The 111,838-nt window shown below is 36.4% G+C and overlaps 11 protein-coding genes and 1 long non-coding RNA gene across 18 annotated transcripts; 5 read left to right on the top strand and 7 right to left on the bottom strand.

The window, feature by feature from the left end:
- Positions 1–4,054: 4,054 nt before the first annotated feature.
- Positions 4,055–7,176, top strand: LOC110763006 (protein trichome birefringence-like 4). The gene is made up of 5 exons (XM_021965739.2): positions 4,055–5,079; positions 5,488–5,680; positions 5,979–6,172; positions 6,257–6,415; positions 6,504–7,176. Exons 1-5 carry the CDS (start codon positions 4,163–4,165, stop codon positions 6,874–6,876), a joined length of 1,836 nt encoding a protein of 611 aa, XP_021821431.2. The 5' UTR covers positions 4,055–4,162; the 3' UTR covers positions 6,877–7,176.
- A 42-nt stretch (positions 7,177–7,218) lies between these two features.
- Positions 7,219–9,029, bottom strand: LOC110762989 (peroxidase A2-like). Its single transcript, XM_088254451.1, has 4 exons — positions 8,681–9,029; positions 8,180–8,383; positions 7,933–8,098; positions 7,219–7,830 (listed from the first exon to the last, which is right to left on the bottom strand). Exons 1-4 carry the CDS (start codon positions 8,981–8,983, stop codon positions 7,376–7,378), a joined length of 1,128 nt encoding a protein of 375 aa, XP_088110577.1. The 5' UTR covers positions 8,984–9,029; the 3' UTR covers positions 7,219–7,375.
- A 1,700-nt stretch (positions 9,030–10,729) lies between these two features.
- On the bottom strand, positions 10,730–12,120 carry LOC110763007 (peroxidase 15-like). The gene is made up of 4 exons (XM_021965740.2): positions 11,872–12,120; positions 11,561–11,749; positions 11,311–11,473; positions 10,730–11,229 (listed from the first exon to the last, which is right to left on the bottom strand). Exons 1-4 carry the CDS (start codon positions 12,085–12,087, stop codon positions 10,820–10,822), a joined length of 978 nt encoding a protein of 325 aa, XP_021821432.1. The 5' UTR covers positions 12,088–12,120; the 3' UTR covers positions 10,730–10,819.
- A 4,968-nt stretch (positions 12,121–17,088) lies between these two features.
- Positions 17,089–18,769, bottom strand: LOC110763001 (Peroxidase superfamily protein). The gene is made up of 4 exons (XM_021965735.2): positions 18,341–18,769; positions 18,003–18,185; positions 17,753–17,918; positions 17,089–17,657 (listed from the first exon to the last, which is right to left on the bottom strand). The coding sequence occupies exons 1-4, from the start codon at positions 18,563–18,565 to the stop codon at positions 17,233–17,235; spliced, it is 999 nt and encodes a 332-aa protein (XP_021821427.1). The 5' UTR covers positions 18,566–18,769; the 3' UTR covers positions 17,089–17,232.
- A 470-nt stretch (positions 18,770–19,239) lies between these two features.
- On the bottom strand, positions 19,240–20,970 carry LOC110762987 (peroxidase N-like). Its single transcript, XM_021965720.2, has 4 exons — positions 20,663–20,970; positions 20,355–20,537; positions 19,864–20,029; positions 19,240–19,724 (listed from the first exon to the last, which is right to left on the bottom strand). Exons 1-4 carry the CDS (start codon positions 20,876–20,878, stop codon positions 19,312–19,314), a joined length of 978 nt encoding a protein of 325 aa, XP_021821412.1. The 5' UTR covers positions 20,879–20,970; the 3' UTR covers positions 19,240–19,311.
- A 756-nt stretch (positions 20,971–21,726) lies between these two features.
- On the top strand, positions 21,727–25,479 carry LOC110762957 (Plastid-lipid associated protein PAP / fibrillin family protein). Of its 2 annotated transcripts, none has more exons than XM_021965685.2 (12): positions 21,727–22,069; positions 22,149–22,202; positions 22,298–22,372; positions 22,672–22,791; positions 22,983–23,174; positions 23,339–23,422; positions 23,513–23,605; positions 24,186–24,239; positions 24,384–24,463; positions 24,551–24,658; positions 24,757–24,882; positions 25,121–25,479. In XM_021965685.2, the coding sequence occupies exons 1-11, from the start codon at positions 21,800–21,802 to the stop codon at positions 24,842–24,844; spliced, it is 1,218 nt and encodes a 405-aa protein (XP_021821377.2). In that variant the 5' UTR covers positions 21,727–21,799; the 3' UTR covers positions 24,845–24,882; positions 25,121–25,479. The 2 variants fall into 2 exon arrangements, with proteins under 2 accessions (XP_021821377.2, XP_021821378.2); XM_021965686.2 differs by having other exon boundaries at positions 24,968–25,479.
- Positions 25,480–26,809: 1,330 nt separating this feature from the next.
- LOC110762986 (FT-interacting protein 3-like) lies at positions 26,810–29,320 on the top strand. Its single transcript, XM_021965719.2, has one exon. The coding sequence runs from the start codon at positions 26,813–26,815 to the stop codon at positions 29,141–29,143; it is 2,331 nt and encodes a 776-aa protein (XP_021821411.2). The 5' UTR covers positions 26,810–26,812; the 3' UTR covers positions 29,144–29,320.
- Positions 29,321–30,523: 1,203 nt separating this feature from the next.
- Positions 30,524–34,525, bottom strand: LOC110762977 (PRLI-interacting factor). Of its 3 annotated transcripts, none has more exons than XM_021965706.2 (3): positions 32,657–34,525; positions 31,637–31,923; positions 30,524–30,991 (listed from the first exon to the last, which is right to left on the bottom strand). In XM_021965706.2, the coding sequence occupies exon 1, from the start codon at positions 34,177–34,179 to the stop codon at positions 32,674–32,676; it is 1,506 nt and encodes a 501-aa protein (XP_021821398.1). In that variant the 5' UTR covers positions 34,180–34,525; the 3' UTR covers positions 30,524–30,991; positions 31,637–31,923; positions 32,657–32,673. The 3 variants fall into 3 exon arrangements, with proteins under 3 accessions (XP_021821398.1, XP_088111375.1, XP_021821400.1); XM_088255249.1 differs by having other exon boundaries at positions 30,524–31,068; positions 31,637–31,862; XM_021965708.2 differs by having other exon boundaries at positions 31,637–31,862.
- Positions 34,526–37,185: 2,660 nt separating this feature from the next.
- On the bottom strand, positions 37,186–64,591 carry GSL10 (glucan synthase-like 10). Its single transcript, XM_021965746.2, has 52 exons — positions 64,368–64,591; positions 63,401–63,606; positions 61,964–62,061; positions 61,655–61,818; positions 61,236–61,332; positions 60,763–60,873; positions 60,557–60,682; positions 59,142–59,231; positions 58,632–58,729; positions 58,405–58,522; positions 57,652–57,777; positions 56,843–56,919; positions 56,690–56,768; positions 55,998–56,120; positions 55,553–55,655; positions 55,260–55,383; positions 54,954–55,143; positions 54,785–54,837; positions 54,060–54,120; positions 53,851–53,932; positions 53,419–53,468; positions 52,974–53,060; positions 52,787–52,872; positions 52,629–52,653; positions 51,874–51,968; positions 51,703–51,784; positions 51,426–51,586; positions 51,191–51,311; positions 50,178–50,275; positions 49,997–50,087; positions 49,730–49,890; positions 49,534–49,643; positions 47,926–48,060; positions 46,546–46,614; positions 46,264–46,447; positions 45,556–45,670; positions 44,369–44,488; positions 43,584–43,699; positions 43,414–43,497; positions 43,210–43,322; positions 42,862–42,914; positions 42,620–42,796; positions 42,036–42,083; positions 41,567–41,725; positions 40,996–41,109; positions 40,827–40,915; positions 40,507–40,665; positions 40,323–40,425; positions 39,125–39,244; positions 38,358–38,408; positions 38,049–38,231; positions 37,186–37,765 (listed from the first exon to the last, which is right to left on the bottom strand). The coding sequence occupies exons 2-52, from the start codon at positions 63,600–63,602 to the stop codon at positions 37,529–37,531; spliced, it is 5,718 nt and encodes a 1,905-aa protein (XP_021821438.1). The 5' UTR covers positions 63,603–63,606; positions 64,368–64,591; the 3' UTR covers positions 37,186–37,528.
- A 3,402-nt stretch (positions 64,592–67,993) lies between these two features.
- Positions 67,994–70,505, bottom strand: LOC110763004 (uncharacterized). 2 transcript variants are annotated; one of them, XR_002527660.2, is made up of 7 exons: positions 70,183–70,505; positions 69,880–70,068; positions 69,696–69,795; positions 69,204–69,404; positions 68,877–69,089; positions 68,625–68,709; positions 67,994–68,222 (listed from the first exon to the last, which is right to left on the bottom strand). It is a non-coding gene; the product is annotated as an uncharacterized LOC110763004 (long non-coding RNA). The 2 variants fall into 2 exon arrangements; XR_015836717.1 differs by having other exon boundaries at positions 69,204–69,795.
- Positions 70,506–76,191: 5,686 nt separating this feature from the next.
- Positions 76,192–98,395, top strand: LOC110763002 (callose synthase 3). Of its 2 annotated transcripts, none has more exons than XM_021965737.2 (44): positions 76,192–76,353; positions 76,457–76,486; positions 76,610–76,838; positions 78,007–78,107; positions 79,417–79,541; positions 79,643–79,736; positions 79,917–80,027; positions 80,107–80,223; positions 80,369–80,461; positions 80,998–81,089; positions 81,542–81,668; positions 82,528–82,665; positions 82,912–82,988; positions 83,081–83,177; positions 85,163–85,285; positions 85,364–85,481; positions 86,408–86,742; positions 86,828–86,880; positions 86,974–87,034; positions 87,289–87,370; positions 87,454–87,503; positions 87,588–87,674; positions 89,089–89,223; positions 89,332–89,426; positions 89,572–89,659; positions 89,735–89,895; positions 90,010–90,133; positions 90,218–90,318; positions 90,402–90,540; positions 90,622–90,773; positions 90,849–90,958; positions 91,059–91,184; positions 91,310–91,378; positions 91,526–91,715; positions 91,805–91,961; positions 94,593–94,712; positions 94,808–94,926; positions 95,017–95,100; positions 95,325–95,437; positions 95,524–95,753; positions 95,863–96,660; positions 96,782–96,832; positions 97,317–97,502; positions 97,883–98,395. In XM_021965737.2, the coding sequence occupies exons 3-44, from the start codon at positions 76,643–76,645 to the stop codon at positions 98,129–98,131; spliced, it is 5,874 nt and encodes a 1,957-aa protein (XP_021821429.1). In that variant the 5' UTR covers positions 76,192–76,353; positions 76,457–76,486; positions 76,610–76,642; the 3' UTR covers positions 98,132–98,395. The 2 variants fall into 2 exon arrangements, with proteins under 2 accessions (XP_021821429.1, XP_021821428.1); XM_021965736.2 differs by having other exon boundaries at positions 76,601–76,838.
- Positions 98,396–99,387: 992 nt separating this feature from the next.
- On the top strand, positions 99,388–106,365 carry LOC110762960 (putative E3 ubiquitin-protein ligase LIN). Of its 2 annotated transcripts, none has more exons than XM_021965690.2 (9): positions 99,388–99,527; positions 100,145–101,907; positions 102,198–102,461; positions 102,547–102,574; positions 102,659–103,301; positions 103,733–103,877; positions 104,936–105,199; positions 105,416–105,725; positions 105,939–106,365. In XM_021965690.2, the coding sequence occupies exons 2-9, from the start codon at positions 100,177–100,179 to the stop codon at positions 106,055–106,057; spliced, it is 3,504 nt and encodes a 1,167-aa protein (XP_021821382.2). In that variant the 5' UTR covers positions 99,388–99,527; positions 100,145–100,176; the 3' UTR covers positions 106,058–106,365. The 2 variants fall into 2 exon arrangements, with proteins under 2 accessions (XP_021821382.2, XP_021821381.2); XM_021965689.2 differs by having other exon boundaries at positions 99,391–99,527; positions 100,139–101,907.
- The last annotated feature ends 5,473 nt before the right edge of the window (positions 106,366–111,838 follow it).

Below are 111,838 nucleotides of genomic sequence, written 5' to 3'. Positions count from 1 at the left end.
CAACTAGAAGCAATTCTAAGCAAGGCCAAGAGTCCCACATTGAAATATTGCAAGAAGGGAAGACTCCCTCTCATCTATAAAAGGAGACCACTCTCCACTTAGGAGGGGATCCCCCCTAGGTTGGGCTTTGTATTCAGTCATGGGCTTCTCCCTTTCTCTCTTTATATTTGGGCCCAATCCCTTGTACAAATGTAAATACACATTGCTATAATAATGAGAATATACTTCTCCGTGGACGTAGCCCATTCATTAAGGGTGAACCACGTATATCTTGTCTTCTGTATATTTATCGCTTGCCCAAATCTTCACACACATGTTGAAGGTCCTCACCTTCACCCATCAATCATCATACCTCATCTCTAAGTTGGGCTAAAAAGTGCTGAACCACTTTTTGGCGTCAACAGTTTGGCGCCGTCTGTGGGAATCGACACAAAAAGCTTCTGTCATTCTCCCTTCTTCAGTGCCCTTCGGCACCCTTACAATCGGCATCACCTAAGTTGCCGTTCGGCAATCCCACGCTGGAGCAACAATGAATGCTAAGGCAACAAATTGCAGAAGATGATATTTTAAGGAAAAGCCAATCAAAATATGGCTATCACTTTGCATGGCTCGCATGACCAAAAGTGAAACAACCACCTCAACAAAATTCTAAAGTGCCGTTCGGCAATACCTCCATTTCAAGTCCAAGGGCAGCCTGTCATCATTCCGGTATCGGTAGCGGTACGGGCTCAATACCGTACCATACCGTACCGTGCCCACCCCTACTTTTAGCTTTTCGTATTACGAATGCTTCCTCCTCCCCCACATCGACTCTCCACTCAGCATACCATTACCATATATATATATAGAATTAAAGGAACGTGAGATATGAAAAGGTTCAAAATAAGCTCATTAATTATATTGAATAACTGTCCCACCTATATTAAAGAAAAGAGTTATTTACACTAGCTAACACCCCTGAGGTTTTTATGATTTTCATATAACCTAGGCCTATGAGGTCCTGGAAATTACACAAACACCCTTTTAAGTTTCAAAAATACCAACACCTAAACCCTAAAATCATCCTCATCATCAGTAAATGGGAACACCTAGTGTTCTCTTCACAGCATCTCCAGATACATAAATATCATGATCACTACCATCACCATCTTCACTTTCCTTATCATCCTCAAAACCTTCAAAATTTTCAACAAGTTGCATGCATGTTTTCATCACCAACACCATGTGGCTCATCTCCACTACTAGGTATATACGACAATCTCTAAAAAGAGGGCCATATACTCTCCACTTCTTTCTCTTTAACCCCTTCATTGCTTCCCTTTTTTTTTGCTGCTGCAAAGGAGTATAGCATATGAAGAAGATATGGACGAGGAGTATGAAACATCTTCTTTTTCTTGGGGGGACAGATGCTCTATAAAATAGAAGCACCTTACAAGAGTATAAAAGATAACAAGAAAATTATCCAAAATCCAAATGTGAGTGAGATGCACGAACAATAGCAGAATCTTAAAGAGATATTCATGACATGAACCAATTGGTCACAAAGGAAACAAAAGAATGAAAACAAACAAACAAACTTGGGCACCGCTTCAATCAACCTCACCAAAACATGAGTCCAACTAGGGGTGGTTGCGGTTTGGTTATAGCAACTTTTTAATAAAATTGTGAATCGACCAACATATGGCGATATTGTGAAAAGACGAACCATGAACGGAATGACATATTGCGGTATACCGCAATTGTCGGTATAGGTAACAACATAACATTACCGAACTTTCTATCAACAAAAAAAAGAGTCTGCTCATGCTTAAAAATAATGCTGAAATAAGCACAACTTTTTATCATTGGCAATGATTCTTTAACCTATACAGAGAGAATGAACTTTATTATTAGAAATAAACCAATACCATCCACAATCCTACTAACGCACAATTAATCAACTAAATAGTTGATTGCAAGTTAGAGATTATCTCGGCTAACCCACTAATAACAACCTAACAAAATTACCATACAACCGATGAGTTTGCAATACTAATTGAAACTCATGTTCCTACTAGATAAAAGTTTAATTATTTACTAATTAAGTTATATTAATTCACTAAATATTCAAATGATATTTCTTCAAGGCTGAGATTTAAAAAAAAACAATAGAGGGAACTTCAATAGATTGGCGGAGAATATACTTCATTAGTAATACATTCAAAGTCTAGGTGAGTCCGACCGAGAGGAAGAAGAAGATGAGAGAGAGAGAGAGAGAGAGAGAGAGAATAAAAAGAAAAAGAAGAAGAAAAGAAGAAGAGATAAGAGATAAGATAGAAGAGAGAGATTAATCTAAATGATGAAGTTCTAGTCTATGTTAGTTAATATAAAATAATTATAAGTATTTATTTTAATAATTAATTCAATTATATTGCGGTTTGCATACCACATTATTTGGTTATGTGGAACTACAATTGCAACAGCATATTGTGGCCGGTTTTATAAATCGCATATTGCGGTCGGTTTTCATGATAGATCGGCTTAGATGCAGTAAAACCTCGGTTGGTATTTGCGATTTTTCGGTTTTTGGTCTAAAATGCCAGCCCTAAGTCCAACAACTGAAATCAGCATCCTACAATAGAAAAAGAAATTAGAAAAGCAAACAAAGAATAACACAACTAAATTTTGTTGGAATTTTTGTAAGTATTTCAAAATACAAAAATATTTTATTAATTATTTTATGTTGAACTTATATTTCCAGATTTTTGAGTGGTTTGATTACTTCTTTAAAACAGCAATTATTTTCTATATTTATAAAATCTATGACCTGATACTTTTATATTAATTGTTAGCTTTGTCGGTTTTGATATCTCCTCTTTGGTTTTAATTGAGTTATTACCGTTACTTAATATTTCAATTTATTTTATCATTTAAATAAGTTAAATGTATTTGGTTTACAATAGTTGGTGAATGTTTTGATTCCAATCTTTATTGCGTGAGTTAATTGCTTAGTTGGGATCAAATTTTGTTCTTAACGTGCAAGTGTTTTATGTGGTTTAATTGCTTGGTTAAAAACCCAACGTTCACTTGGAGTTGGTAATCTCCAATATAATAAACCATTCGAGCTATGTGTTAAAAAAGGAGAAGAGAAATTAGATAGACACATTTCTTCATTATTTTCTCCTCCACATTCTTGAGTTTGTGTTCCAATTTGTTTTCTTTTATCTTGGGAAAGATTCAAGTTGTTCATCTGACCCAAGTATTGTGAGTGTACGCTTATGAGGGTCATAGGTTGTTGTATCCTGGAGGGTAGGGCGCCATACAACCTTGCTACACCGAGACATTGTCTCCGAGGGGCGAAATCTACTCTTAAGGACAGTGAATTACACGCCTCAACCTAAAACTATTATTCTACTCAAGTATCAGGAAGAACGATCTTCTACATCCCAAAAGATAAGTATCTTGCTGTAATTTCATTAATTTTATTTAATTTACTATATCAATGTAAATTATAATTTTCTAATCTATTTTCTTTGATGTTTTGCAGGAAAAGTAGCATCCATAAACCAAATTCTCCAACAATTTGAGAAAGAAATTACATGTGAAAGAACTTAGAAAAGCAAACAATGAATAACACAACCAAACTAGGGAAAGAAATTATTGCAATCTGCAAATCGCATATCTACATATGCATGTGTGATTGTGGTGGTCGGACTGTGACAGCGGTGCCAAATTGAGAAAGAAACGGAGAAACTCAGAAACGTAGAAAAACAGAGAGAAAGAGTAGTATATGTTAATTTTGTTTCATCTCATCATCACTATTTGGCCATTCATGATAATCTGGAATCATAAAAATACTAATCCAATGACGGAGCATTTTTCCTTGTATTCATGGGGCAGTTTAGTCCTTTTATTTAGAAATAAAAATCTGTCTGATTTGCCCTTAATTTCATCTGCATGTTTATCCACAAAAATAGCAAATTTCTTAAACCCTCAAGTGGTTTAACTACTTCAACAGTAAAAAAAAAATTGGCATTCCTGAAGACAAGTGAAATGAATCTTTCATCTTTAACCAATTAATCTCTCTCAGGGCCAAAATTAACAAACCAAACTAAACCTCAACTCTCAGCTCTCTTCTCTCTCTGTCTCAGTCTCACACATCTCACACTTCTCACAATTCACAATGGTAGATTCCCCAACGCAGACAACCCCACAATCCACAAAGCACCAGCCACCCACAGTCACAACAAAGGCAGAGCCCAAGCCCTTGCTTTCTTCATCAATCTTCTTCAACTCAAGAAGAGCCCCCGCCCTTGCTTATGGATTCTCATTTGTCTGCATTGCCTGCACTCTCTTCTTGGTTTTCAACCCATCTGGCTACTCTTTCCCTTTCGGCTTCAAGAACATCTTCCATGCCTCCTTCTTCTACTCCTCTTCTGCCCAGACCCCAAACACCCCTTTTGAGCTTTCCCGGGAAAACCCATTTTCCGGGAAAAGTGAATCTTTACCACATTTGGATGAGAGTGGAACTTTGAAGAGTGATCATCAGATGGGTAATGCTCAACCACCCAACCCCATTCTTTTCTTGTCTCAAGACTCCAATCAGACGTCCAAGAACACTACAATCCAAGTTTCTGGGGAACGGGAGGGTTCAATGAGAACAAATGAATCTTCCTCGTCGTCGAATGAAATTGAAGTTTTCAAGGTTAATGCGGAGGAAGCTAAGCCTGTGGCTGTGAGTTCTCAATCTTTTTCTAAAGATCCTAATGGAAAAGATGGTTTGGCAAAGAATGGGGTTTTGGGGCAAGCAGAAGTAGGAAGATCAAGCTATGTTGCATTGACGTCGAAAGAGAGTGATGGTGGCAATGAGGCATTGCCTGACTCTGGGAAGCAAAGCAAACAAACTGGGCCTGGTTTGGATTTTTGGACGAATGATTGTGACATATTTGATGGAAGATGGGTGAGAGATGATTCGTACCCACTTTATGCTCCGGGGTCTTGTCCTCACATAGATGAGTCTTTCAATTGTTTTCTTAACAAGAGGCCTGATAATGGTTACGAGAAGTATAGATGGCAACCAAAACATTGCAATCTCCCAAGGTATATTTTATTTGCGGGGCTCAGGGCTGTTTTTACATCTATTTTAAGTATGTTTTCTTTGTATTATATTTTATTTGGGTTCACTTCTAATTTAAGGTTTTACTTTTAAACAAACTTAGCTGTTGTGGCAATTTTATACTTGAGTTATAGCTGGTTTTCGTAAGTGCAAAATTCTTGCTTGCTTGCAATTAGTCTTGTAAGGATTTACTTTTAATCAATATAACAATTACTTGTTATGTCTGTTCAAAGTTCAAAATGAATTTCATACAGTGTTCTGTTCTGTGGACTAGTGTGTGTGTGTGTGTGTGTTTATGTTTTATGCTAATGCATTTGCTAGATTGTTTCTGTTGAACAAAGCTTGTTGGTTCTGTTTTTGTGATGCTGGTTTCCTATGAACTTCTTGAGCAGGTTGAATGGTAGGAACATGTTGGGATTATTGAGAGGAAAGCGTTTAGTTTTTGTTGGTGATTCTCTCAATAGGAATATGTGGGAGTCTTTAGTTTGTCTCCTCAGGAATTCAGTGGATGATAAGAGCAGAGTTTTTGAAGCCTCTGGTAGGAGCGAATTTCGTACAGAGGGCTCTCACTCTTTTATATTCAAGGCATGTTGTTCATCATCCATTATCTCTGATTTAGAATTCATAGCCTGATAAATTCCTCCTTCTTTCCTTTTGAGTTTTATTTCGTTTTGACCAGAGTGAATGAGAAAGTTCACACGCCTGGAACCAATACAGTTTGCTATTGACTTGGGATTTCCATTTCAAACATGTAGCAAAAAACAGTTATCTAAACAGCCCAATGGAGCTAAATTTTTTGCTTTCCTTTATATCCCATGTTATCTGAACAGCTCGATGGAGCATCTAAGTTAATATTTATATTTGTTCTCAAATGGATCCACAGGATTATAATTGTTCAGTGGAGTTCTTCCGATCACCATTTCTAGTTCAAGAATGGGAGATGCCAGATGCAAATGGATCGCTAAAGGAGACACTTCGCCTTGATTTGATCGAGAGGTCCTCTGATAAGTACAAAAGTGCAGATGTTCTCATCTTCAACACAGGTCACTGGTGGACTCATGAGAAAACTTCCAGAGGGTAAGACCCATTCCCCCTGTCAATCTGTGTCATTGATTTTATGAAACTGGCCTGGAATACTACAAAAACATAATCATATTGCAGGAAAGGTTACTATCAAGAGGGTAGCCATATCTACGGTGAATTGAATGTTAAAGAGGCATTTCGGAAAGCTCTAATGACATGGGCAAGATGGGTTGACGTCAATATAAATCTTGAGAAAACTATTGTTTTCTTCCGGGGCTATTCGCCTAATCACTTTAGGTAACCACGTGAAGTAGTTTTAACTTTCAGAACCTCATGGTTGGTTAACAAATATACAGCATCTTAGTAATCTTTTTACCCTTCACAGAGGTGGAAGATGGAATTCTGGAGGTCAATGTCATGGTGAGACAGAGCCAACTGCAAAAGAAGCAAACAAAGGAAAATATATGTCGAAAATGAGAATCTTGGACTCGGTAATCACAGAAATGAAGACGCCAATCTTCTATCTGAACATTACAAGAATGACTGATTTTAGGAGGGATGCTCATCCATCAATTTATAGAAAGCAGAATTTCACAGAGGAGGAGAGAAAATCTCCTTTGAGATACCAGGATTGCAGTCACTGGTGCCTCCCTGGTGTTCCTGACACATGGAACGAGCTTCTATATGCTCAGCTCATTAGACATAACCAGAAGCAACAAAAACAGCAGCATCAAGAACAGCAGCAGGGGAGACCCTAGATAAATGATAAATCAGATGCCCTGTTTATATGGATCATGTTAACAAAGATTTGGAGAAAATGTTTTCTGTCGTATTTCTCCATAGAAAAGTAGGAGAAAAAAAGTTATAATTAGGGAAGGTGTGTGCAGGCTGTAAATGATTGTCTTTGAACATGTGGGAAAGAAGTGGAGATCAACAATAGGGCATGGTTTAGTGTACTAGCCACCAGGATGTAGGAGGGGATTGTTCTCCATTAGCCACTCATGGTTTTTACATTGTAAATTTCATACTTAATTTCTAATGACATGATGTAAACACAAGTCTCAGTAATTTAAGCTTATAATATCTTTGTGCACTGGATGTGGTTGATAATTGTAAATCATGTCATAGCTTTATTCAAGAAGTTTCATAGAAAGAGATGAGCTCGTAGCCATATAAGCTTGAACATGAACTTGTAGCCATGATCATCATCGTATCAGGCATAAAGCTTTATTAGTTTTACATAGCCATAACTTTTTATTAATACTCGGCTATCAAAGTAGCAGATGATCCATACAAATCTCCATTAACCCTCCTGCAGTTCAATCGAATTTCTCCATCAGTTCCGGTCAGAAGGCTTATATTCCCCATTTTAATCATGGATTTCACAAAGCTCTCAAAGAAGGCGCCCTGTTTAACGCTGAAGTTGTTAACAATGTTGATCGTATCAGCCCCGCTGGTCGAAAACAGCTCTTGATCGCTTTGGAGAAGGCCCTTACGAACTTGAAGATTAGAGAAATACTTGCCGTCGAAAGTGTTAGGTGTTGAAGGATCTAAGTTAGCTAGCACACTCGCATTCCCGTTCTGGGGGCATAACTCTCTCAGTGTTTCTAAGTAGGTTGAGTTTAATGTCGGATCAGGAAGGCCTGTGCTGTTGAAGTCATACAGTCGACTGCTGAAAGCTTGACATTTAGCACGCCCAAATGTGTGAGCACCTGTGAATTATATATTACATATATGCATGTCAAATTTTGTCACTAAAAAAAGCAACACAGATACTGTATGGTTCCTTCAATTCTTTATTTTTTCTTCCTTACCGGATAGTGCAACCAGATCAGCGGTGTCGAGGCCTACAGCTGCGAACTTGGCTTTGAGTCCGTCAAGGGTCAAAGTGGGACCTGGAATGGCTTCGTTGGCAGCCGTGCGATTCGCTGTTGTGCTATCCCTTCTTCCTAATGCAACTTGCCACGAGGGGCCTCCAGACTGCAACCATAAAATTAATTTCAAGAAGAGATCGATATAGAAGAACAAAATGAAGGCATATATTGTTTTTGAAATATGCACCAAAGAAACAGATTCTTCGGCTGCAATGGCGAGAATATCAGCACAGGAAACAATGCCGGGACAAGCAGTCTCCAATGCAGTCTTGATGTTGTCCACAACATCAAATCCTCTTGCTGAGTTGTTATTTGCAACTGCTGCTTTCTCGCTGTCTATGGTACTGGAAGGGCTGCTACTGTTGTCCAACAAGATTGATCCATCACAACCCTGAAATTAATACAACCAACAAGTTTTGTGATCTTCCCAACAATATATTCACCAATGTTTTCAAATATCTAAGTGGTTGCTTAATTATGTTAGGATAAATTTTGTTCGTTTTCGAATGATTAATCGTGGTCGGTGTCCAAATTCCAAATTCCGAAATTAGTTGTTTTAAGTTAAATAAGTTCTTCAGCTTAAATCTAAGCTCATCAGTTTGAGTCCTCGGATGAATGGAGCATTTGATCATGAAGAAGAACATGTACTTAGAAGTAAAAGTAAAAGAGCAGGAGATGAAATATGTACGTTGACGAAGCAGTCATGGAAGTGAAGCCTGATGAGGCTGGCAGCAATCCGGGGATCTGTCTGCAAAGCGTCTAGAATGACACCACGCACAATGGTTGCGGCGCATGGGCAGACTTCATCATAAAACGTAGTGGTCAGCTGAGCCTCACCATATCCTGCACCTGCACACAAGATTAATAATATCGCAAACAAAATACTTGCCGAAATTTTAATATTGTGATTATTTTGAGAAGCAGAAGAAGAAGAAGAAGAAGAAGAAGAAGAAGAAGAAGAAGAAGAAGGCTTTTTCTCAGATAGACTCATCTCTTTAACTTATGTTAATCAATGCATATGAGAGAACAGTAGTCGTAGTTCTATATATAACCTAAGCTTTATTTATAGCGTGACAAATAGTTAAATGGTTTCAAGTACCTATATCAAACTTAAAATGGGAAACACGTACGTTATGCAGATGAGTCACTGTTTTGGCAGTTCAACTTTAACTTTTGATCAATAAATATCTACCCCTTATACACTTTTTTACTATTTGCAAAGCAAAGTGACGCCTTCTAAACGAGGAATGGAAACTTTACTCAAAAAGGAAAAATCATTGAGGGAAACTTACAGGAATGCCATGTGTGGCGATATCTATATAATAATACGTGATTGGTTTGTGATACTGTGTGATGAGAGTGTTTGTCCCATATTGAAAAGTTAAGGGACTTTATTAGCATGGGTTTATAAGAAGTTGGACTACTCCCCTATAGTCAATTGATTTTGGATTGAACCTCAACTTCCGTTGCTATTACAGTGACATCCCATCGTATGAAAGTTCTTCTCCCACTAAATGATATATTGGAGGATGAATTAATGTAGATCAATTTTCTTTTGGTCTGCTGTTGCTTAACTTTCGATTTAAGTATTGTATCGTAACAGATCATTGTTTCATGAAATCAAGAAAGTAAGCAATTGTGTTATATGTACTATCATGGCTACAATGATCAGATTGGAAGTTAATTCAAATGAAGACAAACATGAGATTGATCATGCCTTAGTTATAATATCTCTAGAAATTTAAACCTACTACAACTACTCTGGTTTGATTTTTCATAATTAGTATGAAGTTTAAAATGAGTTGAAATTCAAATTTATTTACCCAAAGAGAAAAAAAAAAGTTTAAAGTTGAAAATGAGTTGTATAATTGAGGAATTTATGCCTTTGCTCTTTTTTCTTCCATAAAAAACATGTGCCTTTACTTTATTTCATCAGAAAGAAAAAATGCTCTTTTACTTTAATAAAGTGTGTTGGACCGCCAGGGCACATGCCTCATTTTTTGGACATGAGATAAGAGTCAGAGTGGTGATGCTCATTTGCAGTGGGGTTATATATGCCTAATATCAGTGAGTCAGTGACGTATATAAGTTTACCGAAAAAAGTATCTAACAAAAATTGAGAGTGTATAAAAAACTATAGATTAGTAATTTAGTACCAAGCAATACATTCTTCCGTTACACATAGACTTCGTTTGTTAAGAAGGACTAGACTAGACTGGTGGATGTGTTCCATTACTAATTGTAAATATACGAGGAAAATCTCTCATGATCTTAAGTACGTATTTATATTGGACGGTGGTGATAAGACATACATGCTCAGTTATGAGGTATCGATAAGACATTGTTCACTTATGATTATTGCAAGAAAGTCCACATAATTAGGTATCGATAAGGCATACATGCTTTTGGAAAAGGTTTGGAAAAGGTTCAACTTTGAGGTTTATTCGAAATCATCAATGGGTCGAAAGGAGATTTCGGAATATTCAAAACATGGTGCATGCATATGCACACGACAAGCTGTGAGTACTAATAAATTACTAATGGGCCACAGAATTATATGGCTCAGTCACTTATTTGCTAATGGGGAAGATGACTGACTGGTTTATCAGTTTCCGTGATTGACGATCGAGGGTTGAAGACTTGATGTAAAAACTATTTTCTCCTTTTGGGAAAATAAATGTATTTAATGGCTGGCTGATATGGCAAAATATAATGTAGAGCCTTGCATAATATAAACAATAAGAAATCAAATTACAGCTCCAATTATTTCTTTATTATATGATCATCAGCATGTCTCTCACTGCCTAACAATTACAATATGATGATTTCAATTGACTCTTTTGCAATCAGACCTAATCTCTCCATCACTGCCCGTCAAAGGTCGAATGTTTCCCATATTGATCATGGACTGATCAAAGCTATCAAAGAAGTCGCTTTGGCTATTAGCAAAGCGGTTCACAATGGCAACAGTGTCTCCGCTAGTTGAGAATAGCTCCTGATCCGTTTGGAGAAGCCCGCGCTTGTTTTGGAGGTTTGTGAAGTAGTTGTTGTCGAACCCGTCACGGGTTGATTGGTCAAGATCCGCCAATGTACCTCCATTGCCGCCGTTAGGACATATTTGCCGTAGCGTTTCTAAGTATGCTGTGTCTATGGTCGGGTCGGGGTTCCCCGAGCCACTGAAATTGTACAGACGGTGGACGAAAGTAACACATCTTGCCCGCCCAAATGTATGAGCACCTGAGAAACCAAACGGTCACATATCTTTGCAAATTTATACCTAGAACAGTTACATTATAGCTATAGTGATCAGTTATATACCTGATAAAGCAACCAGATCAGTGGAATCTAATCCTACGTCGCTGAATTTTTTTGTAATTTGCTCAAGGTTTTCAAAAGGGCTTGGAATGGCAGTGGTACCAGCTCGGTTGGCTGTCCTACTGTCTCTTCTTCCCAGTTGAACTTCCCACGTTGGGCCTCCATTCTGTAACATTCATAAATAATATATGATTAAGGACAAGAAAGAAAAATATATATACATATATATATATGAGGAACCATGTAACATTACCGCAGAAACCAATATTTGAGAAGCAATTGCTAAAATGTCGGCACAGGAGACAACACCAGGGCAAACATTCTCGAGTGCAGTTTTGATGTCATCAACCACATCATATCCATCTGTGGATTGATTGGGAACTGCATCTTTCTCACTGTCTATGCCATCTGCGTTGTCCAGCATAATCGAACCATCACACCCCTGCATCTTCAATTAATTAATTAGTATTTCACATGGTTAACATTAACATACATCTCATTATTTAGACAAATCACAATTTGACATGTATACGAAAAAAAATTCTTTTTTGTATTTTTACTTACGTTGACAAAGCAGTCATGGAAATGAACCCGGATGAGTTTAGCACCAATACGAATATCATTTTGTTGAGCTTGCTCCACCACACCACGAACAACGCTGGTTACATTTGGGCATGTGGTAGTATAGAAAGTTGAGCTTAGTTGAGCGTTGGAATTTTCCAACACACAAATAGTAACAAGAATAATTGCTGCTACAATTGAAATTAATGATGAAGACATGATGGTATGAGGAAAACGAATTTAAGAGGTTGCTATAGTTAGTAGCTCTAACTTGGGATGATTGAAGACTAATATCTCTACCCTTATATAGGGAAAGTATAAGCCTATTATTAGGTGAGACGGTGCACCTCTAAGCTCTAGGCATGCATTTTGTGCATTCTAATCAAATATGATCAAATTTCGACCAAAAAAAAAAAATCAAATATGATCAAAGAGATCCGACCGTTGAAAATTCATATGTAGGAATCTTCAGATATGATGTGGCCCTACCCTACTACAGAAATCATGAACTTTTCTACGTAAAGCTTTAGTTAAAGAATTTTCAAAAGTCCAGTGGAGGGCGCGAATATTTTAACGAAGATATATGTATAATATTTCAAAAGTCCAATGTCGATATATATAATCTTGTGTCTATTCTCCTTCTTTTGTATCCAATAATTAATAATTTAGCAGAGCAAGAATTGGTCACGAAGCAATGATTGTGCACTTGATGGGGGTTTAAGACACTTTTTTCCCAAGTTCGCAAATGCCTGCTTTTCAGATCCATATATGTTTTGGAGAACATTTTCCTTAAATTTTCTATGTAGCACGCATGAGTGTGATCAGGTTTATCATACGTATTTTGGATGATCAAATATAAACTATTACAACATGATACATTGGTAGTGTGTGTATGTGTGAGAAATCTCTATCCCTTATAGTTTAGATTATCGCTTGTATTAAACTGTTACACATACATAGACCAATGATGTAGTTTAGACTATCGCTTGTATTAAACTGTTACACATACTTGGACCAAAATTTGAAGAATTTAATTATAAAGGAAGTTAATATTAGACCCTTAATGATTAGATCAATAATTAGTGTAGATATATTTCAACATGAAGTAGCTAGCTAGAGCAGTGAACGTTTCTTCTAGGCTATACTTTTTCAAATATTGGATATATGCCGTGCAGGAGATCTAGGATGCATATATATATCGAGTCTAGCATTCTAGAAATTCTGTATATGTAGTAGTCAATATAATCGAAAGACTTTAATTAGTTTGTCAAACCGCGTGGTATAGCTGTGGCCACACCCACACCACATCACTTTAATTAGTCTCATGAATATCATCTCATCTCATCTCTCAAAATGGATGATCTATTCATTACTTAAAATATAGTAATTACATATATATCCCATATACATCCAAGCTCGCCTCCTAAATTTGACTACCATAAATACAATCCAAGTTTATAACATTGTCTGATTACAACGTTCTTCGATCTTATGCAATGATCAATTAAGGTAGTTACATAAGATTTATGTATAAATATTGTGCAAATTCAGAGTAACATCCATCCTTGAAAAAAGAAAAAGAAGATAAAATAAGAGTTGGTGCTCTCCAGCCCCTCATTAATTTGACTTTATTATCTCATTATAGTAATATTTAACGTCACCCGGTAATGTTAGCTAGGCTTACCACATTTATATACCACATTATGTATCACCTCTCTAATAGAGGTGGAGCCTGGCAAGGGCGGAGCCAATTAAGGCCTAGGAGGGTCATATGACCCTTCTGACCCAATGGTAACACTTACAGTTTAGGCTTTTGTTTGCTCATTTTACTTTTATTTATTTTTATATTACTCCATTTACTTAAGTTTACAATGTAAATAAAGAAGTACCCCCCATTTGGATTCAAATAAAAATGCTAGAAAATCAAATTCCCACCAAATCAAATTATGAAAAATCGGTTTTAGTGTAAAATATATACGATTTAGGCTAAAAATGATGGCTCATTCAGTCAATATATACTTCATACTAAAATCCCATAAAATCAAATTTTCTTATTTGATGTGTGAGGAATAAAAGCTGCCAAAAATTATCTTCAGAAAATGATTATTCCGAAAACCCATTTTTCATACTTAGTCAATATTTTTACATAAAACAATTTTTCATGTATGATAAAACTTATTGAAAATTAGTTTATGGAGCTATGAGCTAGCGTGGTTTATATGATTTAATGTTTATTTTTATTTCTACAAAGACTATAGAAATTGTAAGCACATACCAAAAAAAATAATCATTAAATTTTAAGCTAATAACTTTAGCTAGCCCACCCGTTGAAAAATTCCTGGTTCCGCCCTTGATGAAGCATATGGAAGTGGGTGGTAGAGCAACTGGTTTGACCTTCTACCACGTAAGTGTTTTTATTCATGTTCAGTTTAATTAGCAACATCTTCCAATACTGTCTTAAAACCCATTAATATTTTTGGAACAACAACCATCAAAGTTTTCTTATATAATTGAACTTATTCTAAAATATTTATGTAGAAAAACAATGGATACTTAAGATTTTAGGTTGTTAATCTATTATCTTGTAGTTTTATTCTCATGGCACATCCTTGTATGCATTTTTCTTCTCCTCTAAACCATCCTAGTCCAAGTTTGGTGGTGGTATGGCTTTTCCATTTATCTTGGCTAATAATGTTGACCCTCTCCTTGAGAGAATTCCTGGCTACGCCACTGGAGCCTGATACAAAATGTGGTATGCCCAGCTAGCATTTTCCTTTAAATAGTTAGAAAATAAAAACCCTTCATGCTGCTGAGTTGAGCATATTGTATATATCACCTTTTGTTCATAACTGACTTAATTTAGGACAACTTAGATGGTGCATATGGGTTTTTAGACAAGTTCTTTACGATTTATTCTCTCCAGCCAGATCATTTCAGCTCTAAAGCTGACTCTGGTCACTGAGAAATTTTTACCTATATTCGTCGTATTACCAATCAAGATGACTCTCTATATACCTTTTTAATTAATCTAATAAAATACTATCGCTTGTGTGGTAAAAAAGAAGGCTACCTACTTCGTTATAAAAGGATCACTTTGATTAGTCGTCTGGCTGAATTTTCCAAGACGATATCTGATGAGGTTTACAGCTGAATTGCCATCTAAGCTAGGAGCCAATAATAATTAATGACATGATGGAATAATAGCATGCATGCAACCAAATTTTTAAGAAAAAGACAATAAAATCTTCTTCTTTGACAGCATTTGAAACTGTTATATTCATATCCACCACAAATTAATTTCATGACTTTTTTCCAGCTGCTGAATTTTCATGCAAGGAAGGAGCCAATAATTAATCAATGAGAATTTGGTAATAGCATGCGAGCAAGCACTCAAATTTTTGAAGAAAAATAGACAAAATAATATTCTTTTTTTAAAATTATTTTAAAAACTGTACAGAGTAAACGAATCCAATGTTTTCATACTTGTGTTGCAAATTGCAATGTTGAGCCATGCAGGCGGCTTACAAGCAACAAATTTTCTTTCCCTATCCATCAATGCAAGCGGTGTCACTATTATGTGGAAATATAAGACCATCCACTAAATGCCGTGATACATCTTGTACACGTATTATAATATAAATAGATATTTATTGATACAATTCACTAAAAGGGGGAAATAAACTCTGTCAATGTCATTCATCCATATCATAACACATATATAAGATGTACCATATAGTTATACTAATGTAGTATTCTATAATTTCTTAGTAAACATTTAATTTCCCACCAAAGATGTAAACGTTTCAATTCAACTTCAATATATGAATGAACATATCGTATGGAGGGAAAAAAAAAAAAAAAAAAAAAAAGCGTTCCCATATTTAAATAGGATTTTCTACCTCCTATGTTGAAATACAGGCAAAATTTACCACTACTTTAGCATATATGAAGTACCTCAATTACTAGATACAAATTTAACTTTATAGTTAGTAAAATACATAATGAGAAAAATACTAAATATGTACACATACTATTCGGTATAATTTTAAGAAAATATGGTGAACCAATCAATTGTTTGTTTGAAATGTGTAATGCGTACTATTCTCTTTTTTTTTTTTGTCTTTTTTTTTTTTGGTCAGGATAACCGAAAGCAGATGATGCAATGCAGTTTCCCTCAAATTTCTTTTTTATATTTATTAATTCAAATTTCTATTATTTTTATTTTAATATTTAGTGCATGGATTGTATACTTAGGGCTCGTTGGGAGTGCTCTTGAAATGGCTAAAAACGCTTCTGACGGCATTTGGCAAAAAAGTTTAGAAGTGCTTCTAGGCCATAGAAGCGCTTTTTGGAGAAGCACCTGCCATGAGCTTCTTTAGGAAGCACTTTGATTTTTTATGAAATTTTCAACAACTATATAATAAAAACGCTTTTGTTAAAAGCGCTTATGAGCATAAGTGCTTCTTAGAGTAGCAATACCAAACGAGCCCTTAATTTCTTTGTAATATATATATATATATATATTTATTATTTATTATTTATTATTTTTATTTTTATTTTGGAGGATTTGGATTTACGAATTTTGAGCTGATCAATCATGCGCAGAATTCCTGAAAGGGGATTCGGACTGGCCTGCAGCAAAATTCTAGGCCCAAAAGAAACGGCTACCCAATAGTATTCCCAAAGTCAGCCCAATAATACGTCTTAACTATTGCGGCTGATTCCGTTTCATCAAATCAATTGTCCCCCTAAACCCTGAACCCAGCCTCCTGACACCCATCCCCGCCCCAACCTCCCTCAGCCCACCCAATGCACCACCCACCCTCTCCGCATCCCTGCATCACCACCCTCCCTATTGGGGTTCTTTTGAAGTTTGTCCTTTATTTATAAAAAAAATTAAAATTAAAATTAAGTGTCAGCATCTAATTGGTATATAATCATGTCGTGGGAAGTCATATTGTGCGATTGCAAGTGTTTGATCTATCACAAAGAGGCAGTTTGGTTTAAGTTTCTAAATACATTTGAAATTTTATTTTCCTCGTCTCGTTTGTATTTTTGGCCCATTCTGCCTCTAATTTTTATTGAGAGTAAGATAAATACATTAGGGCTTTAAATCATGTGATAAAAAGATAGATACATGAGGTATGGCCCAGTGTGTTTTCGTATAGTATCATTTCTCCTATTTCAGGTAGGTTTATTTATAATCATAGTTGTCATATCTGAAGTCTTGTGTCGACAAGAGCCTTTGATCATGAGGTTTTTCACTGCCACATACATTTTTCATAAAATAATTTCAGGTGGAAGGGACAATAATTTTCCAAAAGGTTTTGGTCCATTGCTAGCTCAACCATACATGTATTGTTTTCATGAATTAACCAGCCTGCAGTTCTTTCTGATCTCTCCAGCAGACCCAGTAAGAGGACTTATATTCCCCATCTTGACCATAGAATCAGCAAAATCACTGAGGAAAAGCCTAGAATTAGAGCTATAGCTTAGGACCAAACTTTTGGTGTTTGTTGTCACAGCTGCGTCACTGGAAAACAGAATTTGATCAGAACCAAGAAGGCCCTTTCCATTAATCAAGTTCTGAAAGTAATGGTTGTCAAAAAGATCGGCTGAGTTTCGATCAAACGGCGCGGTGTTGCTTCCATCACCAGTGAGTGGACACAAGTTTTGTAGATCAGTTAACATGCTTTGATTCAATGTGCTGTCTGGACTACCTGTTCCTGAGAAGTTGAAAAGCCTATTGCTGAAAGTGCTGCACTTTGCCAACCCAATTGTATGACCTCCTATAATAAGTTAACACAGAATTATTTTAATCCATTAACACATTAGAGAGTTAATTGGTGGATTATATTGGAGATTATTAGATATTAATATGTACCTGATAAGGACACAACATCTTTGACATCGAGGCCTACAGTGGCAAACTTGGAAATGATCACATCCAGAGTTTCAAATGGAGAAGGAAGTCCATTATTTGCTCCTGTCTGATTTGCCACCAATCCATCTCTTCTTCCCAGTAGAACTTTCCATGAAGTTCCTCCACTCTGCAAGATAAACATGTTTAGTCTCTGATCTCATTAATATGTACGTAGATACGTATAAAATGAACCCAAAAAGTGTGAACTTACTAGGACCACAGAATCTCTGGCAGCTATGGCTAGTATATCAGCACATGATACAACTCCACTACATGCACTCTCCACTGAGCTCTTGATTCTGTCCAGAACTTCAAATCCTCTTGCTGAGTTCAAATTGGGCGCGGCAGCCTTCTCACTGTCAGTTACATCCAGTAGTAGCGATGCATCGCAACCCTACACGTATATATGCGCCAAAGAGAGTTAATTTGTATGTGTTTATTTTAACAACACGAATAATACGATGCCTCATCAGGGAGGTCTTAAAAACTCACAGGAAATGCTTGCTAGTTAAAAATTGGGATGCATGATTGTTAAGGCCTTCAACTCACATTGACAAAGCAGTCATGGAAGTGTAGCCGAAGCAAAGAAGCAGCCATTCGCATTTCAGTCTTGATTGCACTCTGAACCTCTCTTCGGACAATTTTGAGAAGATCCGGACATGTTGCCTGGTAGAAATCTGTACGTAACTGTGCTTTTGCAACCAGACACAACGCGAAGAACATGATCATTAACAAAGAGTAACGACGACTAAAAGTAATCGATGACCTTGTCATGGTTTACTTGAGGGATATTGGCAGTGGCAGACCCTAGTTAATGCTAATAAATATGGTGTTAACTCAATTTATAGACAACATCATGGGAGAAATTAAGATTTTTTTAAAGCTAAGCTAGTGCTTATGATGTATGGCGGCTGCACCCAGAGCTTGTCTGCAAAATTACTTAAACTCAGAAAACTGCACTGAGATTGTGAGACTGATATTAATTTGCATACTGCCAAAAGAGTGGTGGCCTAATTGTTATCAGTTTTGCATATAATATATAAAGCTTTCCAAGCAAGTTCATGAATCAAAGATTAGTTAATCGTTTTCATACTATATTATAGTGCATGCCAACAGAAAGCCAAATGCCTTTTTTCTACCACTTCAGTGCATGTGCATCACTAAATTGTGCATAGCACAGAGTTGAGAGTTTGTTTATCTGTGTTGATAGGACATAGGAGTTGACATTTTGATCAAGCAACTCAGAGAGTGTGCCATGTCTGAGGCCACTACATTTCCAGTTTGTCTTTTCTTCTTTTTCTGATCTGAAAGACAACTCCATGAAATAGAAGATCAATCAATTGGTTCAAACTTCAATTTGTTAATAATTTTTGCTATCTTCATATCATAAGTGCTATATATATTGTAATTTATTATTTAATATCCCAGAAAAACTGGCAAACCCTTCATCAGCATTATAATTTATACAAGCCACAAAACTAGATTTTAATATATTAATTCAGCAGAGTTTAACACAATTATCAATTGATCACTCTGCAATTCTTTCGAATCTGTCCACTTGATCCAGTCACTGGGCCAATATTTCCCATCTTGATCATGGACTTAATAAAGTCATCAAAGAAAAGTTTAGGCTTTCTTCTGTAGTTGTCAACGACACTCTTGGTCTCATCATCACCACCATTAAACAAAATTTGGTCCGAATAAAGAAGGCCCTTCCCGTCGAGCAAGTTCTGGTAGTAATGGTTGTCAAAGAGATCATTCGAATTTCGATCAAGAGCCGTGGTTTTGTTGCCATCGCCATTCACAAGACATACATGTTGCAGATCAGATAGCATATCTTTTTCCATTGTGCTGTCTGGACCTCCTGTGTTGAAGAAGTTCCACAGTCTCTTGCTGAAAGTGGCACACCTTGCTCGTCCAATTGTATGAGCACCTACACATGCCACATGACCCCCCATTACCATTATTCATTGATTTAATTTACTACCATGCTAAGTCTAAATTAAACTAAAAGCATATATGGCCAAATCTGTGACATTAACAATAATTATATAGATTTTTAGGTTATGTACCTGACAAGGAGACCACATCTGTGACATTGAGACCTACATTGGCAAATTTGGAAATTATTGTGTCCAGTGTGTCATATTGAGAAGGAATAGCAAGATTTGCTCCTCTTTGGTTTGGCACCAGTCCATCCCTTCTTCCCAATAAAACCTTCCATGTTGGTCCTCCACTCTGCACATTTTGAGCTCTTAATTTCATCCATCATCAACTTCTACTTAGATCTAGATAATTAAGATGACTTTTTGTGTTGCTTAAATGACTCAAATGATTTCAATGGCCTTTGTCACATTCAAATGTGATACAATATTTCCTTCTAAACAAGAGATATAAGACTTCGGGTGGGTGCAAGGGTTAAGAGCTTCACATTTTCGTAAACAAGAGATACCAAAGATGAAAACTTACAAAGAGAATCAACACACAAGATCTCGACTGTAGAGTTAATAGCACTTGAGCTACAAGCCTCTTGAAACAAGAGAAACCAAAGATGAACACTTACCAAGAGAACAGAATCCCGGGCAATTAGGGCTAATATATCAGCACAGGATACAACTCCACTGCATGCACTCTCCACAGCACTTTTGACTGCATCCACCACTTGAAATCCTCTAACTGAGTTCAAATTGGGAGTAGCAAATTTCTCACTGTTGCTTCCATCCAACAGAATTGATGCATCACAGCCCTAAGAAAAATGATTGGGATTGTTGAAAAGCATAAAAAGGCATGTAAAAGAAGTTAGCCTAAACATAAGCCTAAATCAAGGTACCAAAATATTGCTAATTATTTTTAGTAATGTTTTCAACTCACATTCACAAAGCAATCGACAAAGTGAAGCCGAAGCAAGGAAGCTGCCATTCGCATTTCAATCTTTAGAGCATCTTTCACTTCTTTCCTGACGATTTTGAGAAGATCTGGACATGTCTGCTTATAGAAATCTGCATTAAGATCAGACCTCACAGCTGAACACAACATGAACAGATTTATGACAAAAAATAAACTGTTATATTCATTAAATCTGGTCATGGTTATAACTTATATCAGAGGCAAATCTTGTACAAATTAATAACCAAAGTTGAGGGGCATCGTCATATTCATTTATATTAATTATGCAATGCCTCAATCAACTTTCCATAGCTTTAGTGCTGTGGACTATGATAACTGGAAACTGCTAGACTTTAGACTTCCACCAGTATTTTCATTTGGTCAACAGAGCTACAATGAAATTGCATAAACCTGATAGATTAGGAAGTTCACTAAATTGATATATGCCAATCAGAAATTGACAGAATGGTAAGATTTCCTAATTATTGGATTGCAATCATAATAACCTTGCACCATTAAATACGTAAGGCAAGGAATCAAAGTAAAACAGATGGAAAGCTTATTCAAGCAATTTTTCCCAAAATTCTGTGATATTAATCATTAAGTTGCGCTGCGCATGCAATAACAATGGGTGAAACACTCATGACTTTACATACTAATGCAAACCGTGGGATGACTTGACTTCATATTTTCAATAGGCTATCCCACATATATAATACATCTCATGCTGAACTTAACGTGTCACATGAATTTATTTGATAAAATTAAACTACCTAAGCTAACGTAATTCAAAAATGGTTTCTAGGTTAAAGGTAAATTATAAACTAAAATTTTGTTAGAACTAAAACAAAACAACAATTGGAACAAAAAAGGAAATTAAAAAATATATATTAGAAAAGAACATGAATGTAATATATGGCGCCAATTCGTCAAACAAAAGTAAACGGCAAACAAATAGAGATAAATCACAACATATCAGTTTGGACGTGTCTGATGGAGAACAGCCCACGTGGCAAAAGGAAAGAGATATTAATCAAATAGCTTCAATATCTCTTACACTGTTGGCAGTTGCTCTGGTACCACTCTGCCTTTCTCAGCCTCTCTGCTTCTTTTTGATCATCAATGGCGGCAGCAGTGACAGCAGCAGCACCACCAAATCTAACAAGCCTGAGCTTCCATGGTTGGCGCAAAAAACTCACATTCTCAATCTCACCAACAACTCTTCGCTTCTTCAGAAACTCAAGCCGTACAAAGCATCTCACTCAAGTTTTGGCTCTCGTAGATGAACAACAGCAGCAACAAGTCTCGTTTACAGAGGAAGAGAACTCTCTCGTTGAAGCCCTCATTGGAATTCAAGGCCGAGGCCGCTCTGCTTCTCCTCAGCAACTCACTGTAACGCTTTTTTCTCTTTTCTCTTCTTAAATTATGTGATTAATAAAAAATTATTGAATGAGAATTAATGATTTTGCAGGATGTTGAGCGTGCTGTGCAGGCTCTTGAAAGTTTACAAGGCATTCCGGATCCGGTTCGATATCATTGAAATACAACCTTCTGCTTTGATTGTTGTTTTTGGTCTCTTTGTATTTGTTTATATATTCAAAATGTGTGTTTTATATGCAGACCAGCTCTAGTTTGATTGAGGGACGCTGGCAATTGATGTTTACTACAAGACCTGGAACTGCCTCTCCCATTCAAGTATGATCTGTTCAACTAATGTGTTCCCCCCACTTGTATGAATTTTTTTTTTTTTTTCCTTTTTGAATATTGCAGAAACTTGGTTTCTTTTGCAATATATATTGGTTTTCCTTGAGATCTTGAAAGCATCACCCTAGCTATGTGATGCACATGTAGAGTGTTGCAAATGTAAAGATATGGATCTTCTAGGGACTCTAAATTTCATGGAAAGAAAATTGATCTGCAAAACAAAACAAGTTCAGTTGGCCCTCTAAACAATTTGAAAGTGGCAATTGAATCATGCTTTTAATATCTTTCAGAGGACATTTGTTGGGGTCGATTTCTTTAGTGTGTTTCAAGAGGTATTTCTTCGGACAAATGACCCACGTGTATCCAATATCGTAAAATTCTCTGATGCAATAGGTGAGCTGAAAGTAGAGGTATGCCTTTGCTCTCTCCAATTGCTAAATATCTCTATACATATGTCTCTTTCTGCAGAACTAAACGGTTACTATCATTCAGTTCTTTTCTTTAGCCCCCCTTTGATTCTTGTCAAGTCATGAATGATGCCATATAGATCATTTAAGTATTTTCTTTTCACTTAAGTTTTGTCTCTTTTGTTCCCACAAAGGCGGCGGCGTCAATCAAAGATGAGAAACGAATCCTTTTCCGGTTTGACAGAGCAGCCTTTTCTTTCAAATTTTTACCATTTAAGGTTCCATATCCAGTTCCTTTCAGACTTCTTGGAGATGAGGCAAAGGGTTGGTTGGATACCACATACCTGTCCCAATCTGGAAACCTCCGAATATCAAGAGGAAATAAGGTAATAGGGCATACATTCATTGCTTAGCAGTAAACAGATTTTTAACACATTCTGTGCGGCATTTCACATCAGTAATATTACCGTATAGTGATGGTAATTAATTGCTTGAACCTTAGAACGAGTTGATCGTAGCTAAGGATATCCATAATACCTTTGTAGTGCAGGGAACCACATTTGTGCTGCAAAAGAAAACTGAGCCTAGGCAAAAATTGCTATCAACCATCTCTACGGGTACAGGAGTCAGAGAGGTGACGTTGCCAATTGAAGTTTCTCAAGTTGCATGCTGAAGAAACTTTTCCTTGCTGATATGGTTTCCTGCAACCGTATTTCTATTGCAGGCAATTGATGAGTTCATCTCCTTCAACCAGAATAAAGGCATAGGTGAACCAGAACTCCAAGAGGGAGAGTGGGAAATGCTATGGAGTTCACAGGTAATCTCATGATGATAAACTGATACTAGGAGTTGTTTTATTGTCCTTTACCAACATCCTATTGGCAAAGGCACTGACAAACTTAAGTTTGGACTGAGCAAGAGTCTGAGACTTATTGGGTTTAATCGCACTAGCTGATGTGGCAATCATCTCTCCATGGTTGTGAAATCAAACGTGCATTGCACTTTGTTCAACCAAGAGCATTAGCTTATATAAGAAAGAATGCAACTGTCATATGCATATGCATTTTCAAGAATGTGGCACAAATAGGCGCATAACGAGAACAAAAGCAGCTAAGTTATTTTGTTAATTGCAAAAATAGGATTCATCCTAGTAAATGAGAAGCTTGCTGAATTTTAAAGGCTATAAAGAACAAATATAAAGCTAACCAGAACTACCATAGGATAGAGCTAACCACAGAGCAAGATCTATATTCATGTAGAAGACATCAAATAGATAAAAATCTGCTGATATTGCTCCAGATCACTGAAATCCAATTATGCATTTTGTAAGATGAACACATAAAAGAAACTGTAGTAGTTTTTTGTTTACAATTTTCATATGTCCTTATATGTGGCAGGAAGAGACGGATAGTTGGTTAGAGAATGCTGCCAATGGTCTTATGGGCAAGCAAGTAAGTGAAAAATCGTAGCTGCTATTACGTTAAACAAATTTTGATGGCTCAACTTGCCTTGTCTTAGTTCTCGTTATTCCTTATGGAGTTTCCTCGGTTGACTAGTTTACTCTCCATTAATTTTTTTAAATGCTATGATTATAGATTGTCAAGGAAAATGGACAAATAAAGTTTGTGGTTGACATCTTGCTTGGACTCAAATTTTCCATAACTGGCACATTTGTGTAAGTTTCTCATTTGAATAAATTTAGCTGGAATTTAAAAGAGATATCTAGGGAAAGCCTGATTTTCACAGTCTCACACATCGGCAGGAAATCTGGCACCACAACATATGATATTACAATGGACGATGCAGCCATCATCGGTGGCCAATTTGGATATCCCGTAGAGCTAGAAAGCAAGTTCAAACTAGAACTGCTGTAAGATATCTCGTCCGGTATTCATGTAGCTAGTTACAACACTTTGATTAGCTGAAAGTACCATTCATTCACATATTTATTAATACCGTATGCTGCAGGTATAGCGATGACAAGATCAGAATTACGTGGGGATATAATAAAATTGTTTTTGTGCATCTACGAACAGATGGTACAGGACAGAAATAAGATGGGCTAACCAAACAGATAGAAGATCTAAATTTCAGGTGATACAAATTTGCTTCTGGTTGTGTCGGTATAAATGACAGCATAGCCACATGTTATTTTGATAGTTTTTCATCTTTTGACCAGTTGATAAGGTAACCCAGTGGGAACCAGAAAAGGGCAGAATTTCATCACCATCATTCTGAAAAATTCATGTCGTACATACTAAAAATGAAATAGAACAAATGAACAAATGAACAAACGTACCCAGTTTCATAGATTTTGTTTGAGACATGTCAGGTGATAAGCAAAGCTATCAGAAAGGGTGAAACAAGCATTTTGGTTGGGAATGGGGTGAGCCTTGGAGCCATGAAGTAGGGTTTGTCAGAATTTTCTCAAAAGCCAGCTTCATCTAGCAGGAGAAAGTGGAGATAATTTCCCTCCCTCCACAACAGAACTGGCCTATTGTAAATCATACCATGAGATTGGCCTATTTAACTCAGAAACAAATTTACATATTAAAATTGTTTTGACATATATACTTTTCTTGGCTGTTTTTTTTATTTTCTTTTACCTGTTTAACATCAAATGTAATCAAAATTAATTGTATCTCAGATACTTTCTGCTAATTGTCATTGGCTCAATTGTATCTTTCTTTAGTCGCTGGCTTTGGTATTGAGTATTTCTGTGCTGGGATTTGGATTACTTATCGTAAAACCTAATGAACATTAACTGTCAGGCACAAAAATAAATCAAATTAAATAATTAAGCTGCAGAGCAGCACTCTTCATCTACATCTGCTGCACGCATCAACCAATAGAAGAAATCTATTAGAGATTTTGCACACGACTATAACATGTTTTTGTTTTTTGTTAAATACTATAACATGTTTTTTCCCATTCAAGAATACTGATTGTGTTTTGTTTTTTAACGACAGTGCAATATCCTAAACTACTCTAATCTACGAAAAGGGTAATTCAAACTAGGGTACAAGAGGCAGGCTCACTTCCGGGTCAACTTGCCTAAACAAACTACACTGTTTTGTTTTTAGTCAACAATTCTGCAAAAGAAAAAAGTGAATCTCATCAAGATCTCAAACAAATCAGTAAAGTTCCTTAGAAGTAATTAATTAACGACTAACATGCCAGATAAACTTTATTACTTGCCTAACAAGTAACCGAGGAAAAAACTTCCCAGAACTGATTCATTCTCTTTCTAAAACCTTCCCCATAGGATAGGAAATCTTTGTTTGGTTTTTCTCTCTCTTTTTTTCAGCCTTCTTTTGACGTTTGATGCCCCGGTTACATATACCTCACTCCAAATCAATTTGTTCTTGTATTTGGCCCTTACCATTACGAGGTCCTTGGACAAATAAATTCTTTGCTCGATCAACTTTCCTATATATGCTGCTAGCCAACGTCTAAACATGCATTGAATTGAATAATCCTCCTCACCTTTTACAATAAGATTTCGATTTGTTTATCCCTTACCCTTCCTTTGCTCTGTTTTTCTTTAAAACCACAGACATAAAACCATCAAACTTTAAGGGGAAGACCCGCCATCACATCTAGATTTCAATGATAAACAGGTATGGTATTCCTGGTTATGGTTCTAAATTTTCTCTTTTAGCTTTGCCTTAGTTCTTCTTGGGTTGAATATTCTATTACTTCATGCTCTGCCTTTATCTTTAGGAATTCCCAATAGCCAAACAGAGCAAGAATCTAACAAAGAGAAGGAAAGATACAAACGAAGTAGAAGAGCCTATATTTTAATCCCAGTGGACGAAGAAGAGTTGTGCAGGTAGTGATTTCACAGAATCCTCATTCGGCTTTTTGTTTCTCCCCATTGCGCCAATTTATGTGCAAGTTCTATATGTTATTTACACACTTTTGATTGCACAAACTTTATTTTGGTTGCGCGCGCGCACACACACACACACACATATATATATATCTAATCTCTTTATAATTCTGGCAGTGTGAAGTGTGAACAATGATGGCTCATTACAAGACCACAAACACTCAGAGGCCACGGGAAGATTTGTCCCTCAAGGAGACGTCGCCGAAAATCACTGGCAGGGCTGCCTCCGCCACGGGCCCTATGACCGCCTTTAACCTGGTGGAGCAAATGCAGTATCTGTATGTACGGGTTGTGAAAGCCAGAGGGCTGCCACAACCCTGCGATCCTTATGTTGAGCTGAAGATTGGGAACTACAAGGGAACCACAAAACACTTGGAGAAGAATCCATACTCCGAATGGAACCTAGTTTTTTCTTTCAACAGAGAGAGAATTCAGAACACCAGTGTGGAGATTTTGGTGAAGGATAAGGCTCTTGCAGTTGAAGATGGTCAAGAAGTCATTGGCCGATTTGCTTTCAATGTTTCTGATGCTCCAACCAGAGTTCCTCCAGATAGTCCTTTGGCGCCCCAATGGTATAGGCTGATGGATCAAAACAAGATCAAAGGAGAGTTGATGTTGGCCTTTTGGATTGGGACACAGGCGGATGAGGTTTTTCCTGATGCTTGGCATGCTGATACAGCCTCAGTTATAAGTGGTTATGGCGTTTCAGATACTCGTTCGAAAGTGTACATTTCACCTAGGATTTGGTACCTTAGAGTTAATGCGATTGAAGCTCAGGATCTGCAGCTTAGAGACAAGAACAACAGAGGACAGCCAGTAGAGATTTTTGTGAAAGCTACTCTTGGGAGGTTGGTTTTGAGAAGTAAAGTTTCTCAAACTAAGACTACAAATGTCGCATGGAACCAGGATATAATGTTCGTTGTAGCAGAACCATTTGAGGAGGATTTGGTTGTGACTGTGGAGGAGAATTTGATCAATAAGGAAGGAAGTTTCACCTTAGGGAGGTGTGAGATTCCTCTAAAGAATGTGGAGAAGAGGAATACTGGTTCGGCGGCTGCTGCCAAGTGGCATGATCTTTGGAGGACTGAAGTAGTGGAGAATAAGGAGGTGAGATTTGCTAGTAAGATTCAGATGAGGATCTCTTTGGATGGTGGATACCATGTTCTTGACGAGCCTGCTCACTCTCTTAGTGATCTTAGGCCAACAGCAAAGATATTGTGGAAACCTACAATCGGGAATCTGGAACTGGGGATCTTGAGTGCTTCCGGACTGCCACCAATGAAGCCCGAAAATCGTGTTAATGCCTATTGTGTGGCTAAATACGGGCCAAAGTGGGTGAGAACAAGGACGATCGTCGATAGCTGTGATCCCAAGTGGAATGAACAATACACTTGGGATGTCTATGATCCTTGTACAGTCATTACCATTGCAGTTTTTCAAAATGGCTATTTGCACAGTTGGGATAAGCCTGGAGGGCCTATGGATTTGCCTATTGGAAAGGTAAAGATTCGCTTGTCCACGCTTGTCATCGATAAAATTTACACAAACTCTCATCCACTTGTGGTTATGCAACCTTCTGGGGTGAAGAAGATGGGCGAAATCCAATTGGCAGTGAGATTTTCCTGTACAAATAAGATGAACATGTTACTTACTTATGGACGGCCTCTGCTTCCCAAAATGCATTACCTTGTCCCACTATCTAAAGATCAAATCTCTATGTTATCAGAACAAGCTGCGTATACTCTCGCACTGAGGTTGAGCCGGGCTGAGCCACCTTTGAGGAAAGAGGTTGTGGATTATGTGTTGGATGTGAAAACACATTTGTGGAGCCTCCGAAAAGCCAAAGTGAATTTTGACAGGATCGTCAAAGTTATGGATGGTGTCTTTGGTGTCGTCAAATGGTTTGATGGGATATGCAAATGGACTAACCCCTTCTCTACTGTTCTGGTTTTGATCATCTTCTGTGTTGTGGTTATTTACCCTGGTCTCATACTACCCGCATTGTTTTTCTACTTTTCCAAGGAAGGGATTTGGAACTTTTGGAAGAGGCCTAAAAAAATTCTTCACATAGATGCCGACTTGTCTCATGCCTACACTGCGCTTCCGGATGTTTTGGATGAAGAGTTTGATCCGTTTCCAACGAGAAGGACCGACGAAGTTCTGAGAAGAAGATATGACCGGCTTCGAAGCATGGCAGGGAGTATCCAGACACTTCTTGGGGACATAGCAGCTCAAGGGGAGAGGGTGCAATCTATTTTGAGTTGGAGGGATCCAAGAGCTACAGCTATATTTACGTCCTTTTGTATAATTGCTGGGATAATATTTTGGTACGTTCCTTTCCAATGTATACCTCTTTTAGCAGGCATTTATGTGCTAAGGCACCCATGGTTACGTGACCAACTCCCTCCATATCACTACAACTTCTTCAGAAGGATGCCGGCGAAAACGGACATCTTTTTATGAGGAGCTTTGATTTGTTCAGAGAATCAACCTTTTATTTAATTGTCTTCTAACTGAGAGGAAGGTTAGGAATCTGAGCATACAGACATATTTGTACTTGCCAGCTCATATCCCTTTTTTATATTTTATAAAAACAGAAAAAAACTGCTGCTGTTGGTAATTTCTTTTTTGGTCCAGATGTTTTTGGTGTAAGGGAAACCAGGCTTTCCCCTCATCTTTTTGAAAAGAAATTTCCAATGTCAGTTTTAATCGAATGGTTGAATTTTCTGGTTTAGCTGGAGGGATTATTTTTGCTTGGAATGATGAACGTATTCATCTGGATGTAAAATAATATATGCATGAAAGGTTTATTTTAACTTGTGTGTTTGATGCTCATGTTGGTTCTACTTATTTTGTTTGCTGGCTGTATATGTTTCCTTGGAAAGATGAACAAAAAATTATTTGGGATCTCCTTTCGGATAAAGTTCCTTGGCATGAACCAGTCTTGATACTTGCAGTCTTTAACTGCATTCTTTCTTTTACATGAGAAACTTGGAGGCTCTAGTAAACTTTCCAAGTACATGCTTGATTTTCAGAACTTTGTTAATCAAGCTAGTCTCATTGAAATTGCTTCTACAGGTAATGCTGCTTTTACCTGGAGTAATAAACAACAGGCTCAATCTTAAATCTGGGAAAAATTGGATCGAGCTTTTTGCACGAAATTCGTTTTAAAAATTTTATCCTCAATTGTTTTTTAGATGTGTTGCCTATAGGAGGATCTGATCATAGTCCAATTATCTTTCATTCCGATTCACATGTTTTTTGTTCTAATAGGATTTTTCGTTTCCAAGGGCAATGGCTTTCCAATCCAGAATTCCCAGATATTGTTTATAAAAAATTTACAAAAAAATGCATGGAAACACGTTCAGGGAGCTTCCCCCTAGGAATAATATTTTGGCCAACTGTGGAGACTTACGTTTCTTACTTGAACAATGGCACTCTAAACGGCCCCATTTATTCCAGGAAGTTTCCTCTTGGTATAAACAAATTGCTCAAGTGCAGGAACTCTTTTTGGGCAGGATTTGCATAAGGCTTATCTTAAATTATTACATCAAGGGGAACTTTACTGGGCTCAAGGTGCAAGGGCTAATTGGCTTAAGTTAGGTGGCCAACATACTAATAAAAGAAATGGTATTTTTCGGATTAAAAATTATATGTATATTTGGATTTCTAATCCTTGTGATACGGCTCAGCTGTTCGTTTCAGAATTTCAACATCAGTACCAAGCTGAACATTGTTCCTCTTTGGCACAAAGTTGTTCAGTTTTTTCAAAAGCATTCTATTTGCAGAGGCTCAGGATCCCAACTAAGACCATCCCTGGGAATTTGGGAACATAGGGTGAAATTTGGTTGAATTGAAACAATTTAGTTTTTGTATTGGTGAAGGAAAAAACAGTACAATTACATTAAAACTGTACGTTATTAACCTGGTAAATTATTGGAATGAGGAAAATGAACTATAAAAAGATACCATTATGAAATTGAGTGACCGATGCTGAGAAGATCCACTGCAAGGAATTTTCAGCCAAACCAACAAGTATCTTAGCTAAAGGGAATCTTTAGCTTTGCCCAAAAGCAGGTTTGATGTATGGATGCAAAGCATAAAAAGCACTTGTCTGCAGTCCATATGAGCTCTGCACCTTTTTCCCCACCATAGTTTCAAGCAAATGCGAGAAAGGAAAACATGCAGCAGTGCTCATGTTACCGGGGAAACAAAAGCAAGCACATTGGGCAAAGCTATTCCCACAATCAAGCAATGAGCAAAGAACAGAACATCCATCACACGAGCCTTCAGCGGCTTCCCCAAGGTGTCCTACATAGGATCAACAAAAACTTTCAACTTCCATGAAGATCAACCACAGACTAAAACACACTCAGAACAAATGACGTCTGCAAAGTTTACACAATGAAGTTATTAGCTTCAATGAACTCATTGCATGGAGAAAAGAAAAAGCAACCAACGTCTACACAGTACAAAAAATAAGGGCCATTGATAATGTCAGATTAAAAGTTTGCTGGAGAAAGAAGAGTTTCTGGCATACAAAGAACCGTTCATTTGTAAACGTTATCATTGGTTGGTGCTACGGTTGAATGAATCTTTCTATTTGATCAAAAAAAAAAAAAAAAGAACAGTGAAGTAGTCAAGCATTTGCAATCTACATGAGGTGTTATGAAATGTTAGCAATACCATCAGTTAGCCAGATGAATCTCAACCAGAAGTTTGGCCCTCAAGAAAAATCAGTGAAAAAATTTCATAATTTCATAAGCTCAGTGAGGAAAAGCTTTGCTTGGAGAAGCCAACTTTCATACCTTAGAAGTTAGAAACATTCTGAGTAAGACGCTTGGAAAATTTAAGTAGCATGGTTATTTACATACGAGATGCAAAAAGAATCTGAGTAGTCTGTCCAAGAAATATTGAGTGGAATAGAGAAACCTCACTGAGTAGCATTTTCCTTACCTCAAGGTTGAGTTCGTAGTCATGCATCCACTGGAAAAAAACATAGATGAAGGAGCAACATCAACTAACAATCAAGTCTTTGCTGCGGTACACTCCCACTTAGATGTATTGGTCCTTTTCAGCATCAATGCTTCTCTAACTTTTGAATTCAATAGGCACTAATGCACCCCCTTTAGAAAAGGAAAAGTGCACAACAGCCGTCTTTAAAGATGCTGGAGCTCTCAAACTGCGCATTTGGAATCACCCTCACAGGCGATACAGAAGATTGAAGCAAGGAGTGTAAGCCACTTCCATAAAAATATAAAATATCTAAGTTTCCACCGAAAACTTGTTCTCCTATATACAATCTATAATCAATTATGAGACGGACCTGACTTTAATCACAATATCACAGATAGTATACAAAGTATAGTTGAATGTTTACATTTACATAATGACCAGTCATACTTATAGGTTGAAGAGAGAAAAGTCTTCTTTACATAACCTAAGAATTGCTAATACAAAATTAAAACTCTCCAACTACACGACAATCGACACATTCAAGTACATCAATTTAATCCAACAGAAAAAAAGGCTATGACTCAGTTTAACACTAAAGTAACAGATATTTCATAAAATTACAAGGAAATTCATTAAAGAAGGTTTGCATGACATTATGAAAATGAAAATTGGGTACATAATAGGCATTAGATTACACTATCAAATGCACAGGTCCTTTTCAAACTTTAGAGTAAGTACATGGAGCCATACAGATGTATCCCTTAACAGAATGAACCTTACAACTAAGTCTAACACCCCAACCCAAGGAAACAAAACCTACAACCTAGTCTCTACTGATATTATTAGGTCATAGAGGGGCAGAAAACTGAGAGCACCTTCATCCTCTCTTTCCACCCAAAAAAAAACATAAAACAAAGAAAAAATGAAATATAAGGCGAATCTACATAGATGCATATATCCAGAAGTTTAACAATCCACGACGAAATGCGGAATGTTTATCTGTTTGAAGAAGCAACTTACATTAACGCGGGGACAGATTAGTCACCGTCGCCAATGCTCTTCTCCGGGCACTCAATTCCCATTTCCTCATCCTTCTTCGCATTCACCTCACCCTGCATTAACTCATTCTCATTCTTGGTCCCAACTTCATTACTCACCTTATCATTAACCTCATTTTTATTTCCAATTACTTCTTCTGGTATAAGCTCATTCTTAACTTCCTCTTTCTGTTCGTCACCTACAACCTCATTTGATGTTTCATCTTTAACCTCATTTGATGTTTCATCTTTGACTTCATTGTCCTTTAAAATCATTTCAATGCGGACATAGTCTTCCATACTTACATCAACGTCCCTAACACGCTCATTCTCAGCCAAGGCACCAACATTTCTACTTCCTCCATCTCTGGACACATACTCTACCACCTCAGCATTGCTCTCACCCTCCATACCCATATGGGGAACATCTGACCCTCCATCACTATCATTCTCAGATCCATTTTCTACCACCTCCTCATTGACCTCCTCCATTACATGGTGCCTCCTCTCAAGAAACTGCATCCTCCTCCTCAAGTCCCCCAATTCCCTCTCCATCAAGAAAAGCCTCTCCTTCAATGTCAGATTCTCTTCCTCCAATTGAGCTATATGGGTATCCTGATCATCCACTCTATTCTCCAAAACGTTGTTATACTCAACCCCACTGTAGTTCGGGTATATCATCTCAAACCTACTCAAATCATGGTCCAACCTCCTCTCCACCTCCACATGCTCCTCCACGTCACTCTCACTTGACCCACCACCACCCTCTTCCTCGTCATCATCATTTCCAGGCGACCGCAGCCTAATCAACCCTTTCATTGACCCATACCCATCAACACCCCACTCCTCCTTCGCCATATCCCCCAAGACCTCCCTCGACGGCGAGAAAATGGGCGTGGGAAGAACAGCAGGTGTCACCGGGCAAGGCGAAACCAGCGAGGCTATGCCACCGGACTTCTTCGCTCTGATAATGAAGGACGTCGTGTTCCTTGGGGCGTAAGGGGCAAACCTGTTGTTAAACTTCTTTTTGGGATAAAATTTCCGGGCTTTCATTCGATTCTGCGACTGTAACTCATGAAGCGTTGGGGGTATGTACCCTCCCGGGCCTCCTCCGCTACTGGTCTGACCACTCGGTGGCAAATTGGGGACATTCAGATTCTTGTCCATTCTTCTCTGGTCTTTCCTTTTGTCGGTGCCCTTCTTGCCTTTCCAATTGTTGCGTCCGAGATTCGACGGAGGCTTTTGGGCCGCGAACTGTAGCTGAGGCTGAGGCTGAGGCAGAGGCTGAGGCCAAGCCTTGTAGTTTCGGTTCAACATCAACGGCTGAGACTGACTCTTCATCATCATTTGCTGCTGCTGCTGCTGCTGAGCCGCCATGGCTTGAGATGACTGTGACATCATCTGAGGCGGCTGGCTCATCATCTGTGGCATCGGCTGGCTCATGACTTGAGCTTGGCCCAGAGTCATCATCGGCGCTTGATTCATCAGCTGCGACTGATCGTTCATGGTTTCCCCCCAAATGTGAAGGAAACTCCAAAACCTAAATCTCGAAAGCACAACAACAACAACAAAAAATTCTCGTCCCTTTCCGATTAGACTCCGATCAAAACCGCCGATCAGAAACCCAAATTTCGAGATCGAAACCCTAGGAATCCTTTTTATCTTCAATTCAAGGTCTCGATCTTAAACCTCTCTCCGAGAAATGCTTTTTCCTTTTTAAGTTAAAATTCCGAACCTAAAAAAGAGAAGAGAGGGTTTTGATTTTTCTTTTCTTGTTAATGATTTCTGTTTGGTTCTCTAGAAAATCGAAAGAGCTCGATGGAATCAAAGCCGTTTTAGGGAGACCGAGCGGTCCGCATGGGTTATTTTTATAGGGGGAGATTGCGTGCTGTGGACAGTCCGATTAGAACTTTAGAAATGGACGGGCGAGATTGATTGTTACGTGTCGGCCGTGCGTTACCTGGAGACCTGGCAGGCGTGGGAGTAGGACTAGAGGGAAATTGCACTTCTTTTCTTTTTCCTCTTTGTTTTCTGTAAGCATAACATTTTAGACTAAAAAGTAAAAAATAAAAAAAATATATCGTAATTTAGTACACAATACAAGACCAAATATAGAAAAATTCAATTGATATTTTTAGGATGACAGTTTTTAAATATCTATTTTGTACATTTACACTTTTTTATATATACATTTTTACTGTCTTTCATTTATTCATTTATCAAAGAAAAAAACAATAAAAGAAGGAGTAACTCTTTTTTGAGTACAAGCGATAGTTTAAACTACAGAAAATGAGTAACTCTTTATGATGTTCAGTCAATTTCGTCAACTAACTAATTGGAGTTCAAAGCTTTTTAGAGTTTATATTTGAAATTTTGCGAATTTGACGACTTCTTATTTGAAAACCAAACTAAAACTTTATGTCTTGAACAAAAAAACCCCCCCTCCCCCCAAAAAACAATATTAAAAAAAAGTTTCAAGCTTGGTGTGGGATGCATTGCCAAACAACCATATATTGACTGCAATTTCATCTTTCAACTAACTCCATGAGTTTTGTTAATTCTTTTATTGATTGAAATCTCTTGTGACGTAGTTTTATATTGTGATACGCTTGGTGAGTTTCAACTTCCAAGTGACTTTCTGAAGCATGAAAATGGGATCTTCATTACTAAATTTAGATTTTATGCAACACCTAATTGAACATCCATCTGATGGAATACATTGTAAACGAAATTAAACGTGATTTTCAGATTGCTAGTATAAAGACCAAGAAAACCAAAAATGTGATTAACCTTAAAAGTAAGCGTAAAAAAGAATCAAGGATGGGTTGGAACTTGGATCGACCTAATGTATTGTTGTTTGACCCCCAAAAAAAAAAAAAAACACTACCGATGTATTGTTCATAGAGCTACTTTTGGGCCAGGAATCGGCCCATGAGTTCCTCACCAATGTGTTTTAATTTAATATTTTGTTTACTGTTAGTTACGAAGTGAGTCATTAAGCATCTTCTCGTGGATAAATTCTTATTTAGTCCAGTGGTACGCAGTAACCAGGTTGACGGGTCTATAGCTTAGTGGTAAGAGTATTTGTGTGCAGATTAAGGAAGGTGTATTCAATTGAGATTTTAAAAGACTATTTAGGGATAAAAATCTTGCAGATTTAAGCAAAATATGATATTTTTTTTTTATAATGAATTTCTATAATCAAGATTTTTTATTTATGGATTTTAAAGATTTCTATTACAAGATTTATAAGATTTGAAATGACCACATAAATTTCTTCTGGGGTCGACATAAGATTTGTTTAGAAAAAATAGACCCTTAAAAATGAAACGCTAATATTGTTTCTATCTCTTCACCATCCTGACACCCACAAAGACAACCTTCACTCTCGGCAGCCCACCCTCCCACAGCCACCACACACACCAATAGTGCACACCAAAACCCAGGTCCATCATAGCCTAGTAGCTATGTGATTCATGGTGGCAAAGAAGATATCTCAATCTTTCGTTGGCTTGGCTATGAGGTGTGTAACTTTGTTTGAAAGGGCTTTGCATGTGTACATAATCAGCCAGCATCTTTTTTGGACGAATATTTTGCCGTGTGTGGCTTCGGTTGAATCCTTGTGATGTCTACCTTCTTTTTTATCCCAAAGCTTTAAGAACCACTCATGTTTCTCCATGTGTGCCTTTGATCTCTCCGAACTCGTTCCCTAACGCCATCAACATCTTCTTTAAGGAAACGGTTAACAACATCAACTTTTGGGTCACGACACATTAAGGAAAATTGCTATTGGTCCTTGTCAGCCAGGTGAAGGAACGGCAACACCTAGGACGTAGAAGATTATTATTTCTTTTATTATGTTAAGGATATCCTTATTGTAAGACAAGTGCACAAATTATTTTTTTTGAATTAATTTTTTTTAACACTTTATTTTTTGTAAATACTACGAGGTGTCCCTACACCCGAAGAGTGAGATTAATCCTAATTCCGGGTTCAACTCGCCCCTGACCACAGAGTGCTTCCAACGGATTTCAAATCTCTGCCATTGAGACACTTAGTAGCTCGCCAGCTATATTTAGGTTATCTCTATAAATCCGTCCAAACCCGAAGTTGTTGCTGCTATTAGATTTGAAACAAAAATGTGGATAAGCAAATTGTTATACAATCCTTGAAATTGAAAGATTCTGATCATTAATGCCCTTATTTTAATTTCCTTCTCAACTAATAAACTTCCGTCATACCCGATGACTGTCTTGTGTGCCATAACCTCACAGTCATCATGGTAAACAACCATGCGGCACAACCTTGGACACCCGAACATCAGTGTAGCCATGGTTAGAAGCACACGGCCTGCATGTAAGATGGTCAAAGATACACTTTGATGCCCATTTTGAGTTAAAATTACTTGTAGAAAGACATTAGCAAACAATCAGTCAATATCTATCTATAATCTTTCTTGATGCAATGGATAAGTTTCAAGTTGATATCGTTATGCTAAAGTATCCCAAGGCATCAAGATAATAAAATAATTTTTACAAGTAGGAATCATAATGTTCATAAAGGCATGGACCTTTTAGTATTTAATTCAGATGTCCTCAGGTATGACCACCAAGTCCTTGAAGCCACAAACTGCGTATACATTCCTCAGAATACAAAGCAACTAAACCGAATGGGGATAGAAAACAATCATCGATTTACACAACTATTTACAGTGTCTCAAAAATGGAAGTTCCAAGTACATGATTAGTGGATAAGCTGGGCCAAATAACTGAAAAAATAACATGCTACCCCCTAAGTTTACCAGAAAACATTGGGATACTTACAATGATACACAAAGGAACAAACAACTGAGTCACTATACTCCAGTATTGGGGTTGTTTCCAGCAAGGACAAGAGAGATCTCCAACCCTCGGCTGAAAGCCTGGTTGAACATGAGCCGCGTTTGGAAAGTCGATACAAATGGGAACCATGATGACAATGCAATGGGTATGAATATAAGCATTCCCATACCAGCATCATATAGAAGGGCAATGGAACGGATGGATTTCCACAAGCCCAGTTTTTTCATCAAGGGTTTCCAAGCTATAGCAATCTGGAATTCATCAGACAGATTAACGTATAAATGGGAGGACGGGGACATTAAACTGTTCCTGACGTATTTCAGTCAGGCTACATTATATCAAAAGAATCATTTTATGCATAGAAAAACATAATTTCACTTTTTCCAAATATTCTTTTGTATTAGGTCTCCCATGAGAGAGAGAGAGCAGCTAGAGAGTAGCCAATTACACAAGGCATATTTGTTATGAAAATAACATGAAAAGAGAAGTGGATTAGTAAGAGGAAAAAAGAGAACTAGAAATGAAGAGACTTACAGAAAGAATTCCCCACCCTGTGGGGATAAAAGCTAAAATGGAAGCAAATACGTCTGCAATTGACAAATCTGAAAGTTTAACTGCAACTGCTAAACCAGCAAGCGCCAACAAGAGGGAGACACCTTGAATGAAGCGCAACAGAAGCTGAAAGTTAACAGATATCTTCTGGCTGAAGGTGAATACCTGTGAAACCAAAGCAAAAGAATATTAATTACAAACAAACAGGACTTGCATCCCAAGATTTTGGCTGAAATATATGAATTTTTTTTTTTTTTAATTTATAATTTTTTAAATCAAGTCATTCTTCACCTTGAAAAGAACCATAAGCACTGCCAGCACAGCCCATGAGACGCCATACACCTACAGTAAAACACAAATATTAGGACAAATTCATGTATTATGGGAAACTATCAGCTTATATACAGCCCAGAAATTGCTGAACATGGCATAGACAACAAAGCAAAACAGTTAAAGATGCTCTCCGTGTGCTAGTTTTCAGTCATAAGTTCATATGATATTCAGTTATCCTTTTCACCATGCCAGCCAAGGCAGTCGCTTAATAACAGATAATAGATAGGCCTTTTGTATTCACCAAAGAAAAAGAAAAAATAAATGCTTTATACACACTTTATTCCTAAAAGGATCAGGACTTGAAGATAAATGACACAAAAGACTAGTAAGTGAACATGGTCCCACTCTTCACATACTCTAGAGTACAATTTGAGTAATGGATGACAAATGGAAACAGCCCAATCACATCTTTAACAAATGCTAAAAGATTAAAGAGATAAACTCCATAAAGCCATTTTTCAAATAAAGTAAGATTTAAAGAAAATAATGAAAGAAGAAAACTGTTGTAAAAAGATACATATCAACACAATTGTATAAAGGAGTTTCATCTATAGCTCATGCATAGCTTTCTCCTTGGAAGAAAACAGATACAGGGTAAAATAGGTGAGTGGTAAACTGAAGCAGCAAAATTTGGCACGAATCAGATACAAGCCAAAATATAGGAAAACTGGATGCATTTTGAAGGAAATAGAAAACGCCCAAATTAATTTAAAATAAACAGTTACCGTCAATGATGTATCATCTCCTTTCACATGTAGCTTGTAGACAATGCCATACTGGAAGATAAAGAATCTCAAACTCAAAATTGTCTCTGCAATCCTTCCTCCAAAGGTCCGAATATGTGCCTGCAGATGAAACCTCAGGAACATAAACAAGGGAACAGAAATAACAACGCAATTGATCTAAGAAAAATAAAATAGACAATGAAAGTGCATTATTTCACTTGGACGGTGATTAAGGAGGTAAAACAAGGATGGAGGCTAAGAAGAAGAGTGTAACATAACGGTTTTACTAGATGATGACCCAAGATAAGAAGGGGTCAGGCAGACATATCAAGCCATAACCTTATTTTAAGAGGGGCTGTTTCCGCAATAAGCACAATTACCAGGTTGCTTGGGGCAAACCCAACCCCTAGCAACTGCCACTAGTGCAGTTCCCATTTCGGTAATGTCCAGAACCATAATCACCAAATGGGTAGGTTGCCAGTCTCCTTTCATAATGTATTGTATCTCCTGGGTTATATGGGTGATTCCAGACATATCACCCTACCCTATGGTGATTTTTTGAAGCATATGCTCCTGGGGTGGTGCAGGCATTGGCCAGATTATTTCAGAGGACCAGCTTTTTAGCAAGGTATGGAATGCATTGTTAAATATTTATTTGATTCCTCTGAGCAATCCAGAGAGAGAGAAAAAAATACATTATATATTTTAAATCTATACAAGTTTCTGTGGATAGAATTGTCCCTGCAAGTAATATAGGGTTTTTAGAACATATTATATTGGCTTAATTCAACACAGGTTGTGTTAGCTTATAGAGTTTCAATCAAATTGAACACATACTTATAACAGGTGACTCCAGCTTAATGCAACCTAGAACCCAATATCTCACCCTTAAGTATATGGTAACTGCTAAACATTAAGATAAGTCAACATGAAATTCACAGTACCAAATTACACAATAATAATACTATTACATTAACTTATGGTCTAAAATGACAAGCTTTCTTACTATGTAGGTTCATCATTAGGGAATTAAAACACCAATTATTATCTAGACATAATTTGATAAAACCGAAGTTGTCACTTGTGAAAAGCTCTAACAAGTAAAGCAATTGAAGGGCCAAAACTGAAGATAACAAACAAAAATATTTTTCATGTTTTGGTTGAAAAACAAGCAGGCATCATCGACCAGAAATAATACCAGTTCTTCCTCCCACCAAGCTTCCCAGCTTTCTTCACCCTTAACTCCAATTCCACCTCTGTAAAGAAGCCAATTTGTCCAATCTCGAAAATCCTCCACAATCCTGAAAGGAAATATCATGGGTTATCCAGTGAAGTACAATGGGGAAAAAATATTCAAAGGATGGAAATGAAACAAAACTTACTTCTGCCATTCAAACCCAGATGGATTGAACAAATAGGGAGCAAATAGCCAAGAAAGTGCCATAAACCAACTGGTAACTGTGAGAAGAACGTATGCTAGAGCACCCCCATCATTATAACCATATGCAAGATACACAACCAACAAAAGCACTACTTCCAATCTGAAGACAAGAATAAAGTCAACTGGTTAAATAGACAGGAAAAACCAGAAACCGCTTTATCATCAGGATTGGTAGGGTTTACCTTAATAAACATGAAAGTAAAGTAGTCTCAGAAGAGAGAAGGGGAAGGCTAAAACAGAGAAAGCGATAAGGAACCATACCCTTTAACAAAATGACTACGGGAGTAGAGCCTGTAGTTCTCTGAGAATTTAATATGACGTACAACAAATCCCCTGCCTGTTGCTTGATACTGCTCAGAAATAAGCATAAATTGATATGCTATCCACAAAAGACATTAATCAAGGAGGAAAGGAGAGCAGGAAAGCTAACCCTTGCACCACCATGAAGAATAGTTCGGCCAAAATAATGTGTTTTTGTACCCAAGGAGAATGTGAAGAAGACAGAACAAAGCTGCAGCTGCATTGTGAGAAAACTGACTATGGCCTGCAGCAGGAGTCAATGGAAAAAGTGAAGAGTCAACAAAGGAGAAACTAAACTTTTTTTGAAACAACATGTAAAATACTATACCAGAATTTAGTGAAAGCTGAAAAATATGCTATTCAGGAGGAACCTGAATTACTTTCAAGCACCCCTTGAAAGACCTCCCTGTTTTCAGAAATCACACCAAGCTCCCTATCATAATTGGTTCTAAATAAATGTGCACCTCTAAAAATGACTTACACATCAGAAGCAGAGATTTGAAACTTATGTTACGCTTTTAGAATAGCTTTTAGTATCACACCTATGGTACTTAGGAAAACAGGTTTAAAATGCATGTCGAAAATCTTGAGAACAGTGTAGATACAAAATTAGATCACTTAAATACAAGTCTGTAAACAGGAGGGAGGTCTAAGGCTAAAGCGGCGCCAAACATATATAAATATGTATAACAGGTAATTACCCTTAGGAAACCTTGTTCCAAGATGAAGCCTAAAATCATTGGGACAGCAGTGAAGATACCAATTTGGATGAGAAATTGTGTACTAAGAGCAGCAGTCAGTGCAGTATTCTTTGTTACCAAAGCTCTGTCTTGCAATTCTCCTTCAACCCCAGATAATGCCTGAAACAAGAATATGTTCCCATGAAAATAAATAAGAAAGTTCACGTGAGCACACCCACAGACACATGCACAAGGGAAGCATTCAAGCATAAAAATGACAATGCAAGCTTCAGCGCATTCAGCCCTACAAGTTATTTCTACAGTACCACATCTGCACCATCAATGGAATATAATATTACTTAGGGATTTTACTTTATCACACACATGCATGGATTGAAGTAAGCATGGCCATATATCGACACAGACAGATGATTACTACTAGTGAGTACAAATCAGAATTTAGCATGATGTCAGCGAAATGTGCACTTACCAAATATGCTTTCCCGTAGAGAAAAATAAATACCATCAGCACTGTTAACTGCACAAGAGAAGAAAGGAAGACTTGTGAGATAAAAAAATCAGTAGCTTACTGAAAGCTTTCAACATGTCAACTGAAAACTGTTCCATTACTTCAAAAGCAGTAAACATGTGGGAGTATACACAGTATCAGAACAATTACAAAGGGAAGGTAATATTCCTTTTATAACATAATGGAACTTTAGCATTATAGTATCCGTGTGCCGAACCAATTGATGGGGGACAAAGCATTGCAGCTTGATATTGAGGATCAACTAGAGATTTAGTGACACCAAGATTCAAAGAATAAGCTACATTAGGAATAACTAAGAAAATTATTTAGGAAGAGCATGTTTAATAGCAAGTTATGTACTTCATACAAAAAGTTAAAAGTTTTTTTTTTTTTTTTTCGGGTAGGAATACAAAGAATATAAACACCAAAACAGTTGCACATAGAAACCATTTGCTTATTAACAGCATTTCTACCTTCAATTCATTTAACCCCAATAAATTACAATAAGCACAAAAGAGAGTAAAGTTAACCAACAATCATTATACCATTGTACAAAAATAGTAGCCAACGGTGGTAAAATAAAATGATAGCATCCGGAAAAAATCAAACTGCTGCCCCAGCCTGTATACATCTCGACTTAGAACTTGTTCACCATTACCACCAGAAACCTTCCCCTCAAATACCGCAATTTGATTGAGCCCAACATCTCGTCCCTTGCCAACCTGTAAATTATTATCAGAAACTCACATCGTATGGCTGTCCCAAATGAGGAAAGAAACAGACTTACCTGAATATACTCATGGTGAGTCACATTCCCTTGGCGTAAAGTTGAGTTGAATCCTGCATAATAAGACCAACTGATGTTTGAGTTAAATCCTTCAAAAAGCAAGTTTAATACTTCTATTGACACCTATGGTGCCAATATTTTTTCTTCAACTAGCAAGCATCTCAACAAGCATTCTAGGAGCGATCCAAGATATACCAAACAATCAACGCCCTAGGGTTAGTCTCAAACAAAACAAAACTTGAAGATTTTGGTTTGTTAACAAATAAAAATTCAGAGGTATACAGAGTGCACAAAGACGAGAAATGGAAAAAAAACAATACAAAGAAATTCATCAACCAAGAGTCATACCTGCAAAGATATCTTCACTGATGTTAATTACACGAGAAGCCTTGCTAATACCACCTCGTGTTATGTGGAAAACTCTATCAAACACATCAGGATGACCATAATGCATACGCACCCTGTACATTGCTTACAATGTCAGTTTCATGTATGGATTATAAAGATCCAGGGACGCTGACAAATTCTTTGGTATCATTACAATGGACTTACTTCAAAGGATTTGCAAGGACACGCTGGGCTAGAGTTACAAAGCTTGTTTCCTGATTGGACATGAATGACGCTAAAGAAGAGACACTGCACAAAATATAAATAACCATTTAAAACAAATAAGACAAGTTGCTCTTTCCAGATAAGAGTACAAGGATACAATTTAAACATACCTTCCTGTGAATACATGTTCCCTGACACCAAGAATTGTAGCATTACGTATACCATGATCACAATGGAATTCTTCTAGTAGATTTCTCATCTTCAAAGCTTCCTCAAAATAGTTATCCTATGGACAGTATAATAATAAAGGGCAATCTCACAATTAGAAAGAGCTGTGAAGAATAAGCTCATGTGTAAAAATAAAAATTACAATAATAATAATAATAATAATAATAATAATAATAAACACTAATATCCCTACTGTCTTGGTTCTAAAAGAGCATTCTTGATTTAAGAAAATAAAGATGGTGCAACAATTACCAAGCATTTAAATGACTCACAGAACTATAATCAATTTGAGTTGACCTAAGAGCTGTTAGCTAACTGCATGAGCGATTGTGCATGTAAAGTGCTAATATTGTGAATAGTAGCTTTAGGAAGATCATATTCTAAGCAGATTATCCATCTAAAGGCTGGTTTACACATTCCATCCCCCCACCACCAAAATAAAATTTGACCATATTCCCCTCCTGTTTATTTTACCCTTTTACAAAATTTGACCCTCCCATTTATTTTACTACAGCTGGCATGGTATCTTTTTGAATTGGCCATATTCCTCTCAACCACTTCAATTTTTAACAACCAAGATGGAAGAAACGCACCAAATATATAGTGTAAACAAGTAGTCTAAACCAGCTTGGTATGAGTCCCTTAGCGTTACCACAAAAATCTCTAGCAGAGTGACACCATAGCACAAAATATGAGACATCTAAAATAGGAAAAAACAATTGGTTACCTGATTCATATCAATTGTCTGAATTGCACTTCCACGAGTAAATACAATTGCATGGTTTTGATTCTCAGGTTTTCCTTCACCAAGTTTCGGATTTCCAGGCAGTTTTATGGAGTAGATTTCCTGTAAAATCCAAGTGATAGTGAACATAAAACAAACATAATATCAACATGAGTGCACAGAGGTAACATATTTCTTAAAACATATCTATTATAACATCCTCTAACCCAGAACTACCATATATAGCAATTTCACAAAATCAAACTACACAAGTAGATCTTGATTGGCATGAGAGTTTACGAATTTGACATTGAGAAAAAAGAGCTTGTGGTAATAAAAAGTGAAATGAGAAAAATTCTTGCATGGCATTAAAAAAAAATCCAATTAAAAGTTCTCAAACCAAGAAATTTAAAAGTTAGTTCCACAAGAAAGATCTCAAATCCTCATTTGGCAAAGCATTTGCAGTACCGACTAGGAATTATTATTTTTTGGTTCCATCTGCTTAGAATGCCAGGTCATCAACTATTTTTTCACAAGTTATTACATAACATCATGATAAACAAAACAAGGAGCCAGAACAGAAAAATCCCGCCTCTCTCTTTTTCCTATATATGTTTAATCAAACCACTCAACAAATCCCAAAAGCTCTCTCAAGAAAGAGTTGCCAACCCCTAATAACAGAACCACCAAAATCCTGACGGGATAAAAAAAATTATTTAAAAAAAACTACAAATTAAAAAATATAAGAGATACATTAGAATGGTAGATATGCCCCCAAAATTTAGGCGTGATCATTAAATGGACAAAGTAAAATTATGTCGTGTATCATTACAGAATATCATTAAGAGATACATCAACTGTCACTAAAGACTGGAAAAGAGACAGTAAGGAGTGAAATTTGATAGTTAATTTATCATTAAAGATTGCAAAAGAGCCAATAAGAAGCATTAATATGAAAATAAAGATTACTGACATACACAGAACGAGGAGCAAGAACTACAAACATACAGCCTTCACCTTTTTTGTATGCATACAGTCGAACTAGTGAACAAATCCAAATAATAAAATAAATAAAGTAAAAAACTCAAGAAAGTGATGCAAATCCCAATCACTGATTCCGTAAAACCATAAAAGAGGACTTGAGCTTGTAAGCAGAACATAAATTAGAAGAAAAATAAAGATTATTGAACCTTATCCTTCCCATTGATATCAGCCTTTACGAGTTTTGAGTAGAACTCTTTGTGCACTTTAGCATCCTTCAAAGTCTCAACCTCATCAATAAAAGCAACCCGAAGAGCCTCATTTCTAACAACAAAATAAATAGCAAAATTAGATGCGCAAAAAACAGACATAGTTTTTACAAACATATGCACCAATAAGAAAATACAAACAAGAATTTCATTGGAAAGAACAACAAAATTACAAGGAGATGGATCAGAAACAGTCCATCCAAGAACAGCAAATGGAAAACTACCACCCAATTAAGAGAGGCAAGGAATCTAATTCTTGCCCATTCTTCTTGTAAACTGTCTTGATTAATAATAATTTTGTGTTTCTTAGGGAAAAGAATAGGTGATGGTCTAACTCTATCCCAACACTCCTGTCCAACAATTGGAAGACTCTTCCCAACAAGGAGAAGAAAAAGAACCTATCCAATCTGACTCAGACCCACCTATCCTAGATGGTAGACCAAGTAAATTGAGGACTGTCCAAGCTGGTATCACACAAGCCATAACAATGTTGCCACCCTCACCCCCCTCCAACAAAAAAAGAAAAAATCTCACACACAAAAACCACATAGGACTGCAGAACCCACACACATGAAATTCAAAAATGTGAAGAACAATGAAAGGTAACTTGGTTTTCCCATTGATATTTAGCTCTATGCAACTACTCACCTTTGCATCAGCAACGCTATATCCGCAGCCTCAGGTTTTTGCCCTTCTTTCTGTTTTCCATATATTTTACATGTAACTACATATGTAAACTTCAGGTCCGCCTGCGCACGTGCTTCAGGAGATAACTCAAATGCTCGAGTATCAGCTGTGTCATTACTAGAAATTGCAGCCTCCACATCTGATACTGCGAACACATAATGAAATGGCTCAGAAAGCAGGATAAAATAGGGGAAAAAACAGTAAGCAGTAGTAATAATAATAAAAACAAAAGGCGCTGCCAACCTGCAGAATTCATTCTCTCCAAATAGGTCTGAAGCATAAAAGCTTTTCTATAATACATCATCCCACGAACTGCGTATCACACAACTCAACAATTTAGCAGAAAACCATGAATTCACTAAGACAAGCATGCACACATGTATGTGTTAGGAGTGAACTAAATGGCATTAATATATTACAAAGGGAATTATGAAAGCCAAGAACAATGTAGCTGTGTCGACCTTACTAACCACTAAAAATAGGGGCGGGCACACCTAAACCGTTAACCAGACATGATGTTGGTAATGATTTTTCAAAACCATAACCAACCAAGATCACCTTAGTTCAGTTTACCGAGAATTTCGGTTTCGGTTTTCAACCAAATTTCTAATTATTTTTAAGGAGCTGTTAAAAGCACTCCAAAAAAGTCAGCATGCACTTCTCCTTCATAAAAACATAAGGGAGGAGGAGTGCATGTATATTTGGTTATTGAGCTTGAAAATACCAATTTCGAATATAATTTTTCATATTTCTATTTCATTCCATCCAAATCAACCTAATAACATCCTAATAACATTCCAAATTCCAATAACAGGGTGACGTGTAGGAAAAAATTAATTTTACAGGGACTTCAGTTCGGATAATATTGGTATACAAAGTATAATAACAAATAAATAATTTCCAAATCAACCATTGTGTAAAAGTAATAAGTTTCATCTGCAACTCAACTGGTCCGCTACCCAAATGAATTATACATTTAGTTAGGAACTGCAATTAAACCCAAATGGCATCCATCTATTTTCAAAAGGCTTTCAATGCATAATGGTACTATAACATTAGGTAACAAAAAAAATTACATTTTCTCAGACATATATTTTGACAAAGACAAAATTAGTTAAAAGAAAAAAGTAACCGATAAACATCATATATATATATACATGACGTTCTTTACTTCAAGCATATATGATGTTGTTTATCAGTTACTTCTTTCCTTTTCCCTTTTTTTCATTTGGCCAATTACTTTCTGAAAAAATGTAATTCAGATGTTAAATAAGTCAAAGCATTCGAGGAAGTGTAAATTCACTAGAGGCCACCAGTACCAGGAAAAATACTGTAGAAAAAAACGCATCAATAGATGAGAAATTCATTACTGACCAAACCAAATACACCATCTCTACATTTTAAGCAAAACAAGGTCAATGCGGAGATGAAAACAAGGAAAGCCTCAAACTAAACAGTTGTCTAACAAAACCAAAGGAGGTGAGGAGATGATGAAAATTTAAAACAAACTCTACTAGAAACAATGAAAATTAATCAAAATGGAACTCAACTACTAAAAAGGTGTTTGAGGATGGGTGGGTGAGCGAGAATATACCCAAGACATTGCTAGAGAAAAGTATTTACCAGTTCTGGCCAATGTTTGACCTCGGTAAGAGGCCCAAAACCGAAGCTCAAGGATATCAGTGGCATTGTCAAAAAGTTCTGAGTCAAGTGCATTTTCATCACGGCCAATTCTGGCAAGAAAGTTCTTCCACTCATCTGCCGATAGAAATGTTAACATTACAGGCAACACAATGAAGAAAATCTAGCAATATAAATGTAAAAATTTGATGGTCATGAAAGATCAATCATGTAGACCATAATCTGCATAATAGCTGTAACCGAGTGAGAGAGTCAACGTCTACAAATAGAAGCATAACATTAGCCATTGTTTCATTGAAATACAGCAAATACAAATCATATCAACCAAATTTCCGAAATATTCATTCACAACTTCTTATTAGTGATATCCCAATCTTTTCCTCAACAAAGAAGGATGTATAAGAAGAGATAGAGAGAGAAAGAGAAAAAAAAAAGGGGGGTTAGGTGGGGTGATATCACCCCTAAGGATGAAGTACGAGGCTGAGGGCATTAAAAATTAGATTTACACTCTGTTGCCCCGATTTTGGGGGTATGCGCGTATCCGATACAGCACCGATAAGTAACCGATTAGCCACGTGGCGTATCGTAGACTTTTCTGACCTGTTGACTTTATGATACGGCTCCAATACTCCATAAATACGATCACGAGACGCTCGTGATACATCAAGAGGTAAAAGAGAAAAAAATTTGAAAATTTTGGGGTGATTTTGAAAGTTATTGAGTATTTGGGGTTAAAATGTAAACTTAAAACTTAGAATTTTAAAGACCCTGCCTCTGTCGAGAGGCCAGGTCTTCTGGGCAATTCAGACGGCAACCAAAAAAGAAGAAGAAGAAGGAAGAAGGAAGAGAATCCACCAGCAATCGCCGTCGCACCCATCACCAGCGCCATCTCAGATTCATTTGGTTGGGTGGGTTTCTTACGCAGCTCAAGGTTTTCTTCTTATTCTTTTAATAAGCTGCTGTGTTGTTAATTAGATAATAGGTATATGGGTAATACTAGGGTGGGGATGGCTGTATATTCTTTAATAAGTTGTTGTGTGGTTAATACTCCTTTATGGAAATATGTCAAGAAGCTTGACAAAGATGGTAAAGCCGGTGGTAATAGTTTTGTTTAATTTGTGCTTTGTTTATGGGGATTTGAATGAAGTTAAGTGTTTTGTTAATGTTTTCAACTTATTATGGATGAAATATCAATTTTTCTATTTATATTATTTTAATCACCGTATCGGTGCCGTACCCGTATCCTAGTTTTTGGAGATTTGCCGTATGGGCGTATCGTATTGTATCGTATCATATCGTATCGCCGTACCCGTATCCGTATTGGTGCAACATAGGATTTACAAAATACTCCATAAATGCTTATGTTTTTAAAAAGGGAAGGGGAACAACACAGTAAAATATAACACAGGTAACCAGGCCAATTCTTGCAATTATTAAACAATAACTATAACTATAATGTATCACCTGAGCAGACTTTGGCAATAAGCAACTAATTTATTGACCAACTTTGGGGGCTTAATTATGAAGGAAAGCACATCAACCACATCATAAAACATGCAGAAACAAGAATACTGAGATAAAAAATGCTACCTGGGTAAATTTTTTGAAGGTAAAACAATATTGATATTCCATCCTCATTTTTCTTCTGTAGTTCAGCCATACTATAAAGCACAATCTCAGCATAATATGGAGTAAACACACTGCATGGCATGATCAAAAAGATGAGAAAGCTAGATATATCAAGCACATCTTAATCTCACAGCAATGGAAATGAAGAACATATTACCTGAAGGATAACATCTCGCGGACTGGCTTTGGTTCAGGCATCTCCATGAAAAGGGAATTTGTGAAGAACTCAAGCCGGCGTCTGGCCTCCAGATTTTTGGGAATATTGGCAGCCGAATCTTTAATGGTTAACAGGGAATGCAATCTTTTAACTTGCGCTCTCTACATATCACGGTAACTATCAATTCTCAGATAGATGCAGAAGCACAATTCAGCCATAAACATAAACAGAGAAGTGAAGAGATTAGGTAAAACTACTCAAACATACCAACTCAGGATCTTTGGGCCACTTCAACTTTGCAAACAAACGACCTTCTGTCCTCGCGTTTGACAACAATTTCCATGTTTCATAGTTTCCCCTGAAAGTTGTAGTTAATAAAGTGATATGATTAGAAGAGAATCAAACTACTATTCTGTTCACACTAGCATATATCAAAAGTTTAACTGACCTCATGTTAACAGAAAGGACATCATGATGCACAACGTCGTAAAGATCTTGAACAGCCTTAACTGCACCTTTCTCCAGTTCTGATGTCCCCCCTTCTTTCTGTATAATGTATAAAACAAAACAGTATGCTTTTAGTGAAAAGAAATCAAAGTAATGGAATAAAGCACAAACAAATAATTATCCAACAATATCAACTTTTATATAATTACAAAGAACTCAAAAAGATTACTTAAATTTGAGAGAGCTGCTCTCTCAAACTTAAAACATGGCAGATCTTATTCGCCCAAATGAAGTTGACACAACCCTGATCAAGATTTCTACGAATGTGTTAACCCACCCTAAAAGGCACTTCACATACTTTTAGACCCAAGTCTCCAGAAGGGGCAAAGAGAAGAATTTGAAGATGAAAACCCTCCATCACATTTCCCTTTTATTTTTTCCTATATTCGAGTTATTACAGACACACATGTGTACAATAAATAGAAATGCGTATGACTTACAAATTACAAGGTAAAAGGCCTTCAAAAATAACAATATCACATTAACGTATAAAGCATCACAGTTCAAAAACTCAGAATCCCCATCTGAGCAAGGATGAAAATATTGGGAGATACTCCCACATATTAGTTGATATTTTGTTTTTAGGAGGATTTAGTAAATAATTCATTGAGTAAAAGAAACATCTACAAAAACAGAAATGAAGCCCACAGCACCTATCAGTAGCTAGAAAACATAAATACAGCTAAAATACATCTAGAACAACAGAACAAGGCTCTAGGAAACAGCAACTCTTAAGTCTGACAAGATAGCAAAGAACCTAACAATCTACTCAAGACATCAATGGGTGCAAAAAGCAACGGGGGAAAAAGGGTCTGCTTCAACGACCTAGATGCTCCAAAATTGCACAGGGCGAAAAGACTATTCACCAAATTGGCAAAGGTTGCATTGAGTCACAAAAGACATCAATTAATAAGAACCAGAATTACATCAAGGATCCAAATAAGTAATACAAACCAGAATTCCCATTAATGCAGTAACTCTTGATATCACAAGTGGCAGCTTATTCAGTTGAAAATCAACATGAATACTTTTCTTAGCTATGCTCTCATGAATATCCTTGTACACTTGTTCAACCCTGACAAAAGGGAAAATATAATTACAATATAAGGTTTTTAATTCCTAAGCTCAAAGGTGTGCTCATGAGAACCAATATTAGAAAAAGCAATCCTATCTTCAAACATAAACTTACCACATTGATCCTTCACCTTCCAATATTTCACTTAAGATAAGCTTAAGGGTTAGGAAGCACTCCTGGACAGCATACTTCATATAGTCATCTCTTGAAATTCTCTCCAAGAGTTCATCTTGTGAATCTCTACTCTCAACGGCAATATCTTTGGCCACAAATATCTACATAATCAAATAGCAACTACATGAAACAAAATTTATGTGGTACTATGTTCCATTAGAATTAACACATTAACTTTAAAAAATACAGAACGTTAATAATTTTTTTTTTAAATAACCTTGCTAGAAAGAAGAAAAAGGGGCCACTGAACCATGGGAAGCTTTCCAGAGTTCTTAGGCATGGCAAGCAACTCCATTTCTCTGGAAAAAAAGAGTAAAAATATACATTGAGTTGTTCAAAGAATGTAGAGTAAAGAAAATAAAATGAATGGGTTAATTTCAACACTCACAAGTTGGTGATATAATCTTCTTCCCTTAGATTTCTTATAATTTCATTCCAAAATGGAGAGAATCGACCAGCATCAACCTTGTTCTTCTCCATGACCTTGAAACACAAACCCAATTAAGCTTCCCTTATATACCCAAATATGGTCCAGAATACAAAAACTGTATACAAAGAACTACTACAACTGTAAAAGGTATCTAAAATGTCAAAGCACAAACAACAAAGAACATCATATTACTTTTTTTGAAGAGAAACAGCAATTTATTAAAGTAGAAAAGCTAGTTACAAAGAAAGGAGAACGAATCCACTATCTGAAGAGAATAAAAAATACAACAAAAGACCCCTCAAAGAAACATGCAGATAACAATACGTGCAGTATTTGTTTATGCAAAGAAAAATTTAACCCTAAGCAATATTTGTTTAGCAGAACAATGATGTTAAGAATACGAGAAATAAATTTGCACCCAAGAAGGATCAAAACTATAATCACATAATGAAAATCAATTACTAAACTTGACATAACAAATATAGGAAACTATTAAAGCATAATTTACATGCAAAAATAAACGACCATCAAAGGCCACATCCAAATTTATGAGAAATAAGGAAAATTTTACAATAGACTTAAATATTATAATAAAACCCTTCACGTAAGACATGAATGATTTAACAGACTTCAGCTACATAAACGTAATTAATGATTAGTTAATTTTTCAACATATAAAAGCTCTCATGTTTTCCACACTTTTTCTGACTCACCTCACTAGAAGCCTGATCGGAAGTCCTGCCAAAAAATGTATAAAAAAAACAACATTCAGATGCAAAGATTTGAGAAAACAGAAAAGACAAAAAAATTGATTAGTGGTATCAATATTTATATGAGAAAACGAATCAATTGAATGAAATATATATATAACCTGTTAGGAAGAGGCACATGAAGAGTGCCCATAAAAGCTCTAGGAAACTGCTCAAAAAGTTGATGAAGTGCTTCCAATGATCTTATCTGGAGATTATAATACAGAGATGAAACATTTAAGTAATATATAATAGAAAATTAAGCGTCAGCTGTAATAACACAATTCAAGTGAACCAACAATAACTGACCTCTCCAAGTCGATCTCTTGCTCCAAGCAAGAATCCCCACACACCAGATATAAGTGTGTAAAATACATGGAGATCTAAGAGATAAATCTGCAATAGAGAGGAACATAGCAAGAGGAAAGAAGGAAAAAGGAAAAAGCACGATTAAACTAGAATTGAGTTCCAGGAAAATATATTATCTCATGCCCTTGTTCCTCTTATGGGCAGAATTTGCAAATGCCTGAGAATATCCGTCCAGTTTTACTTTTGACTTTTTAGCTGCCATTTAAAACTACTTTTCTACCCCCTTTCGCGACGCTTCAAAAGCCACTTAGAATGGATCCCGTGTCAACATTGACACTGATCTTATAAAATATAAAGTTTAATGAGCATAAAAGTTGCATGACTGCAGACTTGAGTGAATCAAAATAAACACAATAATATTGATGATAACATAATTCAAACTTACACATATCACAGGAGCCCATAAACTAGCAACTGTCAGAGCATTATGATTGTCTGCAAGCACACAGTATTTAAACAGTCAGAGGTATAATTAGGGAAAACTTGTAGGTGCTTTTACTAGCATTAAAAGAGCAACTAAGAGCTCTTTATTACCACAATAAATATTTTGTAACCCCAATCCACTTCCATACTTACACCATCATATAATTAAAGATTTATAATATCACATTAGACAACTCAATGGAATTCCAGAAGACAAGAATCATAGCATGGCTCCAACTTTCAGTCCGAATCAGTCCTCCTTTAAAAACTTTTCCACCAAACTTTCAGTTTAAGTTGTTATATGTATTAATTAAGTATATCTAAGAATATATTAGAAAATACAATACATTTGAAATATCAAAAATATCCATGGAATGATAGACCAGATGCTTACTTTTAGAAACCAAGTCATGCCAAGAATAGCGTATAGGACCCAATGTCACAATAGTCTTAGTTGGTTCCACTAATGGCTTGATCTGTGAAAATAAAGATAGAAAACGTTTAGAAATCAATGTTTAACACCACACAAAAAAAAAATCACAGTAAATTAAATAACTATTTGTCAAAAAACACAGCCATGGGAGCATGTTTAGCATAACAAACCTGCAGAAAATATGCAAAAGCAAATTTTCCACTCAAAATCACAAGCCAGAATAGCATGTACCTGCACCGACAAAAAAAAAATTAAGAATTCTTAGCAACTTAAAGTGGGTTTAAACATCAAATTACCACTGCTATTTGAATTCAAATACCTGTAAAAAGAGGACATGGAAAATATTCAATTACAATATATTAGTCATCACCGCACACAATAAAAATATGTGAAATATTTTTCCTTTTGGCAGGAATGGGCAGGGTAGTTGTCCACAAAAATATGGACAAGCCACGGTTTTTAAAACCAGGAAAGATTAGATTGAAGAAGTAACACAAAATGCTTCAGGTGAAAGATTACTAAATTACTAATTGCTCATGTGGAAACATTGCGCTAGTAAGGTACCCTTTGAGCAGCTTTATTATAAACTTTAATTTGACAGTAAACCTTGCCATCCAAAAGAATCCTGATTTTAACAACCTTGCTACCAGGACTGTGGTTGCAAAATTACAGTAAAATTATGCAACTCCAGAAAAAATTTCAAGCTTTTTAATGAACATCATTACATGTTTGGACTCAAATAGTTCCTTTCTTTTCCTTTTAATGCATAAAAAAGCCCGGGAACATATAGCATTTCACCAACAAGCAAAGCTTGTTTTAATGTCCACAACATAAACAGTTTCAGAATGATTTCAAAAAATAACAACAATAATAATAAAAGTGATTTAGGGAATACTTGATAAAATCGGTAGTCCTCTCATACATGCCACGTCCAACATAATGCCGCTCCTTGAAAATTAGCATAAGAAACAATAAATAAATGAATCAATAAAGATTTTCAAATGATTGGAAACACAAAAATAAAGGCATAAAGAACAAAAATGGAAACTGACGAGCATACAAACCTGGCGCATCCACTTGACAAAACGAATCAGAGGCCAACGATCACATTGATTGGTCAGACTGTGGCAGGCTGGGATCCTCATAAAAACACTAATGAAGAACTGGATACCAGCATATACGCCTATAACGATCTGATACAATCTGAAAATAACTCGGTTTCCATTTTGTTTACTCTCTTCCTGGAGAGCTTTCCTGAATTCAGGCATAGAGAAATATATGTTACCTCTGATTAACAAAATCAAGCAAACAAAGTTAAAAAGATAAGAAAAAGAAACACCAAGCAGAAGATGGAGTGATCAAGAATTTACACATAAAGAAAAGATATGACCACTGATGCAGTGCTAAACCAAAGAAATCGGAGAAAAATTCGAGAAACTGCTAGGCGCCGTGTTGTAGAATATGCACCATACATCATGAGAACGTCAAGAACACCTACACAAAGAAGTACCATCTCAGAAACTGAAGGAGCTTTAGTATTGTGCAACTAAAAGAAATACCCTTGTTGAGTATCATTGGCTACAAACTTAAATATTACAAGTTCTCAAGAAAAGAAGATAGTAAAGCAACCACACCGGACTTTTAATAAAATAGAAAAACATACTCTCAAGAAATTTCATTACAACAAATGTTGGGCCGAGACTGAGAACTTCCCTTATACACTTCGCATTCAGTTGTCCCTTATTGAATGCAATGATGGTCAACCCCTGAAGATTCAAAGATAGAATATTTAGTTTCAAAAAAATTTGAACTACAGTTTGACCCAAAAAAAAGTTTGAACTACAGCAGTCCTAAAGCACGATGAATGTTGATCAAAATAACTAAGTTTCATAACTTGACCAGTTACTCGCCCTCGTATTAGAAGATTTTAACATAGTGGGATAAAATATATTGCCAAACAAGATAACTTTTCCTTAGGAAAAGTTTACATTCTAAAAAAAAAGGGGGGGTGGGGGGAGTGGGGGGGAAAGCCATAGCATAAAGAGCATAGCTCCAGAGACACCCAGGAGAACAAAATTTATAAAAGGGGTCAGTATAGGCATGCAAACCTGAAACATCATTACAAGAAATATCCACAAACGGTGGAAACTGTGATATAGATGGAGAAATGTCCTGTGCTCTACAAATGAAGTTTTTCCTCGATGTTGACTTCTGCCAGATTTAAGTATATTCTGTAATAAAAAAGGCACATATGTTAACCCCATATGTAGCAATATGAAACATACAAACCAACAAAGTAGGCTTTCATATGGCTAATTTGGACCCAAAACGTGCTTCAGAAATATATTGAAACTTAAGGATTCCAAATGCATTTCCAATTACGGAACATTAGATTTCCCAATATTCTTATGATTCTGAAATTCTAGATTTTCCGGAAAAATCAGAAAATTAAAGACTTTCAAAGTTTAGGGGTTTTCGGAATTTAGAGAAATCATCATAACATTTTCGAAATTTTTGGACAGTAGATGCCTAATAGTCATTGTATTATTTTCTATGTAAAATGTTCTAATAGAGTATTTTCTGAAAGTCAAATCTCATGTTGCTGGAGAACAGATCTTGGAATCAATGTTGACTGCAGAACAAATCTATATGATTCCAAGATCTAGGACTACACCCATTAAATCTATGCACCTATTGCATACATCTAATGAGAAGACATATACAACCCCAAAACCATAGCCATGTTCCAAGCAAGAATGTGGTTTGGCCAAAAATATATATTATCAAGAAAGAAGCCAACCTTTGACCCTCTGATTGGCTTTTGAAAAAAAGATGAACCATTGCGCCAGGGCCAGCTAAGTTCAAAGCAATGAAGTGACCTGAAAATAAAAACTGTTTAGCCTTTAAGGTGTTAACATATGTTACATGGCACACTCTTACAAATGATTCTTACCAGAAGTACTCATTAAAATCATCATAATTGCGCCAGGCAGAATGTGGTGCTCGTCCATTATCATTGTTTGCAGCTTCCTGTGCATAGCTGTAGTTTAGTAGGCAATTTTCAAATAATCACTGCACCTTGTTAGTAGCTGAAACATCCATGACAAGGCTAGTTCTCTACAACAGAACTGTATATATAGCCTGACAGAAAAATATAATTCCAAACTAAAGTACATGATTCCCCATCATTACCTTAGACCTGACCACAATATTTCATGGACAAAAGACTTATGCCCATGGAGACAACCAGAGATAAGATGTAAGGTTAAACTCTGCCTATTTAACATAAGCGACAACCAGAGATAAGATATAATCACACTGCAAGTCATACTCTTATCTTTTTTATAGGCCAGGAAAAAAAAAACTCAAGGGAGTGAGCTTGCCAGAAGCATATCTAGTGACATTTTCAGAAGGTAGGCATTTTCAGAAACACATCTAGCAACATTTGCAAACACTTTCTTTAAAGAAGAAACATTAATGAAATCTTGTAGACAATAACTAAACCTACCTCATGCACAACACATTGGGTGGGAAAAAAAAAGGAAGGAACAACATTGTGGCAAAGAAGATAAAAACAAATCATTAACTGAGCAGCTAAATTCAAAGATATTATTTCTCCACATCAGTATGATGAAGGGACAGGTATATACCTGCCTCAACCACAATCAAGTTTAGCTAAAACAATCAGTAAAGATACAAACAGTAGTAAAGTAGAGCAGTGGATGCCAAAGAACATCCTTATAGCCCCTCCCAGAGACATACCGCAGCCACAACCTCATATAGAGGATAGATAACTTGGTCAAGGAAAGAAACTCCATTTTCAGAACTACAACTGTTTGCTGGCTGTGCAATCTGCTGTCTTAGAATTTCATCCATTTCCCTTGCCATCTGCAAAATAGAATTTAGGGCTCAAAAATAAGAACTTATTTTTCAGAAAACAAGAGGAGATACAATTAGAAAGGTAGCAGGCCTGGTAGAATAGTAGCATGATATACAGTGGTCAAACACTCAATTGGACCAACAAATTTAAAAAATTTAAAAATAATAATAATAATAACAAAAATAACACTTTCAGAAAGCTTATCAAGGTCAAAAAGACAAACAAGCTTTTCACATTCGACACCAGAGTTATTACAAACTAGGGGAATTCCAAAGAACTTCTGAGAGCAGAAGAGAAGTAAATTTCACAATGACACAACCAATGGGGGAAATATGCGCAATCCCAGAAAAAAGGGTGAAAGCAATCACATTATTAAAGTCATGTCATCTCTTAGTATGCATATCATTTTGCATCACATCACACTTCTTCCTGCACAAGCAATAACCTTTGGACAAACTTTCACTCAGTGAGTAAAAAAAAATTAACATATTTTTATATGTGAAAAACAAAGTGCGCCTCAGGAACAGTGACAGTATATTGCAAGTCATCAACAACCACAATAAAATTGGGTTACTCAGAAACCAACAATAAAGTCCTCCGCGAAATTTCATATTATCAAATAAAGGGTTACTCACATGATGAAATATGTAGCACAAGCATTCCGGAAGGAATCTAACATTGGCTGCTTCACCCCAGACCAGAAAGTACACTGAAATATATAGTAACTTTTTTTCCGTGCTAACTGCCTCCAAACTGCACAAAATTGAGTTATTCAATAAGTCTCCATCATCAAACTTCATTTTATATACATAATTTATAAGAATACTAAAATCAAGGAACACCCAGGTCTAGAATTCCATACTTGCTCCAAATTGGCTGAATGCATAAGTAGTCACACCATTTAATATAGTTTTCAAGGGACTTGAGAAATACATTTCGTACTGCAGCCTCATCCAATTTCTGCAGCAATAGAAAGGCACAACATATCAAGCCTTGTCACAAATTTAAGGAATCAAATTGACAACAACATATAAGATGCAGAGAACTTGCAGTGCACGTTACTATATTACCATACCATGCATCCATGATATACATAAAGAAAAATCTTCTACATATAACACTTTTACTTAGATTTATACAATTATTATATATAAGTTTCAATAAAATAATATGGTGGAAAAAGAAAATATAAAGTGAAAAGTATAGTAGGGCAAGCATGAGACTGACTCCAGTGTTGAGTAAACCCATATCTGCTTATCAATATCAATTATAAAACATTCTCTATAAAATAAACCATAACATAATACTAAGATCTCTAGAGGTCACCCAAAGGTACTTTTTAAGTAACATAAAATACAGATATTAGACTTACAGGTTCGGTTTCTTCAGGAATACGAAGCCGAGATTGTTCATTTGCAAGGAGGAGAACAATATGTTCCCGCTGGTTAGAAACATTATCTTTCTGGCATGCAACAAGAAACATAAAATCTCATAAAATTCTTGACATCAAAGTGCTTTTTAGCAATCAGATTATCAGATGAGATTAACCATGGAATGAAAATTTAGTTCAATAGCAAATGGAACATTAATTAATACAAACTAACAGGTTAACACCGTTAGCAGATGGAACATTTATAATTCTGAAGAAGAAACAAAATAGAGATTTTCTTTTCTTTTTTTTACTAAAGAAACTACATTTTATTCATTTTTTTTAAATGATGGACAGTCATTGTAAAACAGCAGACAAGATGTCCACTTCTCTGCAATACAACAAACACCTGTTACCCAAAACAGAACCATTACATTGCCCTAGACCCCAATCCTATCCCACAGAAGCTCAACAATCTAAACAAAAGATAGAGAAAGATAAGTCCTTTAAGCAGGTGCAACGGAAACCCATAATGATAAATCGAACTTTCTCCAGGAGCACCTGCACTTCACTCCCAATATAACACTAAAAAGTCCTATTCATCTGCATCCAAAAGGCATTCATTGATTAGAAGCAAGACCATGGAAAAATATCTCACAAAGGGTACGGTTGTTTTTCAGGGTGCTGTGAGTTGGTGCTGAGGAATGAAGAAAGGATCAGGTTTTGGGAGGATATTTGGGTCAGGGAAGAAGCGTTTAAGGATTAGTGTCCCAAGCTGTTTCAGATAATTTTGAGAGAATGGGACCGGTGGGTTTGTTACAGAAGGCAAAGGTCCCTCCAAAGGATAAAGTTTTGGCTTGGTTGGCAGGCACATTCAAAGATCAAAACCTATGACTTCATTCAGAAGAGAAGGGCAGATGTGTGTCTGTCTCCAAACTGTCGTATTATGTGCAGAATAAGAAGGGAAAGTTTTCTTTATGAGAAACAAAACTTGAATAATAATCAATTCATAATAACACAGTAAAAAGACAGAGTTGACATGAGAACCACCAACATTTGATACAACCCTCATAACAAACAAAACCAAATTACAAAGGAGAGAGTGTTAAACATGTTTTGCTTCATTGTTCCATTGCTGCAAATTTGACATGGAATTGTTTACTGAAGCAGGGATGTCGTGGGTAATGCCAGGGGGTGTTGTTCTTCACTTAGTGAGAGGGTGGTACATTTTATGCTCAAACAAATAATATAATCGTATATTTTGTTAATATTTCACAAGAAACTTTAATTTTCACAAATGGTTTCCATTCTTAAAATTATAGCCGAAGTAAAATCTAAATTAAGAACTTGGTAACTTTCAACTTAAATAAGCCAAAGGCAACATATGGATTCAGAGAAAAGTGTGGTCATGTAAATACCTGAAACCCGAAAATATAATGTAGAAAATCCAACATGTCAGGATCTCTTGTAGCAGGAATTGAAAAATCTGTAGGCAAATTTGGTAGGCCCCTGAAATACTTTAATGCTGACACTGCTGCTTGAACCTGGCCACGAACTTTTTCAGTTATAGCAAATAAAGATAATAAGATGTCAACTTAAAACATTCAAGTAAAGAACCAATTACCTCGGGAAAAGATACAATAACATTTGTTATGCTAGGAGCATCGAGTGGGATAATATTGTAGGCAATCAGGTCCTCGGTCATTGCTGCATCTGATTCCATTACTCGTTTCAGCTGCAATGCAAAAACAGATAGAAGCACTATATTATACCCAGAAAAAACCTGTATTAAAGAGCATCCACAATTCAATCATACTTGGACGAGATAGAAAAGTTTTCCAAGTACACATGTATGGTTAATAAGGGTTAGATAAAAGTGTGATTATATTTAATAGGTCGAATACAACTAGGCTCCATAGATGGTTTCAAGGTGTTGGTAAATGGAACTCAAAGCACATAGTGGATCACAAAAGGAGGGTTCTATTGAACCCATTACAGAGCAAAATAGAGCAGACTATAGACTGATTATGATGCAAGCACGGTCCATAACAAGATCTGAAGTTTTGCATCAAACAGATTAAACACTATAAAATCAACCTCTTCAGGAATTTCCTCAGTCAGCTGCCCCAAAACTGTCCCTAAAACTCTTAGAGTTGCAAAAACTCTTTTCCTCTTTACTGTTTTTTTCTCCAACCTGATTAAACAAATACAGGTAACAAAATCAACATAAACATCCAAGTAAGACACGATAAACGACATTAAAACAAATAAAAGATTCTTAGTACAATCTGGCATACAATCATGCATATGTGTGTCTACAAGCTTTTTTCTTTTTTTGAAAGGGTGTGTGCGTCGGCAAGCTTAAAGCCTCATAAATCGACATTCGAGCTCCATTAAACAGTAGAGAAAAACGGAACCATAGCAGAAAGAAACTGAAGCCATCAGTATAATGCATAGAAACTAAGCAATTAAAACGAACACATCTTTGGGGTCAGACTGAGACCACAGAAACCTACTCGCCCAAGTTCCCACTGAAAGCACCAGACTCCCTCAGCTTCATTTCTTCCTCCCGCAGCTTTTCTACATTATTCTTCTGTCTGTAAAGTTTATAGAACTCTTGTAAGCGAGCAATGTCCTGGCTTCTATCTATGGTTCCACCCTCCCTCTTTGCCAGCTTTTGCTGCGAATTTGCTCAAAGGGATAAACAAATACAAGTTATAGTCAAATTGAAATATAAGAAATTTCATATATAATTCTTATGAAAAATAAAGTACAAATCTAACAGCTTCAAATTTTTCTCCCCTTCCTTCATACTAAACATATACCTTAATGACAGACATCAATCCTGTCTTGAACTGTAATACTCCCCTTCCTTCACTATTAGGATCCAGATTTTGAGCCAGTGAATAAGCATGCTCACATACTGCAGGTGGATAAAAAAAAACCCTCAGCATTTTCAAAAATCCAGTCTTGAGTTGCAAACATACAATTAGTATACTTCGCAAGATAGACAAATGTTTCACCATCAAATTTACAGCAACTGAGCTTTAGATGACTCTCCAAGTTGAATTAATTTTTTAAGCTAAACACCCCAGAACTGCAGTACTATCAACCAAATTCTACCTACCTTCATGTTCTATTTATTTGGCATTTAACCTTTAGAAGGAGTGTGGATGACAGATAATTCACAACATTCAATAACTTATCATGTTAAATTAACAATACCTCGCTGAAACCAGCTCGGTCCAACAAATGGAGTGGCACCACTATCTAGGGCAAGGATTTTTTTTTTTCATGTACTTCGTGTTTCCTTTTAGGTAAGAAAACACAAGTAATCCCCTTGAAGCTTCTTTCCTATAAGCATCAGGAGTATCCTCCTAGTGTAATTCACCATGACTGGATGGGACTGTTAAGCTGATTGTATTTTGTTTCTTGGCACATATATGGATCGCTGCACAGGGCGAATAAGTTTTATACTTCATTTTGAATTAATCTTGTTTCATAGTAGCTGAATCTTGCATCACTGAATGTCATGCAAAAAGCCAACACTCTAAGAGGACTAAGCTAAGGAGCAAACGAGTAATGGAATGTTTTATGAGCTGTGATGATACCTACAGCAGCAGCACACAATCCACCATAAGAAAATGCATTTTAGAAGTCATCTGCCCAAGATTATTGTTTTAAACATAAATAATTTTGTGATTAAAAAAAAAAAGGAAAATGTTCAAGGTGGTTTGCCTCTCAACAACCCAGATGAATATAGGACCAGCCCAAAGAAACCAAGTATCAATCCCCCAGCTACCAAAATAGACTCTGATTTTTACATCACATTTAAGAATAAGTTCCTTACAACTCAAGCAAGCTACAAAACCATAATTTGAAGTAATAACCAGAGTGGGAAATTAAAACTGCAAGTACATAACCATGTCAAAACCACAGACTGATTGATCAGAGGAAAAAAAAAAGGCTTAACAGAGGCACAGAGACACTGAAAAATATTGAACTACAATAGCATTTCTTCTACGAAGCCAGTTGCACTAAATGATTTGCTATTGGCATGTACAAGGCACTTGCACAAAAGGAAGTACACAAAGGTTTGTAAATTTCAATAATCTGCTACACTCTAGAAAAGCAATTAGCATGGAGAGACTCAACTAAACGATAATAATAAAATATAAAAAGGTTATATGAACACTGAAAAAACCCAAAGAAGATAAAAGTAATACTGGGCAAAAAACAGTAAATAAGAATGAGAAACATACATATTCTAGAGATATTGGGATCTTCATCTTGGATTTCATCTGCAGCTCTCAAAATTTCATCAATATCCCTATTATTTGCAAGTGAAGATGGGACGTTTCCAGCAATGCCAGTAGAATGCCGCCCATATGCATCAGTCCCCATCCTTTCCCTGCTTAATACTGCACGGACTAAATGCTCCCATCGCTCCTCAACTCGAGACATTTTTCTACAAAAGAGAAAATAAATTTTCAAGACAATTCAAATGCTGATGTGTACAGACTAAGAGTAACTACCACAAAAAGAATATCACAGCAGAGGAAGACAAGGCAGGGCAGCAGAGGAAAATTTTTAAATGAAGCCATCTTATGCTGTCTAACTGATACATTGAGGTCTCTCAACAGGAAATTCGATGACCAATGAGATACAACTTTTCAAACACGTGCATAATAATATTGTATAGAGATGTAAAAGGTCCGAATCACTGTCGCCCCCTATACCAAAACATTATAGATGGCCAAACTTAAATGGAAATAACTTCTTAGAAACGGATTGATTCCCCCCATAATATTCCAATGTTCCCATAAAAATCCTACAGGCACAACATCCTAGGTGGGACATCTGAAAAAGCAGCATATTACAGAATCTCATAGCCATTTACAGGAAACTCAGACAACCACTACTTTTGTTAATACATAAGATAACTAAAAAAAACACACTCCCGAGTACTGTTTGGTTACTGAGAAAAACAAAAGGGAAACAAATAAAATCTAACAAAATGTTAAATCCTAATAAGGAAACTTGGAAAATTGAAAAGAAACTCAAATTCAAACTAACAGAGCTACAGCTCATTCATCCAAACCTCAAAGCAGCAAAGAACAATAAGATCCCCGAGTTAAACTCCTTTTTGTTCTCCCCGGTTGTTTTCTCGGCAACCAAACAGATAGATAAAGTAACTAAAGTAAAGCAAATGCATGAAAGATGGCGTACCCGATTTGAGAAATCAGTGCATACAAAAACCCTAGAGGCCGGGTTGAGGACGAGTTGAATCGGTCTCCGGATCAGAAGAAATACGCGACGTGCTTCTTCTATTAGTATTTGATTTTTTCTCTTTGAAGCTTTTGAGAAAATAAGACGAAACGGAGGTGAAGGTGGAGGTGGTAATGTGGTTTGAAAACTGAAAATAGGAAAGGTAAGGAAAAAGAAAATGCCGCAGGAATCTAATTTGTAAAGCTGGGAACCGGTTTTACCGGTGACAGCCGGTCAAAGAGTTTGGGTTTTGGGTTTGGGGACTGGTCGCACCTCGCACCGGTTCTTAATTTGACGCGGAGAAGAAAACTCATTGGCACGTTCCGTCTTTTTTCTTTTTTATCAGTAACCGTGTTTACTTCTCCACTTATTATTTTGCTGAAAGTCACGGAATCACCCCAATTTTTATTTTCTTTTTCTTTCTTTTTTTTTTCTTTTTCTTTCTTTTTTTTTTCTTTTTTCTTTTTTTTCTTTTTTCTTTTTTTTCTTTTTGTTTTTGTTCTATTAAGCTTCTTGGCTAAGAAAGCTCCAAGGTGGGGGTGGGTGGGTTTGAGAAGGCTTTGTCATTTCTTTTCCTTATGCGAAGTATAATACAGGTTTAAAAAATTGATGGTACTTTCACAAACTTTTAACCAAAATTAGGTATCAAGGTGCTTTTTGGCCGTGATTATTTGGTTTAGTGACATTACTCTTCACGATTGAGAGTAACAAAAGTGGCCGAATCATATGTAAGGAATATATTTGTCACCAAGCACGGTTGAAGGCAAGTAATAATTAAAACATAACAACTACTTAAAGTAATTGAAAAAAGCAAATTACAGATTTTGCTATTTATAGGGTATTGTCGCGTAGCTATACTTTAAAAATATTCGATTTAAAGAGTATAGCCACACGGCTATATGTTTAAATTATTCCATTTAAAGAATATAGTCGGGCGGCTATACCTTTAAAATATTCCATTTGAAGGGTTTAGCCGTGTTGCTATACGTTTAAAAAATTCCATTTACAGAGTATAGCTTAGATTATATTTTTGAAATCTTGTATTTATAGTGTATAATCGTGCGGCACTACTCTTTAAATATATTTAAATACAATTAAATAATATCTTAGTCTTATTTAATTAATTTCATTAGTAATTACGTTTTAAATATTATTTGTTTAGTGAATAATTAATATTAAAATGTTTAATTAACTCCTTTAATTACAATACTTAATAAATTGTAATTAATTTTTTTAATTTTTTAATTTAATAAATATTTAAATACTAATTATTCACTAAGTAAGTAATAATTAAAACATAACAACTAATTAAATTAATTTAAAAATAAAAAAACAGATTTTGCTATTTAAAGGGTATAGCCGGGCGCTATACCTTAAAATTATTCAATTAAAGACTATAGCCGCCTGGCTTTACGTTTAATATAATCTTGTTAAAGGGTATAGCCGTCGGCTATACCTTTAAAATATTCCATTTACTATACGTTTAAAAAATTCCATTTACAGTGTATAGCCGGACGGCTATACTGTTAAAATCTTGGATTTATAGTGTATAGCCGTGCGGCTATACTCCTTAAATATATTTAATTATAATTAAATAATATCTCAGCCTTATTTAATTAATTTTATTAGTAATTACGGTTTAAATATTATTTATTTAGTGAATAATTACTATTAAAAATTTAATTAAGTCCATAAATTATATTACTTAATAAATAGGAATTCATTTTTTTAACTTTTTAATTTAATAATATATTTAAATACTAATTATTCACTAAGTAAGTAATAATTAAAACATAACAACTAATTAAAGTAATTTAAAAAGAAAAAAAACAGATTTTGCTATTTAAAGGGTATAGCCACTCGCTATACCTTAAGGGCTTATTTGGTACACCTTCTAGGCTTGGACTGGCTTACACTAACTTTTAATCTCATGTTTGTTGTGACATGGTTCTAGTGTTAAATGGAATTAACAATTATGGGCCCATCAAGAACACCTCCTTAGGTGTGCTTCCTGAGTCCCGTGTGTGAAGGGGGGACTAGATAATCCCCTCCTCTTCTTATCGCTCACGACTTCCTTCTCGCTCCTCACCTAGTCGCAGCCAACACCTCCCACCCCACCACACCCCTCGTCGCAGCCATCACCTCTCACCCCTCGTCGTGGTCATAACCTCCCACCCTCGTAAATGGCAGACGCTCTCTCTCTCTCTCTCTCTCTCTCTCTCTCTCTCTCTCTCTCTCAAAGTCTGCTGCAAAATCCAAAGTCAGGAAATAACTCAATTAACTCCGGCAATAACCTGTTTTGAAGTTTCAGAATCCAACCCTATGCCCAGCCCAACCCCCATGCCACTCCCCAATGCCCAACCTCTCTCTCTCTTTTGAGATGGGACGAATTTTAGGGCATAAAAAGATGGGTGGAGAGAAAATGGAGAAGAAAAGGAGATAAAATTTTGAAAAAAACTGAGAAGAGGAGATGAAATTTTTGAAAAAAACTGGGAAGAGGAGAGACAATTTTCGAAGAAAAAAAAGAAAAGAAAAGTAGATAGAAAATGGAGAAGGAGAAGGAGAAGAAGAAGATGAAAGAGATGCAGATGGGAAGAAGAAGAAAGTGAAGCAGAGAGGAAAAACGAGGAAAGAGATGGAGAGAGAGAAGAAAAGTCAAAAAACAAATATTAAAAAAATAATCCTTTTTTTTTTTACGAAATAAAAAATTAAAAAGTTTAAAAAAAAATAAATAGTCCTGGTCCAATCAAACAGACACCAAACGCTGTACTAGTGTTATCCAGCTTATGCCTAAAATTATTCCATTTTAAGAGTATAGCCGCCTGGCTTTACGTTTAATATAATCTAGTTAAAGGGTATAGCCGTCCGGCTATACGTTTAAAAAATTCCATTTACAAAGTATAGCCGGCCGGCTATACGTTTAAAATCTTGTACTTATAGTGTATAGCCGTGCGGCTATGCTCTTTAAATATATTTAAATATAATTAAATAATTTGTTAGCCTTAATTAATTAATTTCATTAGTAATTACGCTTTAATTATTATTTATTTAGTGAATAATTATTATTAAATATTTTAATTAAGTCCATAAATTATATTACTTAATAAATAGTAATTAATTTTTAAAAAAATTTCTTTAATAAAATATTTATGTACTGATTATTCACTAAGTAAATAATAATTAAAGAAGTTACTCCATTTATTCTCTTCAGGTCTGATGGAGATAAGTAAGTCTATCATCAAAATTTGAACATCAATAAGCTTACACCGGAACCCCAAGTTCTGAAGCCTAGCTCCATAAACATTCTAAGCAGGGAGTGTATATCATTGTCTTTATGTTATTGCCCTAAGACACCAAAGAGGATTATTCTTATTGCTGCATATAAGAAAGAATCTGGAATTGATAGATCACAAACGGAAAGATGGACCTAGAAAATAATCAAGAAGAGAGCACTCATACCAACAGATTGCCTAGAACTTCCAACAATGGTTATTGGTAAAAAACTTTCAACAACAGATTGCCTAATCTTTTAACTATTTGAAGTTTTCAATTGCCGGCCAAAAAATAGAATTTCACCTATAAGAACGATACCAGAAAAATACAGAACTTCATAATAAATTAATTCAATCCGCTCCAATGCATTGCTTCTCCGAATTGCCTCATCTGTTGTACACTACAATGTATCATGATGAGGCAACACAAATTATAAACACGAATATGAGCAAATGCAACAAGTCTTAAGTTTGTAATTCTCGAAATATATGTGTCTGGATGTAATTACTCTCAAGTTGTAGTACCTTCTTCCTTTCGTGCTAACTGTTGGGAGGGAGGGGAAAAAAAGGAAGTTAGTGACAAGAAAACAACAAAAGCAATGTCATGATTATGCACATGTAGGTAGTTGCTCCAAATCAGAGACGAATATGAGAAGTCATAGCTCAATCTAAGAGTTTGTAGCTAGGAAACACCGTAACAGTAGTTTGTAGGTAAAACTGGATAATCTCCATATCAAGGACTAGACCCGGATAATAATATTCTAGGATGAATAGATAATACAGCTGCAGTTTCAATGCATACATCTTTGCAAGATATCAATAAATCATTTAAGGATGCAACTTTTAAACAACTAGAACTAGCTCGAAGCAGGAAGACAATCCAAGCAGTTTTTATACCGAAAACTAAAAGTAGGAAATGAAAATCAGTTCTGAACTAAATATGTACCTTTAGTGTAGCTGTTGTATCCCGTTCCCTTATATTCTGCTCCAATTGCTCCCTCTCTTTGATCACGCAATCTTTCTACTTCTGACTGCATACCATTTTAAATAGAGGACATGTTCAAAACAGGTAGAGAAATATTAGGAAAAACGAATGCAAACATTGCACTCATCTCTCTTCTTCCTCTTGTGCAATCACCTGCATCATTGCACTCAGTTAAAACAACAGTTACCATGAGAAACAGATACAGAATATTACCTTTCAAAAGTTAAAAGAACTAAACTCATCATCTTCATCTTCTTGACTCAAAAGTCAAGACCTTCTTCATGAATCGTTTCTTATGGAATCAGCTTTCTTGGACTCAGAAACAACCTGGGCAGAAGATCTATTGCCATCATCGTCATCCAAGAGAGAATATGTCTTCTGCTTCTTCAACGACATCACAGCTATCCTCTATTGTTTCTGATATAGCTGATATAAACGAGTAACAAGCAGGAAAGACACGATGTCATAGTCATAGACAAATAAAACTGGAGGCTAAAATCCCAAGTCTACACATTCATTTAATTTGGAATAACAACTCACATTCAAACCAGATTCTTTACGGGGCACTCTTGCGAATATGTCTTCAGAAAATGCACTTGTTTCGGCAGAAGAGGACCACCCAAATTCTTTATGCGGGTCGCGGGTCGGGGCCTGGTCGTGGTAGTAGGTGGAGACCTGGTGGTGGTGGACTGTCATGACTCTTGAGAAGGAGGCGACGACTCAGAGGAGGCAGCGTGTTTTCTTTGAAGTCAGGGGGAAACAATTATTATTAAAAAATAAAAAAAAACATACGTATCATGGGTTGAATCATCCCATAGGAGCTACATAACCATGGACGTTATGGAACCAAAAAGACTATCTCGAATCCTACAACAGAAAGCCGAAGAAACTTAATAAAAAAAAACCAGGCCGCCTAGGCGCTTTTTTCTATTTATTTTTTATTTTTTATTTTTTATTTTTGTTGCCCATTTTACTACACAAAAATAATATTCTAGCATGAATAGATAATACAGCTGCAGTTTCAATGCATACATCTTTGCATGATATCAATAAAAGAAACCTCTGAACCATCATCGTCGTGTGGGGAGATTTGTCTTTTAACTCATCTCTCTTCTTCCTCTTGAGCAATCACCTGCATCATTGCACTCAGTTAAAACAACAGTTACCATGAGAAACAGATACAGAATATTACCTTTCAAAAGTTAAAAGAATTAACCTCATCATCTTCATCTTCTTGACTCAAAAGTCAAGACCTTCTTCCTGAATCGTTTCTTATGAAATCAGCTTTCCTGGACTCAGAAACAACCTGGGCAGAAGATCTATTGCCATCATCGTCATCCAAGAGAGAATATGTCTTCTGCTTCTTCACCATCATCACAGCTTTCCTCTCTTGTTTCTGATATAGCTGATATACACGAGTAACAAGCAGGAAAGACACGATGTCATAGTCATAGACAAATAAAACTGGAGGCTAAAATCCCAAGTCTACACATTCATTTAATTTGGAATAACAACTCACATTCAAACCAGATTCTTTACGGGGCACTCTTGCGAATATGTCTTCAGAAAATGCATTTGTTTCGGCAGAAGAGGACGACCCAAATTCTTTACGCAGGTCGCGGGTCGGGGCCTGGTGGTGGTAGTAGGTGGAGACCCGGTGGTGGTGGACTGTCATGACTCGTGAGGAGGCGACGACTCAGAGGAGGCAGCGTGTTTTCTTTGAAGTCAGGGGAAAACAATTATTATTAAAATAAAATAAAAACATGCGTATAACGGGTTGAATCATCCCACAGGAGCTGCATAACCATGGAGGTTATGGAACCAAAAAGACTATCTCGAATCCTAAAACAGAAAGCGGAAGAAACTTTAATATAAAAACCAGGCCGCCTAGGCCCTTTTTTCTAATTTTATTTTATTTTTTAAATTTTATTTTTGTTGCCCATTTTTCTACACAATCCATTATATGCGGACTGTATGGCGTAGTACTTGAATTTTTTTTATTTATAAATTTAATATAAAACTTTACTGAATTTTGTTGTAATGGAATTTTCAGGTGGGAACTTGTGAATCCAAACCCAGAAATCATTTATCCATCACGAGGAACATTAATTTTTCAACATGTGGGCTAGCTAAAGTTATTAGCTTAAAATCTATATTACTTTTTGCACTTACAGTTTCTATAGTTTCTCTAAAAATAAAATTATACATTAAATCATATAAACTATGCTAGTTAATTGTAAATTGTGATATGATGACCATTAACATGAATATTGACGACAAGCTAAAGAAACATTGGGCGAAACTAATAAATGGTAGACAGTTAAAGTCATGAGTGTTTATTAAGGGATTATGTTTCTAACTCAAGAAACAAATTAAATATATATAAGATGATTATAGGCCTAGAAAGTTGAGTGGATAATGGGTTATTAGACTACATTTGGGTGGACTATTAAGCTTTTTTTTGAGTAAATGATAGTAAAATACATGTAGTATATTTAAATTTTTTCTTTTAAAGGCTACTTGGGCTTGAGCCTATGGTAGCCCTGTTGCTAGTTCCGCCAATGATCACACCCAACACCAGCTGTTGCAAAATTTATAGTTGTTTCATTTTTCTTTTTCTGTAATTAAGCATGTCACATGCAAAATAAATCAGTTTAGTACAAATTATGTATTTTGGTTTTCATTATCAATTTGAATAATCACAACTTGTCCATCTCTTCTTTTTTTCTCGGATCATATTAATTATTCAAGAAAAAATTTCAAGCGACCACTGCGATTGGGCTTTTTTTTTCCCCTCATCATGCTTCGTTTAATCTCTCTATATAGTACAAATGTATAACACATGCCTTTGTAAGGTATTTGATGAAAATATGCTAATGTAAAACATTTGTGGAAGTATAGAAACTCACTAAAATAAGACGAGTCAGTAAGGAAATAAAGAATTACTTTGACGTCTATAAGAGGTTTATGACATGAGATTATAGATTGAGAATACATTAATAGATTATTATAAATAAACCCAATCCTAGGCATGTATTTATAAAAAAACTCACACACTATTTAAACATAGAAACACACCCAAAATCAACCCCAAAATCAACAATTGTATATTTTTTGGGTGTGTTTATAAATGGGTTTTGAGTGTGTGTAATGATGGGTTTTGGGTGTGTTTATAAAGTGTTTTGGGTGTTGGGTTTTTTTATAATTTCAGCCCCCATTTTGGGTGTTTTAGTGAAACCCCCATATATTAATTCTCTTTTGTCTTTGAAAAAACTTAATTAAACAGAATCAAATTGAAAAGTGCATATAAGATGTCTATTAAACTTTTGTCGTCTATATAAAAATAAAAATAAAGAAAGAATAAGGCCCTGTTTGGTATCATAGTCATAAAAGTAAACTAAAAAGCTATGATTATTTTTTAAAACATGAGTTTTCAAATAGTGATTTTAAGATCTAAAACCTTGTTTGGCATTGAACTCTAAACTATTTTTAAGATCTAAACAAAATTAAATTAAAATCAAAAACCCTAATCCCCAAATTGAAATTAACAAAAGAAAAGGAAAAAGATGTGAGGCATAAACCCTATCAATTTTGGTGGTGCGCAAGAGAGAGAGATAGACGACAGAAGGAGGAGAGAGAGAGCGCGATGATAGAGGGAGGAGAGAGAGAGAGGGTGCGATAGAGGGAGGAGAGAGAGAGAGGGTGCGATAGAGGGAAGAGAGGGAGAGAAAAAAAAACTATAAAACCTCACTCTTTTATTTTATTTTTAATAGGGGTGTTTTTTTTTTTTTTTTGGTTTAGGTTTTTAAAAATGAGCCTACCAAATAGGTTTTTGGGCTAAATTTGTTTCTGAGTTTTTAAAATTGGATCCAAATAGGATACCAAACGAGCACTAAAACTTTGATCTCTCTAAAGGACATAACTTAATGCCATTACCTAAGAGACGATCACCATGCTGCCTTTACTAGAAAAAAGAATCGGAATTATTTTTGGTTGATTACAGGATGGAAATGAAAGGAACGAGATTTTATATATTGTACTATGTACATATGCTATCCTCTCTCTAAGAGACGATCTCAGATTCTCATATTGATCTCTTAAAATATTTAAATATTCAAATATTCAAATATATTAAGGAGTATAGCTGTGCAGCTATTCTTTTAAAATATTATACTATAGTCTTTAATATATTTGAATATGCTTTTCACATTCCAAATTGTTCTGTATGCAATCAAACTAGATGTAGGATGGAGAGATGCAATTATTTAGTGAATAATTAGTATTTAAATATTATAATTTTCCTAAATTGGTTGATAAATAGTAGTTAATATTTTAGATTATTTTGTGGACTTTAAAAAAAAAGTTTTAATACAAATTAGTTTGTTTAGTTTAATATTTGTAATCAAGTAACATATTACTCTTATTTAATTACTTTAAATTTAAGTAGTAATTATATTTTAATTATGATTTATTTAGTGAATAATTAGTATTTATATATTTTAATTAATTTTATGAGTTACTTAATAAATGATAATTAATTATATTTCATCTTAAATAATTTTGTTAAATTTAAATTTATTTTAAAAATAGTTTCAATTATTTACATATCCTATAAAATTATTTTAATATTCCAAAAATGGATTTTAGCCTCCAAACCCTAAATCCAAGTCTCGAACCAAAAACCATAGCTTTTGAACTTATCATAACTTGTTGCAAAATCGTTCGAGAGCCTCGAATCCTAACCGTAAACCTACTGTAGGGAACTTAGGACTCTATTAGCGTTTGATAATCACGTAACTCAACCTAGGGCTTTACGATTAAGGTTTCGATCTCAATCTTGGGTTAGTATGACGTAACAGGATCTAACGTAGACATGTCTCAGCGAATTTTGCCTGGATAGAAATACCTCGATGAACTTTTTCTATCCCTACGAATTTTGACTGTATAGATCTTTCCTGTCGAAATTTTGTAGGGATTCCGACAACAAACCACTTGTTAAAGAGGCAACAAAAGCTAAAGGTTTTTTTTTCTTCTTTGTGTTGTATTTATCTCAAATTTAGGAAAATGAAAAAATAAATAAAATTTAGTAAAGAGAAAGGGGGCAATATCCATCATGTATATTGTGAGTGCAATATGGTGGCAGATAGATTAGCTGAATTGGGTTCATGTCTTGAGTTGGGTCTGTCAACCTTTCATGATCCTCCTGATACTATGAGGTCTTTTCTTAATGAATATTTACTTGGAGTCTGTAGGCCTCGAGCCATTGTTTAAGTTCTTTGTTGGATGTTAGCCCCGTTTCTTCCTAAACAAATGAAAAAAGAGAAAGGGGGCATTTTCACATTCCAAATTGGTTTGTATGCAATCAAAATAGACATATGATGGAGATGATGTAATTATTTAGTGAATAATTAGTATTTAAATATTTTAATTAATTTCATAAGTTACTTTATAAATAGTAATTAATTATATTTAATTATCTTAAATAATTTCATAGAATTTAAAATATTCATATATATATATATATATTTGAATATATTTAAGGCGTATAACCACGCAACTATACTAATTTAAATATTCAAATATATTTAAAGAGTATAGCCGCACAACTATACTCTTTAAATGTTCGTATATATTTAAAGGTTATAGCCGTAAATATTCGAATATATTAAAAAGTATAGCCGTGACTATACTTTTTAGGTTTAGGTGGTGTGTTGATTAGCCGTTCAATAATATAATTTTCATTGGTCGAACTATTAAGTCCTCCTCATCATAACCCATCATCATAACGCATCATTATAGCATCTCTCCAATACAAATGAATTCCAATCGGATTGGTCTTTATCTGTTATCCATAAAAAGGGGAGCATTGGGCTAGGCTAGGGTCATGACTTCCCAACAAAGCTGGTCCAAGAAGATTGGGCTTGTAGCCTTTGTAGTAAATTGTGCTTTCTTTGGGCCTTTAGCCCATCTTGTAAAAAAAAAGGACACCCAAATCAACAAACTTATATATATATATATATATATATATGTCATCCATGTGACGTGGACCGTACCACAGAATTTATTTATTTATTTTTAAATTCCAACGTAGAAACGTATTCTTCAATAATTCATGGGCATTGGTGTGGTGTGGTGGGTCTTTTGGTGGGTACGTATGCGGAGAGCGGTCTCCTACATTTCCCTCGTGAGTCGTGTCTCCTGTTAGTCGCAGTCCCCCTCCTGTGGGCCGCATGGCCACTAATAAATAAACCTTGAAATTGGATTAAAGACAAAACTAACCGACAATCATCTCTTATCCCAGGATAATTAGGGCCCCCTGAAACGTCTTAAATGCCCTTTATACTTTCTAAAACTCCTAAACCACCCTTGTTAATGGTTAAAGACCGAGTTCAAGTGAGCTGCTTCACTTTTGCATTTACCTTTTTGACCTCGCTGGGTTTTCTGTTTGGTTCGGTGTGGTTTGGTAAAGTAGTGGAGTAAAAGCGATGTGGGAGAGAGGGTATAATAGTCTATTAATATTTTAAAAGCGGCTACTTTTTTTACCCCGATTTCCCAGCTCTTGGATCTTTGCGAATCTTTAACCTTTTTGAAATTCGAATGGCACTGACGGAGGTGCCCGCCACACTTTACAAGCTACAGCAGTGTTTTTACAAAATTGACCCTTCATTAAATTTCAGTCGGTCGAGTTGCACCACTTAAATTGTAAATTCATATTGAACATTTAATTATGCTTTATATATATGTTTCTTTTCTCATTGTGAGGAAAACAATTTTCACTATTTGTACTCTCTCTTTTCTTGGCCAAAAACATGGGTCTTTATTTCATCTTTTTGATATTCCTCCAAATTGAATGTTCAATATTTCATATATATATATATATATAGGTAAAAGGCTTAAATATTTAAATATTTATAATCCCACAAATTGTCATTGGTTAGTGTTTAAATATTTCATTGATTAATGTTGAATTTACATCAAACGGTGAGTGACCACAAATCTCTTGGATCCTTGTAGTCCAAGAGATCGGGACTAATATTTTTACAGTCCCGATCTCTTGGACCACAAGAGTCCAATAAATTATGGTAACCCACCGTTGGATATTAATCCAATGGTTCAAAAAAATTTCTCAAAAGAAGTGCAAGAGTGAGTAAACCGTTGAATTGACATCTGACGGTGAGTGACCACAAATCTCTTGGATCCTTGTAGTCCAAGAGATTGAGACTATATATTTTTAATTATAAAACTCGATTTTTCAAGATTAAAATATAAATAAAAGCAAAACAAAATTTCTAATTAACGCACGCTAGAAAGGCTAGTTATTGTAAAACAAGGTAGAGCACATGATGTTTCCAAAAAGTTTGAGAATACTTAAAGGGTACTACGGTAATTTAACATTTGCAAAATGACACAAAAGGAAGGACAATCTTGTAAAACTGGACTTAAAGAATCTGAGCCCACAAGTGAAAAAGTGGGTAAGTTTCTCTCTCTCGGAAGAGCACTATTAGCAGCGACAGTAACTTTGTCTCGCTTCTTCACCTTGCTTTAGCTTAAACTCGCAGCACCCCCCCTCGGCTCCCCCACCTCTCTCTTCTCTCTCTCTGCGTGTGCGCGCTCTGGTTTCTCGTTTCTCTCTCCTAGGGTTTCTCTTCCACTGAAACGCTCTCTGTAAAGCACTCTTCTTTCTGTTGCTGTAAAGCTCTCTCCTTTCACACATTCTTTTTCCACTCACATTCTCTACTTTTTTGTTGTTGTTTTGTTTTAATCTCTCTTTTTCTCTCTATTGCATGTTTCAGATGTGCTTAGCCCCTCTTTCTGCTCTGCTGGTCAACTCTCTCTCTGCTTTTTTGTTTTTAGTTTAGTTTTTCTATTTTTGGTTCTTGGTTTCTCTGTACTAAATTTCTATTTTCTGTTCTTTGTTGTGCTTAAATTTATTTAAGGTTCGATAGGGTCTCTGAGGTTTTGATAGGAAGTGAAGAACAATGTCCTCGTCCAGAGGGGGTTCGGATCAGCCACCTCCGCAACTGCAGAGGCGGTTAACCCGAACGCAGACCGCCGGTAACCTCGGGGAGACTGCATTCGACAGTGAGGTCGTGCCCTCTTCCCTCGTCGAAATCGCCCCCATTCTTCGTGTCGCCAATGAGGTCGAATCGCACAATCCCAGAGTTGCATATCTCTGTAAGCTTCATAGCCATAACTTTTGCTTAGAAGTGTTTAATTTAGTTTACGTTACTTTTGTGTTTATCAATTAATGAGTTACTTGTTTAGAATTCCAGCAAAATAGTTTTAAGTATTTTATTTGTATCCGGGTCTGTTTCTTTATTTGCATTATGGACCTTATTCAACTTTTTATGCAGTTGTTGGTACCTAAGTAATGCACAGGAAATTGAAAAATTTAGCCTTTGTTTCTTTGCCTGTGCCTTATTCAACTTTTTATGTAGGCATTTGTGCACCGGAGCATATATTGTGCTTGTTTTCTTGCACGTGCACACATACTTGCTTCTGTGCCCCCGACTCTTGTCTGCATAGGGTGCATGTGTCTTCATTGCAATAACGTTTTTAGCATCCATTATTTTCAAATTGAAAGATTCATTTATGTATTGATGGTTTGAAGTTTTTCTAGCTATGTTAGAAGTCTGTTATATATTTTAGAGATTCATTGTTTCCTTAAAGAAAAAAAGAATTTGGTAACTCTTGCTTCTTATACCTATTACGGCAATTAGAAAGATGTCTGAGAAACAAGGGCTGATTGATGTAATTTGGTGGTTCTTTCTGAATATGCAACATCTTTGAAATTTATTCCACTAGTACAATCAGTTGATTGGTGATGTAAGGCAGTCAAGTCTGTTTCTTGATTTAACCATATGCAGAAAGGGCACTAATTGTACTGAACCTTTAAAATGCATGTAGCAGCATGAACCTAAAACACATTTAACTATTTACTGTAGCAGCATACACAAGAGTCAGAAGTAATGATAACTTTAACCTTTTATTTTATTTCGACTGTCCAGATTTTAAATTAATTGATTTTATCTTGATGTTTCGTCTTTCTCTAAATACGGAGTAGATTTTGTTGTACTTGATTAGTTTACATGGTGTGTTAGATGTGTCAACAACTTACCATTGGTATCTCTAGAAAATTAAAAATCTAGGTCTTGGCTGTTCACGTCTTCTGTTTTTTTTTTGGGTCCTTTGTTCCCCATCATTTGTTCTCTTGTTTCTCTCATTTACATGTTCCGGGTCTGATGTTTATTTCATCTAATATTTTCTTAAGTCAATTTGTTTTAATATCTAATTTATTTTGTTCGTCATGTGAGATATGATTCCATGCTGGATGTTTTTGTAGGTCGATTTTATGCCTTCGAGAAAGCTCATAGGCTGGATCCCACTTCTAGTGGGCGTGGTGTTCGTCAGTTTAAAACGGCCCTTCTTCAACGTCTTGAAAGGGTATGCTTTATTATTATGTTATCTTCATATAAAGCGCATTGAGATGTGATTAGAATTAAGCTCTTCTCTTTATCTATACATAGTCCTTTAAAATTTCTGCCTCTTTGTATAAATAATCAGTTTATTTTAAAAAAAGAAATAATTTGCAGCTTTGTGCATAAATTTTTTCATATACTAGGAAGAAAGCTTTTAAACAAGCTCATCTCTTTATCTGTACATAGTCCATTAAAATTTCAGTCCCTTTATATAAATAATCAGTCCTTTCTAGCATCGTCCTAATAGTTTTTCATGCATTAGGAAGAATGCTCTTAAAAAAAAGTTTATATGTAGGTGGCCTCTGCTGAATTTTTAACAAAGGGAAAAGGAAAAAGAGATGACATAATGACACAAGACATTTGTTGGGGCTATGGTGATTTTGTAGAACCATGGTTTTTGCTGACACATAGAAAAACTATCCCTTCCAGATCCAATGAGTGATTAATTCCGAGGGATATATTCTAGTCCGATTTTAGATGCTTGCACAATGCAGAAGAATTAAACTGCATTCTTTGGAGAAGTGGAAGATGCTTGCATAAAAAATTGGTCTTGGCCCAAAATTTACTCTTTGCCTTATTCGTAGTTGGAGAAAGTTTATCCTGGGCTTTGTGAAATATAAACTTATTTGTCTCTTTTCAAGTCAAATTGGTATCTTGATTTTCATGTGTCAAATTCCAACTTGAACTTTTGCGTGGAACATGTAAATCTGCTAAGAATTTTGACAAGAGAGTACAGAATAACATGTGTGTGTGTGCGAGCTATTTTCTTGGTTTACTGCATTGACAGAACTTAGTATGTGTTTGATAGTGGTTTCATGTTAAAGAACTGTAAAGGGTAATATGAAAAAGAACTAATGAATTCATGTTAAAGTTACACAAAATGCATACTGACTTGGAACTTCTGTATGCTTTTAAGGTAACTAAAATGGAATCTTTATTGTACAATCAGGTTGGTAAAAAAGGGTGGAAGTGTATGTTATTTTTGAAATTTCTTTCTAGCTAATTGTCGTGGGGAGGTGTGTTCTGTTTTCCTGAGTTCTAGTATTTCATATCAACACAACACATACAAGGTCATATATGCATTGCAGCAAGACTGTCATGTAACCAAATCGTTATATCCATGATCCACTCCACCCAAAAAGAAAAAAAAGGTGCTTTTCAGCTGTGTTGATATCCTATTTAATGGGATCATGGGATATTAAAATTCTCATCGAATTTAGTTGTTTCTTGTTAGTGTTCTCTGTTCTATAAGCAAGTTTTACTCTATATTGCAGGAGAATGATCCCACACTTAAGGGAAGGGTGAAACAAAGTGATGCACGTGAAATGCAGAGCTTCTATCAACATTACTACAAAAAATATATTCAAGCTTTGACTAGTGCTGCGGATAAAGCTGACCGGTACATTTCAGTTGAAGATAATTGGTTTTGTTACACAGAGTGCTTAGAAAAATTGCTTCTACTGTTGCTTTGTCTCATAGTGGTTTTTCCTTTGTATACAGTGCACAACTTACCAAGGCATACCAGACTGCCAATGTTCTCTTTGAGGTTTTAAAGGCTGTTAATATGACACAATCTATGGAAGTTGATCGTGAGGTGAAACTCCGTCACATCTATCCATTTCTCATGTTAAAGCTGTTCTTTTCCCCCTTCTCCTTGTCATGTTGTATGATAATGATCATTTTTCAATATTAAGATTTCACTGCTATCATATTATATTAGTTGCCTGTTGTCTCAGTGGTCTTTGGCAATGAAAATTATGTTGGACGCTTGCAGATTTTGGAAGCTCATGATAAAGTTGCAGAAAAGACAAAGCTCTTGGTCCCATACAATATCCTTCCGCTTGATCCTGATAGTACAAATCAAGCTATTATGAAACTTTCAGAGGTCTAATCTTATTATTCTGATACTCATCAATTTTACTCATCAAATTTAATTTTTCTCATCAATTTTATCGTGTTTGCAGATTCAAGCTACTGTTTTTGCTCTTCGTAACACCAGGGGTCTTCCTTGGCCAAAGGAATACAAAAAGAAAAACGATGAAGACATTCTGGATTGGCTTCAGTCAATGTTTGGGTTTCAGGTGACACATATAGACAGAACTTATGCACTTCGAAAATGCAGCTGAGGCCCTTTTAGCTGTATTTATTAATGCTATTCTTCTTCCTTGGAATACAATGCCTTTATTTTCTTAGCTATGTTCATTAACTGTGCTAATCAATTTTCAGAAGGATAATGTGGCAAATCAAAGGGAACACCTGATATTATTACTTGCAAATGTGCACATAAGGCAGTTTCCAAAGCCTGAGCAACAACCCAAGGTTTGTATTTGGCATGGATATTTGGTGGATACACTATGCTATTTCTCTAGTCCTGATAAGGTAGTTAATGTAAATGGGTATTTCCTTTCCTCTTTTTTCAATTTGCCATCAATGAACCATTTTGAGAGTGCCAGTATATGTATTGCCAGCTGTCCCAAATATAATCAAGCTTACTCTGTTTCTGCTCATTCAGAGAAATAAAAAGTAAAAGTTCTGGGTGCATGTCTAAAAGATGCCCATTTTTCTTTAATTGGGGTGGTGGTGTTTCTCGGAGACGTTGGCAGTTTATTTAGCTGATGACATTCTCAAAGCTTATTTTGGAGTGCCATGCTTCTTGCACTAATGCTGATACACTTACAAAGGAGAAACCGTATTAGCTTATTAGTTACTATCTTCACTAAGTTGTGAAATGTTAAGTATCTTATATATTATGAACAGAGCTGAAAATGAGAACATTTCATTTATTCTTTCTTAAAACTAACAAAGTTATTTTTTCATATTTGTTTGTGTCATAATTGTGCATATTTTTTGGTTAGTTGGATGACCGTGCGTTGACAGAAGTGATGAAGAAGCTTTTCAAGAACTACAAAAAATGGTGCAAGTACTTGGGCCGGAAAAGTAGCCTTTGGTGAGATGTCTTATGGCAATGTCAATTGACTGATAATAGTTGCATACTGTCCTTCTTGAGCATGTGATCTGGCCTTCAAATAGGACTATATTCCATAGTCTGGTTGGGTGGGCATGTTACTGTTTGCGTGTGTGGTTAGGGAGCCAACACTGATACAAGTCACAAGTAAAGTGACATTGCTCTATTGTGGTCTTCTTGACCACCTCTGTATTTTATTGTTATATGCAATAAAATTTTGTTCCTTCTAAAAAAAATCGGCATTGTCCTATTTGAGCGTGTGGTGATTGACACAACAATGGGATATAAATTAGGAGGTTGAATTTCCTTTTGGTGTCTTAAACTTCAATGTGAATGGGACCCCATAATCTGCTTCTATGAATGCTCCTGTTTTTAGTAGTTTCATGAAAAAAGTTTATGTTCTTTATTTAATGCTTTTTTGATTCTCTCTTTAGGTTACCAACTATACAGCAAGAGGTGCAACAACGCAAACTACTATATATGGGTCTATATCTTCTGATATGGGGGGAAGCTGCTAATTTGAGATTCATGCCGGAGTGCCTTTGTTATATCTATCACCATGTATGTTTAGATATCACCTTTTCTTCATTAAGGTGCAACTACTCTATGGCATTTCTTTGTTAGCAATCTTCTCAATGTTTCTCTTTTGGGGTCAACAATGTCAAAACACTTATGCTCTTTATTATGTCAAAGGAAAGTGAATGGAACGCTTATGCCTATTATTTACTTTTGCTTGGTCGGGGGGGATATTTGGTTTGGATGGTGCTGGGTACTATTCTTGTAAACCCCCCAGAAAATGAGCTCAGCTCCAGCTTTGTGTGACAATTCCTCAGATTTGTCCTTGCATGTATTTCTTGTTTGCCAAAGATAGATGTAGACTTCATTAAGATTGGGTGGGTTGTGCCTAATCATATTGGTGTATTCCCTGGAAGGTTTCTGGTTATCAGTACAGTAGGTTTGTTTCTAGAGAGAATGGTAATCAAGCTGTTATAACTTAGAACCATGGATTGAGGAATAGTGCTTGTAGGAAGTGGGTTGAATTTGGAAGAAAATGTTAGGGAATTCGATGATTAGTTGATGTCTTGGATTTAGATTGAGTCAAAGTGGTATGAATAATAATTACACTGAATGACTCATTCAATCCCATTGCCCTCCACAGTCCTGTGGTAGTAACACCAAGTGCTCAGGTGCCCTTGTAGTATTCAGCAAAGCTTTCCTTCCTTGCCCTCACTGTAATTTGTAGCATTTTCCATTTGTGGCTATTTCTATGTGATTGATAGCTCTCTTGTTGTAATAGCATGCTACATGTTATTTTTTCGATGTTGCCATAAAGCCTTTTAATTCATGGATATCCTCCCAATAGGTGTTTTTTCTTCAGTGCACATGTTTGGGTGTTTATGTGTTTCATTTCTTTCTGTAGATGGCATTTGAATTGTATGGTATGCTAGCTGGGAATGTGAGTCCAATGACAGGAGAGAATGTGAAGCCAGCATATGGAGGTGAAGAAGAGGCTTTCTTGAAAAAAGTTGTAACTCCTATTTATGACGTGATTGCAAAGGTATGTGTTTTATGAGACTTATTTTTTACTTTCTATTTTTTTTCCTTCAATAAATGTAAGAGTGGTGCCTTTGCCTTAAGGTATGTGTGGCTGGCATCTTGCCTTTCCCGGATCCTGCATTGGCAGGTGGGGAGAGCCTCGTGTTTTGGGGTGTCTCTGAAAAGAAAAAAAGAGATGAAAAAATTGAGTGTTGTATATTATGTTTACTTATATCTCATCATGGTTCTGTGGTTTTTCTCTTCACAGGAAGCCGAAAGGAGCAAACGAGGGAAATCAAAGCATTCCCAGTGGAGGAACTATGATGATTTAAATGAATACTTTTGGTACAAACATATACTTTCTCCCCTCTCCCTCTTCATTTTTTTTGTGTGTGTGTGTATATCTTTAGTTCTTATTTTCTTTGATACAACCATAGGTCAGTGGATTGTTTCCGGTTAGGTTGGCCGATGCGTGCAGGTGCTGATTTCTTTTGCCTGCCCATTGAACAGCTTCGTTTTGACAAAAGTAATGGGGTAAGCAGTGTCTGTTTTACTCTTTCTTCTCACTTTCCCTTTCCATAATGAGTCTATTCTAGTCCTTCCTAAATCCAAATCAGAACAGATCGGTCTTTTTGGGGATTACATGTTTCTTTTGCAAGTTTAGTTTGAAGTTACTGAATTTCTGTGGTGTTCTGATTGATTGGAACTACTACAAATAGATAAATGTACATATTTTAATGACACCTTTTAATACGCCTCAAACCCCCCTCCCTAAAACAACATTGTTTTAATTGTCTTAATTGATCAAAAGATACTGGAAACTATAGGAGTAAAGAATTGGTGAATTACATTCAGTACTGTGTTTGTGTTGTTAGAATGTAGAACAATGGCTGGATTGTACCTTAACAACCATTTGTTCTTGCACTGTCTGATTGGCTTATACCTCTGGCTGAAGCTGTTCAGGGAGGCCTATCTTTGTAAGGTAATCCCAGCTGAGTGTGTGGCTTCATTTGTGGAGAGGCATAAGTTTTTTGGGTGGGAGGAAGAAGGGTATGATTTTGAGAAGATGTGCGGTGATGGCTATTTTTTGGGTAATTTGGGAGGAGAAATAGAGTATTTTTTAGGCTTTTCGCCAATTTTCCCCCTGAACTATTTGGTCATCGTCAATTTACCCCCTGAATTAATATCTTATTATTTTTTTCTGGAAAATTTGGGACTTGAACAATTTTTAATTTGCCAATTCACCCTCCACCTTTAACTTATACACATTCTATCCAATAGTGTCACATGCTGGGCACGTGGGCAAATTGGTATTTTCAACACCAATTTGGAAGTAATTTTGAAGTATTTGAGATCTTTTCAACACTAAAAAGATCTTAAATACTTCAAAATCAGTTCCAATCGGGTGACAAATCGGATGGAATGTGTGTAGAAATTTAATGGTGGGGGTTAAATTTGCTAATTGAAATAGTTTAAATCCCAAATTTTCGACAAAATTAATGGAGGGGGAAATTGGCAAATTCTTCTATTTTGACAATGAGAGGAGTTGAATTATTTGTGGGAGAGGATTTGCTTTTGGGCATCTCTATGGGATTTCTTAAGAGTTTGGACTTTGGGGATACTTCTTTCTTTGCAATTCTTTCAAATTGGAATGCAACTGTTCTCTGTTGTTTTTTATGGTTTAGTGCTGTAGAGTTCTCTTGTTCATTGTTTTGTACTTTTTTTTTTCTTTGGTAAACAAAAAGTTTAGGGGGAGGGGAGGCTATCCCGTCCCAGGGTCAGGGCATACCAAGGCCTCTTTGAGGGCTTACAGAGTGGGTCTTAGCCCCTTTTTTGGTTTTTACAGATTACCCACCAAGGGGGATTATTGGCAGCGGGACTCAACCCTAGGCCTTGATAGCGAAGAGAACGATCCTTACCAACTTAACCAACCCTCCTTACCAACTCGAACCTAGGCCTTCATTGTATTGTACTTCTCTTGTTAATGAAATTTTATTTCCTAGCAAGAAACACAAGAACAAGGGTAAACTGACAAACTTAACATGATATAAGAGCATAAGACTTGGAGTTAGTATCACATTTTGTTGCATTCCAGGTTTCGGACTCTAGTGGTGGAGAGAGGCCGACATGAGGTAGTATTAGAATCTAAAGCAATAGTTCGGCTCAAATCCTAAACAATGGTACACATAACAAAAATTCAACATGTGCAATTAATGTGATGTGAGATGGATGCTTTCTTTTGTTTAACTTGAGGTTGAGGACTATTGTTTAAGTCAGCCTATATTTCTTTTTGTCGATCTGCGTGAACATGGGGCTCACTTAAATTTAAATGCAGTACTGTGAATGTTGAGAGACTTTTTATATGTTACTGAACGGCTTTTAAGAAAAGCAACACTTTCTTTTCAGTAGCCACATTTTAGTAAAGACTCATGAATGATCTATTTGAAAAAATCATACTTGTTCTGCTGGAGATACTTTTCTCAACTGATGCATAACTATTTTTTGGGTATAATATTCAGGACAACAAGCCAGCTAGTGGAGATCGATGGGTGGGGAAAGTGAATTTTGTTGAGATACGGTCATTTTGGCATATTTTTAGAAGCTTTGACCGCATGTGGAGTTTCTTTATTCTATGTTTACAGGTTGTCTCTCCTAACATATTCTGTCAGATATCTCTAACTCTGTGATACAGTTCTGATGTTTAATTTTGTTTTTACAAGGTTATGATCATTGTTGCTTGGAATGGCTCCGGGCAACCCACTGCAATATTTACTGCTGGTGTATTCGAGAAAGTGTTGTCTGTCTTCATAACTGCTGCAATCTTGAAACTTGGACAAGGTAGTTAAATTTGTTATGTCATGTTGGGAGTTGCAAGTAGATTATTGTTCTCTGTTTTTAATGCCTTCACAGTGCGCTTCTCCCTCTTTTCGTTCCCTTTTATGCAGTACCTAGGTGTGATGTTACTATGTTGAATTAGAATTTGATGTTTTTTTCTTTGTTAATCAGAAAGTCCTGGAATATATAGTATTCACTTAAGTAATGTGTGCAAAGGGCCATCCCTTTGGCCTAGGAAAATGGACCTAAAAAGATCTACTATAATTCTCTATAATCCATCCAAATATTTTAAGGGATTAACCTAGATTTTTTGATGATAAGCTATAATCACTTAACTCCATGGACAATTTTGTCCCAATGGATATCAATCACTATTGGTTTGTTATCTGACCCAGGTTTAGCAGAATGGATTGCCACTCAGCATAGACAGGCTGTTGAGAACTACTAGACTGATGATTTGATTAACAAAACTTTTTAAAGTAGTTCAGAATATAACCCTCGCATCACAATATGTAAACTGGTGGGCTTATCCACCCATTGCCAATTGGTTTTGGTTGGGTGCTTTAACGTTAACATGGTATCATAGCCGCCAATTCATCCATGCTTTGGGCCTAGTCTACACATCACCCAATATTAGTGATCCATGTGTTTGGCTCAATCCAGCCACATGGTAATGGACCTGTTGAGTTATAATTTCCAAAAAGCGACTGAGTTATAATTTCTTTTCATTGGCCAATAAAGGTGTAACATTTGAATGTTGATTAGTTGATAATACAATTATTTAATTATGGATGTCAACAGGTCAAAACAGCTTTTATCTTTATTTTTCTTATTGCTTTTGAAAGTAGTTTTAGACTTGAAATTCATTGTTGATTGTACCAAGTGCAAGTTGTTGAATGTTGATTGATGAATTCTCTTGACTTATGCAGCTGTTCTCGATGTAATTCTTAGCTGGAAGGCTAGGCGGAGTATGTCATTCCATGTTAAGTTGAGATACATTTTGAAGGTCATTACAGCTGCTGCGTGGGTGATAATTCTACCTGTTACTTATTCATATAGCTGGAAAAACCCTCCTGGGTTTGCTCGAACCATCAAAAGTTGGTTTGGGAATGACTCACATTCACCTTCCTTGTTTATCTTGGCCGTTGTTGTCTACTTGTCGCCAAATATGCTGGCTGCGGTGTTGTTTCTTTTCCCATTTATTCGCCGATTCCTAGAGAGATCAAACTATAGGATTGTGATGCTTATGATGTGGTGGTCACAGGTATGCGGAACAGGTTCTTCTATCTGTATATATAGTGCCTTTTTTTAATCACCTAACATTATGCTGAATTCCTGATTATTTGCAGCCTCGACTTTATGTTGGGAGGGGAATGCATGAGAGCACATTTTCTCTTTTCAAGTAAGAATCCATTGCTCAATAGACAAATGGGATTGCTTCATGTTGTCATTGTCTTCCATGTGTAACCTCTGGTTCTCTGTTGAAACTTTTCAGGTACACAATGTTTTGGGTTCTTCTTATAATTACAAAGTTGGCATTCAGTTACTACATAGAGGTGCCTCTTCTAAGCACATTGTACTTTTATTGTTGCTCTTACTTGTAATCTTGTAGTACATAAATCATGAAAATAATAAATGGTATAATGGGAAAACTGAGGTGGGGTATAAAATGTAGCCCAACCCTCTCCTGGGGAAATATGTCTTAGTAAGGTGGACTTTTTGCGAGTAAATTTGACTGCGATTTCTAGTATGTAGATTTGTGCTGCTGTTCAGTTTATTTGTTTGTTCTAATGTTCCTTTTCCTTTCCAGATACGGCCTTTAGTTGGTCCAACAAAAGCCATCATGAGTGTACATATAACCACTTTTCAGTGGCACGAGTTTTTTCCCCGCGGTAATGTATCAAATGCTTTTTTTGTGTTTGATGTTATCTTGTTCCTCAATATGTTGTTCATCATGTAATTATTTGCTGTGCAGCAAAGAATAATATCGGTGTTGTGATTGCACTCTGGGCTCCAATTATCCTTGTATGTTTTATATTGTTTACTGACCTCTTGTTTATTTTTACGCAGTCCAGTATAGAGTAAATTCTTATACATGAATCTTTTCAGGTCTATTTTATGGATACCCAGATTTGGTATGCCATCTTCTCCACAATATTTGGAGGAATTTATGGTGCATTCCGTCGCCTTGGAGAGGTTAGTGGATCTTTCCCTTACTCTTTAGTTCTACGCTTTCAAATTAACTCCTTTTTAAGCTTCATTTGTTTATTATTGATCAAATTAGCTTCTTTCTCACTACTCTAAAATCTGTTTTGGACCCTTTTTTCTGTTGCAAGAGTTGAGCTATTCGGTTCGTATATCCAAACTGCAAATAAGTTCTGGAGTCGATGTTACATGATTTAATTTGATGTTGTGGAATCATCCTTCTCGATAACACATACATGCAGGAATTGAATTCCATTAATACTCTGCCTTAGAATATGACAGATGCTAGAAGATTTGCCTTGTGCTAGGAGATATATTTAATGGATGCACGTTGCATGCTTGTTAACTAGCTAACTTGGCACATGTGCTAACAATCTTAAAGTTCAATACTGAAATCTCCTAAAAAAAGGCTGCCCTAAAATCTGCAAAATTGCACAAAAAAGGTGTTTCCCTGGATTCTGAAGAAACCGAGACCTCAAACTCAAACGTTATCCCAAAAATTCCACCTTCACGACCCCCATCACATCACCGCTCCCCAAGCCCTCACCCTTCTTCCGTCCCCCAAAATAGCTTGTGCTTCTCACAAAATAAGGCTGAGCAAGATGCTGTTACCCAACCACATTAGCTTCTGTAAACAACCTCAACCATAAATTTAATACAAAGGCAGTGATTTAACAAGTGATCATAACTTGGTTCTCTGCATGAGACTGGCACCTTTCTTTCCATGCTAATATTCATACCTTGGATGGTACGTTAGCCTTCCAGAATCATGCAAGAGGGATGGAATGAGGAAAGAGGATCAATTTTGGATAGGATTTACAGGAAAAGACCCCAGTATACTCTATACTCTAATTTGCTGCCCATCCTTTCCAGTCTAGAAGAAATCAAAGTAGCATTATCTGACAAAGAGAGTAGTAAGTGCAATTATCCCTATTTCAGAATCATTCAAATTACTCCAGAAACTAAAGTGGCAAAGTTTCAATTGAAAAGAAGAAATGAACTTGCACATATTCTAGCAGTGGAAACATAATGAGAAATTGAGAGCCTAGATAAACAATATATTTCTGCAGAAGTTTGACTACACTGTAAATTACCAAGACAGTTCATTTAGCTAACCTTTGAGATACTTTGTAAATTGATATTGCAACATGGACATAGTTTTTTCAGTTCATGTTGCGTATTAGATTCGCCTATATCTTTTATATGATTAGGATGGCTGTTCCTTTTTTATGCTTTGGAGGGGTTAAACACGATCAGTCCTGATTGCATTTTGCGTTATGCGTTCTGAAAGTTCAAGGAATTCTTATGACTTCTTTGTTTTTCGGTGTGGAAATCTTTTATATCAGTTTAAAAGAATTGTCTTTGTCGCATCTTAATGCATATTCTTTTTTCAAATTGGTTCTAGATTCGAACGTTAGGAATGCTGAGATCTCGTTTTCAATCATTGCCTGGTGCTTTTAATGCCCGTTTGATTCCAGCGGAAAAGAGTGAGCCAAAGAAGAAAGGACTGAAGGCTACCTTGTCCCGCAATTTTGTTCAGGTTAACTTGCTTTGTTTTCTTTATGTAGAACTGTAGAACTTGTAGCACCTCTGTTATTTTCCCTCTTCGTGAGTTGTATTAATTCATTAATGCTTCTATTGTTTGCAGGATGAAGATAACAAAGAGAAAGAGGCAGCAAGATTTGCTCAATTATGGAACAAAATAATAAGCAGCTTCAGAGAAGAGGATCTTATAAGTGATAGGTAATCTGTAAAGCTGCTGTGTTGGAGGATATATTTTTCATTTAATTTCTTGTAGTAGCTCAATGTTATGGTGCTGCCTCTTTGTCCAGGTTCTTTCCATAGTGTTCTTTCTTTTGAGCATGTGCTAAGATATTTCAATTTTCAGGGAGATGGACCTTTTGCTTGTTCCTTATTGGGCTGATCGTGATTTAGGCCACCTTATTCAGTGGCCTCCATTTTTACTTGCTAGCAAGGTTTGTTTTTAGTGTACTTTTATGGAAATTTTTATATCCCTATGTGCACGTAGTGATTGTGTATTTGCTCATCAGATCCCAATAGCATTAGACATGGCCAAGGACAGCAATGGCAAGGATAAAGAACTGAAGAAGAGGATTGATGCAGACAACTACATGTCTTGTGCTGTTTGTGAATGCTACGCTTCATTTAAGAACATAATTAGGTCCCTGGTTCAGGGGAACCGTGAGAAAGAGTAGGTTTCTGTTCATTGCAAGAAAGTTTCATCTGACATTTGTGCCACAATTTTCAACTAGTGAGGATAATTTTTACGTTTACCACTTGCTAAGCTAAAGTGATTGGGTTTCAGGGTTATAGATTATATATTTTCTGAGGTTGACAAGCACATAGAAAGTAATGACCTGATGGTTGAATTCAAGATGAGTGCTCTTCCTAGCCTCTATGCCCAGTTCATTAGGCTTATCGAATATCTGGTAAGATTTTAAATTTAGTTTAACATATGATCTCCTTAGCCAGTTTGATGAATGGAGCTAACCGGGTGTTCTTAAGTTTTGCAGTTAGGTAATAAGCAGGACGACAGGGATCAAGTTGTGATTCTGTTTCAGGACATGCTGGAGGTAGTGACAAGAGACATAATGATGGAGGACCATATATCCAGGTGTCACATCATGATGTGATTGCATCCTCAATTTTTGTTTTCCTTTTCAAGTATTCTTTAAAATGGTCACTTTTCTTGTGTAGTTTGGTAGATTCAATCCATGGTGTGTCTGGCCATGAAGCGATGATGCCTATTGATCAACATCAACAGTATCAGTTGTTTGCATCTTCTGGAGCTATCAGGTTTCCTATTGAACAAGTAACAGAGGCTTGGAAGGAGAAGGTGTGCCTTTGGTAGAGATATGATTTGAAATTTTACTCTTCAGTAAATCCTGTAATCCTTAGTAGTTACCTATTTTTGCAGATTAAACGTCTTTTTTTATTGCTTACGACAAAGGAGTCTGCCATGGATGTGCCGTCCAACTTAGAAGCTAGAAGGCGGATTTCTTTCTTCTCAAATTCATTGTTTATGGACATGCCTCCAGCACCAAAAGTTCGCAATATGCTTTCTTTCTCGTAAGTGTTTGTGTGCCGTATAATTGTAACTCTTTTTGGTAGTACTTGCCTTTAAAATAATAATCTTTCTTGTAGTGTTTTAACTCCTTACTACACCGAAGAGGTTCTCTTTTCCTCACGTGATTTGGAAGTGCCAAATGAAGATGGTGTTTCAATTCTCTTCTACTTGCAAAAAATTTTCCCAGGTTTATTGTTTGGACTCTCTAAAATATAAAGCTTATGTATTTGTATTTATTATAATACTTAAGCTTCTACTGATTCTATGCTGCTGAGAAAATCAAACAGATGAGTGGAACCACTTTCTTCAGCGTGTAAATTGCACAAGTGAAGAGGAGCTTAAAGGGTCTGATGGATTGGACGAAGATCTTCGCCTTTGGGCATCATATAGAGGCCAAACTTTGACTCGTACTGGTACTCTCTCCACCTATTAGTTGATACGTTATACACGTGTTTTTAAAACATAATGATGACAATATATTTTTCTTTATGGACATTGTTCTACTTTGGTATTTACTAAATCTCTCTACTCATGCTAGTAAGAGGAATGATGTACTACCGGAAAGCTTTGGAGCTTCAGGCTTTTCTTGATATGGCCCAAGATGATGGTACCTAATTCTTTTTCATTGGAATTGCCTTTTATTATCATTTCCTATTTTATGTAATAGTTAATTTAACACTTCTTTTGAAGTGAGTATAATGAAAGCTAAGAAAGTATCTTTTGCTTTTTATTCTTGTCTGAATATACCTTCCAGCTTTAATGGATGGCTATAAGGCTATAGAATTAAATTCAGAGGATGAATCAAAGGAGGAAAGGTCACTGTGGGCACAATGTCAAGCAGTAGCTGATATGAAATTCACATATGTGGTATCGTGCCAACTATATGGGATTCACAAGCGATCTGGTGATCCTCGTGCGCAGGACATTCTGAAGCTTATGACAACGTATGTTTCAAATAGTATTCCGGTAGTATTTTTCTGATTTTTGATTGTCATAACTTTTAATTTGAAGGTCTATATTTTCTGTGTGACAGATATCCGTCGCTACGTGTGGCATATATTGATGAGGTTGAAGAACCTAGCAAGGATAGGTCCAAGAAGATTAACCAAAAGGCTTATTATTCTACTTTAGTAAAGGCGGCTTTGCCAAAGTCGATTGATTCTTCAGAGCCAGTACAAAATCTGGACCAGGTAATGCTCTATACTTACATGTTTGATCCGCATGACCATATTGATATTAGAGCTGTATGGTGTTGAGTTTACTTATTTAATGTTGGTAAGAAACTGATAATTGTCTTTGTTGAGAACCATTTATCTAGGGTCTGACCAAGGTCTAAAATATCGAGGGTTTGGAAATATTGGTGGTCCAAAAATAAGGAAATATTGATGGAAATATCTGAAAAAATTAAATAAAAACCATGGAAATTGTGAGAAAAACTTTAAATTTTTTATTGAAAATTTAGAGGGTGTTTATTTTAGTCAATTATCTACTATTTTATCACAAAAAATTTGAAGGAAATTCATTGCATGTGGGTTTGAGTTATTTAAGTTGACTATATAGCGAGCTAACAAACACTGTGACTTTAGCAAATCTGTAGCAATTGATGAAAGAATATTAAGAACACCATAATTTTTTCTAATAATAATTTACTACAATATTTTACACTTTATACATTACATGATAAGATACATGAGTAATTTAGTACCACATAATTCCTATGTGGTTCAAACTTAGCCTTCTTTCACACTTCTTTGCCTTTTGCGCATATATACAGTCCCCTTCTATTAAGGGATCCCTCAAATAATTTTATTTGAGGGACACCCTTTAGGGTCCCTTACGAATTTTTTTTCAACGATCCAAACCATCCATTTTTTAAGTCTACATTCATAGATCATCCTTGCAAAAAATTAGACAAATCGGAAACCGTATCTACATCCAATTGTGTTCTACAAAATCAATGAACACGGTGCTTCAAGAAAGTACGAAAATTTCAACAATTCAATTGAGTGGTCAAATGATATCGGATTCAATAGAGATGATCTTTAAATGAATATCTAAAAAATAGACGGTTTGGATTAGTGAAAAACAATGCAGAGTGGGCCCTACAAAGGATGTCCCTCAACAGAATCCCCCTGTGTGCGAGAGCGGTTTCAGCATTTTTCTCTCTCTTTTTCGATAGTGTCGATATCCTGCATACACGTGGGAAATTATCCCCCTTCGAAAATGTCGATATGTTGATGATAATTATGTGGATGTGTTAAAATATTGCCCCTTCAAAAAAAGGATAATATTGGTGACATATCGTCGATATTATCGATATTTTGTTCCTTGCTTCTGACAACTCGACACTTCCCAATAAATTTTGGGGGGAGGGGGTGGGAGCCCAGGGTTCTGACCACATGCGATAGTGGTTTGATAAATAGGGAGAGAGTGGAATGTACTAATCATAACCTTGAAAAGGGTTTAACTAAAGTACAATGTTAATAATAGTAGCAAACTGAGACAAATAACCTAATTGAAAAGGGTTTAACAAATAACCTAATTGAAGAAACTAGGACACCAACTTGCTTAGAATCTTAATTTCAATATATGTTTGTGGTAGAGATAGTCTGAGACAAATATATTATCTTGATGTTAAAATCTGCATTGTGCTGCATTAGGATTATGCATGTCTCGAAGGTGGATAAATTCATTTTTTCCTCACATAATTTTGTATTCATAATGGGTGTTTAATGAAAACATCAATATGATGTATTAAACTTTGAGAAGATGTAGTAAAAGTTTTAAAACGCTAAGGCATAAAGCAAGCCATACGTTTTATGAATTTCCTTGCGAGGCGTCAGCCTTGTGTGACTGTAATTACTACAATAAATTATATATATATGAAGTATTGGTGACTAGTAGTTTTGCTTATAACTTATAAGAAGAACTATTAAAAAACCAGCCCCAACAAACGCACCATTTCATTAAGCGGAGGCCAACCAGGACCTGAAACAGCAACATCTACCTTAAGACTTAAAAAAAATATTAGGTCACGGCAACCTTCTCCTTTGCAATAACTTATACAGTGTCGTATCCCTCTGCAACTCAAAATTTTCTGAAATTTCTTCCAAGTGTCATGCTAGGGAGACCACATTATTAGACCACCTTGTAAACCACCTCTCTAATAGTGGTGCAGCCCACCCACCAACACAATGGGTCCCACCTCTATTAGAGAGGTGGTTTTCAAGGTGGTCTATAAATGTGGTCTCTCTAGCATTTCCCCTTCTTAAAACACTTTAATATTTTTCACTAAATTTATCTGACACGCCAGGTGTGCCCTTGGCTGAGCCTCAGTGCTCCTCGATACGCCTGTTTATGCCTCAGCTGTGCCTCAGTTACGCCTTTGGGTTGAAACGCACTGCGTTCAACGCCTGAAGGCATGGCAAAGCGGCCTAGCAGAAAGGCGAGTTTGAGTCTTAAAATATTGGTAGGAAATATGTTTAATACTGTAATATGGATAAGGGTGTTAATGACTTATAAAAAAAAAATGCACCATGAGCCCATAAAACTTTGCAGCCAACTTTGATTTATAGGAGGAGTAATATCTCATTGTATTTTAAGGTAAATAATTACTTAGATATAGACAAAGGTTGTAGCTTGTGAAGGGTGAGGAGGTGGAGCACAGTTGGAAAAGGATTCAATTTGGGCTTCTTTATGGGCATAAATCATTTTAAATTTCTGAACTGCTATCCCTGAGCAGACCATGTCACAAAATGATTCTATGTTATTTACTTTAGGTCATATATCTTCTACTAAATTGTATTGTTATCTGAATGCAGGTCATTTATCGGATAAAGCTTCCAGGACCTGCTATTTTGGGTGAGGGAAAGCCTGAAAATCAAAATCATGCCATTATTTTCACACGTGGAGAAGGCTTGCAGACAATTGATATGAACCAGGTATGGGGGTTGCAACCAGAAGGCTGGTGGATTCAGGATTTTACTTTCATGGTGGCAAGCTTAGACATTGCTAATTAATATGACTCATCCTGTAGGATAACTACATGGAAGAAGCCTTGAAAATGAGGAATTTGCTGCAAGAATTTCTTGAGAAGCATGATGGGGTGAGGCACCCTACAATTCTTGGACTGAGGGAGCATATATTTACTGGAAGGTAGGTGTTCTTCTGTTGTTACTAAGGGTGGCTGTATAAAAAACGGGCGATGGCTAGGTATCACTAACATTCTTTCATGACCCCATGCAGTGTTTCTTCTCTAGCTTGGTTCATGTCAAATCAGGAAAACAGTTTTGTCACTATTGGTCAGAGACTGTTGGCCAACCCTCTCAAGTAAGTTCTTACCTCATAATGTCCCCGTGAAATTTTGGGGGAATGAAAAACTTGAAACTAAAAATTATTGCAGACAAGTGTAGTGTAATCTGTTAGTTGTATGTGGACAAGTTTGTACTTGCATTTGGTTTTTTCTTTTTCTTTTTTTTTAATGTGCTAAATTTCTGATTTTGTAATTTCACTTGTGCTAAAGTTCTACTAATTTGATGTTTCTGGTCATCCAGGGTTCGATTCCATTATGGTCATCCAGATGTGTTTGATAGGCTCTTTCACCTTACCAGGGGGGGTATCAGTAAGGCATCGAAGGTTATCAATTTGAGTGAAGACATATTTGCTGGTAAGTTGAAGACATTTATTTGAACAATTATCCATTATCACAATTTATATGGGGGTATTATGATCTTATTATGGATTTGGATGCAGGCTTTAATTCCACACTCCGTGAAGGCAATGTAACTCATCACGAGTACATACAAGTTGGGAAGGGAAGAGATGTGGGCCTTAACCAGATCTCAATGTTTGAAGCAAAAATCGCTAATGGAAATGGGGAGCAGACACTCAGTCGAGATATATACCGACTTGGACACCGTTTTGACTTTTTCCGCATGTTGTCATGCTATTTCACCACAATTGGTTTCTACTACAGTACTCTGGTATGCTGCTTTTTAGTTTTGGTTTCAACTGTTATGTACTTAGTTCTTGAAAAAATAATATATGTAGTTAGTTAAAGGTTCTGAACATGGAAGAATGTTTTTGTGGCAGATTACGGTGCTTACTGTGTATGTCTTCCTTTATGGACGCCTTTACCTAGTTCTTAGTGGACTTGAAGAGGGTTTGAGCACCCAACCAGCAATTCGAGACAATAAGCCTCTTCAAGTAGCTCTTGCTTCTCAATCATTTGTTCAAATAGGATTTTTGATGGCGTTGCCTATGTTGATGGAAATTGGTTTGGAAAAGGGTTTCCGAACTGCACTAAGTGAATTCATATTGATGCAATTGCAATTGGCCCCAGTATTTTTTACATTCTCGCTCGGAACAAAGACCCACTATTACGGACGAACATTACTTCATGGTGGTGCAAAATATAGACCTACAGGCCGTGGGTTTGTGGTTTTCCATGCTAAGTTTGCTGATAACTATAGGCTCTATTCCCGCAGCCACTTTGTTAAGGGTATTGAACTCTTAGTTTTACTTCTGGTGTACCAGATCTTTGGCCATACTTATAGAAGTGCTGTTGCGTACATTTTGATCACAGTATCTATGTGGTTTATGGTGGGCACCTGGCTTTTTGCTCCCTTTTTGTTCAATCCTTCTGGTTTTGAGTGGCAAAAGATAGTTGATGATTGGACAGATTGGAATAAGTGGATAAGTAACCGTGGGGGTATAGGTGTTCCCCCTGAAAAAAGCTGGGAATCATGGTGGGAGGAGGAACAAGAGCATCTCCAGCATTCTGGAAAGCGTGGTATTGTAGCTGAGATACTGTTATCGTTACGGTTCTTTATCTATCAGTATGGGCTCGTCTATCACTTGAACATTGCAAAGAAAACCAAGAGTGTTCTGGTAAATAATGAACCTGATCTCTTTCCCTCCATTCCTTCCTTCCCCCCCAAATCCTATTTTCTTTTCTTTTAGGATATGAAAATTGAAAACTTATTGTTATATTGCATTCACTTGGTAACAGGTCTATGGCATTTCTTGGCTGGTGATCTTCCTTATTTTGTTTGTTATGAAGGTGAGTCAAAATTGTATTCATATTGGCTTATTTATCAACATAGAATAGAAAAAGTGCTTTACATACATAATTGCCGCAATATAGGCTGGCTGCTTAGCTTTCGTAATTGCTTTGCAAAACTAATATTGTGTTTGCTACCTAGTGATAATCTGGTTGTGAGGTAACTTTAGGCTTTTGCTTTGCCCATTCGGATTCCTGCAGTTCAGTTGTTTGGGTGTTTGGTGCATAGATCTGATTTTAAACATAATTTGTTTCCCTTTCTTGTTTGTGAATCTCATTCCTTTTCTACATGTTCTTACGACATGTGGACAGCATTTGCAAGCTTCTGTTATTTGTCTTTTTCCTTTTTTTCTGGTGGCTTGTTTCTGAGTTTTCGTGGACTGCTGGTCCACATTGATTATACTTACTAATATTATCAGTATTTTCTCATAAAAAGAAATATATAGTTTAACAAATGTACTTAATTGTTTCTCTTTCTTTCCAGACTGTATCTGTTGGGAGGCGAAAGTTCAGTGCAGAGTTTCAACTAGTGTTCCGGCTAATAAAGGGACTAATATTCGTAACTTTTGTGTCTATTTTGGTGACTTTGATTGTGCTGCCTCACATGACGCTGCAGGATATCATTGTGTGCATTCTTGCTTTCATGCCAACTGGTTGGGGAATTCTTCTGGTGAGTGAATGTTCCAGTCTTGCCTTACCTTAGTTCAGGGTTGCAAATACACTCTGGATATAACAACAATGTTGTGTTTTCTTTAATCCTTAACTGAAAATTGGGCTATAAGATCCCTGAACCAAACTTCTTAGCACACGGGTAGCCGTGGTACCATCTTCAGATCCGACCCACTTGGATTTGTTAATAAGGGTGATATGGTGATACCCTCTGTTTTGGAGATTTCCCAACTTTCTGCTGTTAGTTTGAGTTGTTACAATGAGATTTCCCAAAAGTAAAATTTGCGCAATACAATGAGGTTGTAATTGCATCTTGCACTTGTGGGCATTTCTTTGTCCTTGAATTTCCTAATGTCATTTTGTCTTCCCATCTCTTACCAGATTGCACAAGCTTGCAAGCCTGTTGTTCACAAGGCTGGTTTATGGCCATCAGTTCGGACTCTTGCTCGCGGCTTTGAGATAGTTATGGGTTTGCTTCTATTCACACCAGTTGCATTCTTGGCCTGGTTTCCTTTCGTTTCTGAATTCCAAACCCGTATGCTCTTCAACCAAGCATTCAGCAGAGGTTTACAGATTTCTCGTATTCTTGGTGGGCAACGGAAGGATCGTTCATCCCGGAACAAGGAGTAACCATGCTAGTTACAAGAACAGCTTTCAAGTTAATTGTTTGATTGCCTCGCTACTTCCTTCCAGCAGACTCTTTAAACAATAGTTTGTCGGTATATGCTGTAATTATTAATGTGTTTGGGTTGCATTTTTGTTTGTTCCACTTGACTGACGGCAGCCCTGTCAATTTTTCAGATCTTATTAAAATTGCATATTTGTATCTATGTAGATATGATAAAATTCCTGGCTAAATTATCAAACCATGCCATATGCCCTTTGGTTGACTTCCATTTGGTTTTTGCCATGATCAAAAGTCCCAGCCATGGGTGCAAATATTTGTAAAACACACAAAAGGCCCTCTTCACTATGTATGGACTTGGCTTCTTCTTCTTTTGAAAATGTAGCAAACTAACGTACTATATGAAATGAACTATGCTGCACTAGTTACTCCATTATTAAAATTTGAGATGTGTGGTGATACGAGATTTGGATGCAAATATGGACCCTATCTTAGAGTTAGTCATTTCAAGATCAATTCCAATTCCTTCTTTTCTATTCCATTTATTCTTTTCGGATTGAGATGTTGAAACATATTAGATTAGAAAAACAATTAATTTTTTTCATTCATATAAATCTCTTATGAAATGATGCTCGACTCTTTACATGTTACACTGCGAGCGATTTGTCTGTAAGAAGCCAATTTGTTTCCTTCCTTAAAAAATTAAAAAAATATATTTTTCAATCAATAACTAGCACTGAATTTTTCTGGATTGCTTGCATGGCAACTAGCACGGGTTATATTTTTTTTTTTTTAAACACTGAAAAAAAGTGGCCAATGGCAAACTGACTAATTAAAAGGGGCGGCAGTTGAAAGAGTTTGAAAACAGCAGCAAGCAAGCCTGCAAATACAGAGAGACGCATAGTTGAGTTGAAAGAGTCACAGATGACACAACTCATACACAATCAAATACTCCATTTATTTATTTATTGTCTTTCAAAACCTCCCTCTCTGTCTCTCTCTCACTCTCATTTGTCAGCTTTCATTTGTCACCTTCTCTCTCAGTGATTGCCTCGTTGCCTATTGTTACAATTCTCCATCAATTTCTCATTTGTTTTTGTTTTATCTTATGGCTTGCAGTCCTTAATTTATAAACAAACCCAGCTCATGTTTTTCCTTTAACCAGCATCTCTTTCATTGCCTACTTGTTCCTTGCTAAGATTCCCTCCACCACATTCTTCCTTGAAGATCAAAACCAAATCTTTTCTTCTTCTTGGATTGTTGCTGTGCCAACTGCCAACTGCGGAGCCAGTAGTTTGAGTTGCAGGCATTCAACTACTAATATGCCTTTGGCATCTTGGCAACTGGGTTTTGTCTGAAGTTTCCTCAAGTGCTTTGAATTTCGCTGAGGAGAGCTTGAAGGTGAGAAAAATGACGTCTTTACAGAATATATATAATATATACTATATGATGCTCTCTGGGTTTTTAGACTCAAAGTAAGTTTAGATCATTAGTCAAAGGAGTAAATGAGTTTATGATTCAAAATATTTTATTTTGGTTCAAGAGGGTAGGAAAATTTGGTGTTTATGAAGTAGATTATAGGTTCAAGGTAATGCTTGCATTTGTCAAATATCTCTGTGGTTATTTCTTTTTCCAATTTTTTATCGTCTCTTTGGTTCTGTTTCTGTTTCTAAATGAATTTTGATCACACTGGATGAGTAGCCTCTTATTACTGGTCATTGTTCACCATTCATTGAGGAAAAAAGTTTTCAACTTATGATTCCAGGATACTAAGAAACATAAAATTTTTAGTTGGCAGACATGTGCTTTGAAGTATTTATAGGGATAAATTGATCAAATCTTACATCCAATTTACTGGTAACATCCAGAGGATATTCTGCTCTAGTGGTTTCTTCTTAGCATAATTTACAGTGCTTTTGATTTTCTTGGATTTCATTGCATGGTTTTGTATGAAACAGATGAAGATTTAGTTTCAGCTATTAAACTTGGTTTTTTTTCTTCTTTGGCATAAGATTCAGTGTGAAGAAAGGTTTTAGTATCAGCAGCACAAATGGCATCGTCTTTGGAGGATCTTCTAGCAGAAGATGGGTTTAAAGGAAGAAAATCATTGACCAGGTCGAGGACTTCCTACCATTCTGGTTCAACTATACGTCATTTTCCAAATTCAGAAGAACACAGGAAACGTTCCATGTCAGGAGATAGAATAAGGCCAGAGAAAACAAGGTCTGATGTGTCTCGGTACGGTGTGAGAAATAATCTGCCAACAGGTAATGATATTAGAGGAAGGAGACCAAGAGAAGATCTTCTTGTAAGAGACAAAATAGAAGGAGGATCAAAGAAAGAAATTAGGGATGGACTTGGAGGAAAAGGTCCTACCAGCCACGGTGTGTGGGAAGCTAGAAGTTTAAATAGCATTTTTCCCCAGAATCAGGCAGCAAATGAGATAGTTGAGGTTGATGATGAAGACTTTGAGAGATACAAGGACATATATTCAAATGAACTGTATAGCTCGGAAAGAAGGAAGGATAAGTATTCTAATGGAAGTACGGAAAACGAAGTATTTGAAGAGAGGTCAAAGAAGGAGACAGAGGTGGACAGGAAACATAGCCACAGTTCAAGTTCAAACAAACATGTGGCTGGACGTACAAGTTTTAGTGAGAATAATAGGCAAAGCAGGAAACAGCCTGAGACCTCTCATGACAGATCAAGGAGAGATTCATCATATAGCAAAAATTCTGAAGATGCTCGTGGTCAAAAGCATGACAAAGTCTTACGGGCAGTTTCTGAACCTGCTCTCGATGAAATTGCTATCCAAGCCATGGTCTCCATCCTAAGTGGATATATTAAACGTTTTCTCAAAGATGACAACTTCCGGAGTGCACTAAGAGACAACTGTATCTCCTCCCTAAACTTTATTCATCAGGAAGAAGGGCATTCTGAGAGCAGAATCATAGCCAGCCTTGAGCAGGCAATTGAAACAGTGGAAAAGGCTGCAGAGGAATCTGCAAGTGAAAAGGATTTAAAAAGAGCTTCTTTGCAGCTTAGTGTTATTACAGGTTTGAACTCAGCTGATTTGAAGGATGGATTTACATCTGGGGTTCCTAACTATAAATTGTCAGCTTGTGCTCATCTCTACCTCAGTGTGGTGTATAAGCTAAAGAAGAAAGACAGGGTATCAGCTAAGCATCTTTTGCAAGTGTTTTGTGATACGCCCTTTCACGCAAGAACGACATTGTTGCCTGAATTATGGGACCACCTGTTTCTTCCGCATCTTTCACATTTAAAGGTTTGGTATGATCAAGAAGCTGATTCTCTAGCAGATAGACAAAACAAGCCAAGGAAACTGAAGCTTTTAGGAAAGGCGTACAATGAAATTTTAGATTCTGGTACTTACCAATTTGCAGTTTACTACAAGGACTGGCTTACAGAAGGAGCTGAATCTCCTTCCATCCCTTCCATTCCTATCCCATCTGTATCTCTTCAGGAAGTCCAGCAGGGAGGTTCTCATAGTCATTCTTCAGAGGCCCCTAGTCCAGGTGGTCCCCAGTCAATGGTCAGCAAAAGACTGTACGATTCTGTGTTTGGTCGTTCAAGTAAACCTGAATCTGATGAGGCTGAAGATGATGGAGATATAGAAAACTTTGATAGTTGTATGAGAAGTTCTGATGGTTCAGCTGATGCTAAACAAACAAGTCAGCACTCTTCTGAAACAGTTCAATATAGGTACCAAGATGTTGAAGAAGAATCCACTAAGAGTGCACCAGAAGATGGATTTCTTTCTGTAAGTAACCTTTTTTTGTGTGTGAATTAATTCTTTATCCAAGCACATCTAAAAATTTCTAGGGTTTATATATGTTTACCCATTCTATGCTGGGATTGTCTTATGAATAACTTCTATAGTAATTAGCAGCAGTGTTGCCTTTCATTTTCTCTTGAACATAAGAAGCTTTATCCAATTAATGTTTATTTGGAATTGATTCTAAATAAAAACTACATCACACCGGGAAGAGTGTTAAAAAAATCTGAAATATTTTACTAAATCCAATTTCATGCTCTAAAACATTTCTGTAGGAAAATGGACTCTTAATGACAGAAGAGCAAAAGTGGGGTTATCTTGGAGTGAGTGATCTACCAGAAAGTGACCTAAATCATCACTTTGATAACATATGTGGAGAAAATACAGAAAGCACCCAGATGCTGCATGCATCAGCATGTGCAAAAGAGAATAAGCTTACCCTCAAAACCCGTGAAAAATCCGTTTATGAACAGCAACGCGCGGAGGGTTCTACTGTTTCAAATTGCAGTGAAGCATCAATTACCAGCTCTATTGTAAATGTACTGAATTCTTTCTAAAATCTTTAACTATGTACAATGTCATTTTCTAGTTTATGGTATTTATACTTTTTCTCTTTAAGTGCAGCCAATCAAAGAAAGGTCTTCTTTTGAAGGTGAGTCAAAAGGAACATCTAAGATATTATACCCTTTAGTGCACATCTCGATTTGTTTCTCATGTTTACATTCCCTTGACACAGAGTTACATGGAAATTACTTTGAAGAAGGAATCATTTTCTGGTGCATTCCCCAGGACTTCATTTGCCCTCTAACTGGAAGGTTGTTTGAAGATCCAGTGACTCTAGAGACTGGTCAAACCTTTGAGCGGTTAGCCATCAAGGCATGGTTTGATAAAGGAAACAGAACATGTCCTGTGACAGGAAAATCATTGGAATATCTAGCAGTGCCTCTTCACAACTTCATCTTAAAGCGTGTGATTCATAGTTGGAAATCTGAACATTGTAGGAAACTCTTGGCTTTTGCCTCTCAAGTAGTGGGGACCTCAGGGAGAGATGGATCCAAACACTATGATGAGATAGCTATCTTCGTGCTAGAGCAGCTTCTCACTTGTTTCAGCAAAGAGGAAAGGACAGAAAATGCCAAGCACCTTACGTCTCTTGGAGGCTTGCAGTTTCTTCTTCAATGGTTTGAATTAGGAAAGGTGGAAGAGAAATCTCGTGCTGCAGTGCTGTTGTCCTGTTGTATAGAAGCAGATGCAGATTGTAGGAATATAATAGCAAGAGACATTAACAAACAGTATGTTATGGAACTACTTCAGAGCAAGCAGATTAAGATAAGAACAAATGCAGTGTTGTTGTTGACAGAACTGATTTGCCTGAAGAGGTGAGTAACATTGGCTTGCTGGTAATACATGTCAAATGAGCTGCTCTGGTTGCTTCTCAATATATAGATATTTTTTTGAAGTTAGCACATTAAAATTGACAAAATGAGTCTGTCAGCAATCCCCTTCATATATTCTTTTTATCTTCATTGTGCATGTGTGTGAGCAATTCAGAATCCAATATATGAGAACCTTGCCATCTTTTAGTTTTGGATATGTGCATAAACAGACTGTATAATGGTGATGTGGAAACAAAATATAAAAGAAATTTTATATGGAAATTTCCGATGAACTTGGATTGGTTGTTGAAGGCTTGAAACAACTAATAAATGCCTATTGAAAGATAAGGGATTGCATAACTGTAATTGTTTGTGGTTATATGGTGTCTGCTAGTACCTTTCATCATTGATTTTTCTTTTCTTTGCCATTGCAGGAAGAATGATGTCACAACATTTCTCAGTGGCTTGCAGAATGAAGGGATTGTGAATACAATGGACGTTTTGCTTGTGTGTCTCCAGAGTTCTCCAGCCAATCACAGACCCTTGGTTGCAGTACTTTTGTTACACGTAGATCTTCTGGTACACTCCTTAAGTAGTTCACAGGAATTTTCTAAAAGTTCCATCCTAATTGTCTTCATTTATTCTTGATGCCATGCCACTTTGCTTGACCCCTTCTTGCATTAGTGGTGCCCCCTTAAACTCTGAAGTAGTCACTGTGGAAGGCATTATGTTGTGTGAAAATAAAATATATGACAATCAAATTTTTTTTCGACAATGTGAGCTATAATTTCTGATTTGCAGGAATAATTTCCCTACATGCTTAATGGTGCATAAACCTGCAGTAATTATAGGAATTTAGCTATTGCCGCTCATATAAATGCCATGTAATATCTCTGTCTTCCTGTATCTTACGAGCTCAGACTTGAAGGGAATTGATGGCTGCTTGGTTGAGAGATGAAAAGTTTCATTTATCTGAACTGTTTAGGTTGCTGGTGGTATGAAAGAAAAGTGACTTAAATACTAAGCTACTGATATGATTATAGGTATATAAGTATCTTGTTATGAAGAAGTAGCCATAGCATAGGGATCATAAAACAGGCTAATCCTCTGTGGGTGCTCATAGAAAGAAGGCAAACAGACCGCAGAGGTTGCCCTATGTTTGATGGTTATTTTCAACATTTGATGATCTAGTGATACTTTGAAGGGAGATTCACTATTATACCCAATATAGGGGCCCAAATTATAAAAAAACCCTATATGAAATTAACTTTAGAAACACAACCAAAGCCCATTTATAACATAACAAAGAGGCTTTCAACTTCTTATAAATTACAAAACTGCCATCAATTTCTTAAAACAAGCCCAACCCCAAAACCTCATAAAACTACCCAAAACACTCAATAGGGCATTAAAGTAATTTAATAATAAAATTAAATTCAATAAGGCTAGCTGTCATTTTTTGGATTTGTTTATAGAAATTAAATGATGTAGGGTTTATCTATATTATTAGTGCTAAGAATGGGTATATGACTAAATATCTCTTCTTGGAACTCCCTTTTCTGTTTATTAGAAACTATTGTCTCTATCCCTATTCTGCATGATCAAATGTTGTTAACTAAGACAACCATCTGTTACAGGTAGAAGTAGAACCTCAGAAGTATGGTATGCATAGAGAGGAAGCTGTTGATGCAATTACAGAGGCTCTTGATTGCAGCTTAACTGATGCGAATGTCCGAGAGAATTGTTGCAAAGCACTTCTTATCTTGAGAAGGTACTTCTCTTTCTCAGGGAAATTGTTGTCGCGAAGTTGGATCTTAAAGCCAACAGATTTTGGTGGCAGTTGTGAAGTGAATTCACTTGACAACGAAGATGGTTCACTGGCTCATGGCGCATCTCCATCGGTACATACATTCGATCCCCATATTCTTTGTCCAGAGAATTTCTTATCTATATTCATAATTTCATACCATGGTCACTAGATATAGCTTCTCCAGATTTTCAATACCATGTTCTGTTTTCCCGCTTTCTTAAGTGAAAGAAACTCAAAATTCTACATCAATCACTTTAGTGATATGTTTAAAGATAATTATCTGATGTTTTAATTCATCAAATTATAGGATGACGAAGACAATTCCATTGAAGATTGGTTGAGGAACTTGACAGTTACACTGCTTGGTAATGGGAAAAAGTCTTTTTTAGAAACCCTTTCAAAGTGTTTAGGATCTGAAAACTTGGATTTGATGAGGGTGTGCCTAATCACGGCGGAATGGTTGAGCCGTGCACTTTCTTCACTATCTGGTTCTGAGTTTCAGCTCACAGCCTTCTCATCTCTCATTTTTCCACTAAAAGAGAGGCTGAAGAATGGTGAGCAGGTTGAGCAGAAGATCCTTGCTTCAGTGTCTATGCTCAACTTCAGCAAAATATCTGGTTAGTCACTTCTACATAAACTTATTTTCCACAAATTTTACATAAAAATCAACAACAAACACTGTGGTGTCACTGGTGTGTATATATATATATACATGTGTCTTTATTTCTTGTCTCTGAGTTTTGAAGATTAGAATAATCTGTCGATGCATCACTCGATGGAGACGATTGACTATTGATGATTCTGTGGTTTAATTAGTGCATGGATTCCAGAATGCAGGGTGCTTTTAAGGGAAAGCACAGAAGATATTGCAGTTCCTCTAGAAAACCTTGCTGAAGTAACATGGAGTGCAAAACTGCTACATGCCATTATTTCTGGAGAAAACCTTTAATCTAGTATGAAAGACATGCTAGGATTGTTCCTCTGTAATAATTACAATTTTGCAGGCGTTTTACATTTTTTTAGGCAAAGATGGGCGTAATATATTACAGCTTCAAAAAAAAAAAAAGGGTTTTCAGTATATATAGAAGAATGAATAAGCAAGAAAACCTTAGAGCATTTCTGCTGCTTTCCTAAGTCTTATTTAGTCAGGAATTTCAAGAGTACTAAAGTGAATTACAGTGAGCTATGTATTGCTTGTAGCAAAAATATTTGTATATAACTTTTTTGATCTTTTTCCTATAATTTTGTGACACATGCTTTATCTTACAATTTCACGCAAAGACGGACGGAACTATAAATTTTTTACAATGGTAGGTTGAAATTTTTCCATCCGTCTATTATGCTTAGGTGGCTGAGTGGATTTGTCTTCAAATTTGTGGGAAAGGAAAGGAGTGAACATTTTTACCACCAAGTTGGGTTGACTTTTATAACATTAGCACCAAATTTCTATTTTTCCCAAAAACTTGTACTAGAGCCTACCCTATACTAAGCAATGGTCTCACCCTTGCAACTCTTTGGATTGAGGATGGTCTAGTTGTGTGGATGTTTTTATTGGTTTTGGATGATGTGCTAGAACTTTCTAGCTTGGTTTGATTTTAATGATATATATAGGATTTGGTCATTACAAAAAAAGATACACAATTGTTAATAGTAGTTTGATAATTAATAATGGTACGTTGGATGGTTAATACCGGCTTGAGCTGGCGAAAATGTAATTTTAACTAAATTTGTATGTAACGGTCCGCGTTGCCGCTAAAGTAATTACAACTAAGTTGTAATTTTAACTAACTTTTATATAACGGCATTACAACTAACTTTTATATAACGGCCTGTGTTGCCGCCAAAGTAATTACAACTAAGTTGTAATTTTAACCAACTTTTATATAACGGCCCGTGTTGCCGCCAATTTTATTATAACAAGTTTCTACGTAACATAACGTTCAGCGTTACAGTCAATTTCAATATAACGGTCAATAAAGCGCGCTAATTTAAAATATAACTAAATTTTAAAACATATTATAGCAAGCACCCCCAAGAGCATACATAGACAAAAAACACATATTATAAACTAAAAACATCATTGTTCTACTAAACCCAAACACATATAGGAAACACCCAAGAACATTCATAGACCCAAACACAGATTCTCAATTAAAAACCAGATTGTCCTATTAAACTCCCAACACAAACTAATTATAATAGATCCAATTCATATTCAAACATAGATAGACTAAAACCACTTTCAATTGTTGAGCACTTGAGCTCTTTATTTCTGTTCCATCTGCACCTCTACCTCAAATAGGCCCTCAAAGTTCATTCCACCATATCCAGAAGGTCCAGCCTTCTCACTATCCTTCTTCTTTCCAATCTTGACACCCACCTGACCATCACCTGCTCCTCCAGAGTCTGGTGCAACTGCAGTAGGAACATTCATACTACGGGCTTTCCTCTTCTTTGCTCTTATTGTTTCATGGGAATAGCTCTCACCATGGGGCAACACGATAGTGACTGTACTGTCTGCTCCACCAGATCCATATCCTGCAAATCCAGAAGCTGCAACAACCTCCTCTTGATCTTTCTCTTTCATGGTCACACTCTTCTTACTCACTCTAGATCTCTTCTGCTTTGGTTCTGGATCTTTCTCTTTCATGGAAGCACTCTTCTTATTCACTTTCTTCCTCTTTGGTTCTTGCTTTTTCTCTTTCCTGGGAACCCTCTTCTTGCTTTTTCTGTCCGCTTTCAGTGCTTCTCCTCTTGCTATCTCTTCAGGGCTCCTGGGGTGAACGGACCTTGAGTGAGAGGCAAAGAACTGCGACGTCTCGAAGACCCGCCTGCATTTGGAGCACGTGTACGGCCCGTTCTTGTCGTGTTTTAGGCTGCGTGTTTTCCCGTCTCCCAGATCACAAACAGCAACCTGATCAACATGCTCATCCGGAACAGCTAATAGATCACCAACGTCACCATCGCCACCGGATGGTGGCAGCTCTCTCTCGCCATTGGACTGATCTCGATGAGCATCATCATAATTTGGAGAGTTAAGATTTTGAAAGTTTGTTGGCACTTCAGGTGTTGGCTCTTTGCTTTGATACTCACTTGGTTTGGGTTGAGGTGTTGGGATATAAACACTGATTGGCTCAGCCACAATAGGTTCATCATCAGAAGAAGAAACATCATCATCACTCTCAATAGAAATTACTGTTGGCGGCTGGGAGTTTTGAGAACGATAAGGAAATATATGACCATAGTTGTTAAAATATTTTGGTCTTTGAAAATTAAAAGGGGCATGGCTGCTTGAGGCTTCGGCTCTCTTGTTAACTCTACTAGTAGAACCAGCAGTGTTATTAGTACCGAAATGAATTGGATGGTGACGGTTCACTGGGTTGGTGTTTAGGAGGACTGAAGAAGAAGAAGAAGTAGGGTTGGGGAAAATGGACTGACCAAGAAAGCGCTCAGCGTTTGAGGTTGCACTGAGAAGCTGACTTCTTAGAACCTCCTCATGGGCTCTCAGAGGGCTGCTGCTGCTCAGCTGAGCAAGAAGAAAATGAGGGCTGCCGCCTAGGCCTTGAGCTGCTGCTGGTTCGTTAATATCTATGAATGTGTGTATGTGAACCCTACTTCTAGGCATATTGTGGGAAATGAGAGGTTGTTGGTTTTGATAAGAAATAAGCCTCATGTTAGGGTTAACAATGTTGTTACCCAGGAGCTGAGGCTGGGGCTGACGATGAGGATGAGGATGAGATGGGTGAGAATGAGGGCAAAAAGACCTCATCAAACCACAGCTCTCACTCAAACAGTTGTTCAAAGCAGAATAATTGGGGTGACTTCTCAAACGAAGTCGAGTAGCTTCTATGGTCTCATCGTGAAGGCCAAAACGAAACAATGAGGAAGCCATTGGGTTGATTGATTGAACAAATTTGGGAAAGGCTGCTGAGAGAGAGAGAGAGAGAGAGAGAGAGAGAGAGAGAGAGAGAGGTTATGAAATTTTCTTGGGTGTATTGAAAGACAAATGAGTTCAATATATGATGAGAGGGGTTGTGAGGCAAATAAGGTAAATGAATTGGGTTATATATAGAGCCAGGAATGAAAAAGTTGGTGCCCGTAACATTTTTTTTTTTGGGTTAAAATTTTTAATGTGTTTTTGCCACGAGTGGCCAAGCCAGATGTGACCGAGGTCATTTTTTTCGTGATAAGAAGGAATCTGTCCACTTTGGGTTTATTAGGAAGAGGAGTAAATGTAAAAAAACTGAAAACCGGCTACTTACTTAATGCAGTTTGGTTGCATGGCATATGAAAGCTCATAGTCTTAGAGAGGTGCAAAAATTAAACGCATTTCTGAAAAGAAACGACCGCAGATGCAATGTATGTACATTCTTGGCTACTCCTTCCTTCAATAGAAAGCATGAAATATTTGTACCATTTCCATAACCTAGGGTTAATTTTGTGCCAAATTGCCAACTCACTTTGTATTAGCTACGTGGAGAGAGGTTAATTTGTGCCATTTTCATAAATTGAGGGTAGGCCCAATGGAGCCCAGCCCATTTTGTTATTGAGCCCAATGGAGCCCACTAGATATAGAATGTTGTTGTTCTTATTATGAACTTAATTAATACACAAAATGAAGAAATTAATGAGTTTCATCTTTGTTTAAGTGGGAGCCAGAAGTCTTCAGGTATATATAATATAGGGTTACATATATATGTGCCTAGAAAACAGATAATCTTATGGATGTTGCAATAATTTTCATATTTGACCTCAAATTGAATGTACTATTACTATATGGTTGGTGAGAATGTGCGTTGTCAAGGAAAAAGAAACAACATTACCATTTTGTCGAATGATAATTTACTTAAGAATGAAGTTAATTTCAAGTCCGCGGCCATCCAATAATAAAATGATAGTTTAAGGTGAAAGATAAGTGTTATAATATAGGATTCTTTTTATATAAAAGAATTCTAGAATTCTAGGCGGGTTTGGGAAGGGGATGAGGATTCCCCGATAATTCTTAGCGGGAATGGTGGCGATAAGACAGGGCGGATATGGGAAGTGGGGATGGGGATGGTATTCCATACCTGGCCCGTGAAAGCTCATAGCCTTAGAGAGGTGCAAAAACTCATCATTTTTTTTTGGGGTTTTCCATATATAAAATCACTATATAGGATTTCCTAGATTTTACAAATGGTAAGAAAATGAATTTCCCATATGCATGCATTTGAGGTGTGCCAACAAACCCTTTGCCAAAGTTATCCTAAGTCATTTGGACCAAAAAGAGTTACCCTAAGTCATAAAGAAACTAACCGAGTTTGCTTTCATGCCCATTTCTATGTGAGCTCTCGGGCCCATGAAAAAGTCTATATAACAATACATAGTACAAGTCAATTGGGCACAATAGTCACTTACTTAGCACAACACTCTCGAAACCCCGATTGTTTTAGTTCTCTCTCTCTCTCTCACTGTCCTCTCCTTTACATAAACTCTTAATTAGTAGCCATGGATTTCCCAAAGGACATGTACAACCAAATCCCTCACCCTCACATATATTCAACCACCAACATCCATTTGCCCATTCCCAATATATCTCATCATGATAGCCATATCATACATACACAAAGGGTGTTGAACTCATCCCATAGCCCGACTCACACTGCTATTAGCACTACTTATGATTTGAATGGCTTACCTGCAGTGAGATCAGGCCACCAAAACTTGCATCTGATTCATGCCTCATCATCCGACGCATATCGGGGCATACCAGTCTTCCCAAATACACCTGTCATTCCTGTGATGAGACCATATCAACCACGTCCACGAGGGGGACATGACATTGCCATGATCAACCAACACGGGATGATCATGGAAGTTCAACCAACCCAAACCCGTCCAACATTTCCAAACAGCACCCTTAATCTCAATCTTAATAGATTTCAACCTCCTGCAGTTGACATGCACTTCATTTCCCCCTAAATAATATTGCAAGCCCTACAACTTTCTCCTCACAAACCCATTATGTAAATATTAGTAATAACCCCATCATGTATAGGGCACCACCTCCATCATTCTCATCCAATATCAATATTGGAAGGGCAACCATCATGAGCAACAACCAAGCTGCAGTGCCAATCTCATATTGTTGTTGTTGTTGCGGCAACGTCGTCTCAACAATAGCCCAAGCCCCTAGCCCTAAGTGAGCATTAGTGCTTCGAATGTTGCAAATCATTTGCAAGCGGCAGTGCCATTTGAGCTCCTATTCAAGGAATAGCAAATTAGAAGCTGCAATAAATGGCAACAGATTCAAGCCTGAGGACTCATTATTCTTTGACCACATTCTAGGGTTGAGAATGGCTATCTTCTCGCATTGTAACTTTCACCGTTTGGGTTGAGGACTGAGTGTCAATGTTTTTATTTATTTATTGCTTTTGGATAATGTATTCTAGCTCGTTTTGATTTTAATGATTTGATTTGGTCATTACTACAAAAAGAGAAACATCGTTGTTAATAGTAGTTTGATAACTAGCTCAGAATGGTTGCACATAGTATTGCCGCTAAAGTAATTATAACTAAGTTGTAATTTCAACTAAGCTTTTGTACAACGGTTTGTGTTGCCGTCAATTGAACTATAACTAAGTTTCTATATAAAAAAACACGATTAGTATTGCCTTCAATTTAAGTTATACATACATTTCAATATAACGGTCAATGCTTCGCGCCAATTTGAATATAACTAAATTTTAAA

This window comes from Prunus avium, chromosome 6, assembly GCF_965620075.1.
Source record: "Prunus avium chromosome 6, drPruAviu1.hap1.1, whole genome shotgun sequence".
In the NCBI taxonomy this organism is placed as follows: Eukaryota; Viridiplantae; Streptophyta; class Magnoliopsida; order Rosales; family Rosaceae; genus Prunus; species Prunus avium.
The sequence above is the reverse complement of the archived record's forward strand: the minus strand, read 5'-3'. Positions and strand labels throughout refer to the sequence as shown.

Coding starts and splice junctions, on each gene's coding strand:
- LOC110763006 (XM_021965739.2), top strand. CDS start 4,163: ATGGTAGATTCCCCAACGCAGACAACCCCACAATCCACAAAGCACCAG. Junction 5,681..5,978: donor CTCACTCTTTTATATTCAAG/GCATGTTGTTCA, acceptor ATGGATCCACAG/GATTATAATTGTTCAGTGGA. Junction 6,416..6,503: donor TATTCGCCTAATCACTTTAG/GTAACCACGTGA, acceptor TACCCTTCACAG/AGGTGGAAGATGGAATTCTG.
- LOC110762989 (XM_088254451.1), bottom strand. CDS start 8,983: ATGAGTCTATCTGAGAAAAAGCCTTCTTCTTCTTCTTCTTCTTCTTCT. Junction 8,099..8,179: donor CCGAAGAATCTGTTTCTTTG/GTGCATATTTCA, acceptor TTATGGTTGCAG/TCTGGAGGCCCCTCGTGGCA. Junction 7,831..7,932: donor TGATCTGGTTGCACTATCCG/GTAAGGAAGAAA, acceptor TATAATTCACAG/GTGCTCACACATTTGGGCGT.
- LOC110763007 (XM_021965740.2), bottom strand. CDS start 12,087: ATGTCTTCATCATTAATTTCAATTGTAGCAGCAATTATTCTTGTTACT. Junction 11,750..11,871: donor TCCATGACTGCTTTGTCAAC/GTAAGTAAAAAT, acceptor TTGAAGATGCAG/GGGTGTGATGGTTCGATTAT. Junction 11,474..11,560: donor CTCAAATATTGGTTTCTGCG/GTAATGTTACAT, acceptor TGAATGTTACAG/AATGGAGGCCCAACGTGGGA.
- LOC110763001 (XM_021965735.2), bottom strand. CDS start 18,565: ATGACAAGGTCATCGATTACTTTTAGTCGTCGTTACTCTTTGTTAATG. Junction 18,186..18,340: donor TCCATGACTGCTTTGTCAAT/GTGAGTTGAAGG, acceptor ATATACGTGTAG/GGTTGCGATGCATCGCTACT. Junction 17,658..17,752: donor AGATGTTGTGTCCTTATCAG/GTACATATTAAT, acceptor AACTTATTATAG/GAGGTCATACAATTGGGTTG.
- LOC110762987 (XM_021965720.2), bottom strand. CDS start 20,878: ATGACCAGATTTAATGAATATAACAGTTTATTTTTTGTCATAAATCTG. Junction 20,538..20,662: donor TTGTCGATTGCTTTGTGAAT/GTGAGTTGAAAA, acceptor CATTTTTCTTAG/GGCTGTGATGCATCAATTCT. Junction 19,725..19,863: donor AGATGTGGTCTCCTTGTCAG/GTACATAACCTA, acceptor TGGCATGTGTAG/GTGCTCATACAATTGGACGA.
- LOC110762957 (XM_021965685.2), top strand. CDS start 21,800: ATGGCGGCAGCAGTGACAGCAGCAGCACCACCAAATCTAACAAGCCTG. Junction 22,792..22,982: donor TAGGTGAGCTGAAAGTAGAG/GTATGCCTTTGC, acceptor GTTCCCACAAAG/GCGGCGGCGTCAATCAAAGA. Junction 23,423..23,512: donor CGGGTACAGGAGTCAGAGAG/GTGACGTTGCCA, acceptor TTTCTATTGCAG/GCAATTGATGAGTTCATCTC.
- LOC110762986 (XM_021965719.2), top strand. CDS start 26,813: ATGATGGCTCATTACAAGACCACAAACACTCAGAGGCCACGGGAAGAT.
- LOC110762977 (XM_021965706.2), bottom strand. CDS start 34,179: ATGAACGATCAGTCGCAGCTGATGAATCAAGCGCCGATGATGACTCTG.
- GSL10 (XM_021965746.2), bottom strand. CDS start 63,602: ATGTCTCGAGTTGAGGAGCGATGGGAGCATTTAGTCCGTGCAGTATTA. Junction 55,144..55,259: donor GTCATATCTTTTCTTTATGT/GTAAATTCTTGA, acceptor GCCTGAATTCAG/GAAAGCTCTCCAGGAAGAGA. Junction 50,276..51,190: donor CTGCATTAATGGGAATTCTG/GTTTGTATTACT, acceptor TACATTATACAG/AAAGAAGGGGGGACATCAGA.
- LOC110763002 (XM_021965737.2), top strand. CDS start 76,643: ATGTCCTCGTCCAGAGGGGGTTCGGATCAGCCACCTCCGCAACTGCAG. Junction 87,371..87,453: donor GCACGAGTTTTTTCCCCGCG/GTAATGTATCAA, acceptor TTTGCTGTGCAG/CAAAGAATAATATCGGTGTT. Junction 90,959..91,058: donor CTTGCAAAAAATTTTCCCAG/GTTTATTGTTTG, acceptor AAAATCAAACAG/ATGAGTGGAACCACTTTCTT.
- LOC110762960 (XM_021965690.2), top strand. CDS start 100,177: ATGGCATCGTCTTTGGAGGATCTTCTAGCAGAAGATGGGTTTAAAGGA. Junction 103,878..104,935: donor TGTTACACGTAGATCTTCTG/GTACACTCCTTA, acceptor CATCTGTTACAG/GTAGAAGTAGAACCTCAGAA. Junction 105,726..105,938: donor CAACTTCAGCAAAATATCTG/GTTAGTCACTTC, acceptor CATGGATTCCAG/AATGCAGGGTGCTTTTAAGG.